We start from the raw sequence: 116,144 nt of genomic DNA, 5'->3' as shown, positions 1-116,144 counted from the left end.
CACTAAATCGTTACGCAAAGCCGAGTTTCCACAGCCCGTATGAAGTTTATATGGGGGATGAGTCAGAGCTGCTTGCAGTCGTTTTGCCCGCACTCATTTTCAACACACATGTGGTCTGTGTGAAATAGGTACCAGTCTACGTTGTGGAGCTTTAAGGTAAATTCAAGATTGCTCTTTCTTCTTTTCCTGGTTAGGTGTATATAAAGGTCGCCTTCGCCGATTTGTATTTAGCAAAGCTGTGTTTTATGGAATTTTTCCTGATAGCATGATTTACATTGATATCCAGTATTTCTTTTCATTGTTGTATGACATGTTTGGTCACTTTATTACCACAGACACGTCACTATTGCATAACATTTTAATTTACGGCTCTGCGACTTTTATATTTCAGTTTACTGTTACGAAACATTGCACGTTACTGTTACAGAGCATGTCAAGACAATATTAAGAAACGTTGTACTTTACCATTATACCATGTTTCAGGAACTTGTTATGTGTCATTTCCGGTCGCTGTTGTGCGTTGTATGTCCTTTTTACGTAAGATTTCCGGTCACAGTTATACAACATAGTCCATGTGTTATACAACAATGTAGGTCACTGAAGCGGACGTATATTTTCATGTTATATGGCGGACATGGCACCAATTCCAATCTCGCGCTGTTTTCTTAGGAGACCTTGAGTTCAAGACATCTTTAGAGAATATACTTTAAACATTTCATAATTACATCTGCAAACTGCATCGTACAATATATTCCACGTTCCTTTAACTAATTAACGAGTTATTCTCAACATACATTTTTACACACTTGGACGTTATAAGAGGATTCCGCCTCCGTTAATCTTCAACTAATACATTCTGCAGCGGTGTGAAATTTATTGTACATGATGCCAGTACGTCAACAGTTTGACACACGTGTTATTCGAGATAATGTTTTGCGTTAGAAGCAACCAACTGGTAAATACATTATCCTACTCCGATAAGTGTTCTGTGAGATCGTTTTTTTAATTATGAAATGGCTACATGGAAGCCTTTACCGAAAAACATCCTGCATAATATTCAAACGACACAAATGTATACTAAATGGATGTGTCAAGCTATTTGTTCAATATAATAGTTTACCATAAAGTATAACGTGATTTGCCAAGTTCAAATTGCCTTACCTTAATTTATAGTGGGTTATGTCACAAAACAGAAAATTGGAAAAATCGAACCGGGATCTTCGGCGTGACGATCGAACGCTATAACCACGAAGCTATGCCATTGCCCCTCATGAATTCATGGAACTCACAGAATACAATGGATCTATATAATGATATATACACCTCGTCAAGCAGGCCTAAAAGATTGTATTTAGTGGTGTCAATTGGTAGCCATCTTATAGCCGTACAGCCCTATACACATTCGTAATATGTGTTTGGGTTAACTGATAGCTAACCAGTGTGACTTACACATATTTAAAGTATATAACATCTTAATCATAAGGTTGCATAAAAAATAAATGTTTCTCGGGCACACTTATTTTTCGAAAGTGACGAAGGCGGTAGGACCTTTCTATTTTTGATCGAAAAAGTAGTGGCGCGGGAGGATTTTATATTTTTTCTCTCAGAAATACAGCTTGGGAAGATTAGCACGGTTAATGAGTTGTATATTCAGTCTCACTCGTACTTACAGACACTCGATCTGATATTATCGTACCTCACGCATGAATGTCGCTTTCTGATTGGCTAAGCGCTATTCTGTTATTTCCAATGTACCCCGCTTACAGGCGATGTATGAATTTCAATGTACACCGCTGGGAATACCGAACTCTTCTGGTGCTTCATGGTAGTACTTCTTTGTCTCGAATAACATTGAATCACGCATGAACCACGGACATTACAGATGTTTTGCGATTGAAAATCGATGAAAGGGAGATAACTCTAAATCTGTTTACCTTGAGTCGTTTGTTTATGTTCCCCTCGCGGGTTCGAGGAACATAAACAAACGTCGAGGGTACATGAGCCCATGGCTCCCTTGTGACCAGTGGACAACTTATATAGTGAACAAATGACAATAACAATTGTTACGCGCACAAGTAAAGTGACGCGCCGATGCCCGAGAAACATTTCACTTTTTATATTTAGCCTAAACGAGGATCATTCGACATTTTTCCTAATATTTGTACAACCTGCCATCGCAAGAACAGTTTCCAAATAAGTCCGAACAGGAAGAACATTCCACCGTCTCCGACTACAGTCGAAGGGTTACTTGTCACCGTCCTTTTGAGAAAATATCGTAAGAAGGCGACTACCGGGATCAGATGGTCAGGCTCGCTGACTTGGTTGACACGTCATCAGTTCCTAGTTGCGCAGATCGATGCTCATGCTGTTGGTCACTGAATTGTCTGATCCAGATTCGATTACTTACAGACCACCGCCATACAGCTGGGATGTAGTGTGGCGTAAAGCTATACTCATTCACTTTAAGTTGAGAAGGAGGCTTGGTGAGGTGATGTTTAACGTGAGGAAATGTGGACTTGCTACATTAAATGTTTTACCATTGCGGAATGGTTAACACAGAAAGGAAAATATTGTGGTTCAGGGGCCGTGAAACAGCAGTATAAATACTTTATGCCATGCTAAAGCACTAAATAAAGCAAGACTAGATCCCTCCCACAATATGGAGTGCGTTCGTCCAACTTCGTCTTTATCGGGGGCTGCGAGCTTGCTCAAAGATTGATCAGTGAGAGCAAGACTTCTAACACCCTTCGGTGGTCCGCATACCTCGTGTCGAGTATACGTGTATCTGTCCCCGACTGTTGTGGGTATACCGCCAGGCTTCATAGATGATAATAAAACCTGCACGGACGGAACTGCAATGTGTTAAAACATCAGCGTTTAGAGTAACATTCTTACCAAGTGAAAAAATTACCCTGACTTGAATAATTATTCTAGAACTCTCAAAGGCAGTGGAATCTGTTTGTCGACCCCAAGACATTATATGGTACCCATAAGTCTGACCCATGTAACTCCATCAGGTGCTGAGTCCAAGGTGTAGCTCTGACCTCCCTGACTGACCCCCGTCGCTGGCCTACAATCATATGTGTATCTCATTAGAGCAGCTCATACTCCTGACCTCATTCCTGGAAGGGCTGTGCCTGTTGACCAGCAGCAGTTCACCCTCCCGCGGCTGTGCATGTAGTGTGTCTCGGGGTCCCCTAACCACATTATTTTTCATTTTCCTAAGCCCTTCTACAATGCTTCAGCCCTGAACGAAGTAAGTCTAGATTCCTTCAAGTTCTGAATCTCCCATGATTTGTCTGTTTCAGTCAAAATTATGTAAACTACCCATCGATAGTATCGGCTCACTACTGTAAATGCAGCCACTTACTTCAGTGAACTGTTCTCTACTAGAATTTGCAAAACATTCCTTAATCGTAAAGATTGTGTTTAGTACAGACACGTATTAGGGCCACGATGAAAACTTTTTTGGGTGTCACTATCTCCTACGTAGGACATACTATCTCCTACGTAGGACTTAATATCTCCTACGTAGGACTTAGTATCTCCTACGCAGGACTTAGTACTTAACATCACCTACGTAGGACTTAGTACTTAACATCTCCTACGTAGGACTTATTATCACCTACGTTGGAGATAGTAAGTCCTAGGACTTAGGACTTAACATCACGTACGTAAGACTTAGTACTTAACATCTCCAACGTAGGACTTAATATCTCCTACGTAGGACTTATTATCTCCTACGTAGGACTTACTATATCCTACGTAGGACTTATTATCACCTACGTAGGACTTATTATCTCCTACGTAGGACTTATTATCATCTACGTAGGACTTATTATCTCCTACGTAGGACTTACTATATCCTACGTAGGACTTACTATCTCCTACGTAGGACTTAGGACTTAACATCACGTACGTAAGACTTAGTACTTAACATCTCTAACGTAGGACTTATTATCTCCTACGTAGGACTTATTATCACCTACGTAGGACTTACTATATCCTACGTAGGACTTACTATCTCCTATGTAGGACTTATTATCATCTACGTAGGACTTACTATCTCCTACGTAGGACTTAGGACTTAACATCACGTACGTAAGACTTAGTACTTAACATCTCCAACGTAGGACTTAATATCTCCTACGTAGGACTTACTATATCCTACCTAGGACTTATTATCATCTACGTAGGATTTATTATCACCTACGTAGGACTTATTATCTCCTACGTAGGACTTACTATATCCTACGTAGGACTTATTATCATCTACGTAGGACTTATTATCTCCTACGTAGGACCTACTATATCCTACGTAGGACTTATTATCATCTACGTTGGACTTATTATCTCCTACGTAGGACTTACTATATCCTACGCAGGACTTACTATATCCTACGTAGGACGTATTATCATCTACGTAGGACTTACTATATCCTACGTAGGACGTATTATCATCTACGTAGGACTTAGTATCACCTACGCAGGACTTAATATCACCTACGTAGGACTTACTATGTTTTCTCGTTAGGAGTTAGTATCTCCTACGTAGGTTAGGAGTTAGGAATACTATCTTCTACGTAGGAGTTAGTACGTCCTACGTAGGTGATAGTAAGTCCTACGTAGGTTATGACAAGTCCTACGTAGCAGATACTATCTCCTACTTTGGAGATATTAAGTCCTACGTAGGAGATAGTAAGTCCTACGTAAGAGATAGTGACACCAAAAAACTTTTTTACCGTGGCCCTAATACGCCGCCCTAGTTTAGGCATTAACTGATGTATTGTACAACACTTTCGTTACATTGAAAAGATTATTATTATGAGTTCAATAAATGGTGAAACTCATTGAAAAATGGTGAATGCGTAACTAAACTGTACAACACAACGTTGGTCCTGCTCACATGCACAACATTTGTACATGCTTTTCAGCAATGTGATGCATGATGCATTTTTTGTTTGCATAAGGTTTGCAGTTAGTGGAGAAATTCATCTTCGATGTAACCATATATATCAGTGTAACATTCAGCGAGTGCTTTAAGTGAGCCTACACCTTTGATGGGCTTCACATATTCAGACTAAGCGTTAGTCTTGTGCTAGACTAAGGCTTAGTCTCTGAATATATATAATTTTGACAGCAACAAACCCATTTTAACTGAAAAGGAGCCTCAGGGAGATCAGAGATTGAGAACTTGAGGAAATGTAAACTTGCTTTATTTAGAGCTTTAGCACTGCAGGGAGGGCTAGACTGTAGGGAAAGCAATCAGGTTCAGGGTCTGTGAGACAGGCTAGTCTTGTGCCTGCAGTTCAGTAGTGGCCTGGATCATGTTACGCTTGACCTTATAAGACCACAGCGTGAAGCATCAGCAACACAAACCCAAGAGGATGTTTGATGTCCAGCACTCCGCCCAGGTCAGAGGCCAAACAGCTGAAGAAGTAATGTATGCCGGACTTTAACATGACCCCTAGCGTTGAATTATTTTATGAGTGAGTGAGTGAGTGAGTGAGTTAAAATATCACGTGTCGGCTGAATGCGGGATAGAAAAGTACAACTAGAGCATCGATTTAAACAATTGTATATTGTCATGTACACTGATCGAACGATGATACCGAGAAGTGTTGAATTCTTCAATAATGCACTGCTGTCGCTGCCAGTATCTTGTCAATCAATAGGGCCGAATATAACCTGAATTCATACAAAGCGTGCATGCTTATATCTACCTGCTGAATGGAAAAAGTACACGGAAATATTTTCAAACAATCGTTTGTTGTCACAAATTAAGCAGATAAAACATGATATTTTGCAAAAATATATTGATATACGTAAATATTCCTGAACAGGTATCACAGTTGTATAAGGAATAGCATAACATGGTGCTAAAGAATTTAGTTAAAATTTATATAAAAGTGCGATGATGCTGCTGCTGCTGCTGCTGCTGATGATGATGATGGTGGTGATGATGGTGATGATGATGATGATGATGGTGGTGGTGGTGGTGGTGGTGGTGATGATGGTGATGATGATGATGATGGTGGTGGTGTGATGATGATGATGATGGTGGTGGTGGTGGTGGTGGTGGTGGTGGTGATGATGATGATGATGATGATGGTGGTGGTGGTGGTGGTGGTGATGATGGTGATGATGATGATGATGGTGGTGGTATGATGATGATGATGGTGATGGTGGTGGTGGTGTGATGATGATGATGATGATGATGGTGGTGGTGGTGGTGGTGGTGGTGGTGGTGATGGTGGTGATGATGATGATGTTGCCTGAATACTGATAAAAGCGGCGTAAAACATACTCAGTTGCTCAGTGATCTATACCTTAACGCACGAAACTGACCCAAATGGGCATTTTAAAAATGGATTCAGGGGTTAGAAATATGATCCAATAGTGTTTTAGCTCCAGTTGTCCACCTCATCGAACTGTATTCGTATAAGGTGTATAGTGCCACACATAAACAACACATCTGACATCTTCCTCGGAGGTGAATATCCTCTGAAATGAATATCCGTCGCATCTCGCAAGTCTTTACGAGAAGTGAAAACACGTGTAAAACACATGTTAACGAGAGTGTGGACGAACCTACGTTGACCTAATTTGATACAAATAGGTTACTGTCGGTCGTGACCTAGAAAAGTGAGCTGATTGTTTCATCTAAGAACAAGACACTGCCAAGACACATCGCCACAAATATACCTGTTGTGACGATCACATATGTCACTGTCGAGGTTATTCATTCGTGTCCCTGTTCCGTGTATTCTCATTCGTCTTTTCCGTAAAAACGTCTGGTATGCTCGGGACGCGTGAAGAAACATCCAATGGCGTAGTATGAGACACAGGAGAGCATTCATGAGCAAAAGACGTCTCATTGTTGCGAAACACTTTTCTTTCCTATCTCATGTAAAATACACATTTGCCTCAAGCCATCAACATCAAACGGTTTGTGCTCAAACTATATGTAACAAGAAGCACGTTGTCTTCGTACTTCCAAGTCCCTTTGTAAAAAGTTATATAACATTCAGGTTTGATAAGCCCAAAGATTTTATTCATTTAATAAAACAGCATGATCTTGTACAGTTGTGTCTACCTTATGCAATTGGTATACCCACGCCTTGCAGTCTTTTTGGTATTTGATTTCTGTATAGGGGAGGTATCACAATATGCCTTCTTTGGGCAGATTTACAGTAGAAATAAAAAGCTACTTAAATCAGTAAAGAAAAGAATAAAAACGCGTCACATATATTCAATGTATGTACAAATTCAAGTTTATTTAGTGAGTATATCAATATCATTAGCAAGTTATACTACATGATTGCAACCATATCAGGCCCCCCTAAGTAATTGAAGGAATTACAGCAAATTTGAAGGAATTGCATCTCAAATGTAAACAAACGCTGCCCACTCGCGAAACAATTGCAGCGATATCGGTAATTTAGCGGTAATAACAGAAACACATCGGCCCTATCGGAAGCAATGTCGGTAATACTGGAAACACGCTCGGCCATCTTCGGAGATTTTTCGGTCGCGAGCGGAAACTCACGCAGCAAAACATGGCGTCGTTGGAAGAAGCACCCATCTCGGTGAGTTTTGTTTTTAGTTCCTACTATTACATTTTCATACTTATCCATCTTTGACCACCCGTGTTGAATGCGTCTAGGTATGAGGTGTTGTCGGGGCAATAGCTTATGTTTTTAGGAAAAGATTGTCAATGCAGAAGAGTGTCACAAGTCATGCCCCTGGAGATTGTTTACACCTGAACATCGAAGTCGTGTCGATGATTACGAACATCATGAACGTGCGCCATGAAGAAGTTTATGAGCCATAATGTTTCTTGCCATGAAGCGCAATTGACAAGTTTAAACGCATTTTACAAAACAAAATGATGTTATATCTAGCGCACGTTCGTAATCATCGGCACGACTTCGATGTTCAGATGTAAACAATCTCCAGGGGCATGACTTGTGACACTCTCCTAGAGTGACTATCTTTTCCTAAAAACATAAGCTATTGCCCCGACAACACCTCATACCTAGACGCATTCAACACGGGTGGTCAAAGATGGATAAGTATAAAAATGTAATAGTAGGAACTAAAAACAAAACTCACCGAGACGGGTGCTTCTTCCAACGACGCCATGTTTTGCTGCGTGAGTTTCCGCTTGTGACCGAAAAATCTCCGAAGATGGCCGAGCGTGTTTCCAGTATTACCGACATTGCTTCCGATAGGGCCGATGTGTTTCTGTTATTACCGCTAAATTACCGATATCGCTGCAATTGTTTCGCGAGTGGGCTGCGTTTGTTTACATTTGAGATGCAATTCCTTCAAATTTGCTGTAATTCCTTCAATTACTTAGGGGGGCCTGCATATGTAACTGGCGGTACCTTACTGCACAATAGATAAACATTGCTACATTTCTGATGACAAAACTACTTTTGAAGGAAATCAATATACTGAAATTGGGCAGAGAAGGGTATGTTTAAAAATTGGTAGGAATGTATTTAGTGCGCAAAGAACTCACTACAGTACACACTAATATAAAATGATATTCGTTTTCAATATATCCATTAGCACACATGTTACATAGCATGTGGCGTCAAGGTTTATTTGTGTATCTGTCTGTCTTAATACTTAACTGATGGGAACCACAACCAAACTGTGAAAGAGCAATGCGAAATTTGCTGATGTTGACAACACTAACATATGGTTCCATAGAAAGATTGCGCTTAAAGAGAGAATATGAATACGTTTCGAACTTGATGATGGCTCATTATGCCATTCCTGATGGGATATATGTTGAGCTCTGATTATAAATTCAGACCGGAAGGAATTTAAACAACTAAGACACTGAGTGAGTGAGTGAGTTCAGTTTTACGCCGCACTCAGCTATATGACGACGGTCTGTAAGTAGTGAGTGAGTGACTTTAGTTTTACGCCGCACTCAGTAATATTCCAGCTATATATATATACTACCAGCGGTGGTCTGTATGTAATCGAGTCTGGACCAGACAATCCAGTGATCAACAGCATGAGCATTGATCTTTGCAATCGAGAACCAATGGCATGTGTCAACCAAGTCGTCGAGCCTGACCAACCGATCCCGTTAGTCACCTCTTACGACAAGCATAGTCGCCTTCTTTGCCAAGCATGGGTTGCTGAAGGCCTGTTTTACACCTGACCTTCACGGGTCGTCTAATATACTGTCTTTCCTATAACTGTCCAAATCCCATATTGTGAAGTAATAACTTAAGTTGTGATACCCAATTTGTTTTACTATGGCTAGCATCTAACAACAAGTTATAACGCTTTCTGGGTAGGCGAGATACGGCATATTGAACAATGTATATCAACATTGAATACAACGTTTATAAGCAAAAACATAAACAGGATATCTGCTACACTGAACCCCGGACGATGTGATTAGGGGTGGATATTTTAACTGTTTACACAACATTGTAAACATTGTAAATGTTTACAAGCCAAAGTTTGAACGTTCTCGGTTGGTGAACTAATATCACAATCCAAACCCCAGACTTCAGCCCCCTAGAGAAGAATTGGCAACACTTTAGAATAAAAAATCCTGAAGAAGAGATCACCGCCACTAGGTTTGAACTTCGTTAATGACCTAATAATACTACAGAGGGCTTTTTAGATTGTAGAATAGAATTATCTAAATGTTTATGCCACGACAAACGTTGAGAAAAAAGAATTCCCAGATACTTATATCGTGAGTACACAAACAATTCTCATACCACTCTAAAACCACGTGTTACGTTTGGAAAGATTGGGGACTGCAGTCTGAGAATCTCTTCAAACCAACAGACAGCCGTGACGTTCCAAGCAACACATGCTTGTAGTAAGGGTAGACTAACGGGATCGTGCAGTCCGTCTCGCCGACTTCGTTCATGCATTAATGTCCCAGCTGCGTGGATCGATGCTCATGACGCCTATCACTGGGTTGTGTGATCTAGATTCGATTATTTAAACACCGCTGTCATTTACCCGGAAACTGTTTGAAAACAGTGACAACCAACAATTGGGAACAACAACAAAAAACAAAAAAAAACACAACAAATCAGCAGGACGTGGTCATCACGTGGTCAATATACAAGTTACCTGAATAGATGGCATGTCGATCACTGCAGGCAGAGGCCAGGGCCATTTTAGGCGGTACTGATAGTCCCAGAGACTTGTAGTATTGACAGTTTATTCCTCATCTAGTCTCCGTTATGTGCTTAAAGTCTATGTGCACCAAATACTAACTACCTTGGCCATTTTGTGTCTGCACTTTTCCCTAACTTTGAACCCTCGACCACGAGGCCTTCATAACATTCATCTGATGTGTTTGACATAGTGTAATGTAAAACAAACCTGTCCTTCTTTTTATACATTTTGATATGTTCAAAATAATGAGTGTATTTTCCACTTGAATCACAAACCGAAACATGAGTCTCATTAACCATTCAGACAATGCCCTACTTTTAAACCGATCCGCATTTTCTCGTGTGAAAGTGAAAAGAGACACAACAAACAACTATGGTTACACCGAATTCGAAATCCTTGCTTCGCGAGAAAATGGTATTTACAAATTAATCTTAACTTTGAAGTTTGATGAAATCTATTTCTATATTTTAATATTCATGTGGAGGTTTACGCGGCATGTCGTTAACATGACGTCACAGACTGTCCCTGTTAGAAGACATTGCACAATGATTCACAGTTCATCTGGCTTACTGGTTACACCTGTTATGAGTTCTTTGCGCTTATTAAGTATTGTTATATAACGTACAGTGTGAGAGATGTAATATCAAGGCCGTAAAAGACCGTCAAATGATTTTTGCGACCGAGCCTCGTTTTGAGACTTTTCCAGATATTTCCAGACTTTTCCACGATTTCCAGATATCCTTTTGTCAGAGCATGCCCAACGACGTGTTTGCAAGGGCTGGAAGGAGTGTAGTGTTGCAATATACAAGTGATTAGATGAGTCAAATAAATACTGATTAATGTTCATTACCTATGAGAACGAAAATAGTGTGGTTTATGTTTTCCTTACGACGCCCTAGGGTAAAATATCACTTTGTCGTGGTGACGTGCCTTCAAGAGTAATGCTATGACGTCACGTTTCTTCTGTGACGTTACGTTCTACATGCGGCGACCGCGGGTAGCCACCCTATGTTTGAAAGCAGATTTGGGTTGATTTTCCTGAATTGACAACTTCGATAATTTACACAATATTATATTCGTGTTCCCTTGTGCCTAAAAATCGGCATATCCCTCGCTCTCGCTCGGAAAATACCAACATTTAAGCACTCATATGGTAAACATAGTATGACATGGGCACGTATGAACTATCCTCTATATATCCAATTGAAAGAATTGATCTAAAAATCCTGGACGTGTCATTGTACTTAGTTGCGTATTAGGACGGAACACAGCGGAAAACCAGGCAGTTGTGCAATCAATGTCTTGATTTGTTTGTTTATTCGTTATTTGCAGGAAAAACTAATTATGGTCTCACGGCATTAGGATTGTTTTTCAATCTCCTGACTCACATGATGGTTAAACCATGAACCCATGTTTACTCCTGGTCATCAATCCGTGAAAGAGATATCCCAGTCCAACAGCTGGTCATTTTGCCCTAGTTCTATACATCTAGCATGCGTAACCACTCGTGCGTAACTTCTTACCCCTTCGGCAGTGTGGGAATAAGCACACGTGGTACAATTGTGTACTCTTGAAGTGATGTGAAAGAGGGGTTTTAAGTGAGGTTTTTCTTTTGTTTACGGGAATGGTTTAGTCACTTGCATTGAAAATGGAGGGTAAATACGGGTTAGAGAACCGTTTACTGACCCGACTGAATTGTGCACCCACCATGAAATGAGCGGCTTTGGAGAACTTCTGAGCTTATTGCTCCATGACGTGAACTGAGGAAGTAAACACCGAAACGTGATTAATACCTTTCAAAATACCACAACTCAAATGCGGGTGCTTACGACCGGATGCCATCATTTAACACCATTCACATGCAAGCAATAACAGCTTCCACCCGTTAAGTGTTTGTTTAGACTTGATCTTTAACTCATGCGTGGTTTGTACAGGAGATTAGGTAGTCATGATGGATGATTGTAGTGATGTATATGGTAATTGCGCAGACTGGCGCTCATGATATCAATCACGGGATTCTCCTGTCCTGACTTCATTATTTACAGACTGACGTTGAGTAGATGTGACGTAGCTGAATGTCAATAAACGAACAAAAAACCGAGTTCGTTATTCCAGAGGTTAAATTTCTCTTTACAGTGATTATTTACGGCCTGTAAATTTATCTTGAATATTACTGCAGGGCAACCTCAAATCTGAAACCTTTCTGTATTGGAATTTTCAAAAACGTATGTATATCATAGTTGTATATGAACCTCTTAGTTCGTATGCCACTTAACTGAAACAATAGTAAAGAGATCGTAGATGTATTAGCATCATCACTTTGGGGTGGAACATCAAACTGCGATCATAAAACAGAGCTGTGTGTTGCGATGTTACTAAAGGGTTTGATGAAGAACTGTATATGGTTCATGAACACCAAAAATATAATATCTACGGGAAGCTATTAAATTGGTTTAATAGTTAAGTAAATAATAAAGCTTAGGAAGCGGGTATTGGGTCGGTGTGTTTCAAGGATCAGATTAGCGACCATTGATATGTTCCGTTTACACTATGCTGAGGACCCGTGAAGGTCTACCCGGGGTAGGATAGGCCTTCAGCAACCCATGCTTGACATAAAAAGCGACTATGCTTGTCGTAAGAGGCGACTAACGGGATCGAGTGGTCAGGTTCGCTGACTTGGTTGACACATGTCATCGGTTCCCAATTGTGCAGATCGATGCTCATGTTGTTGATCACTGGATTGTCTGGTCCAGACTCGATTATTTACAGACCGCCGCCATATAGCTGGAATATTGTGTGCCGTAAAACTAAACTCACTCACTCACTCACTATGTTGAGATCGTTGGAAGACGCCGTTTAGCTGACGACATAAAAAGCTATAAAAATACAAACATAGGGATGAAATGTCCTTGTTTAATCCATATGCAAAATATACAGGCATACATTCAATTTTACATTCTACAAACATCAAACTTGTGATTATACACATCAGCATATATCATTTGACTTAGATATAGCATTTCTCTTTTCGACTTTCACTGAAAGAAACTCAATCTAGTTTCCCTTCAACCAGTGAGTTAAGCACAATCCAGAATGGGTTCAGAAACCCTGTTTTCCCATTGGTTGTGATTTAGGCTTCTCATTTCCGCGGGTGCTGGCAACGTAGAGTTTACCAACAAACTCTGCTGTGACGCCGCCGAGTCAGGTAAGCGCAAGAACTGTACACATGTGTTATAATATCTCTGTTATTATTGACGTTTACACATAGTTGAGAATATGTTTCATCAATTTCATGAAGGTTTAACATTTAGAATTATTGTTTAGCCAAGTGATAATAATTAGCATGTCACTTCGACGCTGGTATGTGGCAAAATGATCACGAGGTTCATGTTATTATTATCAGACTGTATGAGAAAAGAATATTTAGCTACAGTGTAAAAGTAATGAATAGAGTGTAGGTGGCAGTTAATGTTGTCCAGCTGGGTCTCAAAATACTAGTATCTTTAAACATTTGGCAAACTTGGGGAGGGAAAGTGGGAGTGGCAGGTCAGGCCCGATTCAGTTAGAACTTGGGATGTTTACACTTGGTTATATAAGGGAAGATTATTTTACGATATAGCATTGTTGTAGGTTTTCATGCATGTAATTTATGGAAACTGAATACAGTTGTGATGTTCAGTAACATAACAGCAAAGTAATACAGTTTTTTTAATATGATATGATAGACACACTGGAGCCCAACACTAATCCTAATTCTAGCCCTAACCCTAAACCTTTGTTTATCAGAGGAAAAAAGTATTAGTGGAATACGCTAAACATGGTGGTACAATGGTTATTAAGTGGTGAACGAAATCTATAATCGCACCGATATACTATTATGTAATGATGGTATGATTCCGCGTGCACATAATGCAATTCGTTCATAAATAACCGGAAATGATCACATTCAGCTGCGCTTGCACAGGTCTCCAAGGCAGTAATAATTAGTTTTAATTATAATGTCGATATTATATATGAACAAAGTCAAACAGCGTCAAGTCGAAAGTACGGTTGTGGCGAAGTAAAAGCCTGGTCCCTTGGTATTCCTTATGTTTAGCATTGTGCAGTTACGTCAAGCTTCGGATAACTTGAACAAACAGTCCCCTTACATATCGTATCATAAGGACAGATTTTCTATATTCCCGCTTGCGAAAACGCTCGTGTTTTGCCATATTAATTCTCTTGTCTCAAAGTATTAAACTATAGGTTATATTTTCCTGCCGAATGATTTAAATGATGGTGCAACTGTAAACTGTCCGATGAATGATAGTTAAATGGCATGTCGAGCTCTTGGAGGCGGCAAAAAATTATTCTTGACAATGCATATCTGCCTTGTGGCACAATACAAAATCTTTACAGTTCGATCGATGTATCTTAATTAAACACCTCACAAACAGCTGGGGAAGGTTCATCGACCCCTTTGAATCAATACATACAATATCCACACATGTACTTTACACAAGAGAAGACAAAGTATATTTATGATAAAGGTCCGAGGGCCATGTACATTACATAATAAACAATAAATACACACATCGTGATGGTGATTACAAAGCTGTACAGATGAAGGGTAAGCATCACGATAGTGTGGAACGTACTGATAAAGATTCTTTAGCACATTTTGAAACCTAAATTAAGTTTATGAATCTCCGAATTGAGTAAACACATGTTTTACGAAAAGCACGATTTATGGATGTGTCTTTTTTTTAAAACTGTATGCATGGAAAACACTTCTCACTTAAATATTAAATTAAAATAACTAGCATATTTAAACTTTCTAAATAATAGACTCTTTTCTACCAATCCGTTACTAGGAGAGTTTAGATTAGTATTGTTTTACGCCGAACTCGGCAATATTCTTTCTCCTTCATCACGTGAACTCATCATTTCATCATTTTTCATAAATACTTTTGAACTGATTAAATATGTAAATTTGATAATTTGGGAAAGATAAATGGAAAACTGAAAAGGAGCCCACGTGAGAAGGGAGAATCAGAATCTGATGGAACCTAGACTTGCTCCTCTTAGGGTTTAAGCACTGGAAGGGGTGCTGGACAGTAGGGAAAATCGTGTGGTTTCAGGAATGTGAGAGTCAGGCAAACTTGTTGATGTAGGGCAGTACTGTAAACAGCTAGGCCAATAATTGTACGGGGTTATCATCTTCTCCCGTGGAGATGCCACATCTCAGGTTACTTGTTCGACCCACTACCCCGCGCCAGCTGCCGGGACTACATGGACGATACATCACTGCATCTTCTGTTGTTGTTGGTGGCGGCGTTGTTGTTGTTGTTGGTGTTGGTGTTAACACTAACGCGTAGTCACTGAATAGTATGATTGTGAGGGAACACCTGATTCCTGTTATACTGAAAAGTACAACCCCACTGTACTGTGTGACGGGAACCTGAGGAAATCTTGCTTCATTTCGGACTCAGTAGTGCAGAAAGGACAGGGCACAAGGGAAAATAACCCAGTTTAGTGACTGTGAGATTGAGTAGACGTTTTTTAGATGCACACGCTGCTGGATTTACATTTTACACTTGTCAGAGGAGTGCACACTGTGCATGGTCTAGACATCTAGTTGCGTAACGTGTTTTTAGCGGAAGTCTCGACACGGTTAACGAGAGTTGTGTGGGAAATAGTTGCCACATATAGCAAGCTTGTTGGGCTGGCTATAACTGAAGGCCCACAAAATAATTCACCAGCCCGCAATTTGAATGTATAGACTGGTTTCTAACATTAGGATTATTTTTTGTCTGGCCATCTATCATGATAGTGGAGAGAGTTGCAAAGAGTGATATACCAGCCACATGAAGAAACTGTACATTGTCAAAATATCACCCTAGTTGATAAGTACGATACCAATGTCAAAAACGTACATATAAACTTTAATTGTGGGATCATGATGCCGGGACAATTTCAGTTGATGTCAATCACTATGACGTCACGAGTCCCCTGGCGGTACAGGGGTCAAACCACCATGTCACAAGCTCAATAACGGGTATGTCCACCATCGGCATTGAGAACAGCAGTGCATCGACGACGCATAGAGTCCAGCAAACGTGCAAGGAAGGCTTGTGGGATGTCAGGCCAGATTCTTTCAAGTTCTGTTGCAATGTCAAGGACGTTATCCGGCGGATGAGGAAGACGGTGTAAACTTCGACCCATCTCGACCCAAACATGTTTTATCGGGGAGAGATCCGATGAATTTGCAGGCCAAGGCAGTAAGTCAAGGTTGTCCCGAACTTGACCGATCGATCATTTGTGTTCTGGTGGCGTCTCCCCAGTGCAGAAATAGTGTTCTGGTGGCAGTGAAAATGTGCAGTCACTTGTCGTAGAGACATTCCCCCAAGGATCATCCCAGTGGCCTCATGACTTTGTGCAGACGTTAGCGTTGACATGCTATGCGTCGAAATAGCAGTTTAATTTATTGAACGATCGCAAGGTCAGGGAATGAGCTGTCCAAAGTGACAGTAGTAAGTGGCTCTCATTTGCTCTGTTTGTCTTTCACGGAATACACGTGCAACAACGTATTGCACGTCTCAAGGACGAAACCACTGACGTCACTGAGCGTGGCACGTGCATGCATGTTGGATACATGTCACTAATGTGTCTACACAGGTTTGATAAATTTAGAATTTAAATTTTTGTATGCACAGTTTCTTTATGTGCCTAGTATATATCTACAAAATGACCCCATGATAATTTACTAATCAGTATCGGGACAGTGACTGTGGAGATTTACTGACCAGACTGGAATTTTACTAGCCTCGGGCAAGCGGACTAGTAGCTATTTCGCACACTGATTAGGGTACACTTGCATTGTCTCATTTTTGCACATTCTCCCTGTAACAGACTATCGTACTTTAACTGGCGTGTCCCCTTGGATCTTTTAAGGACTGTACAGCCAAGTGCTTAGCATTCAGAACACACATGGAGCATGGCTACTGGGAGAGGACACATAATATTTTATCTAGACCTCCTGTTGTCGAGCGTCGATTTTATTTTTCTGGAAACCGTGATGTATATGGGTTAGATCGCGGATACTGGCAAAACGACTGTTTGTCGTCATTAAACAGTGAGGTTTTACTTTTATGCAGCTTTTAGCAACATCACCGCTGGGGACACCCGAAATGGGCTTCACCCATTGCACACGTGTGGGATCTTTGGCGTGGCGAATGAAAGCTTTAACAAGGCTACCCCACCGCCCATCGTATCGAACAACCACAAACATAGAGTTCATTTTGGACATCAGGTTTAGATGTTCCCATGACAAGACATGACAAGTCAAAACGTCAGTACAGGTTCGGACAGCTACCCAGTGTGCGAGAATGAATCAACTCCTATTCACATCTAGTCCATTCAGTCTCTGTCAGTATCTACGTGTGACCTTCCCTGTTTCATGAGGTCGTTCCTTGTTATACTCTCACTGACCGAGGTCAAGTGATCAAACCCCATTGAGAAAATACTAAACGTTTCTTAGCATACAATTAATATACACAGTTGTCCAGCTGTGTGGAAACTACCTGACCATGGTTGGAAACAGTTTAAGCTAGCTACTGCTCGATAAACAACGTGCTTAACCTCTTACTGCCCATTGTCCAGGTATCAATAATGTGGCTTGTAATGTCCATTTGTGTTTTTATTTACCCATAACGTTGCACAGTGTATGTATGTGTAATCTAAACATATGTTGAAATAAATTCTGAACAGTGACATGCCCTCATTTTCAGGAAATAATAAAATATGCACATCTTCGGTTATAAAGTGCTGATTGTCTAGACAGCGTACAGTAACGGCGATATGGTGTAAGTGTCAACTTGTTTTGGACGAACACGATCTTTCGCAACATATTTGACTACTCCTTCATCGGGTGAATAAAAAAGAGGAAGCACATAGGGCTATGTAAGTAGTGAGTGAGTATAGCTTTACGTCGCGTTTAGCAATATTACAACACGGGATATAATACCCTTAAAAAACAACAGTAATATGTTAGTGGGAAGCCAGGATTTAATTAGCAATGAATATGTGAGGTGGGTGAAAAAAATGGAAGCCAGGTATTGTTAATCCAGGCATGGAACATGAAATGTCAGTGGTGGCACTAAACACTCAAACAGGCATGTCGTTAAACATTGTATCCAAATATATCCTGATATCCTGGATATGCACAAACACATAATGTTTAGTCCATGTTACAGTTTACAGAAATAATAGCGAACCTGGGGTACAACAATATGGTTATGATATGATTTTGTCCATTACACATGTCACAAAACAGCACGGAGTGTGACAAGGCGATATACTATCTCACTGTGGAAGTCGCGGTGGCTGAGCGGGCTAGGCGGCTGACTTTGTGTGCTGGCGATTAGGTGCCTGACTCTGAGGGTGCGGGTTCGAATCCCGGATGGGACTCAACCGAAAAAAGTACTAGAATTTGTACTTTACTAAGAAAGTGAAATCCCAAATATGACTATCTCACTGGCTCTTCAACACAACCACACTCGTGTCCTCGTGTCAATAAAAGTCTCCCTTTCGACACTACATAGTCATACATGAAATAATGGGGGCTTCAGTGGAGCAACTACGTTTTTCCTTAGGTCACAGTCAAACTTAAATTCTCTCGTGGGATTCAAAACATTTTTTTCGAAGATCTGCGAGCATCCCAGTGGTGGACGTTCAACATGAATCGACCTGTGCCTCATCAAGTTAGTCTGTCTCACGAGTCCTTCAACCATATTTTTTCCTCACTGTATATATATATATATATGTGTGTGTGCGTGTGTGTGTGTGTGTGTGTGTGTGTGTGTGTGTGTGTGTGTGTGTGTGTGTGTGTGTGTGTGTGTGTGTGTGTGTGTTATATATAACAACTAAACGTTATTTTACCATTCGGTTGTAAGAATTGGATGGCTGGAAATCGGCTTCCCTCCACTTTCTCTCACCCACAGAGGAGAGTATTCATTCAAACATGACGCGTTTAGTTTAACTATCCCCAACAAACCCTTACATAAGCATAAGCTTTTCGACTGCCAGCCTTCCTATCTACAAACTACTCCGGCAGTCTGTTTATTAGTCGTCACGGCCCACTAGTCACAAGATATATTATTATCTGCATTATGGTGTTAACTGAAAAAGGGCCGTTACGTAACGCTGCGGGCGCAGAGGGAGAGATATGACATTACTAGTATGTCAAACTGCCCCGTCACCGGCCTTGTAAATTGTGATGTTTCAAATGGAGGTTAGTCTGACATACAGACTCCGGAATGAATACATTCAAGAAATTCCGGTTAAGTGTAGAATGTGTCTGCATTACCAGTTTCTCTAAATGAAGAAAGTCTCTGGGTTTATTTTATTTTATGATTATGTTTGTGAATTTCACTATGTTCTTTTCAGATTCTAGACGTTAGCTAAATAGTCTAACAGGCTGTATGCCTGCCATTCGTGGTACAGTTGCGTATACCGTGTTTTGTTCTCAGCTGTCATATACCTTGCACATTTCACTTAATGTCATCATTAGCATCGAAAGATCATACGCTTAACATATTTCAAGTCTGAATTTAATGACTGAATTAGAATTGTTATCAAAACTTCATTATTCTCTTATGCGATGGTGCAGTTCAGTTGACTGTACAGTTGTGCAAGTCCTGACACGCCCTGTTCAGTGTACTTATAATGTCTCTATTCCACTGGGCGGAGATCCATCAGTGACCCTCAAGATATATGCCGAGCTCAGTTTCCACGCTTGAGCGGGCACAATCATGATGAAAACATTTCTCCAGATGTATGCAATTACACTTGAATTACGCTGAACATACAATCAGCGTACGCCTTATGCGACTATGATACGATGCACGGCTACTCTAGGTACGATCTGAACGCCTGATCTGACTGTGAACAAGTCCCGACGTTCATCGATTCAACACGCTGAGTTGACGCTCTGATCGCGTTCTCATCAGACCCCTGTTGTGACGATAAACATCCGATTACAGCCGATCCGATGACGTTAGATATATGCCCAGGGAAATCCGTTGCCATTCTATTCACGCTTTAGCTGATCAATCCCCGATTAATATTCGATGATGTCACGCTAAATTCGGATAATATTCCTGAAAATTCGGATATAAAAGTCCCGTTTGCACCAGCTCTTCATTTCTCCATTCACGGTTGCAACTGAAAACTTGGATCCCTAGCTTTTGGAACCATTGCACATTCTCCAGGACCAGTCTCAAATGAACCAGAGACAAATAGTGATACAGCTACGAATGTTGAATGGAAGACGAAGAAGAGAATTTGGGGTGCGTCCGTGACTGGCTCAAGAGCGAAGATTACTGTTTGGGCACTATGATAGGCTGAAGCGTGAGTTTAATTCTCAATCAAGTGCCGATTTTCTTAGATCGTGACAAGTTTTTGAAGCGGTTCAAAGATTGCCCCCGCTCTCCCTAATGACAGAAATCTAAAACCAAACCATTGAGGAGGTGTCCCCCAGCTGTGAGACACATTAATCAATGCTTGAATGAAGATATATAGGTGGCGCTTCCACATCCCTACAACGAAAGTGGGAACGGCCCAGTTGCTCAAGAATACACACAGGAGGCATGGTTCAGTAATGAGTTACTTAACGCAGAAGATATTGTGCGTCGAAGAGCATTTTTTGTTTTCAAAAATGAATATCGATAGATACAGATTAATGAAATAGATTATCAAAGATATGGAGCGGCCTGGCCGACATCGATACTTGCTGGAGACCTGACATATAATGGTGAACGAAAAGTGCAGTCAAAGGTTAGTAAATATATTTGTATAGATTATAGTTAAAACAGTTGTTGCAATCTGATTTTATGATTTACGATGACTTAAGTAGATACCCCATTAGTATATCCGTAAACATAAGAATTAGATCAAACTGGAATACAATGGTATATTGTAATGGCAAAGCGAGTACCAGTTTATAATGTTATGCACAATTTATATTCTTCAAATGTTTACTTTAATTTTCCGTTGTTATCAGGTGCCAAGCGCATCATATCAATTGTATTTTACAACCTTATTTGTTACTATTAACTTATTACTATAAGTTCTGGTTAACTAAATTTGAACTTCAAACCACTGGTTGCCCATTGAAACAGGACGTCGTTACGATATTGAAGGAAGAATACGCTCATTTTTCACATCCTCTATGTGTGATGAACTCCACATTATATTTTAAATGTCACTAAATGTCATTAAACATCAATTTCATTTTCTGTAGACATCCATTATATATATACATATTTCATTTTAATAGCAAACATGTCCTCGTCACGATATGGCTGAAATACTGCGGATGTGACGTTTAACATTAACTCACTCACTGTAAACATGATATGTTTTATTATGGATTAATATGCTGTGTATTCTCTGTGATATTCTAGAATAAAATGTGTGTACTGTTCTGTTCACAAGGTTCAATTACACAGCTAAACCCAAATGTAGCTACGGTAATTCCATTAATCAGATAGGGGAGTAAGGTGTGTTTTATTTGTTAAAATTACCTGCTCCACTGTATCACAACTTTGAGTCTCACAACTGGGAGTTCTCACAACTGGGAGTAGACAAATGCCGATGTCAAAAGATCAGTTAACGACTTGTGCCGTTTAGGATTCTCGCCTATTTCGAAAGAAAATTAAGTCGGGATTTGATAGGTGCCCAGTCAAATGGGGGTTTTAATGTTAGTTAAAAAGCTTGATGTTGTGGCGCTGGGGAAGAGGATGGTAACATGCGATGAAGTTTTTTGAGTATGACTAATATCTCTCATTTATCCAATTACGAGCGCACTTGAATATATACTGAGAGAAACAAATAAAGGGTCATCGGAAAACTCTTATGTTCCTTTGACATTTTCCAGTTTTCATCACCAACTTTGAATAGCACTGTTGTAATGACAACTTGAAAATATTGAAGGAACGCTATAATTTTCCTGGTATCCTTGATCTATTTCCCTCAATATACATCTTTATTGCAGGTTCCAACTTGCATATTCTCCTTTCTGTTGCTTTATTCACATCACTAATTCTCATTAATGTATGCCCATGAAAGTATAAGAGGCAAATATCTTAAACATTTTTATCAGCTCTGTAAATTGCACTTACATCTATGTGTACGGAAAAGATACTTTTATATGATGTAGATGTCTGTATCATCCACGTGGATGTTAAAAAAATCAGACTGTGAATAGAATACGCTTCCATACATTGCGAGATGTATTCAGTACGGGAAGACCAGCTTCTACAGACTCTTTTCTTTGTTGATTGGCGAAATGGAACCAAAACCAGCATTGTTAAGAGTACCGATATTACATAAATATCAACAGACCCGTGAAGGTCTACCCGGGGTAGAATAGGCCTTCAGCAAACCATGCTTGCCATAAAAGGCGACTGTGCTTGTCGTAAGAGGCGACTAACGGAATCGTGTGACCAGGCTCGCTGACTTGGTTGGCACATGTCATCGGTTCCGAATTGCGCAGGTCGATGCTCATTTTGCTGATCACCGGATTGTCTGGTCCAGAATCGACTATTTAGAGACCACCGCCATATAACTGGAATATATGTGGGTGCGGCGTAAAACTCACTCAGCCACTCTGTGTATGAATGAGACCTTAATTCTTAAGTGGGAAGATTGTGTACATGTGCAAACTTAGTGTCGTCGCTGTATGCCTGAACTAACACCGATGCACGTCAAATGTAGGTCACTCACTCACTATTGTTACAAATACTTTACTTTCGTTTTGTGTTGATATTATGCTATGTTTCCAGCCTATCACCAACTGACTATATTTGATGTGACGTCGTAATTACCGCTTGTTCAGCTTCACCTGAGTTGCTCTACATATACATGACCCGGGAGATCAAATGGCACATACCGCTGATTGAGTTAACTTTACCAAACAGGGGAGCAAAGAACTTTATAAATGTTGCTTTCGTGCCAACTATGCATAAATCGGAAACATTAAACCATCTGTAGCTTCCTCTTTAAAGAATATTAGGACATTGCTGATAATTTTCCGACACTGAGATGTCGGTGTCCTCACATAAGAACTACATCCCATGAGAATTAGGAGTACATCCCATGAGAGTTAGAAGTACATCCCATGAGAGTTAGAAGTACATCCCATGAGAGTTAGAACTACATCCCATGAGAGTTAGAAGTACATCCCATGAGAGTTAGAACTACATCCCATGAGAGTTAGAACTTAGAACAACACTTCTTATGGTCCATGCACATTTCAACTACCTGCTGTCACCTGCGTCTGCGTAGTAGATCTGCCCAACAGAAAACAATTAAATGTCATAAATACAATATAGTATCTAGGCACATCTATATTTCATCTATTCATCCTCATGAAAGTGCTCGGAGGTATTCATCGGGTAATCTAGAAGAGTGATTTAAACAGTATTATATTATCCGAAAGACATGTCATGTACATTAATAAAGGAAAAATGATCAGCAAACAGGCTACATCAGCCTATGTAAATGCTTCCCCTAAAACATAATCCTACAAAGAACAAATACATAAATACATATATGAATGTATTTGTGGGAATAAAGAATTCAATAATAGCATATGGTACCACACTTTATGCAAAACGGTTGGTATCATTTAATTAATTTTAGAATGATTTTATTGTCAATTCGTGTTCATACTGTGACAAAGATTCATCGCCGCTTGTAAACGTATAGTATTTTGAAAGAGGTATTTAATATCAAATCTAAATGTGTCATATAGAGGACACTGAAGCAAATAATTGAAAGCACCCTTTCGTGTGTTTCCACAAAAACAGGTGCGGCTGTCTGACAAACATCCATCAAACAAGTGAGAGGTAAGATCACCGCAGCCCAGGGGCAAACGACAGAGAAGAATTTGACCACGAGCTTGGCTATTTTATTTCTCTGAATTCAAGAATATTCATTAGCTACAATATACCCTTCTTTCTTAAGTCCTCCACTTTCTGGTTATTAGAATACCTGTACAACATAATATACTGGTCAGTTAGACTGTATCAAGATACTTAGCAGCTGTTCTTCTGAGAGACCTGATAGGCTGTGCTCTTTACATTCCATGGGGGGGCCTCAACTCAGGTAATTAATCCCTAATTAATCCCTAATTAATCCCTGTGGTTAGTTTGTGATGTAGTTCAAATGAGATGTAGTTCTTATGAGAGTCTTGTCTCGGGTGTTCGTAGGTGTTAACAATCAACTGGCAAAGGTGCACCCCTTTACAATAATAGACTCTACCAGTTGTGAGGAGGTGACGTAATGCATTAGTATTCACTTGGTCAGGTCAAGTTAAACAAGTTGTAAATGAACAGTTCGTGTTCCCTTGCTCTACTAGCTAATGAAATACCAAGCACGTTAGTATTGTAATTAGATTTTATCTGAATCACGTCAGTTCACGTTTGACATCGCGCAGAATTCCCCTCATCACCCTATCATCCTCCATTGGAATTTCGCACTTAGCAAATGGTGCCAACATCGAATGTTCAGTTTTGAATTCTCAGGAAGCGCCGACAGAATGAACCAGGTGAAATCCTCTTTATAGCGTAACAGAAAATGTTTCTTTCTTAAGTAAGTGAAATCTGCTCAGGAAAGCTAGTTTTTATCCCAAGGGGTGTCCAGTTTCGCTCAGCATCGTTAGCCTGCCTTCGTGAAGTCATTTCCATGATTCGGTGAACCAAAGTAAAGGATGTTTCTTTCCGTTCAACGAAGCGTATCTGAGAGGAACACGCTCCCCTGTTACTTTTAAATGCTCTATGGAAAAAAACGAAGAAAGTTTGAAAGACTCACAAGGATTGAATCTAATTGCTGGTGAAGTCTGATTCAGATACATAACGCCAAGTAGTTTACATAGCTGACATTCACTAACGCAGCCAGAACGTAGTGTAAGTCTCTATGGAACTTTTTTTCTCCGCCACCATTTGCCTCGGGGCATAATAGTTAATTATAAATTCCCATTGGGCTAGCGTTTCTTTCAGTATGCTACTGTCGTTCTCATGCCATTGACAATTTCAAGATTTTGATCAAAACACGGTTGTACCTCCTCCAACAAGACATATGACGTGCTAATGCCATTCAGGAAATGAAAATACTTACAAACGTGACACTATGGGTTTTTTTCGTCTTTTAAATAGTTATGATGGAACATCAATCTTCTGGTAAGGGGGCGATTTATTGTAAGTGCTCCTAACCGCTATGCATCAACAAAACTTATCGTTGAAATACGTGTAGTATAATGTCGTACCCGACGGCGCTGGTGCTTAACGAACCACGTCTGCGTCGGGACACAGTCATAACAGTCGATAGAACATTACACAACCACGCGTACACCTGTTGCTCATCGTCCGGCATTTAGCTGTCATGCTCAATCAGTTATGGCTGATATACATGTATATTCAACATTACATTTATGCACCAAACTTAAAACTGCTTTCTGCTTAGAAAGTTACCTTGTAAACACAAAATCAAAAGAAGCAAAGCGCAGGATTACGTTGCTTAGACGTGGTGAATTACCTATCTACAAGAATATTGGTTGATATGATGGTATTCCTCGTCGATTTCGCTTTTGTCATATATGTCATTCAGAGTATATAGAAGATGAATTTCACTTCCTTTATAAATGTCCATTGTATAATGATATGAGAGTTAAACACTTTGATAATATCCCTTTGTACATAAATGAAGACATCATGATCTATAATCTCCAAAGTAAGAATCAGTCTGTTTTGATGTCCATTTCAAATTTTGTGAAAGAAGCCTTAAACACGAAACAGATCTGTGACATAATTACAAGCATGCAACTCTAAGCATCATTTTGTGTATAGTATTCTGTACGTGGGCCAGCGGCCTTATTACTGAATAAAGGAATGGGCGAATGGATATTTAGCTACTTGCAGTGCACTGCAGCATGTTTTGGATGACTCAAACCGAAATCATAATCTAAACAGAAAAATCTAAAGCAAAAGAAACTAAATAAATTAAATGAATAAACTGAATTTCATTATTTCATACGATCATTGACAATCACGATCACTGACTGCCCATCAAGTGACTTATCAAAACGTCCTGGCACATCTTACCGACGAGACTGATCTTACCGACGAGACCGATCTTACCGACGAGACTGCTCTTACCGACGAGACTGATCTTACCGACGAGACTGATCTCACTAACGTGACGTATCTTTCCGATGTGACGCATCTCACTAAGGTGACGTATCTCTCCGATGTGATACATCTCACTAAGGTGACGTATCTCTCCAATGTGACGCATCTCACTAATGTGACGTATCTTTCCGATGTGACGTATCTTACTAACGTGACAGATCTCACTAGGGTGACGTATCTTTCCGATGTGACGCATCTCACTAACATGATGTACCTTTCCGATGTGACGCATCTCACTGACGTGATGCATCTCACTAACGTGAGGTATCTTTCCTATGTGATGGAAAACGTCCTGACACATCTTACCGACGTGACGGATCTAACTGACGAGACACATCTCACCAGTGTGACGCATCTCACTAAGGTGACGTATCTTGCCGATGTGATGTATCTCACTAACGTTACGTAACTTTCCGATGTGACGCATCTCATTAAGGTGACGTATCTTTCCAATGTATCTCTCCGATGTGACACATCTCACTAACGTGACGTATCTTTCCGATGTGACACATCTCACTAAGGTGACGTATCTCTCCGATGTGATGCATCTCACTAAGGTGACGTATCTCTCCGATGTGACGCATCTCACTAACGTGACGTATCTTTCCGATGTGACGTATCTTACTAACCCGACGGATCTCACTAACGTGACGTATCTTTCCGATGTGACGCATCTTACTAACTTGATTTATCTTTCCGATATTCGAAATATGTCGAATATTAACAGGGGGTGCACGGGAAAAAACAAGGCATCACCTAGCCCGGGCAATTAGATGCGATCAGTGCCCCTTTAAGTGAAGTGTTGGGACGACGTCTCTTTGTAAATGTAACAAATGGTGCGAGCTGGCGTTTGGTTAGCTTATTTATGTCGGATATTTCACTCTATAGGTTCATCGGGGAGCCAGCATGTGTGACAAATGTGATGAACCTATAAATTTGTTATTGTATGAAGGCATATCATACTTGTATAGCCTTGTGACCTTTCACACAACGCCTAACGCACTGTGGTCACACGTGTAATATTTCATGTCTGTTCCATTTGAGGTCGGTGGCCTTCGGAATCTTCAGTAATCCCCTGATGGGACCTCGTGTGAATATGTTTAGAAACCAGCCATCCAGTTTATGTTAAATCTGGTTTAACGTGGGGGTTGCGAACGAGTGCAAAAATGACGTTGTTTATTGGTTAACTTGGCTTAAATTCATTTAGCTGTATATAAAGTTAAAATGCCTTTATCTATCAAAAACAGGTAATTAACCAATCTTGAAATTTAGAACAACAGTCCACATCGTACCAGATGACACCGGACGTTGGTCTAATATCAAAAGTATCTTGATGAACGTTATCTCTAAATACAGTTTCACCTCCAAATAAAAAATTTAAGCTAGCATACCAAGTTTACCCTGTGACTCAAATGAAACACAGAATCTTTGTTCTTTCCCTTAATATAGGTTTCGACATCAAGAATGTCAGTCATGAACAAGAAATCGTTTCTCTCACATGGAAGCTGCTCACAATGTACGAGTACATGAAAATCATAATCATAGGTATATTTGTTGTATAAATTACATTCGTCACATTCTATTTCGTCACGTGATGACATTTATTACTTATTGTGAAGACAGTTAGATTTATAATTGGGATGTACGTATGCAATATGATCGTTTAACATGGAACGGATCCGTGCACAAACCGTCACGCTTGTATTAACTGAGATTTACGTAAACCATCTTCATGGTCATGTACATGCACCTACACTTTTTCGCCTTTCGTACTTTGGAGGGAATGCACCACTCTCTTGATATATTTTCTATGTGTACATGTAAATTATGTTTGTAGCGTACTAATAGTGGGTCATCACAGATTGAAGAGGGGTTGGTAGAAGTGTTTATTGCTGCAAAAACAATATGTTTTTGGTATAATTATTACAAGAGATTTCGCATAGATATCCCAAAAAGATATCGTTTACATTTAGTTTTGTTGGTGCAACCAATAAGTGTTCACAATCCCAAATTTGCAGTAGAAAGATTTGTTGATGATCTTTTATCAGGCCCCTGCATGCACAACAGACGCAACGTATGGTTGTGTAAATTCAAGTGCATCGTTTTGATGACCTCTAGTGTTAGGTAATATTTCACTGTCACAGAGACTAGTTTTAAGCATCATTGCATCATTTTGACATATGTGAATATGTGGAGGTGGGAGTGATGAAGTCCCACAGATCTTAGGGAATTTATGTCTTGCTATCTGACAATACCTATCGATTCTTGTTTTGTTCAGAGATTATCCGTTAGGGGAACATCTCCATATTCAGCTGATTTGGGTTGGGGAAGAGGCGTATCACCAAGGCGGTAATGAAGGTGCACTTTCCCTTGCTGAGACAGCTGTAGTGCTTTTAGTTGGATTGAAGGTCAGACGCCACTTCGAGGCATATGACGAAACGATGTCTAATGATGATTGCAAACCTTTGGGTGATTCAATAAGCAGGGTATCGTCAGCAAGTAGGACTCCGGGAACATGCATACCGTATACACAAATACCACAACTGGCTTCTCAGAGAGAAGTGATAAAGTCATTTATATAAATAAGGAAGATCCAAGCGGAAATAACTTTTCATTGACTAACACCTTGCTTGACACAAAATGTTTGATCTCTCACGCCAATAACAAACAAAAAATTCCCTATGATTATAACAGCGACATAAAAGATCGTAGCTATTACTGTTTATACCAGTTTCATGTAATTTATGAGATAATCCATCGTGCCAGATTCTGTCAAAGGCCTTTTCGCTGTCAAGAAAGGGGAACATGATGTGTTGAGTTGTAATCCTATCAGGACCAGGTGATTTGTTCTTACACAGAGATGTAATGGCAAGTTTAAGTTCACTGAAAGAGAATTCCCTTTTCAGTTCTTCAACATAGTCGTGATGGGAGTTCAGATACTAGTATGTGATCGCTATAGTCAGAATCCAATTTCCCTGACTCAAGTAGCTGAGATGTATCTGAGCTATATTTCCCCCGAGTTCTACAAATGTCAAGGAGTCATTAGTAACAGTTGCTCTCTGTCATCAAACATTTAAGTTTACATTCATTTCAGCTGAAAAATCTATTTCTTCCAGCATTGAGTTTTTCTTTCTAGGAGTCGACGAAAGTTACGTTTTCCCTCTTTATAGAATGAGCGTGATTGAGATGTTGGATCACGAAGTTTATCATTGTTATCATTCGTGTTGAGCAACGCGCATGCATGCGGTAGTGAGCAACATCTAACTCGTGTGATTTCCAAAATGGTTTTAAGTATGCTTTATAACTGCGATGCGGTATGGTGTTAACACCTGCATGTAATAAGGCAGTGGTGATAATATGACATGTATCAATAGTGTCTTCCTGATGATAGGATAATGATACTGTATGCGATATGATGATGCTAGCTGGCTATAGGATTTTCACCAGCTGTTCTCCATTTGGGAATACCGTTATATTCTCCACTGCTGTACTGTTTACCTACGGGCAAGTCGATGGATATTAGGCAGGGTAGGTGGTCGGAAACACTACAGGACATGCATCAATGATTTGAACATCACTTATATATCGTCTTATGCATGAGGAGACAAGTATGTAGTCAATGATGCTTTTATGCAAGCTGTCCTTGGATCTACAGGTACTACTATGTGGTGGTATGTTAGATCAGGGATAACCTACAGCAGGGATAGGTCACTCGCTTGCTTTCTTTACCATTTGTACTAATCAACGTCTGTCTCGTCATGCTCTAGCGCACACAGTGACGTGGCTCGTTTCCAGCGCTACTTCAGCTGTGTTTAACAGAACTTCAGCCAGTTTACTGTATCAGTCGGAATTTTACAATGAATGAATGAATTATAGTAAGATTTAAGAGCACAAATTAATGAAAGAGTAAATGAATGAAAGAAAGAAACACAATAAAAGAAAGAAGTACATGTGTGAATGAATGAAAGAATAAATGATACACCACGGCTTTCCCTCCCAAAACATGTTAAAGAACGCAAAAGTCTCGCGAGAACACATGTGTTAACGCCAGCTGTCCTTTTCAAATCTACTTTGAGACATTTTTGTTTACATTAATGATTAATTCAGAGATCGTATTGCATGTGGGGAATGGAATGGACATTGACAGAATGTAAACTGACACTGTCACACATTCTTCAAAATCAGAAAGTGTAAACCTGTCACAAAGCGTCTTAAACACCTTTCCAGTTTTGTCAAATAATAAGATCAACACGAAAGAAAGAAGTTATGGAACTATAACCGTCAAGCATCACAAGCATCAATGACGGATCAGATCAGATCGGCGATATTTTCACACACCTCAAATACACCCTAAAATTTTGTTTTAGATTATGACACTATCACCATTACTTCGAACACAACTCACCTGAACGTATATTCCCCTCATGAGAATTAAAGGTGTATGTGAAAGATGTTTTTGAAGTAATAACTAGAAACACACAAACAATGGCGAGCAGTATTTCCATGGCGGATCAGATCAGATCAGCGACATGTCACATATTTCACACACACCAAACACACCGTAACATTCTTTTTTGAAATTATTAAAATATCACTATTACTTGCAAATACATTTCACCCCATAGTATATTCCCCTCATAAGAATTAAAGGTACATGTGAAAGACGTTTTTGAAGAAATAACTTGAAACACTCAAACAACGGCGGATCAGAACAGATCGGCGATATGTCCTATTTTTCACACACCTCAGTCACACCCTAGCAATTTTTGTAAGTCACAAAACTATTACTATTACTTGCTTACTATTACTATTACTATTACTTCAGATAAAGGTATATTTCCCTTCTAAAAATTAAACGAATGTGTGAAAGAAGTTTTTATCGGTACAATTTAGTCTATCTTCGGGGTGAGTCGAGAATAGAGGCCAGTGAGCTGTAACATACCGACTTGGAACCTTACTACAAATCTACTGTCCTAACACGGACACTAATACCAATTATTTGACTTAAGCTGAAGTGACAGAGTAGTTAACTGATCTTCTACATGTAGGATTTCAGTTGTTACAACACGCAGCGAATTTAATCAGCTGCTGAAAATAAACCGGGCTCAATCTTAAACTACGCTGCCACCATATTGGCTACACTGGTTACGTAACGACCCGAGACATACGTTCAAGGGCTTTTCGGGGAGTTTCTTCTCCCTCTGTATATAGTCTCCCTGGTTAAATATGGTTGTTCTTTAAGCGTTTACGAGATTTCTCTCTAATAACGTACTTTTTAAAAAAAATCGCATCTCTTTGTGATAACAGAGATTTACATACATCGGAGTTTAGGTCACCAAGTATAATTGATGTACTTACCTCTTAGACAAGTAATCATACCTTGTTGTATATTTCAGTGCCAGCATCAGTAGGCTGCATGTAATACATTGGTTGAAGGTAAACAGCAAGCAATTACATAACTATCGCCGTGGCCTTGTCGGACAAGTTTAGCTGCTATTGCGTAATAAGAGTGGAGTGTTAGAGACACAGCGTAGGTATTTACTAAAATAGCACGACCATGAGATCCACGAGAACTCGACGAGTTAACTTTCATACAGTTAAATGTTACCACATTCACGTTACATAGTGAGTCTAGATGATGTAACTTGTCTGGGGGAGGCCAGTGTTCATATAAGGACACTATATCTACATTCTGGGATATTTTCTGATTGATGTAGTCAGTACCACCGCGTACATTGCATGTTAATAATGAGATAGGTATGATAACAGACTATAGGAGAGTTTGAACATGAAAGTTAAAAGTTCTGTCACTGTATTGTCCTATTCATGGTATGTAGTCTCTCACACGGATTCCTGGGAGCCAGAAATCTCTGACACGTGACATGTAGTCTTCATACCCACAAAGGGCAAGATTCACTGGCACTGTATAGGTGTCAGGATAGTTGTTAAGAAAAGTTCTCTTCATCTTTTGAAAATTATGTGAATATTATAAATCCCAAATGGAAAGATGTGTTGGTTGCGTGGGTAATATTTTTATAGAACGCATAAAACTGATTTTATAGATATTGATCCAATTTTATCTGCATCCCTTTGGTTTGACCATCAATTCCAAAATAGTAATTTTATCATAACACATTGGGGTCTCAAAGGTATTCACTCTGTAAGAGACTTGTGTAATGATCATTTGGTCAGTTAATGAACTGTAGAGAAATTACAAAATCAAAGGCACAGTTCTTGATTATTATCAAATTCTTTCAAGTATACCAAGAAAATGGAAAGATATTATTAGACATATTTTATTGATTGTTCATAATCATTATCTCAACACATCACTGACAGGTGTACTTTCAGCACCAAAGAGATCCAGATATTTCTATGATAAGCTTATATGTATTGAAAACTTTACATGTGACAAATGGCAACAACCCTCGGACATTATAATCCTATGGAGATTAAAAAATAAAGATGATGTGCAAAAGATACTAACCTAATTGACTTTCAATTTAAATTTATTCAATGTATTATATATAGACGGTTGCGGTGGAGATCTTAATTGAGGTTCCACCATTCTTTGTGTCGGTTAGTTGAGGTGGAATAACATAACTTACAGGTGTCCTGTGGTATATCCAGATCCTCAAAGAGTGTGGATTACTTGTAAATCTCAAGAAACATTCTCTCAAAGTACAATGGTTGTAGCCTTGTTGTGTCACTCTTCGTTTATTACTCCAATTTATGATAACATGGCGGCGTAGCGTTCAAACTATGGATCAGTCTCCCTTGTAGGAGCAGGTTTGAAGTATGCGCATTGAAACCAAAGTCCAAATCGTTCTTCTTATGACTGTCACATTTCTCATGACAAGCCCCAACCCCTATCTCTCTGCTCCCAGAATACAATAACTACTCCCTATGTAAAGTAAAACATATTTAATAATCTGAAAAGATGGAACTGTTACATTAACACGAAACATGTTTAGACAAAAATATAACAGTCCCCCAACCAGTATCACTAACCGATATCATTAACGGCGTTAAGATCCCATGGAATAAGTGCAGAAGACTATTAAAAGTAGGTTTTGTTTCCAAATATTTATGAGCGACAAGAATGAATGAGAGACATACATCATGTACTGCCACAGACTAGTGTTGAAACATTAACAATACATGAATTTACATGTCAATTACCACTGAAACCGAATGTCCTTACATATCTAAGAGATCACTCTCAAACAGAACCGAGCGGAACAACCTTATATCACCGTCACGCAAACCCGAGTTTCCAAAGCCCTTGTGAACTTTTTGTTGCGAGGAGGTAGTGTTGCTATTAGCTGCAGACGTTAGAGGACGCCCACATTCCGTTTCAACTAACGTGAGTGATCGGTACGCAGACGGTACCAGTCTTCGTTGTGAAAACCTGAAGGTAAATGCAAGATTGCTCTTTATTCATTTCGGGTAAGGTTATGTTTTATTTCAGTTATCTATCATTTAGGACACGATTAGGTCACTGAAACGAAAGTATATCTTCTATGTGATATATCAGATATATCTTCGTCATATTACATAATTAGAAGTTGGCTAACCAACAAGGCACTAATCTCGCGCTTCCTTTTAGGAGACAAGAAATGCTGGAATTCAAGAAATCTTTAGAGAATATACTCTAAATATTTTATAAATAGATCCACAAACTGCATTGTACGTTCATTTAACAAATTAATTACTTTGCCACATATTTTTAGGAGATATGTAACAGCGTTACACAAACATGTACCTTGCGTGGCATTGGAGCAATCTCCGGCTAAAACATTTTACAGAGGTGTGCACAATTCCCTGCACATGATGTCTGTTCGTGAACGGCTGGTTGGAAGATAGATTTACTTTACTGTCGCACAAGGACCTTGTTTTTTATCATTTCCGGTCACTTGTCCATGTTACGTAAAATGTCCGGTCACTGTTATATAACATTTACGCAGTGGTATACAAGAATTTAAGTCAGTGTTCAGTGTTTTTAGGACCTTTTTTATCATTTCCGGTCACTTGTCCATGTTACGTAAGATGTCCGGTCACTATTATATAACATTTACGCAGTGGTATAGAAGAATTTAGGTCAATGCTCGGTGTTTCAGGACCTTTTTTATCATTTCCGGTCACTTGCCCATGTTACGTAAGATGTCCGGTCACTGTTACATAACATTTACGCAGTGGTATAGAAGAATTTAGGTCAATGCTCGGTGTTTCAGTGTTTTTTATCATTTCCGGTTACTTGTCAATGTTACGTAAGATGTCCGGTCACTCTTATATGACATTTACGCAGTGCCATACAACAGTTTAGGTCTTTGGTCAAAGCAGAGGTATATCTCTTCTTGCTGACATGGCTGTCAGAGCAACAGTCTCAGTCTTATCGGTTGTGTTTTATTGTGTTATATCATGCTAGCATTCCAGGATATGCTTTATGTGTTATATAAATAGATCTGCAGACTGCCGAGTACAACATATTTCGCGTTTATTCAATTACTTAGCGAGAGATCTTTTGACGCACATTTAAAGGGACACTGATGCGGAGCAATTTCCGTGGACTGGCGTGTCACTCCCAAGCATCAGACGTTCCAATTGTCAGACGGCTCAATCATTAGACAAATCAGTCCAATGTGACCAGTGTAACTGCCTGGCCTTACCTACTAATTAATGAACTGCTCCAAACTCTGGGCAGGGTGAGTAGGCTGATTCCTGCTACTCAAATTTGTTAACTGAAACAGATGAAACTCTTTTGTTTTTGTTGTTGTTGCCGCTGCTTTTGATCAGTATGTGGTGAGGCATGTGATTTTGTAGAAGTTTGTTCACCTATATGGAATACAGGAAGTATTTAGAATGCAGTAAACATTATTAAATGAGATATAACTGTTTTGTATATACTTGAGTAAGTGGTTTAAAGTTCTCCGCAACACAAACTGAATCTCACATGTGATATATAACGATATCGCTGCTATGGCTGGCATACGCAGAGCGGAAGTTTTTCAGTCTCAGAGAGGAACCCAGCAAGTATTTCTTGATGGGTTCACATACTCCAAGAATAAGACCAGAGGCCAGACCACAGATGTATAGTCAAGACATGCAGAGGGAAATGTTCCACTGTTGGGGACTTCCTGAGAGATTCATCAGACCACAGCCACCCACCAAGAGATCCGACTTCAGTCAAGTTTGTCAGCAACTTGCGGAAATGGGTCAGTGAAGACGCCATACCTGTCCAGGCGATCTACAATGCCGAAGTTGCTCTCCAGGCTCCAGACAACGTCTTGCATCTGCCTTCCTTCCCCAGTTTGAAGAGTTTCCTCTACCGACATCGCCCGACAACAATCCCTGTACTGCCGCAGACCAGAGCTGATGCTCACTTAGGACAGTGGACCACAACCAGAGATGGCAGAAGGTTTCTTCTCTGTGAAGATGGTGAGGAGGACAAGATCATCATCTTTTCGACTGATGAGCAGCTGAAATGTCTGTTCGAAGATGACACACTCTACATGGACAGTACATCTCATCTCTGGAATCAACTCTACACCATACATGCCCGCATTGGATACACCACTGACCCGCTTGTCTTCGCCATGCTGCCCAACCAACAACAGACACCATACACCATACAAGGCATGGAGAAGTCAGAAGGCGCTAAGCTGGAGCAGATTAACTTTGGTGCTGCTCCCCTACCCAGGAAGAAAGTGTACAGAGAATCCGAGGGGAGATTCCTTCGTCTGAAAGAAAAGCTGACAAGTGGCAAGAAGATATCCATTGAATTCCTGGATGCTGTAGGACATCTCTTGAAACTTGGCTAAAACTATTGAACTGGTGATTGTGACTGATATGTAGATAGTGCATGTAAAGTGAATGTTGCTATAATTATTGGATACAATACTCCGTTACTGACTGACATATATGTAAATAGTAAATAGTGATATACTTTTGTTAAATAATAAAGTTGGTACTTACATTATTTATAACGATTGTGATGTAAAATCATCAAATCACCATATTTTACATCTGATAATTTGATATGTAAATAATGAAAGAGCAAGGGTTATTAAGACTTTCCTGGGACGTACTAAGTTTTTATTGTTGTGGTCTGTTCCATTTTACTGAAAGGTAAACAGGTAACTAATGCTTGACTAACCAACCGTGACTAATCTGATACTTACCCCTCTGACAGTCGACGCGTCTGACGTTTGGGAAGATAAGGGACCGTTTGTTTCTTTTGTTATTGGTTTTCTTCCGTGGGTACCCGGATGATATCCCAGAATTCATGACTGGTTCGTGATCTCTGCTGCGTCATCCTTATGTGCAATTGATAGTTTATGTGTAGACTGATCAACAAAGATGGAATCATTTTCCTTCGTTATTATGAAAACAAATCAAACACCTTGAACTTCACTCATCTGCCGGCGGTATATAAAACGTTAGGACTGAAAAATAACGAAGTCAGTGTACGTGTTTATATTTTCTCTTATAAACCTAATTAGTTCCTTATCACATTTGTATGCACACACACCCTATTCGCGACCTAGTGCATGTTTTCTGTAATACAGATTCTGCTGAATGCTACAAGAAATAAATTAAAACAAAACCCAAACATTAAATTTAAGACAGACGAAAGTTATAGCAACAATGTCAGGCTATTACCTCGTTCAGGAATGTATCCATCAATATCCACATAAAAGAACCATATTCCATTCACCTGCAGCTGGTAAATAATCCTGCCCTATGCCTTGTGTCTTTCAACAGTCTACTATAACTGGCAACTAACTGTATGATGTCCGCAATAATGAGCAACAATCAATCAATCAAGGCAGTGGTGGTTAATTCTTTGTAGGAAGGATGTTGTTTTCACACTCGTAGTTTACGACAGGGTGTATTCAGTATAGATTAGTAAATCAACCATCATAAACACTGCCTTTTTTACAAATTAAGTAATTAATCAATCAGTGTGTTATCGGTTAATCCTTTGATCGATGTTTGTTTTCGTAACTCAGCTGATAAATCCCCCTACATCACTTACATGCACATATTACATAACCTGCATTACATTTGCCTTTACAGACGTTAATTTATAATTTAATTAATTTAATTAATTTATATTTACTCCAGACAGACCCAAATGGGAACCTTTGTCGAGGAATTTTAGTGGTGTTACCACTAATTATACCCGTTATAAATTCATTAACTGACCATCAAGTGAATGATGACAAATAACACTTCTAGGTTTATACCATCAAACGCGAGTTACAGCAGAGGTAGATGTAATCTCGCATGCAGCATATGTCGCATGCATCCTGAAAACACCTATGGGCCGAAACTGCTTTGAGGATTCCAACGGAACTTCGTTGGTACATAAGAAATACACATAGGCTTTTGCTGTGTACTTGGGTAAATGGATATAATCAGTTTTTTGACGTAAGAAAATTTCTCTACCAATGGCAAAGTCGTTGTTATTAGTTTACGAATTCAGATAAATCAACTGTGTGATTTTATTATCTTAGACAATGAACCAGGGTCGTAGCTATCCAAATGCAGTATGATGTTTGCCATGACAGCTGGGCCAACCCTCAAAACTATCTAAATATAAAGCTTACATGAAACAAATGGCTTACTACGTGTATGTAGACATCATATATTCACATAACATGATTAAATATCGAGGTAAAAAACACAGAAATAGGATCAAATTGGATCAGTCACTATACCATCCAGGCATCAGAAAAGAGACTACACTGCTGGGATAATTTGTTACAATCAGATAAGGAATACCATGGATATTTTTAAATAACGGCATCCGGCCTTTAGGGGGAAGAAATTCTGCTAATGTGGACAGGAGCCCAATCTCTTTGTCCGCCACGGGACCGGGTGCTGACCAATTTGCTGCTTGGTTTCGTAATTAGACAGTTGATGAGAAACATTATTCGCTCCGCATCAGTGCCCCTTTAAAAGACTTGAACGTTGCGCGTTTTCCAGTTATAACTTTCCGCAGAGATGTGGAATATTAAATTTCTTTTCTGAAAAACACGTTGCTTGAAATTGTGTTGTGCGATAGAAACAGCCGGCTTCTGCATATCTTATCCTGCACTTGCACAGTTGGACCTTCGAGTTTAATCAAGATCTGTATGGAAAGTTTTAGCGACAAGATTCTGTCTGATATTTAACTGACCTAAATTAATGTCAAATGAATGAATAACGTTATTTGTTCAATGCTTAAGCTTACCATAAATAACGTGTTCTAAGAAGTACCGGGAGTTCATTTACCTTAGATTGCTTTACCCTTATCTACAGTGGATTCTACCATAAAACAAAACATTTGCCAGAAAATACAGAACCATAAGGTGTTCTTTTATGTGTGATGTATCTGTAAGTTTTTTTGGACTTTAACTTGAGGGTTGAAGTAACACTGAATTGCGATGCAGCCTGAGTTAGAAGTTTTGTTAAATAGGTTTCTAATCCCGACAGAAATGTATACATTTGGAACATTCCACTTTAACGCAAAAACTACTTTTAATTAGCAATCCTTTTCCCCACAGTCTCAAATTCCAAAAGATTGCATTACATAATGAATGAACATGCTCTGTGTTTAACAGAACAGCCTCCATTCATTGCTTCTCCCATTCTGCCAAACAAGTGAATTCAGTAACCACATCAAGTTTGTGTAAGACAGAGATAAATTAGTACCGTTTTGTTTCTCCACTATTTCTACAACCTGCCTTCCTACACTTACACAAGTCTCTAACGTAATAATGATAGTTTCAATGAATATTTCTCAATAACGTATATACGTATAGAATGACGCAGTGAGACGAAATGTCCACTTATCCAGACTTACCTCTTCAGAGAACGGAAATGCTATACATCCATGGACATAGCATTCAGCACAGCCTTGTAGTAAGGTTTTTGACATTCCTCCAGAGGGAGATGTCATATTGCGTTGGTTAGTTCTTTGTTCTTTAACGTCCCGATATTCCAGCTTGTTGTGTACGCAATCGTATTAATTGGGATACGATGTTATGTGTCATCCAAAACAGCGAATGTGACTACCCGATCGCGTTAGTCTTACCACTAGCATGGCTTGCTGCATACAGTTTGAAAATATAAAAAATAGTGCCCGGGAGATTCAGAACCTCGACCTGTTTCATGAAGGGTTTCTGCATTACAGGGGGTTTGGTATTACGAAGCGGCGTCACCTTGGCAGACATGAGATGGTTCCTCAGAGACACTAAAATATGTTGTAGATCACTCTGAGAAATCACACACTCATGCTGCGTCACCTTTTCTGGAACTATTTTATTGCGCAATACGTCGTATTGTGGCACGTCCGTCTGTGGGTGCAGAACGTGAACTTTTTCTCTGAAAGGTCTACTGCCATTCGTGAGAACTCCCAGTTGTGAGACTCTGGAGTGGGTAGTTAAGAAAGAAAACACACCATACTCCCGTATCAGAGAGAATGGATTAACTCCTGCAAATTCGAGTTTAACTATATAACCGAACCTTGTGAACAGAACAGAACGCACCTATTTCATTCCCCCAAATCATATATAGCGCCACAGAGAACATACAGTATATATAATCGATACACATTAGGCTGCATAAAAAATTAAATGTTTCTCGAGCATGTTTTTTTTTCAAAAGTGACCAGGGCGTTAGGTCGATTTAGATAATTTCTGATAGTAAAAACGTGGCGAGGGAGGAACAGATTTGGATATTGTTCCCTCGGAACAACTTCCGGGTTAAGTGGTGAATAATCACATTTCATTAGATCAACCTTCCGATGAGTCAGCTGCAGAACGCCACCATAACTGTTTAAACTGATCAATGAGAATGAATTGTACATTATATTTTAAGCCAAACAATGCTAAATACAGATTTGGTGAGGGAAATGTAATACAACCCAGTATTCTGTAGGATATAATACGTTTAACACTTGATAACAATGGAAAAAAATTAATCAACATTTGAAGACTATTAATTGTACCATAACATTATAAAATGGTATTTACCATTACAACATAAGAGTTTAGTCCAGTTTGATATAATTTTAACTTTTACGGATATGCTGGGTACCTACTTCGCCGTATAACATAAAATCTGATTGCTTCACATTCTTTGAACTGGGTACAGAACCTTCATGTGCTGCTCCAGAGGTAAATTAATGGAACTTTAAAAGGCAAATGGTTAACCTACTCAAGCAAATGTGTTTAAAAGATAAACACGTAAAGTAGCTAACTTCGTAATTATTTGCAAGATAGATTAATTTACCTTCTCTGATGTGCCTGTTCTAACAATGCAGCCTTAATTGTTTTAATTACAATTGATATAAACTTGTTTAGAAACCTCTGACTGCTCTTTTCGATCACCATTATATGGCAGGCCTTCAGCAAGTTCAGATGTCGACCTGGCTGCTTCACATCTTTGCTAATCCATGTAATTATTTCTATACCTACTGATGTTCTTCATCGAAAACAATATCGCAAGCCCCTTTAAGGAACAATGTATTCTGTGCTAATTAATTCATTAATGAACTATGACTCCTGTTGATACACTTATGCAAATGGGCTGTTCCCACTTTCATTGTAGGGACGTGCACCTATGTGAACTCAACCGTTAGTTAATGCCACTCACAACATTCTCCAAAATGGGAGTACACCGTCTGAAACATCAATTAAATCGTCGAATAAAACGTTACATGGCCAAAACATTTCTGTCACGTCTCGTCACACAGCAGACTAGACGTGACACCTAAACTTTATATAGTGTGAAACTTGTGACACATCTTTTAGTTTTACGCCGCTTTTAGCAATATTGCAGCAATATCACGGTGGGGGACATCAGGAATAGCCTTCAAACATTGTTCCCATGATGGGAATTGAACCCGGACCTTCGGTGTTACGAGCGAAACCACTTTCGATTTAACCACTATTTTACTTCACCGCCCCCGTGAATGGCATAAACTTTAAAAATCTAAAATGAAAATCCAAGATCATTCCCCTGGTTATCCGAAACCCATTTTGTTGGCTGACTGTCTCTAATTGGCATGCATTGATTACGCGGGCTAACAAAGACGGCCCAGACATAAACGAGGAGTTTTGATTCCCTTGAACTTCACAGCGAGACAAGATTAGATTTAGAAGTATAACAGGTTTCTCTCCATCATCTTAATATGACGGAAAGTTGCTGTAGAACAGGTTTCTCTTTGAATTTTGTATTTATAACTACCTGCGTGTTTTTTTTCGAAATGTTGTATGACATCGGAGAACATGCCAGTCATGCTACCGCTTAGTCCATGAATACATGACATTGTAGTTTTGATAAAAAAAATCAAGCTATTCCTCTTGAAACTGAAAACCGACCTAATGAAAAGAGAACTAGACTAGCTTCATTTCGGTCTTAAGCATTGAAGAAAGGGGTTAGGCAGAAGGGAAATGAAACGGTTCAGTGACTGTGAGACTATCGTCCCCACTAAAGTAGGGCTCCGTGTATCCCCAATAGCCTGTTACACAGTCCCTGAAACGTATAATTTCCCCTTCTGCCAGGCGCTTTCTGAAATTCGAAATGAGCAAGTCTAGATGGTTCCAGGATATAAATACCCCATCTCACTGAGGTTCCTTTTTAATTTAGAAGGAATTATTTGTTTCTATCAAATTATCCGTTTTCGCACACTAAGCGTTATTCTAAATGACATTCCGTGACCCGCCATCTACCACCATTCGGAAATAGTCCACAGCTGGTTATAACTTCTATTTACTGGGAAACACATATAAGATGATCCACTACCTGACAAATGACCCCAATTTGCATACTTGGGAATGCCCCACAGAACGATCCACTTGAAACAAGAGGGAGACAGGTTGTCTGATAAATATCGAAAAGTTCATTTTCCCCGTGCGTTTCACGCATGAATTGTTATAGCACACTCGATTTGGGAACAGGTACAATCCCAAAGAATTGATTCAACACAATATACTGAGCAAATATGTTTAGGACCACCGATCCATTTCACGGAGCAAATGACATTTTCCTGAGGTTCTTTTTAACAAAATTGTTGAATATCTAAAATGCTTGTCAATGCCCCAATCATCTATTTGTCTTCGTCTTAGCTAAAGGTTAGCGTGGAATATCAGTATCGTATGCCTGAAATTGCAGTCTTATCATGCGAAGGAATATGCGATGTTGATTTCATGTCACGGTTAGCGTGTATTGCACGTGCATAATCGACAAGCTACCTGTAGCAGCCAAATGTACTCGCCCAATTCGTTGTACCGCCTCTCTTGTCACAAATGCGTTTAGTGCGCAGGATCATCTAATATGTGTCTAGCAGTAATTATGAATTCGTTATAATTATAATAGTAATATACTTGGCATCTTAGAAAAGAAAAGCATTTGCTACATCACCAAGTAATATCGCGTCATGAAGTACCGTTTTCTTCTTATTGCAAATAGTCTTTTTTTTGGTCCGCCGCCCCAACGCGGAACAGGACTATGTATTGTGCAGCGTCCGTACTGACGTACGTACGTCCCGTTTCTTGTTAATGCGATGTCTCATGCACCGTTGTACCCAATGTCTTCAAATTTGGTCACAGCCTACACTGGGAGAATGCGCAGACACCAGTCAGTTTTGTTAACATTTACCTTATTTTCAAGGTCACCGCGACTCTTTGACCACTCTTCAAACTCTTGTTAACGCGATATCTCATGAACTCTTGTACTGAATGTCTGTAAATTTGGCGACAGCCTACACTAGGGAATTGCACAGACATCAGTCGATTTGGGTGACCTTAATCTTATTTTCAATATGACCACAACACTTTGTCCACTTTTCGAACTTGTCGAAATTGTTGTCGCAATATTCCATAAAACATTGCAATCACTGTCCTAAAGTTTGTCGACAACCTACAAAGGGTGATTATCCAGACACCACTCATTTCAGGCATCTTGTGTATGAGCAAAAAGTGAAGGAGGATGTCATAAATATTTCATTCTTCTTTAGCAGTGGGGGACATTGCCATGTTAGAGGCAAACACTTGTTTAAAACAAGATCTCAATAATAAATGTTGTAATTTTATTGAAACATGTTGAATATGTTCACAGCTTGGACTCGCCAAGTCATTGCTTTGAAACCAGTGCGGTATTCATGTCGTAAGAGGCGACTAACGGGATCTGGTGGCCAGACTCACTAACTTGGTTGACACATGTCATTGCATCACAAATACATAGATCGATACTCATGTTGTTAATCACTGTATTGTCTGGTCCAGACTCGATTGTTTGTGGGCCGCTGCCATGTAGTTGGAATATTGCTAATATGTTAAACAACAACCGAACCAAATTAAACCATTTAAATGACGTTCGTGGTCTCTATCAAAAGCATGCATTTTAAGAGACGAACTGTTAGTCTAGTTTTTTCAGAGGATGACAGAGGATCACTCTTGCCTCTTACGTAGTCATAACAGGCTTCCAGAAATTTCCACAATGTTGGAAAGGTCAATTCTGTCATCTCGGAATTGGCCGCAAGGCATTAAAAACAACACCTTCCACACTACTGTGCTTTCCTGAATGTCAGGAGAAAGATCGAAAAACAATTTAAACATTATTTTACAACAGGTTACACCATTTGGGAATGTGCAGCAACAACACCAGGGCCTAGATTTTCGAAGCTCTCTTAGTGCTAAGATAGTCCTATGTTGATGTTAAGAGAGCTTCGAAAATCTATGACCTGGGCTACGTTTCACGAAGCTATCGTAGCTGTATCAGTGCAGGAGATACTAATTAGGCTTAAGAGAGGTTTGTGAAACGGGGCCCAGGCCTTGGCTTTTGACATCACTCTCTTAGTGTGGCGTCTTGCTGTGACGTATCTGTTGAATAAAGTGATGCCATAGGCTTATCAGAAACCTCAAATAGACTATTTGATTCGGAAATGCACTAAAGTCTTGACCCTTCTGAGAAGTATTTCCAGTACCAAATGGGATGCAGATAGGAAGTGTTTAATGCCATTATATCGTGCCCCCCGTTAGATCACAACATGATTTAGTCTGTCAAACCTATGGATCAGCATGTACAACGCAAAAGGCATAATATGTCATGGAACATTCAGAACTACTTCTCTTGAGGCTTGACATGTGGAATCGGGTGAAATGCCTTTTGATCTGTTAGAAGTGAGACGCATGCCAAAATCGAAATCTTTGGGATGAAATTGTGTTGAGTATTTTCTAGATCTTTGGAAAGACGTTACGTGGTCTTATAGCATGCGTTCTTCAAGAACTGATTTCCTACATAATGTACGTGATGCTGTCATAGATGATGTTAGTGTTCTGTCTCAGAGGCCACCAGGGGTGCTTGAACTTCCATCAGTTTATGGAACAGGCAAATGCATCTGAACCAGCAAATGCATCTGAACCAGCAAATGCATCTGAACCAGCAAATGCATCTGAACCAGCACCTCGTGTAAAAGCTCCAGCCGAGATCATATCCGAAGTGTACCTACCCATATTGGACTGTTTTGGAGTTGAAAAAGTTCACATGACATCGAGCCTTTCGTAACTAAATCCAAATTATTGAGAACTATAGAGAAGAGGTTCTTTTAACCAGACTTCTTCCTTGTGCCTATCTAAATATTATTGATAAGATATTTCTGCAAAATGCACAGTTTGTAATCAGATAATGTGGATTACTGTCTACTGCAGAATATGTAAATCAACATAAGGCGACGATGGAACCTCTTACATCTCCCATTATTAACATCTCCTTGACTAGGTTGCTCTGCTCAAGAAATGTCACTCGCAACGATGTTCAGAATGCCATTCTTCATTATATTTGAGCGTGTGGCAAGTTTACTACTTTATAAATGAGTAAACATTCATGCAGGGCAATGTGTAAATGTTGCCCGAACACTTAATAAACCTTAATCTGTCTATCCTGCTAGCTAGCTATCTTGCGTCATAATTCTGATAATAGATTTCCTCTCTCTCGCAGAGGTGATAGGACAAAAACATTAAAAAACAGAAAGACCGATTCTATTCCTAATTTAAGAAATAAAGCCCGCTCGACCCCGATGAATAAACAAAGTGTAAAAAGGTGCCCTTGTCGTGAACCATCGCCGTTAAAGAACGACGACGTTTGTGTCCGAGTGCATTAACGTTATAACAGTGCGGGGCAACAGTGTACTTTTATTGCATAATGCTTGGGAGTCGAGCCAACTGTATTTCTGACACCAAATCTTATACACACCGGAATGTATCTAGGCAGAAAGCAAACCGAAAAACGAAGGTGTCGGTAATCTAAATTAACTGTTTACTGTACGAGGCTGTTCGTAGCGATGGCAGCTGACATGCATCCTGACGTCTGTTACCAAGGATATGTTTCATTACGAGGGGACAGACGAGAATTATTGCGTAGTGACGTCACTATAGTGTGACGTAATGCAAAAACGTGTACTTTATTGCCTGCTAGAGTAGGCGCCGTTGATCTTTTAGCGAATCGTCTTTGAAGAATGTCCTTTAGGGTTTAACGGCGCTTATTCCAGCTATATCCAGCGTTCGAAATAACCGCCGGCCCGGAGGCCCAGCGCTGGTTGTTATTGTATTGGGCCGGGACTTTCAAATATTTGCATGCCTTTGTGGTCTTCAGCAAATAATCTGTTTTCCGTTTGAGTGGAATCTTTTCCTTACATTTTTCTCCTCTTGGATCATCCAAGATCATTCATGTTATGATAACGTATAGTGTCACTTCTTGGTTTTTCAGCTCTTTGACCATAGCAATGTCAAAGCCAGACTTTGACCAATAAAAACGTCTCTGCGCCATGGGATTCGCAAGCGAAACTATGTACAGTGTAGCATATATTGTTTTTATTGGTTTGACTTCTTGTAACAAAATGGACCTGCAGATTTCTTTCAGGGCCTGTAGATTCTAAAGCCTGCGGGCCGCAGCAGGTCTTGGAGGCCAACTGGCAAATTAAAATATTGCAAACCCTGACTGTATCATGGCCCTTAACACTTTTGTGAAACGCACAAGCACGGGTGTCGTGCCGCCTAACCAAGCAACACGATCCGGACAAATCGGGATTCGAACCCAGGTTAATGTTGTTCCAGAGGAACGCTAATTTGCAAACGCGAATGGCGGTGAATTGGTGCACCCGTGGTATTTAGGTCAGACACATGAAAAAAATATGCACATAACTTGTTAATGCATATATATTTATAGACAATATGCTATTAAAAAGGGAGTATGAACAATCTCATTATATGCTCGTAACGCAGATCATGTGCAAGGGAAACGTATAACTCATAATGCTTTGGAAAAATATGCGATACTTCACTTGATGTTTTCGAACCAGGCTGTATAATTGTAGATGGAGGTACAAAATGAATAATCCGTTCAAACCGTGCCGTGAATTCCTTGCAAACACGCCGACTTCGTGTCATCGTTGTCCACGAATACAGCTGGGTAAACTTCGTGTTGGTGAAAAGCTAAACTGAAAGTTGTTCTCATATTGTTTTAATCTCATGTGAACATTTGTACATACGGCGTCTGTCACGTTAGAAGTGGTGCATTTGGCATCTTTGAAGCTGGAAAACATCTGAACATTGTGGTACGATTTAGCAACGTTCGCAGTAAGTAATTAGCAGAATACTATCACATATCGGCTGACATACAACTTTGATGACTGACATCCATCTTGTCGACAAAGAAACAGCAGCTCACAAAACCGTTTCGTCAGAACGACTATGTTCGGAAATTGTGGCCAAAGTGCTTCTCAGACTGGAGATGAGCTTCTCAGAGTTACGAATGTCAGTATGTGAGGACAGAAGATTAGTTGTCGACTACGCAGATAGAACCCCTAATAAACCCTTAAGTTACACCTAATATATCACTCCAAGTAGTCCTTTACACAAATAATTCAATGACGTCACTCTGAAAGGAATTTGTGGGGTGAAAAGACCTCGCGACTGAAGTAACTATCCACGTTAATAATATGAGAGAAACAACAGGTATTTTGCACGGTTGAACGGGTCTTGTGAGAAGGAATGGGTATGTCTCCACATAGTAACTGTCAAGTTATTTATGAATCTCTTAGAATGTACAATAAACAAGTGGACAGCTTGTATTATATCAGGTGATCACCAGATCATCATTGTGTAGATGGTTGTACATTTCCATTGGGTTGATGGTATATCATCTAGCATGTTGATCACCCAGTGATCAACAGTATGAGCATCAGTCTCCGATGACAAGGCATTCCATTATAGGATAGTTGTATAACGCTCATGTCCACGTAAAGTGTGTATGCTCAAGACGTTAGTGGTTTTTTTATCAACTAAGTCAGCAAGCCTGACCACCCGATCACGCCTGACCACCCGATCACGCTAGTCTATTCATCCGACAAGTATGGGTTACTGAAGACCAATACTAACCCGGATCTTCACGGGTAGATGTAGCAATGCCATCCCACACCGTATTTTATTTTATTTTAGAAAAGTGTTTCTAAAAAGACGTTTCACAAAAACATTTAATGTTTGTTCTATATAGTTTATATATAAGGATGGATTGCTATTTTACCTCGAAACTTCACGCGTCCCACCCAAGAGCAGTAGCAATTTTATATTGCGAGGACACATGATTTTTGTTGACAAACAATCTCCTTCTTCTCTGCGATCATTCGTACGCAAGTGGATAAAACCTTGATAGCCTTAAGGTCGATTAATGAAAGAACCTAGGGGTGAAACGGTATACCATGGTATTTGACCATCGGTTCGGTATACCGTGGTGGAATCACAAATGCTGTATTTTCTGCTTTCGTACCGTCATTTTAAAAACCTTTTCATACCATTTCTAAAATATCTAGAAATCGAATCATGTTGTCCAAGTCAAGACGGACGCCATTTCCCGGAAGTAATTGCTTTGAATGCCATCAACTTAGATCTACAAGTCAGCAAGACATCAGTACCTGGGATCCTTTTCCAGTTATTCAAACAAAAATATTTCTTCGATTGGTTTATAACTTCTGTAACTGTACACATTATATAAACATATCATTTGCATTAATGACAAGTTATTACACATCGTAGGTATAAGAAACCGGCTAGGTTTGTCCAAATGCGACAGAATACATTAGACTGTAGAATAAATGAAAACAAGATCTGATACTAAAAAGACAACTTAGTTCCCAATTTTCTTACAACCACACACGTTTCATGAATGAGTATGAGGTAGAACATAAACACTGGATTTACTGAGAGCATATTATATCGAGAGGTAAGTTTGGCCACGTTTCAAAACTTTCCTCTCATGTGTTCCCAGTAAATATATCTTAGAATCTCGAAATTAGCAAAGCAACTATTTCAAATTTATACATGCCTGAGGTTTCATACTTTTTATTGAATTAATGTCCAAGAGATAAGCTCATTGGAATTAAGATTGAAAGAGTTCTCAATCTTATGCAAATGTATTTACAATTCTTTACCATGAATAATCAGTGATTAAGTTTGCAGCTCGTATCACTGTCATTTGTAATCCAATCAATTTAGAAAAAAACATTATCAACGGCAACAATTCATTCGTACTAAAATAACAAAACAGTCTTCTTGATATACATCATATAACACCTCGATGTGTTTCAACAACTGGTCAGCTATCAATGTGACGACTTGACCCTAAATTAGGTGTTATCTAAAGACATATGATTTTGCTGATCTAATGATTAAGAACACAGTGTGTTTGTCGATGGCTTTTTTCTAATTTTGGACAGGATAGGTGTATGTGGTTATGAACACACTTTGTTTTGTACACTTGGATAAATGGAATGTTTTGTTTTTTGTATTTTAATCGCATTTCTTTTATACATTGAGAAAAGGGAATATGACTGGAGTAAATACTCAGTCAATGTTTTGGTCATACAAAGCAATATGATGACAGAGACAGGTGAAATTTGAGATGGAAGGAAAGAAAGTGGGAATTTGATTCTGGATGGACCTAAAGAGCCTATGTGATTCACACACAGCAGCGGTTGAGAAACTCTTAAGATTTGTCCCAATCTGTGCTACAAGTTATGTATATCAGTCACTCACAACAGTCATATGGAAGTGTCACAATGACTAACTGCCGACTAACTGACATACTTATGCATGTGACATGTTATACTTGTATGTAATAAAATCATATAACTTGTCAGTCATGTTTCTTTTATTTGCGTGTGACTCTTATGGTGAGGTGTCATTGATCGATTAAATTGATCCACTTTATTAGCCTACTCAAGTCCAATTAGTAATTTATTCCCTATCAAATATGTGGTGTAACCAGCACAGTGCCAGAAATGGGACTCACGGAAATCGCACTGTCAGAAATTAGAGACAACTCGCTGGACCAACTGAAAGGGGTGATAATATCACGACCACCGATGCATGCTATTACGAACAATACTGATGGTTGCACGAAGAATCACTTGACATATGCTATCCAGTTCTTATGTGTTGTGTTAATTTATTTAAATTATTAATATAGTTTCTATAATTATACTTCGGCCCATTCCAAATGACAAAGAATATGAAATAACAAAGGTCTTGCACCGCAATATGTACTGTACTGTGGTGACAGTGTACCGATTCACCCCTAAAGGAAATAAAAAGTTATTATAACATGCAAAATATGCTTTGTTATTCACATCACGAAAATCACTGTAGTGCGCATGCATTGTTGTCTTATGACCCTGTATTGAAAATATGTCACATAGGTTATGGTGATATCGGTGTTGTTTCAGTAGTGGATGGCATAATTAGTATTCAGGCATTGTATTCTTATGATGGTGACGATTATCACGTTTTCACATCTGTTTCACGCCATATTCATCAGTGCAGAGTCTGATTGGTTGATATCATTATACGGTTTGATTCCCCTTGTTGAAGTCTGTTTAGACAAAGGTAGCTCAACCAGACTGAACGCCAAGAACCATTCTTTAACTCATGGTCTTTCAGCTCTGAATTGCAGTGTGTGCTTTCCCGTATTCGTTTCCTTCACTGTTATTTAGAACGTGTCGGTACATCTGTTTTTCTCTATCGCTCTCTCACGTATATTTGATGTTTTCTTTAGGTTCACCTATCGACGACTCTGATCTCAAAGAAGCAACACCATGGACGGCAATGTAAACGGCAGCTCCAGCATGACGGCTGGGTCTCCAAAGTCCCACATGTTCCATATCGCAGACTATGCCATGTTCGGAGCTACGCTACTGATATCTTTGGGTATTGGTATTTTCCAAGCATTCCGAGACAGAAAGAAACAGTCGATGTCCGAATATCTCGTGGCTGGTCGCAAAATGACCATCATACCCGTCGCTGTGTCGTTGCTGGTGTCCTTCGAGTCTTCCATCTTGATGCTCGGCATGCCGGCGGAAGCGTACGTATATGGGATCCAGTACCTCATCGGCACCCTAGGGTTCAGTCTGGCCATCCTCCTGGCTGTCTATATGGTAGTGCCAGTTATCCACCCGCTCAATCTGACGAGCGCCTTTGAGGTAAGTGCAACTACTACTACTACTACTACTACCAGACTTGATTATTTGCAGACCGCTGTCGTTTAGTTGGAATACTGCTAAATGCGGCGTAAAATTAAACTCACTCACTACTACTGCTGTTGCTCCGAAATCCCCTACTAATGCATGAGTTTTAAGAGCTGTCAACTTCTATATCATGAGGAAAATTTCTTTTGGAGTTCATTATTAATCCTTCATCACGTGAAAATCTAGGCAGCAGATAGTCCTTTAAACAACAGTGCTCAGACGACAATGGTGGGCACTTTACAAGGAAGTCAGTAACTTCTTTCAGTGGCATTTTAGATGATGGTATGATGAGGATGAAGACTTTCAGGGACAGACAACTTCTTTCTAGCTTTGGATGCGACGTTTCGGTGTAGATTCAAACACCGTTATCAAAAGACGCTAAACAAAAGATGCACAAGGAGAAATATATATATATATATGGCAGGGATGTGAGTTTATATAATACAGGGGGTTGGTGTATAGTGTGTCGACATGAGGCTTGTGATAGATGACGATGTGAGCAAGGATGGGGTATTCTTGAGTAGGTTTGATTAGTTGATCGTAAGTCGTAGGGATGTAAAAACTTTGATCTCTGTTGATTGTCGTGTTGAGTCGTTTGATGTTGATTGCTCCTAAGAGTTTCCTTGTCTTGCAACCTGACCGGTTGGTTTCTAGGACGCTGATGTTGTTCCAAAGTATGGCATGGTGTGGGTGGGCTTGGATGTGGTCGGAAATGGCTGATTTGGAGTCGTTTTGCTTGACAGATGTCTGATGTCCGTTGATTCGCGGGTTCAGGGGCCGGGACGGTTTTCCTATGCACAAGTCACCATATTGGTTTTGAATGTTGTAAACAACGCCTGAAGGTTCTTCTTTGTTATTTGTGTCTGGTTTACCATTGGCTTGTAGGATATGCTGGATTCTGGACTACAACGTCTATGTTGGCTTCCTCTCAAGTAGTCTTCTTGGTGGCTGACATTATTGGCATATGGTGTGTTGATGTTAAACGGGGCTGATTGTGGACGAGGTAGTTTTTATTTTGGGTTCAGGGTACTCTTGGTTGTTCTGTTGACAAGGTTAACTGGGTACTGATTATATTTTTGGACGTATGATCAAGGGCTTACGCTAGGGTGGCAGCTATACCTCTCCTCACTTGTAGTGGTGATTAGATAAGAAATGTAGATGTTGATCCGTGTGGGTTGGTTTTTAATAGACTCTTGTGTGGAGTTTGTTGTTGTCTTTTTCTACTTGGACATCTAGGAATGGTAGCTTGTTGTCAGTTTCTTGTTCCATTGTGAATTCCATGCGTTGATGTTGGGCATTGATTGGGGTCTTTCTTCAGCTGTTTGTAGTTGCAGTGGTCGTTGATGATGTTGTGAGTGAGGGTGGTGAAACCGGTGGTGTCCATGATAGCGGTAGCTCTGCCTGTGACTGCTCTGGTGATTGCTGGATCGGATTATAGAATTGTTTTCGTTTCTGCTTTAAGGTGGTGTTTAGTTGTTTTGCGAGAGTTATTCATTTCTAATATGTTGGCTATTTGATGACTTGGATAATCAACTTTTCCACCTGTAGCCTTTGCTCTACCGAAACGTCGCACCCACTGAAGAAAAGAAGTTGCCTATCCATAAAAATCCTCAAGGACACCAGTAGTTAATCAGTGCTGACTGGTGATGACAATATACAAGCAGAAGTCGGGCATTAATGTTAACATTCAGCCCTGGTAGGCCATCAAGCACTGAACTGTAATGTTACAGCGTTTCATCTTTGAACTTAAATATATATCTCGCTCCAAAGAAATGCTGTTATCATACTTCAGTAAACTCTCGAACGCCCCAAATATTGCGTAATGTATTATCAAGACACAATCCAAACACTTGATATTGAAATTAGTTTAGTGAGTGAAAGCCTCCATGGGCTAATGGATTGAGCACCTGCCGAGAGATTATCAGAAGGTGCTATCAAAACAGGCTATCAACTAGTACTTTCATACTCATGGAAACGAATAAGGGAACACATGAAAGTACAAGAGTAATTCTAGAAATAATTGAAGGAACACTAGTACATTCATGTGTTCCTTTATTCATTATTTCCACTCTCGGCAGTCAGTGACTGAAGATATCTTGTAAATAAAGCTGGGGTCCAGGGCCCACTTGCACAAAGCTAGGATCGCTTTGTGCAAGTGGTCCCAGGCGCGAAGCCAAAGTACTGTAGGTCGTCATGGTCCGTAGTGTGGTGATCTGCCTGCAGTTGGTGATGATCTATAACCTGTTTATGTACTCACCGCCAAAAGAAACGCGAAATTCATCAATAGCCACTGTGACGTAAATCCACAGTGTTGAATATATAATTGATTCCTTTAATCGTGTTTTTCACGGAAAAAGAAAAACGTTTACAGCAAACACAACATACGTGACATCAGACATCACTGAAATGTGAACTTAGTGGTTTCCATTTTGCCTGTGCAGAGACAGGTTGTGAAGTTAAAATTGAATTCTTTGTATGATGGTCTTGTTCTCACGATGCTACTTAAGGAATCGGTATTGCTTTTTTCATGAAACAGTGAGCATGCCATGTGTAAGTGCTAACAAACGCCAGGGGGCTATAGGGAATATATGCATCTTGGAGCATCCAACGTGTCGCCAGATGTTATGGAACATATCAGTCCACCATCTACAGACTGCTTGACCGCTGTCAGCAGACAAACACCGTCGCTGACGGCCCCCATGGCGGACGTCGACGTGTAGCGTGATGCTCTCAAGACAGCTACCACATCAGCCGACAGCAGACACATCAAACAGCCTTCGAAACCTACTTTACCAGCTGAAAACGCTACTGAAAGCTAATTGCAGGAACACCTCAAAACGACATCAACCCAAAGGTGTTGTCTACAAAATCAGCTTTGACTGTTGTGAGGCCTATGTAGGCCAAACCTCCCGGACCCTAAATATCACAACCAGGAACACTTACCATCTAGCTCAGACCGAAAACCAGCAATATCGGAACACGTCATCAAATGTCCCAACCACGACATAATTTGTGACAATGTAGAGATACTATCGAAAAACTACCAGGACTTACGGAAGCCATTCAAATCACCCCTCAGTCAACAGAGACGAGGGATATCTCATTCCATCTGCAAACAATGACCTCATAAAAACAACAGATCAGAGCAGAGCGGCTATCATTGCTAATTGATCCGATCAACGACGCATATTTTGTTTCTGCCTCAGTTACCATTAGCTTCCTATTACACTCACCACATCATTACTACCATCCATTTTTGTTGTGGTGAATGCCTTTGATTCAAATCAGCTTGTTGTCATCACCTTGTGCCTGTTCATGTATTTAAGTGGATTTATGCCCCGTGTGGCAATGAACCGTGCATTTTCACACCTGTTAATTGGTCTCTGCTCAGTTGCTCCTGAGGTCTATTCCCATTTGTGAGAACTCCATGTTGTGCGACTCCCAGTTTTGAGACAGTAGAGTTAGTAATTAAGAAATAAAACACACCACACTCCCCTCTCCCCTATCTGATAGAATAGATTAACCTGGCGAATTGGGGCTTAGGTGTGTAACTTAACCTTGTGAACAGAACACACATTTTATTCAAGAATATCACATGTAGTGACACAGAGAATAGACAGCATACTGATATATTGTAGCGAGAGTGTACTTTCTGTAAAATGTATTATTGATTAAGTGATAGTTATTATGGGTCACATTTCGTATCATAAGAGTTCAGTGCTATTATCATTTTTGCGGCAGACCTATAAGGTGGTTTTCTAGAGTTACCCCCCTTTGAGAGTGTTTTGACTGAGGTAAACACGACACTGGCTGAGAATTTTCGAAGTTAATTGCGACGGTCGAATTAAGCTTGAATGTTCAAGAATCAGTGACTGTGTGTAGAAAGGCTGGTTGCTGTATTGACACGCGGACACACACGGATAACTGGAGTATATCATTCGGCCTAAATACTGCTTGCCTCTTCGTCAACACTTGACCTGCATGACCGCTCCCTGACCGCTCACCGTGTTACATTCAGTATAACTGTTTCTCACTCACAAACCAATACTTAGGTGAGCTGAAATTATATTTGTGACCCAGTACTTTAGATGTGACTCTGTTGCATCATATTAGTAACCTCTATTGTGAATCATGGTATCTTGTTCTCTGCTCAATACATAATATTGAATATTTTAGACTTGTCTGTGTTATAGTTTGCTGGTTCTGAGGGGCGACTATGTTTGTCTTAAGAAGCGACAAACGGGTGGTCAGGCTCGCCGACTTAACTGACACCTGTTATCGCCTCCCAGTTGCACAGATCGATGCTCATGCTTTTGATCACTGGGGATTGTCTGGTCCAGACTCGATTATTTACAGACCTTCACTCTTAATTACTCCCATACATTTGTCCCTTAGCGACCACTGTAAGATGACGGATGTATACCTTTAAGTCAGTGCTGTGCTGTGCTGTGCTGTGCTGTGCTGTGCTGTGCTGTGCTGTGCCGTGCTGTGCTGTACTTTTTCACTCATGCTTGACAACGGTATAACAATTCATATCGAAACGCCGCCTGATATAATAATAAAGAAGCTGTTGTCCATAAAGAAACATATTCTATTATTCTAAAATGCCAGTCAAACAGATCAAGGCCTTTGCTTCACTACCAGCTACCACAACAGCAGTCATGCCATATGAGGAAACCACAAACCCATCAGCGACAATGCTGTACGTCGCCGTCTTACTCAGACTGATTTACGCTGCCGTCGACCTTACACTTGTTCACAAACTAGACGTAGTCGCCTGAACCGGGCGGCAGTCTATCACAACTGGCGCAATGGACAGTGGACGAACATCGTCACTTTTGTATCGATACCGCAGAGGACAGAGTGAGAATATGGCGTCTTCAAGGCGAAATATTCGCAAAACTATGTGTTTTGGAAAGAGATCGTCGGGGAAAGCCTTCCCTTATGTTTTAGGATGGCATAAACCGGGGACATCATGTTCAGCGTGTAATCTTTGAGAACAATGGGCAAGGTCGTGCTATGGATAGTATATTTTGGTGGCATGCGTATACATCAATAAAATACATTTATAGTCATTCTCAACACACCGGGCCATTACTGGCAGAAAGACATCTAGACATAAAGTTACAGACGTTTACAAATATTCTTCTGAAAGAGCACTTTCATTAAGCTCAACCTCTCCGTACACACCTTTCAAAGGATCCAAATACAGATATACCAACTCTAATACCCTCGATAACGCGAGAGCGCACACGGCAAGACTTACACAGATATATCCCCAGAACATCAACATCCTGACCATGGATTGGTCAGCCTCAAGTTCAGATTTGAATCCCATCGAACACCTCTGAGATAAGCAGGAAAGACAAATTCAACAACAGCGAGTACGTTCAGCTACCTTGCAACAACTGCAACAGAGTGTTGTTGACGCTGACAACAACATTCCCAAGAGGTCCATTCGACGTCTCTTCAACAGCACGGGAAGGACATGTGTAGTTGTTGGTGATGGAAATGAAGGTCGTTTGCTTTCCTTTTAAGGGCAGTACCTAAAGTCACGTCAGTTTTGGTTTCCGTATTGATTTATTGTATTTTTCACGTCATGTGGAGAATGAACAAACTAATCGTCTTTCTGTGATAGTAAAAGTAGCAGAAAAATTCCACGTTTTCACTCATAGTCAATATGGTCATTTCGCACTGTTCACGTTTCTTTTGGCGGTGAGTATATATTGTATTTGCAAGGTATGGAGCACATGCTGGAGAATGGTAAAAGAACCTATATCGAAACGTCGCCATTGTTATTGGAAGGAAGTTTATCATGCAAAATGTTGTATGGTCTCTACAGTAGCAACTTCTAGAATGCCACTCAAACAAAAAATGTGTATTGTATTGTCTTAAATGGCAAAATATTTTGACATCTGCATCTTTATTTGACGTCTGCGTCTGTTGTATTCTGGTGTTTTTACTATCCTTCGCCAACAGGTTTTTATGATGCAAGTGTATCATGACATAGCTGGGCAGCGTGAAACGGATTCGTGTTTTGTTATTTCGTCTTTTCGTTATTCCTACGCTGTACATGGAATATTCATAGTAGTGCTGTCATGAACGCTGAAACTCGTGTAATAAAGGATTGCGTGACTCATTCACAAGTGTACCAAATGTGCATGATTCATTCACACGTGTACCAAATGTGCATGATTCATTCACACGTGTACCAAATGTGCATGATTCATTCACACGTGTACCAAATGTGCATGATTCATTCACACGTATACCAAATGTGCATGATTCATTCACACGTGTACCAAATGTGCATGAGGTGAATAACCTCTGAATAACGAAAAACTAACCAGCACTGGGTATGCATCAGTGTATCCAGGTTCGTTATTCAAAGGGTCTACATGGAATGTATATACTTAATAGTATTTCTGTCATAAACACTCAAACTTATGTAATAAAGTATTGCGGCATTCAGCCACAGATATACCAAAGGTGAGTTGGATTATTCAGCATATGCTGAATAACGACAAACTATCCATCATCAGGTTCGTTATTCAGTGCATGTCCATTAATTCTACCCAATATCTATAGTAATGCTGTCACTTGCAATTCAGGATTGTCTCACTCTGACAGTAACAACCCCTCGTTCTTCGGCTGAAATATATAAAACTCGTTCACTATGGCACAAAACAAAAATCGGCAAACATGCAGGGTAATGAGGTGAAAACACATAAAATGACCAACCTTCAAATAAATATGTTAAATTAGACATTCGTATATTAGTAGCAAGGTAAATCATATATTAGGAACGAACTATCTCCATATGAAAATCATCTGTTAACGTGTACAAGCAGTGAATCAATCAACGCGTATGGTACAGATCTTCTTGACTGACTCAAGTAAGAGACGCTCGTAATAAGGACAAGTGGGTGCGTCCGAGCAAATTTTCGTCGTGTGCTTGTCCTCACTCCTTTGCATTGTATCGTATACCTGTGCAAAGCGGTACACCTAGTTAAAAATGAATGAGCGTTTCAGTGAGAAGGTCATCATTAATATTCCAGAAAGGGTGTTAACATATACAGCTGTAATTACAGTCTATTTGAGACAGAAACGGACCGATGAATTGCAAATTTTATCATTGTACATAAATATAAATAGTACACATGTTTATCATGTACTAACACCCAACCGCTTTCTGATATTTGAAAATTTTCCGGACTCCACGAAAAAAGCTGTTTAAGACACTATCATCATTGAAAATGGAAAACCAAATATTTCATCTGTTTACACCCTGCAAGACATTTTCTCATATTCACTCGTAAACATGTACTAAAGGAGAAATGAACAAACACACAAATATCAACATAATATGTACACATAAGTTATTCTTTCTTTATATGATAAATATAGAATACCTACTTGAAGACTCACAACTCTTAAGAATCTTTTGCATCCTGACACATGTACGTTTAGAGCAAGATGATTAAACCTCCGTTACTTGTACCTTTCCAAAGTGGCAAACAAATTCTTCCACTTCACTTCGCCAGACGTTCCAAGTGTCAGTGGCCTGACTGAAACAGACTGCTGACATCCTGGAGAATGGGGCAGACTTCCAACTTGCCTCTGGTTTCTTCAAACCCAGTCCCTATGAGGTTTTGTTGTAAGACGAAATAACTGATCATACAGAGATTGTCCACAGTTGGAAAGATTTAAAACTGTACCAAACTGAACTTTTCCTCCCCAAACCCCTTTTCCTTCTTCTTGTATCTCCTTTCTTCTTCTATTCACAGAAGCCTGCTTTCTTTTGCTTAATATCTATAAAATTTCAAAAGGGTAGCTGAAATATATGCCTACTTTGCCGTTTGTTCTTTCCATTTCTCTTCTGATACTGTCAGTGAGGTTGATTCCTTTTATTCCTTCTTCTTTTTGTTGCTGCTCTCTAAACGACCTAGACCCGTGAAGGTCTACCCGGGGTAGAATAGGCCTTCAGCAACCCATGCTTGTCGTAAATGCGACTGTGCTTGTCGTAAGAGGCGACTAATGGGATCGGGTGGTCAGGCTCGCTGACTTGGTTGACACATGTCATCGGTTCCCCATTGTGCAGATCGATGCTTATGTTGTGATCACTGGATTGTCTGGTCCAGACTCGATTATTTACAGACTGCCGCCATATAGCTTGAATATTGCTGAATGCGGCGTAAAACTACACTCACCCATCCATTCACTTCTTTAGATTCATAGGTTCTGTATAATTTGGTACACTTGTGAATGGACTCCGCAGTCATTTATTTTAGTGTATATGACAGCAAGAATATAAATATTCTAGGTCGAGTGTCTGAATAACGACGAATTTATTATCTCATATTTGATAGGATGGATGGGAGTATATTGAGTATCGTACCTAGTGCTGGTCAGGTTTTCGTTATTCAAAGATTCTATATAATTAAACACACCATGCACGTTTGGTACACCTGCGAATGGATTCCGCAATCTTTCATGTGTGCATGACAGCACTGCTATAGATATTCTATGTAGAGCATTTGTAGAACACACTACTAGCACGTTGTTCGTTATTCGAAAAATGAATAACGAAGCACGAACCCGTTGCTAACTTCGGGTTGCTGCTGAAATGCTGCCGATTTGACTACAAATCCTATCTCTCTCTCTCACTCACTCACTCACTCACTCACCCACTCACTCACTCACTCACTCACTCACTCACTCACTCACTCACTCACTCACCCACTCACCCACTCACCCACTCACCCACTCACTCACTCGCACTCATTCATCCCCGTTTCATGTCAGTTCATGAACTACGTTTTGTGAGCTGGTCACCTCGTCTAATCCGCTCCAGCTGATTGAATAGAGTTGTGTCCCTTACCCACACCAGACACCTGTAACCGTGTAGTAAACTGGTAGATTGAGACCTACGTTACTCCGGGTTCCCCTCCCACATTAAGCTGGAAACCGTGATATCACTAGGATACTGTTACTCACTTGTCTCAATTGCAGTATCTGGAACTGAGATTCAAATCACGACTGGTCCGGACTGTGGGGTCTGTTCTTGGCATTATCAGTTATGTAAGTATGAAGTTATTGCTGCCAATCAAATCATCAATAAGTGATCAATAGTTCATACTTTGCCGATCGAAGATTTGATCAATAGTTCATGCTTTGCCGATCGAAGATTTGACCTTCCTGGGAGGAGAAGGGCGTATTTATTTATTTATTTATTTATTTATTTATTTATTTATTTATTTATTTATTTATTTATTTATTTATTTATTTATTTATTCAATTATTTATTCAATCAATCAATCAATCAATCAATCTCTCCTGGCCCAAAGATGTTCCACTATCAAATGGTCGGTGTCTTCTCTGTATTGCCATGCTAGGTACACAACTGTCTGCTGGTATAAACAACGTGAAGTCCAATTAACCGTTTTTCATAACGATAACAAATCTCTAAATAAAGAAGAATTACGATTCCGGCGATATCTTTAGCATGACAAGGTAACGGTACTCTGCTCCATCTTGACTGGCAACTCACTTGTTCGTATGAAAAGAACGAGAAACATATGGTAGGTATCCGACATCTAAAACTGATATTATACCTAGAAACATATCTGTTGACCCAGATTCCCGTGGTGCCTTAACGATCAGAATGGACTTAACAATACTGGATAAATGTTGTTCCCCATTGTTTCTGAACCAGGTGACTGCGCCAGATAATTAGATTCAAATGTACATATTGTATATAAATGTATATATGTATCTCCCTGTAAACATTAATTATTTTTACAAACGTTTCTTTCATCACATCGGTGGTCACAATTAGTGTTCTGGCTATGACAGTACACTGGTGTATGGTATACATCATCTGTATATAGGCAATATAATACGATTTTATTACTGAGCTGACATTAGATTTTAAAAAGTTGTGATCATTATGTCTGAGATATCGACACCCTGAATGACGTTCATTTATACACGATGGAAAAACTTTGATTTCACAGACACAGAAAATGTATGTCCCGTCGCATTCTTTGGTTTCTTTCGTATATACTATTAGATCAGGTTGTGTCAGAAGACAAGAACAAAAGTCGTCAAAGAAAATCAAGTTAACCGAATTATCAAGTCATGGAAAAAGCTGAACCTAAATCCCTTGTGTGAGATTTAAGTAAACAATATATGATTATTTACGCGGAGAATGATAGTCAAGTTGAACGTTAACGAGTCTTTTTTTCTGTGCCGAATCTAATATGCGTATGCATTTTCTCTGCTACAAAGGGTATACGTCTCTTGAAGAGATTCATCTGAGAACATTTAGACCATACATTTTCTCTGCTACGAAGAGTATACGTCTCTTGAAGAAATTCAGTTGAGAACATTTAGACCATACATTTTCAGAGAAAGGAACGTCACGACTTCATGTCACGCAGTTCAATATTTAACAACAATATTCATGTAGTGGACATTCATTCAGATAGTGGACTATCTATGTTAACACGTCACAACGTTTAAGAGATATCGGTCCGTCCTCATGAGGTCAAGACTGGTCACGTTCAAGAGTGTTGTTTCTTACAACAATGGTGAACTAGAAACTTCCCCGAACATTCTTGTTGACTGTTGACTGTACCAGGGACGAAATTTAGACTCTTCCCATAAAATCCAATGTATAAAACGTTGTGTGTTACAGTGTAAACAGTCGAAGATTAAGGGAATCTTTCATAATCACACCAACCTCGAATTATCCGCCCTTGATTTTCAGCAATCGCACGTCGAGTTAAGGAAAATGAAACTGACACGTGAAATCTTCCCACCAGCGGCTTTTATGGACTTGGGACATCCATTCCCCTATAACACACTGTTTATTCTATTGCCAGAAAGTTTTTGAATGCTGAATTTCTCGCAGACTCTATTGACATTTATGGAACTGGCATCCATACTGCTGACATTGAAGCTCCAACATTGACTATAATTTGGAACTCCCATTTCCCATTAACTCCTGACTGGTCTGTTAAATTTAATCGCGCGGTTAATCAAGGGCGGGATCTTGAGAACTGGACTTGTGTTTGTGTAGATTTACCGAAATACGAACAATGAAGACATGGGCGTGGGAACGAGGGTCTAACTGTAGATACCTCAAGCCTTATTTCAAATCTAAAGTTGAGCACGTTTTCAACACACTGTGTACGACGTCATTCGTAAAGATGACAACTTCTTCCCAAACGGATGATATAAATGGAATCTCTTGTTCTAGGTGTGGTATATGGGTGTTGTGCTGTTCGGCCCAGCTATTGCTCTTGAGGCAGGCAAGTATAAGTGGCAACTTTGGCAACTTGCTACTGAGTACCAAGTTCAACTGTCCCCATGCTATTATGATAGTACCCTGTGCCCTTAACTTCGTTTTTAGACTAGCTGGAATGAAAAGAATTTTAAAAACAAACACCCGATGAAGCGGAAAACGATTGGAGATACACTCACGAAGCCCTCTGAGTGTAGAATTGATGGATGTATTCAAAAACGTTAAGTCAGTAAAGATATCTTAGGATTTCTTATTTCATCACTCAGTTTAGAAATGTAATAAACGATTTCAGTTGTACGTTTTCATATTTATTAAGTTTAACAGGTAAATACGTTTTATTTGTCACGTTACCTTAATAACCCAGTTATGTTTATTTGCCTGGTTACTTTTTGTTTATCTGATTGTCGGAATTATACGTCTGTGATACAGGGCTCGTAAGTAGGTCACGATACTTCGCGAGATCTTCCGGTACTTCCCATATTTCCGGTGAGGTTTCGTACCTTGCAGAAATACAATTTTCCAATCTAACCATTAATTAGACAACAGTTACGATTACAGCTGTTGTGACAGTCAAACATGCTTGTACACTTGGTCCGGTCTAGTGAAGTCATATTTGGCGGTCGCGCAATTTGGAGCCACAATTAGTTCCAGATTGTACTCTTGTCACCGGAAATATGGTATCTGAAGTAAGCCAGGTCCCGCCTCGCATATAGCAAGCTGCCGGGCGGAAAAGGAGCCGGGAACCAGCTAAGTACCGGATGTAGCGCCTCGCTACTTTCAAGATTCAAACTACACAACGATGTCACCAGATCTCTCTCGTGTTCAGAAGAGACACTAGATCAGGCTAGCCATTCTCGACACGTTCGTAGATCTACGAACTTATTAAGTCCATTCTTAACACAATCAAAGTTAAGAATTCTTAGGGCTGCGAAGGTTTCGAGAATAAGGGCCTAGTTGTTCATTTCAAGTTCTTTACAAAATTGGTGATAAGAGTAACTGAGCTGGTGACGTCACTAAACGAAATTAATGGCAGGGGGTTGATCATACAAGCATGGAGATAGACTTTACTGAATACCGTCATGATGAGAGAAAGTCAGATGTATTTCTGAATGTCTGTGTTTCAAAAGCCTGTTGTCCTCATCTGGTTTGCGAAAGGGTCTTTACCAAGGAAACACTGAATTTTGTTCCTTCGTAAGTTTGAGAATGGATTATAAATGTCGCCCAGTGCACTCATTTGTATCCGGTTACTTAAACCCAATGAGGGTTTGAAGAATAAAGAGGGTCAGTGGCATGGCGCAGATTAGGGCAGTACAAGAAACCTCGGCTGTGTCCTTTCATCAGGACATGACTGACAACAGACAGGGGAGACAACTGACATATTTAGGAAATGCAGAGACGTCGCTCAGACAGACAGTATCGAGGCAACTGGGGAACGTGGCATCCGATCTAGATTAGGTTTCATAAATTGAAATAAAGTGGTTGTTGTTTATATCTGGTGATGGTTATTGTGATTAATTTTCTTCTCTCAGCAAACTACAATATCTATTTAGGATATCCAGAAGAGATTACCGATAGATTTAATCCATTTTATTTTCGGAATTAGTTACTTTCTATGCTCGCGGTTACTGATATTGCATGTCCCTTGTTGTCATCAACTCCCCTGCAATTCCGATCAGAGATCGCAATGGTGCATTTCAAGGTCGAGCAGAATGACATGGTGACCACACTCCACTCACACAGCGCCCAGAGCCGGCTTGCGTGGCGACCAGAGCCGACTAACGTGGCTACCAGAACCGACTGATATGGCAGGTAGAACTGACAGTCACAGCAACAGAACCGAATGACCAATGGTGACTGCCGTGGCGACTATTGTCGACCAGGCTCTGTAGCAAGGCTAATCGTCATGCTGAGCCTAGGATACGTATTCGTTATTTCAGCCAGCGATTTGTGTGAGTGATCCCGGTATGCGGACATGGTATTCACTGAGTGAAAGTAGCAGTAAAACACGGCAGCCTGGTTAGTTTAGTTGCTGTCCTAATGCATCTGGAGTATTTGCCGGTGTGGTAACATGCTCTCACACATTGATTTCGTATGTCATGTCATTGGAGAACTTTCTATGTCCGCTGTTGTAGTCACCGGCTTTTCACAGTGGAGCTCTATCTTCATGGTTGCTGCTGCTGCCGTCATATACACCTCCATAGTAAGTTTTAACTGTTATCATATATACCTCCACAGTAAGTATCAACTGATACTTCCACAGTAAGGTAAATATCAACTGTTATCATATATACCGCCGTAGTAAGTATCAGCTGTTATATACACCTCCACAGTAAGTATCAGCTGTTATCATATATACCACCACAGTAAGTATCAACTGATACTTCCACAGTAAGGTAGATATCAACTGTTATCATATATACCGCCGTAGTAAGTATCAGCTGTTATATACACCTCCACAGTAAGTATCAGCTGTTATCATATATACCACCACAGTATCAATTGTTATCATATATACCTCCACGGTAAGTATCAGCCGTTATCATATATGCCTCCAGAGTAAGTATCAACCAAGTCAGTCAAATCCTAAGTTGTACGCACAAAGTATCGTTTCATACCAAATCAACATTTCCGTGTGTTTTCACCGTTGTAATTACAATCATCAGAAATTACCTTCAGACATTGATCAGTTTCCCTCTTTTCTTTCTGAGGCATTTCCGTTACTTAAACTTGTTCCTGTTACTGTGTCACATTCACACCGGGACATCATCGTCGGAGGATATACTGACTTGTTTTCAGTTTCAGCGTTTTTAGAACGTTGGCGGGTATTCAGTGACACTTCGTTCAGTTCTTTCCGATTGCTAAAATGTACACGTGATATGTCATCGATCTGTTGGCTGTTGCTATCAATGTGATTTTGTTTGACCCAGGGAGGGCTGAAGGCGGTCATCTGGACAGATGTCTTCCAAGCAGTGATCATGTTCACCGGAGTCGTTGCTATTCTCATCAAGGTCTGGACATTTCTTTGTGGATTTACATATCACATTCTCAGACGTTCTTGATGTATGTCATATTCCAAGGTATATAACTACGTATATCATATATTGATTTCATATTCTCAGCTATTTATTGATGAAACTTGTCATCTCATTTGTGTAAATTATCCCTTTAACATTCATTGATGTTATATTCCTGGCAGTGAGTTGATTTGCCCAACTCACCTATTTACTGGCTTATGTCGCATGTCATTACACACCGTCTACGATGTCTCTATATTTCACCACGTTCCCATGTCAGGGCACCGTCCAAGTGGGAGGACCAAGTGAAGTGTGGAGGCGGGCCAACATTGGTGGAAGAAACAACTTATTTAAGTGAGTAGCGTATATTCAGCCAAAATACATTTCAGTTTTGTGTCAGCAAATTCTTAGTTTCCGGTGTCACAAAACGTAAAAAGTAAAGTCCCTGTTTTGATACCCAATAATCTTGTTTACTCGTAATTATTCAGTTGAGGAGGAACTTTGAAAGTAAATAATATTTATAGAAAAGTAATATTGTATTTGTATTATTTTGTAGTTATTTTCGGATTGTCCTCCTGAGAGGGTACTTAAGTCCCAAAACATTTTAAAGGTCACATGCAACGTAAAACACAACTTTGCAGATTCATGAAAAGTGCCAATTCAGTCTAAAAAGTTGCATAATCGTCAAGCAGCCTGTAGCAGCCAAGTGTACTCGCCCAATTCGTTGTACCGCCTCTCTTGTCACAAATGCGTTTAGTGCGCAGGATCATCTAATATGTGTCTAGCAGTAGTGTAAATGCTTTTGTTGGACAACGGTATATGAATCCATACTGAAACGATGCATCAAGTGCAATAAAATAAGTTGTTATCCATAAAGAATCTTACTTTCTTGTGACTAGCCATACTTATAAAATGCCCATCAAACAGACCATCTTTCTGTACACACAATGAGCCCTCAGCGTATCAGCAAATGAACCAGCCAATCGGAAGCCGTCGTTACCCTTGAGTGCACAGGCACCCGCTATGACTGGGTTCGGTCTCACGAGCGTTTCGCTTCGAGGGAAGTAAGCCCAAGTACAAAATATTGCACTTTTGAATCGTGATTGTACGCTTATAATTTTGTTTATTTGTTTTTTAACAAGCAGCAATGTATATTAGATGTCATGAATAAGTGATAATTGTGTTTTAATTATGTTTGATTTTTTGGTTGCATGTGACCTTTAAGATTTCCAGGTTTTTAATCGTAGAATAAGTGTTCTTTTACTGTATGGCTAGATTTGTCTAACATGCTAACAGCTAACAGTTGAGGGGATGATGTAAATCCAGCTAGGGTCCATGCAGGAAGCAAATGTACTGTAAGTCCCCATGGTCTTTAGTATGGTGATATACCTTACGTTGTTGGCAAACTATAGCTCATTTTTATACTGTATTGTCCTTTATCGATACATTGTTTTAGGTCTAATCGCTAGTTTTACATTCTACTCTGTGATATTCTGGTTAGTTTTACTGTCCTTCGTTGACAGGTTTTTACAGTGTATGTGATATTAATTCATTTGTATTTTTATAGCTAATCGTTCTCGTCACGATATGTCTGCAATACTGCCGATGTGACGTTAAAAATTAACTCACTCAAACACTCATTTTCGGAACATAAGATTGTGTTAATTTTGTTGATGATGATCAGCAACGGTGCAGCGATGGGAGTAAACCAGGTGAAGTCCTTTACCAAGTCTGCACAGTGTCGGTCCTTTGTGGAGAAGCTGTCCGAGAAGCCATTGCATCGTGTGTACATGCAGAGTGTGGAGCAGAACAGTAATCCAACCGACTCCTTCGCTTGGATCAATCGGCTGGTCTCAAATATGAAACTGAGGGCTTCCTCTTTGCTGCTCAGGACCAGTCACTACCTACTCTCAATCGCCAGAATGTGATCCTGAAAGAAAATATATCAATATGAAATGTCATCTTTGCAATGAATTCACAGAAACTGTCCAACACCTTGTCAGTGGATGCCCTTCCTTGGCACAAACAGCATATCTTTAAAGACATGATGGCATGGCTCGCTGCTTTTATTATCGTCTTCGCCATACCTGTGGCTTTGACCCCGAGGTCCAGGGCGTCCTGGAAAGTGATGCTTTTAAACTTCTCTGGAATAGGCCAATTTACAGTCTGAGACGAATTCATGCCAACAAAGCCGATCTTGTCCTTTTTGATAAAGCCAATGAAATTATTTATATCATTGAATTTTCTATCCCTTTTGACAGCAATGTGATTTGCAAGATTCAGAAAAAGTATGATAAATATGCGGACGTCGCCTTTGAACTTTCTCGCTTGCATCCCAAGTACACTGTCGTCAGGCTATCCAGTGTTCTCGGTGCCCTTGGTTTGGTACCTCCTGAACTCTTGGCGGAGATCAGGAGAGTGCCTGGGTTCTCCACCAGGAGCACAACCCTTCTGACAGTCTGGGTAATGCAGAAGGCTGCAGTGTTGGGGAGCCTTCATCTTCTCCGAAAAGTCCTTTGGTGGGTTCGACTAGGCAGTGTGTCCTGGGAGAAGTTCCATTCCTTGTTTGGGCTGCGTGTAGAGGGGGCGAGGGCCCTGAGCTGATGATGAGCTTTACCAGCCTGACTGTGCAAGGATCACGCGAACCCTCACTGCTGCATTCTATCCTAATCTGTAAAACATAATAATACGAGTACTTATATTGCGCCTCATCCACATCTCTAAGGGACATGCTTTAAGCGCATAGCATACTGAACATCATTATTATTACCCCGGATAGCGCAAGCTTCCTGTTAGGCGCTAGAGGGTTATAGTCACATGACTTTATCTCACCGGGTACCCATTTTCTGCTGGGTGAATAGAGGCAATTTTGAACAAACACACTTCCCTAAGGTGAGACCACATGTGTCACATGTGCTTCGTTGTTGGGCAGGACCGATGTCCTAGAAACTTTCAGGAATCAAACTGCCAAACACGTCCACCCATCCAAGGACTGTCCGAACTCGACGGTGCTTAACTTTAACTGATTTGTGACCTGAGCACTACGCAAATCTCCACTCGCCACAACAAATAATATTATAATTATGCTTATTGTTTACTTTCGCTCGTCATGATATGGCTGAAATACTGCCGAGTTTACGTAAACTTGTTACTCACTTGCTCAACCTTACCTTTGTGCACATGTACCTTTTTTGTGGCACTCACGTTTGTTTGTGATCGAACATATATAATTATTTCAGTATTATTTCAATGTCGTTTTATCCTTTAGTTATTGTTTTCCTTTTTTTCGCCACAGATTTGACCTGGACCCATCAGTTAGACACACCTTTTGGAATTTGTTTATAGGCGAGTTTTTACACGGCATCTCTCTGATCTTCAACCAGTCCAGTGTTCAGAGGATTTCCTCAACGAACTCCCTTAAGGCAGCAAAGTCGTGAGTGGAACTAGACAGTTGTTTGTTATTTGGGGATTTTCATTGTCGAACAGGCAAAATCGTTTACATGCATAATCGTTATATTTTACCACTTGGTTTGGGTCATTTTGTCGAGTAGGTGTTGGTCAAATTTGCAGAAGTACCTATATATCTGAATAATTAGGTCAGTATACATGTACTATGTTGTAGCAGAAAATATGTAAATCTCACCAGCCAAATAGCATCGTCAGAGAACAGTTCTTTTCATTTATTCTGAAACATTTATTTGGATAAAAAATCCCCTGTCATCATATTTCCGGTTGTCACGGTGATTGTGTAATCTGCTTCCAGCGTCATGTATCTTGTGGGCCCTGGCTTCCTCATCACTTACATCATGGCAGTCATGGAGGGTGTGGTCGCATACAGTTACTATGACTACCATCAGTGCGATCCTCTGGTTTCCAAGCAGATTTCAAACCCAAATCAGGTGGGCACATGTGCTGTGTGTATGTCAGTTGTTACATTTGACATTGATACAGGTGGATCTAAACATGGACATACATGAAGACGTGTTTTGTTAGGATTTATAGGTTAAAAGCAACAAGTCCCGATTCAGGATTCAGATAATCTCTTGGTTGTGTGTACGAGTTCGGTGCTTTTTAAAGGATCATATCAGAAACAAGGACAGAAATTAAAGCACATGTCTGGAGGCCTAACAGTGTATGACATGGATTTACAACTTCTTTAATATAATATTTACAACACGACGTTTCTGAGCTACTTCTTGTCCCTTCATCGGGTAAATATTATAGACGGTGTAAATCCATATGATTTGGATTTACATATTCTTTAATATTTTCAGCACGACGTTTCTGAGCTACTCCTTGCGTATCATCTGATAAATATTTAAAACGTTGTAAATCCATACTGTATGTCGTTAATGCCCATCAAGCATCTGATCTCGGGGGCGAAAATAATAAACGTCAACGTATACGTACGGACACCTGTCGTATGACACCATGTGTCAACCAGGTCAGCTAACGAGACCACCCGATCCCGTTAGCCGCCCCTTACTGGAAGTCTGGGATGCTGAAGTCGAATTCCAAACCGTATCTCCACGGATAGAGTAAGTTGTAAATCACCCGACTCTGCTGAAAGCGGTCAGAACGCATTTCAAACATTTATCATGGAAGGTGACCAGTGATCTTAGGCGGGATCATATTGACCAAGGCAGTGTCACATCATAAGGGTCACTTGTCATAACGACATGCCAACGTGACGTCAGTAGTTGTGTCGTTCTCAAAAGGAAATGTAGGACAGTCTAGTGGTTAAAGCGTTAGCTTGTCACGCTGGGGATCCCGGTTCGAATCCCACATGGGTATAATGTGTGAAGCCCATTTCTGGTGTCCCCTGTCGTGATAATGCTGGAATATTGCTGAAAGTTGCGTACAACTAAAATCACCCACTTGTGTCTTAGTTGGTAAAGCTTATCGTAATACTCTTGCTTGTGAGAGCTGTATTCTACCCACGGTACCAGTGATGTTGATGGATATATTCCTTTGGTAATACTGTTGATTGTGATGGCTGTATTCCTTAGGCTGTGCCAGTGATGTTGATGGCTATATTCCCCATGATATATGAATGGCATCTCCCGCAGGTTATCCCATTCATGGTGATGGACATATTCCGGGGTTTTCCAGGAATACCTGGTCTGTTTCTGGCAGCGCTCTTCAGTGCTTCTCTCAGGTGAGCATTGTTTCCTTGCATCCATCTAACAGCTGTAACTGTAATCAAACTGCGGCAGAGAAGACAGTATACACCCTGCTATACAGTGACTCCAAAGCTAAACAAATAAAAAATATTTGTTTAATGGCGAATGGATTGAACTCGGACATCGTAGTTGTATTTTGAACCTCAGGTCTTAAGTGTTCCCACGAATCTTTCACCTTTTCACAGCGTGTGTAATCTTGTGGTTAAATGCGATTTTCAAGAGTACACAGTTTTTGACTTGCGAAGGTAGGTCGATAATTAGATTTTTGTTATTTGTATAATCGTAATAGTAACAATGCGCATATAAGGCTCTCATACCCAAGCATTTTGCCTGCGCTCGGGGCTACGTACATTACTATCCCCGGTCATAGGACAATGTCGTACTTTCCGATACTTTTTAAACTCCCTGAGGAACATACAGCCATGCTGCCTCTTAGGCGCAATGAACTAAAGACTCATACATCCTTACGGATAAAATTGCCTATTTTTCATTTTGCATATAACCAATTGATGAAACATTATCAATCACCTTCTGACCTTCGATCGTGTACACGTGAACCTTGCAGTCAGTAAAGCTTCGCCACCCCTTCTTTCCTGATTGCGTATATGTAGATGTGGTTTTGGACATTTTTTTAAGGTTTATTTTGATGTTGGTGTATCAGGTTAGTAATTACATAATGAAGGTTTTCCCAAACATACTACATGTACATGTGTCTCAACAGGGACCCAAGCACAAGCACAAGCAGTTCCTTATGACTCCTTTTTGCTTGTTTTCAATACAATTTGTCTGTCTCTCAACAGGAACTATTTATGTAAAAAGCAATTTAATTACTTCCGTTTAGCATGCAATGGAGTTTGTAATGAGTAAGTTTGAGAAGGAAACATGTTGAAATAAAATAGGACTTCTGCGTAGTTTGGTTGAAATCATTGCGAATCCAAACAAGGTGGGGCACTACACGTCGCAGAAAGGTGGGCAGCAAGTTCTAGTAGACGGCCACAGGTACAGGCTGAATAACCGGCGCCTGACGTGTGACACATGAAGTTAAACCACCAGCGGCTTGATAGACTAAAGGATCAGCTACGAGCTGGTGGGAAGGCTCCCTTGAACTTAATCAGTGCTGTTGGTCGACTAGTGAAGATGGAGTAAAACAAATTCAGACTTTATGGATAAGAGATAATGTAAAGATATATGACCCTGTCAGATGTAAAGATCTGAATTCAATTATTGTTTCATTTCCCAAATGTATGAAAAACCCCAGCATTCTTTTCACTGTGTAGGCATGTGTGTACTTTGTCTGTCGGAATGTTCCATTTATGTGATGGGGAGAAGATACTGCTGCTCGGAATCTCTGGTGCATTACTTTGTATATTCTACAATGTAGGCATTTGTCACTGTAGGCATTTGTCACTGTAGGCATTTGTCACTACGCCAAACGACTAGTCTTAAACGCTATATGGTAAAACGTCTTGGTTTAAATAACTTCGGAGCCATTCATGCGCGCAACAATGCAATTTCTGTACACATGTGCGTACAATTATTGCATACACTTTACCCGTAAAGTAAAGCGTAAATTTACTTTGATAGTCATTGAAAAAGTGAAAGAACGAATGTTGATGTGTAAACAAATTTACATTTTTATAAGCGTTTTATTAAAAATACATCAATAGACTTTACCCAAGCGTAAATTTACTTTGATAGTCATTGACAATCTGAATGGTGATGTGTAAACGAATTTACATTTTTATAAGTAGTCTCTATAAAGAATTATTGGTTATCATTGCTTTTATAATTGAATGTATGTTTGTATGAATACAAATGTGCATTAATAAAATGCTGACTCGTTTGATGAGACATTGACTCTATAACGAAACGTCGCCTATGCAAAACCAAAAAGTTGCCCATCCCTAAAATTGTCTACATACTTCATTAGTAAAATAGAATGATATTTCTTAATTTATCAACTTTGTAGTAAAGATACATCAATGCAATTCTTAATATGAACACACAATCACACGGAGCAAATTTGCCTATAACAACATCTCAAAACACATTTCGGGTTGTAACTAAGGTAAACAGTGAAGCTGAAAAACGGTCGCTACATAAGCATAAGCAGCTGAACCGACCGCTCTACCGAAACACACTGCTAGACTATTCTGAAGCTAGTGCTAAAGACGTTTGTCACGATGATAAGCGCCTGGTTACAAATCACTCAATGGAATGGTAAAAAACCTTTAAACTATGATCCCTTGGGTGAGTACAACTGCACTTAGTAATGTATACTTTCTTAAAGAATTAATAGACACTGAATATCACTTGTTGTTTGAGTATATGATGAAAGTGAGACTAAGTCAGCCACCACTCAGACACACAGGCGCTTGGCCAGAAAATGCGTCTAGGTAACTAAATGAAAGCCGAATAAAATAACCCACTTCACAAGAAACACAGAGACACTTACCTCGATCAAGTAAATCTGTGGATATATAACCTAGAGTTAAAGACAATATGCTATAAAACAAACAGTAAACATACGTCATTATAAGCAATATGCACAGCAGTATGGGGAGCAAAACTGTATCCCACAATCTGCAGCATCCAAGTTCAAAGGTTAAGACAACCTACATCAGGAGACAAAAAACATTTAAGTGATACATGGCGTAGCCTTACTGGAAGTGTTGAACCGTTGATGATGATGATGATGATGATGATGATGATGATGATGATGAGAGGCATTTCATTTATAAAACAAAGCGCGGACTTATGAACAGACAATTGTCTTAAACCTGAAACAAAATGTGTGCTTGTTTACCGTATAAACTTGTAAGAACATGCACAATAAACTACGATATTTGCATAGAAATAGGGTGAAGAATACACGACTGTTCGTTTAGATGTAGTGAGAGTAATTTGTATTTATAATTAGCAAGAATTTGGCGTTGTTGAAGCCACAAGAAATATCGGTAGCAGAGTTTCGAGGTGGTTCATTTCATATATTGACCGGAATGTGCAGAGTTGTCTGTGCTGATCTGGAAACACATTATATTTTCAGCACCATTTCATCTGGACTATCCAGCCTGTCCGCTCTAACGTGGAAAGACTTCGTTCAGCTCATCTATCCAGAGTTACCGCAACATAAATCCATACTCGTTGCGAAGTTTTCAGGTAACTATAATGGCGTCACTATGTTTAGTGAGGGACAGAGAGAATGTTGTCAGGCGCCGCACTCGTCATTTCTCTACCTACAAGTATGTCCGTTCTCAAAACAATCATTTTACCAGTTCACGATGACAGTTCACGATGACTACTGACAAGCATTAAGTCTTAGGGTGTACATGAATTGTCCTAAATTCCGATGGAGATTTTGTAACCTGTTGTTGAAAATGTTTCATAGAAATGTGGATCTTCCTCTGTGACATGAGTACCTTCCTGAAAACACACTGTGTCCGTTACGACCTTATCCAGTCTAAATAAACTTAGCCTCAGTACTTTTCGTTACACTCCACTACTGAGTCTAACAAAACCTTATGGGAGGTCGCGTCAGGTGACATTTGAGATTGACCAGAGATCAGACCAAAGCTTACCAAAGTGGACATTCGCACATACCTTCTGAACTTTTTATCTCGAAAAGGTCCGTACCCGAACGATTCCGAATGCTGTTTAGCATACGATCGCTTCCGGGTGATGCACACTTTACAACCATGACAACGGTTTGGCAATACTGCAGGATGTCATTTTGTGGAAGGTCAATTAACTGTGTAATATGCGGATTTTTGTTTGTGGAGAGATCTGTGTCTGTGACCGTCTCTCCTTTGATTGGACGGTCAGCGGTCGTTCAAAGGTTACCTGGCGCGACTTTCTGCTTTTGTTTGCTAGTCTCAGTGGTGGAGTGTAACGAATAACACAGTTAACATACTTATAACACTGCGACCTCATCATTCCGGACTGATGCACACGTTTGTTAATTTCAGTGGTCGGATACGGGGTATTAGCGTGTTGCGTTTCCTTGCTGGTGGCCCGTGTTGGTGGACCTCTAACACAAGTAAGATGCATGAAAACAACCCCTCCGTATGACACTTAGAAGCTGCGTTGTCGATTGAAGCCGAGTTGTCAAGTTTTACCATTATATATTCATTGATGTCGTTAAGTATGTGAAGACCTGCACCAGCTAGTGACTAGTGTCTAACATGTTATATTAAGCATTACACTTTCTCAGTAAACTACGGATAGCAGGTCTTTTGTTGGGTTCAGTCTCATCCGGGGTTCGAACCCACAATCGTAGAAATCGCCAGCACACCTAGTCAGACGCCTATGCCGCCCAGCCAGGGCAATATCCACAAAATATAAGTCGGAGAACCTTTTTAGGCAGTGCCGAACGTAAGCATACATCGTAGAGGTGTACACGGGGTTACACCAAGTCACCTGTCTGCACTACCAGTTGTCCGTCTGGCTGAGCGGATTAGGCGTTTGACTTGGTGTGAGCCATTAGATGCCAGACTCTGACGGTGTGAGTTCGAATCCCGACTGAACCCACCAAAAGTACTGGAATCTGTACTTCACTGAGAAAGTGCAACACCCAACACAATATATGTCACATCTGACCACTATGTAAACTGCATTGTGTATCGATTATCAACTGCGTTCCTCTAATAACCATTGATAACAATGTTTTACCACATGGTGCATACAACCTGATAACTATTCCAGAAAGTGATGAAACGCAGAGGTATCTTCTCCAAACGAGACACAACGTCATGAAACCGTCTCAAATTTTCTTTTTATTAGTTCAATATCCTTTCTACTTGAAAATGTCACGTGTTCCCCAGTCTTTCATTCGATAGATAAACTTCGATCTCCTGGCGACTATCAAGGCTATATTGACCAGCTACACGGACATGTTCATGTGGACGAATGTGTGTAAGGTCACTGAGTGCAAATCAACGTTCACATCGCTGTCATTGTCTTGGCGACAGCTTGTTATCAGCCGATGCAGAAACAGGGCTCGTCAACAAGTCCAAGCTCAAGCATGACGTCAAGTCACGTGATCTCAACTCCGCTCTTTACTCTCGGTTGTTTAAGGACCCAGAGTAGGTTTTTAACGCCTTTTTGGCTACTCACATTGGCTTTAATGTTTTCCTGCTTTGATAGATATGTCTTCATATAATATTTAAAAAGATCTGATCCCAAATTTATATCGAGCATCTCCGGTAAATATTAGATCGGCACGAGCCTCTTGTCAGCGTCCAGCGGTCCCTTGGCCGGAGTCTTCATCGTTGGTTCCCTCACCTCCATCGTCAACAAAAAGGTAAGTGGCGATCGCTGGATATTTATTGACTAACTTGAATGTTACTATGTTCCAAAATCCTATAAAATTGGAAAGACCTACTTTGGATTGCCGCGCCTGATGGTTGTTGCATGGTTGTAGAACACCGCTCTCCTCAATATCCCAGCTATATGGCACCGCTCTGTAACTAATCTGGACCAGACAATCTGTTAATCAACGTCAGCAGCACGAACATCGATATACGCAACTGGATAACGACCTATGAATACACGCAAACACCTGGGGTTTTATTTCAATTTTTTGCGGGTACAGCAACGTGCTGTGAATATGCGTCCCTGTCATCTCAGCTGTGAATGGGTATCTCGTACGGATGAGACAACCCGAATAACTCGGTGTATACTTCCCAGGGAGTTGAGATTGATAATACGATGTAGCGTTGAGATTGACATCCAATGCTGAAGGGGGGGGGGGGAATACTAGCGTCACATGGATATGCCCTATATAGATATCCTGTGAGAATTTAACATTTATCTGAATCATTTCTGATGTCCCGATGTTGGAGTATTGCCTACAAATGTTGAACAACTTAACTCGCTCGCTCATTTAGTCACTAAAACTCTCTCACTCGTTATCGCGCTGTTTTACTTTGTTCCAGGGAGCCATCTCTGGCGCTGTGGTCAGTTTTTTGCTGGTGTCATGGATCAGCATAGGGGCCAATTTCTCCCCGTCGCGACGAGCAGCGCCTAAGTTACCCCCCGCCTCCACTGAGAGCTGCCCTGCCTACCTCAACTCCTCCCTTGTCTACAACACCACCTCCAACATGTACACCCTACAGCACAACGTTACGACGGCGTCAATCGACGTGGTGTCACCTGAACCGTGAGTCAACATTTTATTTACTCACTTCGTCGTCATTGAAATAGTACAGTAGTAGATGTTTAGTCATTCTCTTCCCACAGAGGTTACTTGTCATATCTTCCTACGGACCCCTGTTCTAATACGACCATATTTCGCGGTTCTCATAAAATCCCCTAGCGGCAAAAATTGGCAGCAGATTTATCTCCCTTTTTTTCTGTCCAATCAGAACACGTGTTACATCCACTTAGATTCAATTTGACTAATGCAAGCAATGTGGAGAAACAAATATGACATGACTGAGTTCTGTCTAGAAGAAACATTTGAGTATCGCGCTGGGGAAGAGGTTCTAGTTTTCACGATGCATCCGGAAATTACCGAGATCTTGCGAACGATCACTTTTGAAACAAGGTCGCTGATTGCACTACTAAATCTGATTGTCTCCAATCACGAGTCTTGAATACTCGCACCACGAAAGGGTCGCATTAGAAGAGAGGTTACGTAGGAAGATGTGACAAGTAACCACTGTGGGTAGAGAATGATGTTTAGTGTAAGCTGGTCGTTAAAAACAAACTTTACAATAGCATAAAGTCTGCCATATGAAGTCAAATGTATTGAAGTGATCAAGCTCCCAGCTAAATCAGCATTTAAAATTCTGAAACTCTCATTCAGCAAATGATCGTAGCCTGAATGGTGGTAGGGTAACCTGGATGGATGAAGGGTACCCTCAGTGGAGGTAGGGTCGCCTGAATGGTGGTAGGGTAACCTGGATGGATGAAGGGTACCCTCAGTGGAGGTGGGGTCGCCTGAATGGTGGTAGGGTAACCTGGATGGATGAAGGGTACCGTCAGTGGAGGTGGGGTCGCCTGAATGGTGGTAGGGTAACCTGGATGGATGAAGGGTACCGTCAGTGGAGGTGGGGTCGCCTGAATGGTGGTAGGGTAACCTGGATGGATGAAGGGTACCGTCAGTGGAGGTGGGGTCGCCTGAATGGTGGTAGGGTAACCTGGATGGATGAAGGGTACCCTCAGTGGAGGTGGGGTCGCCTGAATGGTGGTAGGGTAACCTGGATGGATGAAGGGTACCCTCAGTGGAGGTGGGGTCGCCTGAATGGTGGTAGGGTAACCTGGATGGATGAAAGGTACCGTCAGTGGAGGTGGGGTCGCCTGAATGGTGGTAGGGTAACCTGGATGGATGAAGGGTACCGTCAGTGGAGGTAGGGTCGCCTGAATGGTGGTAGGGTAACCTGGATGGATGAAGGGTACCGTCAGTGGAGGTAGGGTCGCCTGAATGGTGGTAGGGTAACCTGGATGGATGAAGGGTACCGTCAGTGGAGGCAGGGTCGCCTGAATGGTGGTAGGGTAGCCTGGATGGATGAAGGGTACCCTCAGTGGAGGTGGGGTCGCCTGAATGGTGGTAGGGTAACCTGGATGGATGAAGGGTACCCTCAGTGGAGGTGGGGTCGCCTGAATGGTGGTAGGGTAACCTGGATGGATGAAGGGTACCCTCAGTGGAGGTGGGGGTCGCCTGAATGGTGGTAGGGTAACCTGGATGGATGAAGGGTACCCTCAGTGGAGGTGGGGTCGCCTGAATGGTGGTAGGGTAACCTGGATGGATGAAGGGTACCCTCAGTGGAGGTGGGGTCGCCTGAATGGTGGTAGGGTAACCTGGATGGATGAAGGGTACCCTCAGTAGAGGTGGGGTCGCCTGAATGGTGGTAGGGTAACCTGGATGGATGAAGGGTACTCTCAGTGGAGGTAGGGTCGCCTGAATGGTGGTAGGGTAACCTGGATGGATGAAGGGTACCGTCAGTAGAGGTAGGGTCGCCTGAATGGTGGTAGGGTAACCTGGATGGATGAAGGGTACCGTCAGTGGAGGTACGGTCGCCTGAATGGTGGTAGGGTAACCTGGATGGATGAAGGGTACCCTCAGTGGAGGTAGGGTCGCCTGAATGGTGGTAGGGTAACCTGGATGGATGAAGGGTACCCTCAGTGGAGGTGGGGTAGCCTGAATGGAGGTAGGGTAGCCTCAATGGAGGTGTGGTAGCGTGAATGGGAGTAGGGTAGCGTGGACGGAGATAGGGTAGCCTGAATGGGGGTATGTGGCCTGGATGGAGGTATGGTAGCCCAAAAGGAGGTAGGGTACCCTCAGTGGAGGTAGGGTAGTCTGAATGGAGGTGGGGTAGCCTGAAGGGAGGTAGGGTAGCCTCAATGGAGGCTTGGTAGCGTGAATGGGAGATGGGTAGCCTGAATGGAGGTAGGGTAGCCTGAATGGGGGTAGGTGGCCTGGATGAGGTAGGGTAGCCTGAATGGAGGTAGGGTAGCCCAAAAGGAGGTAGGGTAGCTCAAATGGAGGTATTGTAGCCCGAATGGGAGTAGGGTAGCCTGAATGGAGGTAGAGTAGCCTGAATGAGGGAATGAACAATGCAATGCACAATATGTGAAACCCATTTTTTTGTGAAAATACTGGAATATTGCTACACAAAGCACTCACTTCGTGTCACAAAAGTATCAATCCAATGTTCTGGTGACATAACGTGGGTTACACCGCCATACTTGTTGGAGGACCTGGCTGGTTTGGTTGGATCATGTGGCTGCTGTCAGTCACGACCATCCAGGACATCTCCAGTATGTTCTTTTGAAGACATGTCTAGATAGTATACGGGCCTTGCTCACACATTGATGCTGGCTGCAAGGATACACTGTACAAAACAGATGACATCACTCTCAGGAGTTGATTACCCGTCTTCCGAATAACACCATTATCAATGTGTACTCTGATGTGTCGTATATATGGTTTTCTCGAAGTAAAACGTCATTATAATCTGACCTCTTATCTCGCGAGTCGAGTTAACGGTTGTCTTGAAATCACTTCCGGTACCAGATGTGTACAACCAGCACACATGTACTCTGATTAGCTGACCATTATTTCACTACCACTCCATGTTATTAATTCTTCATGCTAGTCCGACAAGTTTTCGGTTTATTGAAGCAAGGTGGTAGTATATCTGTCGGGCACCTACTCCGACAAAATTGTGTTAGCAGTGTTTAAAATTCCCGCCTACCCGACCTATTTTCATCTCGGATGGTCTAAGTTCAAAAGTCCGGTGATCTGGCAGATATTTTTACCCCTAACTGGCTAAGAGTATACTTTTCATAGTATCAACAGCCAGGTTCAGATGGAATCAAAATCATCACAGAAGACCTGACTTCTTACCCAGGTGAAAAAAAGCTTTGAAGAGTGCCGTTGTGTTTTTTCGGGGTTATTGTATTGTTGAAAACCGGACAGGCAAGTTTGTACCCGGACAGGTAATATTTTCAAGTTACCAGTCCGACTGTCTGACTTGAATTTTGGGGAGTTTTAAACACTGGTGTTAGACTGTACATAATGTTCCAAAGTGTCAAATGTTCAAAGGACGTAGACGTTTGTTTTGTTTCAGAGTTGGAGTTGAGAAGATGTACATGTTGTCGTACATGTGGTTTTACACCATCGCCATCTTAGTCGTCGTCGTCGTCGCTCTGCCAGTCAGCTTCTTCACAGGTAAGACAGCACCTTGGTGGCCCCCTGGAGAGAGAGGGAGAGAGTAGTGTCTGTGCTAGGTGAGCTCAGAACTTAAAAAAAAACACTTCATTTGATGGAGTTGTGTCTCCTGAACAGGCAATGAGCCACTTGGGGTCAGATATCTAGTCAAGGTCAGTCTGGTTATCGGGATCTGCTGCGCAATGCTTCATCACTGACCCCACCAATGACGACCGTATGGCGGCCAGTGGCGTGATAAAGCAAAGTACGGCCCTGCATATGTGTTACTTTAGAGTGAAATATTTGTTTTAACTTCCGCATTCATCAAAGTATAATCGTTTAGTAATTCCTTTTAGGAGGCCCAATGAGAGGAGAGATTAGGGAAAAACGTATTCTGTCACATTAGGGCTGTAGCGCAGAAGAAAGGGTTGGAGAAGGTGAAATAATGCGGGTCAGGAACTGTAAACCAGGCTATTTGTCTTCCATAACTTTTGGGGCGGTGGGGTAGCCTAGTGGTTAAAGCGTTCGCTCGTCACGCCGAAGACCCGGGTTCGATTCCCCACGTGGGTACCATGTGTGAGGCCCATTTTCTGGTGTCCCCCGCCGTGATATCGCTGGAATATTGCTAAAAGCGACGTAAAACCAAACTCACTCACTCACTCCATAACTTTGTGATTGTTTGTCCACTTTCAGCTACAAAGGAAGAGAAGCCAGACCCGAAGTACGTCGTCCCAGTTTGGAGTATTTTCTGCCAGTGTCTTCCAGCAGTCGTGAGGCGGAAGCTGGGATGTGAACAGACACCCGGGGTAAGACATTCTCTTCCCACAGTGGTTACTTGTCACATCTTCCTACCTAACCTCTGTTCTAATACGACCCTTTCGTGGTCCGAGTATTCAAGACTCGGGGTTGGAGGCAATCAGATTTAGTAGTGCAATCAGCGACCTTGTTTCAAAAGTGATCGTTCGCAAGATCTCGGTAATTTCCGGATGCATCGTGAAAACTAGAACCTCTTCCCCAGCGCGATACTCAGATGTTTCTTCTAGACAGAACTCAGTCATGTCATATTTGTTTCTCCACATTGCTTTTTCTCCACATTGCTTGCATTAGTCAAGTTGAATCTAAGTGGATGTAACACGTGTTCTGAATGGACAGAAAAAAAGGGAGATATATCTGCTGCCATTTTTTGCCGCTAGGGGATTTTATGAGAACCGCGAAATATGGTCGTATTAGAACAGGGGTCCGTAGGAAGATATGACAAGTAACCTCTGTGGGAAGAGAATGGGGGTAAGATTGTATGAGTTCTGTTTTAAGCTGCTTTTAGATGTATTGATGTATTCATGCAATATCACTCGGGGACACCGAGAATGGACTTGACTTCAGCAGAGGGATGCACCCTATAGCCATGACAAAAGTCTGATATTTCACAGATATTTTGACCAGAGATTATGAACGTCCAGACAGTGTTTGGAATAAATGTCTGACTGGCGCCAAACGCTTTGACGAAATTCTCCATGCCCTCATTCTACAACACGGAGCATTCTGTGAGTGACATGTAAACCGACACATAAACGAGACGAGGACAAACTAATAGTACTTTTTTCTACTTGTAGAACATACATGACGTTGAGAAACATTCGAGTGATGGTGAATCGGGAACCAACAGCCAGGAAATAAAAATTCCTCTTGTTGACGATGGATCTGAGGAAGTACATGCCGATGGGGACCATCCATGTCCTTCAACGAATTCCAAAAATGGCGGCACTACGGAGAATGAAAACTTTATGTAACGAAGAAACAATTGTTTTTATCATGTTTATATGTGACTTTTACGACTACGCGACGCTTGTTTGAACGTGGTTATCATATGAACGTTCATTCGTGCATCTTGGCACGGTGTCACAGAAAACATGGCGGAGGTCACATTTTCCAGCTTTGGCAAGGGAAGTTAGACAATTCAGTCCTCAGTCGAAAGAATATGGAAGACGAAAAAACTGTAATATGTTCTATGCGATTAGTTGTCACTATTTTATCATGTTAACTTTTTATTCTTCATTGAACTGATGATGTACTTTAAAACAACAGGGTGTGCTCGTAATCAAGAGACAACGACGGGTAGTGAAGTATAATAGTATATTTAAGACCGCCAAATGTCATAAAGAACTAAATTGATTGATTCAGTAGTGTGTGACACAGCCACAATTTGTCATGCTCTGGCTTCCTACACGTGGCCGACACCCCATCACTGCAACATTGAAGTTTGTCCCTCACCTCTGGGCACCTCCTGGCCATGTTCAGTCAGGGTAGAGGGCGATCTGTACTTGTGCTTGCTTACTCTTTACTCAACACGTCTATATCATATGTTTTGATATGGTTTCCTTGAAAGATCACATATGCTATAGGGGGTTACAAATATATAAAACATTTATTGGCATCCTTATAAATGAAACCCCGTAATTAAAACTACTCACTTCGACATTTACTTGCCTTATATTGACCTTTTTAACAACAGCGCACAATTCTCCCCCGCGAACGAAATATCAACCAATCAAAGGGGCCCCTCTCCGTGACGTAATGTGAAGTATGTCTGCATGGGCCGCGGTGGTAAATTATCTTCTTTACAGGTTTGTCTAAACCTAAAATCGTGACAATTGTTGTGAAAAAAATCTATGTTTTCACAATCTACTGTCAGTTACTCGGGTCACCTGTTTTGCCTAGCTTCCGAGTTAGAACTTGTTTTCATAAACGCTCCTGTCGAGATTGCTTGTCGTCATAACGTTTATATCAATAGTGATGTTACAAATTGTGTCATGCAAAACCCTATCGGTCATGATTCAAATACATTTAACTACAGGTAGGACGTAGTTTTGATTTTCTAACGTGATGAAAACAAACCATAATCTAAATGATTCTCGAACTTTAGCCCGAGACGTCACGATGTTTTAAAAATGGCGCCTCCCAGTCGCAAAAATCTTAAAATCAATGCTATTTAGGTTTGTTTCCAGCGAGTTACAAAATCAAAAGTACTCTCTACGGGTTGTAAAATAGGCATTTCATTGATGGACAGGAGAATTTGCATAACATATAACATAACTATTTCACTCTTGGAAGCGAGGTGGGTGTCAGTATAATGTGACTTAACCACAACCTCAATTCCGAGGAAGAAATCGTTATCTTTCAAGTTGGGTCATGCAAAATCCTTTTGGTCATCAATCATTTACTACAACTAGTAAGTAGTTTGATTTTGAACTCGATGAAAACAAATCTTAATAGAACTTTCTATCTTGGAGGCGAGGTATGGGTCGAGTCATCCGATCTAAATCAACAAAATGACGAACCTGTTACACACGTTGACTACAACAGACTGAAAATCCTTCCCCACATTACGTCACTTCCGTCTCGGTGCATTGCACTGGCGCGACAGAGTTACGCAAGCTATCTGCGGTTTCTTTGGCGGGCAAAAGTGAAGTAGACGGCATTTTGGCAACTTTTAATCGCACGGAATTAAATTAACCACAAGTTATTTAGGAACGAATTTGGGGTTCCGTGCGTCTTCCATATGTATTGGTTAATTGAGTTCAAAAAGAAAAAAAATTATTCGTTCTTTAAAACCTTTTATTAAAATGCACAAAAATGCCTTTAACAAAGTACGCAACACGTGATTTGCAGTTTCGTCATATGAGTCATTGCTCTTGCTTTTTGTCTGAATTTACATATTTTAATATGGTATTATGGTCACGTGACTGCAATTTGTGTGGTTGGATTGTTTGAAACTGAATTACCCAGCCAAAGATTAGTTTCAGACACGGTAGGGTGGGGTGATGGTTGCACTCGAGGATGCACCTTAAAAATATGTAACATTGTATTTTTTTAATTTTCACCTCCATTAAAAATGTACATATTATCAGACAATGTTATTCAAATTTCAAGAAATTTGTCATAAACGCATTTCTAATTTATTCCACTATGATTTAATAATAGATTTCGACTGCTTACAAGTTGCTCAAAAAATGTTTATGATGGTCCTACAGATGCGTACTCACTAGAAATGACGTTACTCACTTGTACCTATATTTTCAACGATATACGGTTCTTTCATTAGATGAGAGACCGGTCACGTGGCAGCTTCAGCAGGTCTTATTGGTGTAAGCTTTTACATGAATACAAGAGCATGAATACAAGAGCATGAATACAAGAGCATGAATACAAGAGCATGAATACAAGAGCATAGACTATATATTTTGTCCCCCGTCGCAATACGATTAAGCTGCGTCCGTTCGTCACAAATCATGTTAACGGGATTTCTCGCGAACTGTTGTACCCATTGTCTTCAATTTTGGTGACAGTCAGCATTGGGATATAACGAAGACACTGGTTAATTTTGGTGACCTTTATCTTATTTTCAAGGTCACCACGACACTTTAACCACTTTTCAAAATCTTTTCAAAACACGGTTTCTCATGAACTGTTTGTACCATTAGATATGTGACCAAAAAATAAAAAGTCGCAGATATGTTATATATATTTCGTTCTCTTGAGGCGGGGGACATTGCCATGTTAATGGCAAACAAATGTTTTGTTCTGGTTTTTGTATCGCTCACATCCACTTCATGCAAAATAACAAACGGGTGAATGACAACTGTAAATCGTAATTATAATACAACTATGTTTTTAAATAATTCAGTGCTTTGCTTGTTCTTTGCTTCCCTGGTATTCACTGTCAACATTTGTATTGGTACGGATGTTCGCGTGTCACCATTTAAACCAGTAGTGAGTGAGTATAGTTTTACGCCGCACTCAGCAATATTCCAACCATATGGCGGCGGTCTGTAAATAATCTAGTCTGGACCAGACAATCCAGTGATCGACATGATGAGAATCGATCTGCGCAACTGGGAACCGATGACATTTGTCAAAAAAGTCAGCGAGTCTGACCACCCGATTCCGTTAGTCGCCTCCTACGACAAACATGGTCGCCTTTTATGGCAAGTATGGGTTACTGAAGGTCTATTCTACCCCGGGACCTTCACGGGTCATTTATGCTAGTATCCACGTGTCACCGTTTGTACTGGTATATACGGATCAACACAAGTACTGGTATTCACGGTCAACACAATACTGGTACACACTGTCAACACTAGTACTGTGTTTACAGACAGCACCATTTTTCAGACAGCAGTAGTGAGTGAGTGAGTGTAGTTTTACGCCGATTTTAGCAATATTCCAGCAATATCACGGCGGGGGACACCAGAAAATGAGCTTCACACATTGTACCCACGTGGGGAATCGAACCCGTGTCTTCGGCGTGACGGGCGAACGTTTTAACCACTAGGCTACCCCACCGCCCCGACAGCAGTAGTACCGTAAACATGGGTATCATCGATGCCTAATTATTTCTGTCTGTGGTTGAATCTATATCAGACTTTCACTCCAAGCATGAGGCATCAAGCAACACTATCAGTCTCACAAAGTGTCCGAGTTCAAGTCTGCTCATGCACAAGTGTACTGAAACATGGAAATGCTGAGCGATTTTAAAACGAATGTTTCGCCGATGAGTGAGTGAGTTTAGTTTTCCCCGCACTCAGAGCAAAATCCCAGCTATATGGCGGCGGTCTGTAAATAATCGTGTCTGGACCAGACAATTCAGTGATCAACAACATGAGCACCGATCTGCGCAATTGGGAAGCGATGATATGTGTCAACCAAGTCAGCGAGCCTGACCACCCGATCACGTTGGTCAACAAGCATAGTCGCCTTTTATAGCAAGCATGGGTTGCTGAAGGTTTATTCTACCCTGAGACCTTCACGAGTCGTTTCGCCGATGAACGACAAGTAATATACTGTAATCAACAAGGACACCACACTTGGACTCCGACAAAAAAACTGAACGAAATGGACAAGTGTTCATATTTTGATGGAGCCAATACAGATAATGATAACAGTCGCGAACAAACTGCTAATTTACTGCCAGAGATGAGGATCTAGGCGATTTTGTTTAGATCCTCTAATTTACGAACATATCTTAAGGGGAGGTAACTCCACTGTAACCATAACAGAACCGGATACAGCTTTTTGAGAAAGCGGGCTTCGCACTCTTGACAAAGAAGGAGTTTTCATTTTCACTCGTTTTCTATGGTCATTTGAGAAACTTTCTGTATCTAGAATTTGGGTTTTACACTTACCTAAACTGTAAGCATTGGAAGGTGGAATGCATGTTTTGAGTTTTTTATCAGTTTTATTTGACTTGTATGCATATTCTCGTAAAAAGTTTACAGTTACGAAGGGCAGCTCATTTGGACTGCTCTTTCTCGTTCGTGTTTAAATTATAGAACAAAATGCTCTCGACTTGTGTTCATGATTTACTATTCAAATCTTTCATCCCGTATTTTGTAAACGATGTCATATGAAAATAAGGTTTCATTTGTGTTCTCAGTGAATATTTTTGCCCGTCAATGAAGATCGCTTTCAACCCAAGTAATCTTCTTGCCCACTTATTAACACTGGGATAAGTAAGGAGCTCGAGAAACACATGAATCTGTCTGGCAGGCCTAAAACAGGCTTGGAACAGCAGCTATCATGGGTTGCCTGATTTGTGTACTCCCAAAGGAGTTGAGAATGATAATTATTCCCGTGTCACTACAAGTTGGGACAGTTCACCTCGAGCTGACTTAAGTGATCGGTAGTCAGACACTGGGATTTGACTGACCACGTGTCACGGTCCTACAGTGTCATGCATCTACGCTTATAATACCCATCACAGAATCATCAGGACCTGACTCAGTTGTGTCTCGGATTTGGATCTTAACGTGGAGATACGTCAAACAAGCAGTATGAAACAGGTGCTAGCATCAGGTCAGTTCCCTCCGTCTTGGAGACGAAATGTATCGCCAACGACTCAGTTGTTTTAACTTCTTTTAATGTAAATTAACAAGTGTAAACATACGTTCTATTATCCACATGGCCACGCTTCTACTTGAATACAATGGGCATACGACAATAAAGACAAGATATGTAACGTATCTCGCCTTTACTGTTATTCAAACACTTCCATTCAAACAGATCAATGAACAGCACATACCACGTGTGTTCTAACCAGTCACAAGCAGTATCTGCTATCAATAGCTAACCAGAGATGGTGTCGATGTTACCCTTCTCGTCACGTGACTAACATCAGTTCAGCCACAGGTAGTTTAATGGCTGCCGTCATTGGGTCACTTTTCAAAAGGGTAACACCAACACTAACACATTAATTTCAAGTACTTATATTTTATAATTCGATTCTGGATATTTTAACACAGGGTTCACATATATACCACCAGGAAACACAGCTATTAACACAAGTGGACACCGGGTATTTCTGGAGAAGCTTTACAAAGACCGTAACTACACAAACACCGAGAAGGTGGAATCTATGAGGTTCAATGTGATTGGTCGTCAAGATTTCCAAATGTGTAGTAGATCGTCCCGCATTATGTCACGTCTACACTGGAAAAAAAATATGGAACTATAATAAAATCACGCCTACACAGGCACATGCATGCAAGTACACAAGTACATTAGCCGTTACGCCAATTCTCACACACACGTTCGCGAACATACATACGGACATCCAGCTGCATATGCACGCATAAAAACCTTGCGACAAATGTGCTCAGGTGTGCATATTATCATCTCTACATACAAGCCTATAACGACGCGAGGCGCACACGTACGCACCATCTTACGTGCGGCTGGTGGTCTGTTGAGGGAACTTCTCAGCCGCCATCTGCATCATCTTCTTGAATGTCTCTACATCCTGAGCGCCCGAGAACATCCGATGGCCGTTCATATAGAAGAAGGGGACCCCTGATGACAAAGTAAATGAGGCAATTCTTGTCCTTGGGTCACACACACATCCCAACATATTGACAGCAAGGATAAAATAAAATATATAAAATGTAATGAAAATGAGATGCACACCAAGATATCAACCATGAATAGTGCGCTGAGGGAGAGGGTTTCTTAAAAATTTGATAATGAAAACAATTGTCTTCTGTGCCAACCTATTCCCATTCTCTTCCCACAGAAGTTACTCCTGTCATATCTTCCTACGTAACCTCTGCTCTAATACGGCCATATCTCCCGGTCATCGAGAAATCCCCTGGCGGCAAAACATAGCAACAGGAATTATCTCCCTTGTTACTATCCAATCAGAACACGCGTTAAATAGACTTAGCTCCAATATGGCGGCTCCCATGGAGCTGGTTCATCAACGTGCGAAAGACAGATTCGGTATTTCATGAAAATCAGAAACTGGCAATAGAGAGTGCAGGGATCAATCGCCATGATGTGTTTGTAGAAACAAAAACTGGTAGTGGCAAGTTTTCCCGATGCATTCGGAAATTACCGAGATCTTGCAAATGATCACTCTTGAAACAACGTCTCTGATTGCACAACTAAATCTGAACGCCTCCAATCACGAGTCTTGAACACTCGTACCATGAAAGGGCCGTATTAGAACAGAGGTTACATAGGAAGATATGACATTAGTAACCTCTGTGGGAAGAGAATGACCTATTCCTAACTGTGAAACCAGGTTCTATGACTACAGGGCCTATGTAGAGTTATCTTCCATGACCACGCAAGAAACCGCTAGGTTTGTCCTTGGTTATATCGCTGAAGACATACCGGAAACGCCCTTCTGACTCCATGACAACGCTCTTGTGCGGATGTCCTGGATGACCGCGTCGTTGTTGATGTAGGCCTTGACCTCTCCCCCCTCAAGTCCGGCCTCCCTTGCCACTCCAATTAGAACGTCATCGTCTAAGAACTTTCCTTTCGTAAAGTACACCTATAAAGGCCATGAAACAGTAGGGCATTTTAGAGGCTAACAACATGCAAATGATTAAGCCATGGAAGAAACATATCATGATGAGAAAATAAGGAAAAATGTGAAGACAAAGTAAGGGAAAATGTGACAATTTATTCCTCTTGAAATGTTTCACCTGTATGGATATATATTTCTTTTTCTCATATGCATTGGCACTAGATAGTAGCATACTCTCTAAATGGTATATCCCCAATCTTTTAATGGTATGTACTCATGAACTATCCGTTGAAAAGTAGAGACTTTATTACTGCAGACAAGTGAATATGACGCCACCCAAATGACACCGGGCAGCACAAAACGCCATTAGAACACCCCTGTTCCAAATTAACCATGTAGTAGAATCACGTACGCTTATATGAAAAGAGATATACAATAATCGATTTAATTTATGCCTAAGAACAAAATGAAATACAAAATTGTTTGGGACAAAAATAATCTGTTGACGTTTAACTGGTGCTAGGAACGTTGGGCTTACGTCGAAGAGACGTTCAGCTACGTCATTCTGTAGACTTTCCTCTCCCTTGTGTTTGGCAAGTTCCATCAGCGCATGCGCCTTGAGGGTATTGGGTACCACTGTGGCCTTATTGGTAAAGTCGATCCCTACTTCCTGTCCAGCTTGTTTCAGGTACTGAACCCTGCAATGCAGGAACATGTCTAAACAACGCGTACCAAATGTAAAAACGGCTATAATCGGACGTCACAATCAGATGGCACCACAAGTGTCTCTGATACTGAAGTTGGTTATCAGCGGGTCGCGCCCCACAAAGCGAACGTAACTCTCACCACTGCTTTCAGGAATGTTCAGTGAGTGAGTTTAACGCCGCTTTCAGCAATATTCCAGCAAAATCACGGCGGGTTCATGAAATGGCCACTTCACTGTGTTACACACAAGACATTGTTATAACTTATCATAAGACGCCTTCGTAACACGAAAGACGTCGACTGTAAATTCTCCTGTCTCCTACTCAAACTTCATGCCACCATCACAGCCCTCCTCCCTGGTTTCATCACATCTTACACGACCAACTGCATATGCTTTCCGTCAGTTTCATTTAAAAAGCCTTTTCATCTAGTACACATCCGTGATAGAATGGTTTACCCGAATTGAGAAAAATATAAAAAGGTAAAAGGTAAAACGATATTTCTATTAGCGTGGTAAGCCTTAGTTTCCACGGGTTGCACGGTACTACATGCTGGCATCGAAATCCTATAAGCTGGTAACTGGCTCGCCAACATGCACACTGCGTACGAAATCGGTTTGATGTGTAAATGTATACTGCAGTGCACCCCAAAGTCACAGTTCCAGTGGAATATCCATGTAGATATGCAAAACAATTATGAAATCCGTATCCAAAAGAACTCTTGCATGTGGCCGATCCGATTTCAGAATGAATGCGTGCCTAACAACGACGGTCACATGACAAGGAAATTAGTCTTTTCCTGGGGACTTTATGCTCTCTGACAGTGTTGTCATTTTCCGTATGCTGTGCAACCCACTTGCGCTACAGTTTCCCTGTGGTTGGAGCGTCCTCTTCTACTCGGGTTTAAAACAGATTGTGAACCCTGGGCAGTGGGGGTGCAACCCACCACCCACCCACCCCCAGGATGTTTAACTCCGCACACAGCAACATCCCTGCTATAACGCAGCAGTCTGGAAATAATAAGGTCTGGACCAGAATATCAATTGATCAACAGCATCAGCATCGATCTACGCAATTGCAATACGATGCCATCAAGTCAGTGGGCACTGCCACCTGGTCCCGTTGGTCGCCTCTAACAGACACGTGTTCTAGCCCGAATCGTCACTGATCCCACCTAAGCGCTAAAATCGATTTATACATAGGAAACCAAGATCATCTATTCTCACGCGCTAAGCTACACCTAGCTTAGTAAGCACAGTTGCCACAGCTTTCCCACAGCTGCTACTGGAGGTAGAAACTAAGTGTGATATTGATGACAGAAAACATCTGGACTCACAATAACTACATTAGAAGAAAAAAAACACCCACGACTGAGAGTTTCCGCAGTGTGTTAACCCGAACTCTCAATGTGTTTGTGGAATGTTTCCAGTAACCTGATAACACCGCAACGAAAATAGTATACAAAACAATGTAATTGCTGCATACTGGCGGTTGTGATTATAGACAACCGCACCACGCATAACGGCTAGCGTCCGCACAATCACAAGCCAGCAAGTGACATTTATGTTTGTTTAAATAGTAATGGATAAAGTAAAATGTTAACTGTAAGTAAGAATTAAATAAAGCCTTCAGTAAACACTATGGTCATGTTCTAAATGGTCACTTTGTGTTATCAGAAAATTAATAAATCAAATCAGTCTAAAGTAATATCAGTATTTACTGAGAATGTTTGTCCCTGTTAGGATTAAGTACGCGTAGCAAGGCAGGTGACTCTGGAGACTAACAATTTATATCACCACATTTCAACCCCATGGATATGTATTTATTTGATAGGCACACAAACTTTCACTCATGTCACTTATGTAGTTTCAGAGAAAACATCTCCCGATTTCACGTGATACATAGATTTCCGAACTCGCTTAAGATGGTGAGAGAGGAAACAAGTCCCCAAATAGAAGCGGACAGAGGGGACTAAATGCTCACTTCGGGCGGGGGGATAAAATGCCTTAAATAATCCATTTAAGAGGTGTCGTATCAATGTTTCGTCTCTTTACATACAGTACGTGCATGTAACTGGGTGGAACAGCCCGTCAGAATGCCATGTTCAAGTATTACAGATCAACGTCCCTGTTGTAAAAAACATATATTAACTCACTTGTAATGCAGGGTGATTAGTAAATCTAGAAATAATAAAGTACACCGAATTAAAAGAGGCATATAACTAAATTCATCCACTCATAAATAACAATACTTGTCGATTAAAGCCCCGTATGTATGACTTCAGCACTATACACGTACACAACGTCTCTATCAGTTTCAATCGGTTAATCAGATACAGGAAAAATGTTTGCAAATATAGACAGATGCCCTTGTATATAATCTATGATGTTTGTATGTACTCTTGAACAGGTTTTGCCCTGACGCAGACAGCCTGTGTATTTGACGCACAAATTATCTCAAATACGCAGTAAATTCGATTCAAAAGTTAGCGTCATTGTTGATGCAATGCCACTGGGCCCTAAGTTCAGATAATCTAAGTTTGTAATCTGCTGTTGTTTAAAACTACTTAGTTTTTGGTTTGCCAGTTAACTGGTCAGTGCTGGTTAAAAACCTGACCTGCCTTACTTTTTCTGTAGTTATTAAACAATCCCAAATGATGTCTTGCTGAATGTTTCAAAGTATCAAAACGAAATGTATGTGGGTTTTCATAATGATCGAACTTGGGGGACGAAACAATTCGAGATGTATGCGAAGATGAACATGAAACAAGGTCTCCGAAATATGATATCTTTCAAGAAACTTTAATGGAATAATCGTTTAATATTTCAAAGCAAAATATCAATAAATCTTTTTCGTGTTACTGAACTGAGGAATTCATAGTACTATTACACTACTGACGTGTTTTGATTTAGTTGTTTCCATTATGTCTTTATGTGTCCTCGCCAGACTAAGAGCCTTAGATGGTTTGTAGGCAGACCACTTAAAGGTCACATGCAACCAAAATATCAAACATAATTAAAACACATTTATCACTTATTCATGACATATAATATACATTGCTGCTTTTAAAAAACCAAATAAACAAAATTATAAGCGTACAATTGCGATTCAAAAGTGCAATATTTTGTACTTGGGCTTACTTCCCCCGAAACGAAGCCCTCGGGAGACCGAACCCAGTCATAGCGGATGGATGTGCACTCAAGTGTAACGACGGTTTCCGATTGGCTGTTTCATTTGCTGATATGCTGAGGGTTCATTGTGTGTACAGAAAGATGATCTGTGTGATGGGCAATTTAGAAGTATAGCCAGTCACAAGAAAGTAAGATTCTTTATGGATAACAACTTCTTTTTGTGTACTTGATGCGTCTTTTCAGTATGGATTCATATACTGTTGTCAAACAAAATCATATACACTAAAAGAAGTCGTTATCCATGAAGAATGTATATAGAGATGTTGGGTTTGGAAAATACAAACTCTGAATCTGTGCTCGATCCAATAAAAATCATGTTAGTAGAGATGGTAAACTACTGCTTGGCTGGAATCTGTCATTCGTCCAAGTACAAAGCAGGACTTGAAACTGACGAGTTTGCACCAGTTTCCGTCAGATCCAGTCATCCGAAAAAAATGAATGTAGTTTGTTTGCAACCCACAGACATAAAAACATGTCATGTGTATCACACGTGCCTAATTACATACTGTGGCAGACACGGGACTCAGGTGCACGAGTCATAAATCAACTTACTTATGTCGTATAGTCTGACAGGCGTTAAGTTCAAATTGCACGTGGTCAATGATTGAAGCTGTGTATTGCATGTTGTCTTTAGTAGACAGGCAGACAGACATACAGGTGTGAATAAACCAGACACTGAGCTTTCTCTGTGACAGAGACTGCTTTCCACACATCAACAAGTTGTTTTACGTAACGAGTAGATTATTTAATTGTGTGTGTACACAACCAAGATTAGACTACTGCTCACGACCTCAGACTCTGGGCATGCATACTGTTTCAAGCTCCGCGAACCTATTCACTGCGCATGCGTTATGGACGCAGCGCAGCACAGATGTTGAAACCAGTTTTCCCCCCAGCGCTGCGGGAAATTTAGTGAAACGTTTGAACTCCGATTTCGCGGGCTTTTTTTTCATCGCGGTTTTTTTCAACGTTATAGGTTGAATTGGCATTTTTTATGATTTGTTTCGGTAAGTGCATACCGAAAAGTACCAGAATCTGCAAAGTTGTGTTTTACGTTGCATGTGGCCTTTAATAATCCTTGTGAGAGCTCTTAAAACTTGACAAACTTCGATAAGGGTAACAATTACCACTGAGGAGAATATATGGCCATATTTGAATATTTAAACTCACATACGGCGTGTTGTGAATGATTTTATGCATGTTTTATGTGGCTCATACGGATACGGATACTCGACATTTGGACATACTGTTTTTCAGTTATAAAAAGAAAGGTTAAACACCATGTTATAAAAAAAAACAAATACCAGCATTCACCGTCTCCACAAAAAACACCCATGACCCCAGGCGACCCCGATATTTTATGAGTGCTTTAAACACTTCATTTCGTATGAGACATATCTGATTAAACATTATGCTTATGCTTAAAGCATGTCACCCATATTAAACTGACGATGCCTCTAATGTAGTGCTGAAACTCCACGTTAAGTGCAAAAAATGCCAACAGTGTAAGCATTACATGTAAGAACGTTCGATCGTCCTCTGCTCGTGGACTTTGACCTCCAGTGTCCTGTCAAGTCTAAAACAACGACACAAAGCTATCTGTCACTCCCGCGGACAACAACAAATGGCTCCTCACCTGGGATTCGAGGGGTCAGTAAACATGGCGGGTTTGGGCATCCCCTCGAGAGGAGTGTTGGGTCTGAGGAGGAAGGGTTCCCATCGAACGCGGACATCGAAGTTTTCCGCGAGATCAGCTATAGCGACCTCCAGCTTCCTCTTGCCGACCCAGCACCAGGGTCAGATAACGTCGCTGACGACGTCTACATTGATCAGCGGTCGAGACGCCATGCAGACAACGAAGAATGTAAACTCCTTGATGTCTGTATATCTAACGGGTCGTCACCACTTCTTCGAGAATCACTTGCTCAAAACACTGGAGTTACTTCCCTTCCTAGGTAAACAACTAGCTCCTCGGCGTGTGACCTTATTAGCATCGCGGTATCGTTTAGACAGAGCTCCGCGAACCGGGTATCGGTGCGAGGAGCTTGATGTGATCTCATTCCTCATTGACATTAGAAGCGACCTGAACCATCAATCAATCAATGTCTTCTTTTTACGCTTATATTTTGCTATTATGGCGGACATAGGCCATGGAGTGCTGGCATTACTATTTTAACATTATAGTTAAAATTAAGGACACGAGTTGTGCAGCTGTTTTTTTTTTATTAAATGCATAGTTGAAGGCAACACGTACAATTCTCCATGGTATTTATCCCAGGTCTGGTCGCTACAGACGTTGACGGATGCGTGTGGTACCATTCTACTGTTGTTAGATGAATTCATCTTTACAATGAAACAAAATTTAATCCGCAAACCGATTTCTTCGGCAAAGATAGTTTTTGCATATGAATAAATGACTCATTCCAAGTAACAGAGATCAGTTAATTCGGAAACAGTAATCATGGCAGTAATTATAGCGACTGATTGGCGCTGCCCCGTTACATGATCATCCGCTCAGTTGGAATTCAACGTGCGCCTAAAGGGAGTTTTACAGTCAGTGTGTGGTTATGACAGTATGAGTTAGCTAGACATTGCTCATTACATTACAATATCTATTACGCCGACTTATCTCGGTTTATGTATTTATTTATTTATTTATTTATTTATTTATTTATTTGGATAGTAGGTTGTGTACTGTGGGTTCCACATAACTAGTGTCTCATGGTGTCTCGACTGTTTCACTGCATAGTTTAACAGTGCACGTGAGGCTTAATATACTTGCATGTAGTGGGCTTACATAGTTCAAAAGTGTGAAGTGTCTTCTACATAGATGGATAGTCTGAAGTGTGTTCCACATGATGGATAGTCTGAAGTGTGTTCCACATAGATGAATAGTCTGAAGTGTGTTCCACATAGATGGATAGTCTGAAGTGTGTTCCACATGATGGATAGTCTGAAGTGTGTTCCACATAGATCAATAGTCTGAAGTGTGTTCCACATAGATGAATAGTCTGAAGTGTGATCCACATGATGGATAGTCTGAAGTGTGTTCCACATGATGGATAGTCTGAAGTGTGTTCCACATGATGGATAGTCTGAAGTGTGTTCCACATAGATGGATAGTCTGAAGTGTGTTCCACATAGATGGATAGTCTGAAGTGTGTTCCACATAGATGGATAGTCTGAAGTGTGTTCCACATGATGGATAGTCTGAAGTGTCTTCCACATAGATGGATAATCTGAAGTGTGTTCCACATGATGGATAGTCTGAAGTGTGTTCCACATAGATGAATAGTCTGAAGTGTGTTCCACATAGATGAATAGTCTGAAGTGTGTTCCACATAGATGGATAGTTTGAAGTGTGTTCCACATAGATGGATAGTCTGAAGTGTGTTCCACATGATGGATAGTCTGAAGTGTGTTCCACATGATGGATAGTCTGAAGTGTGTTCCACATGATTCATAGTCTGAAGTGTGTTCCACATAGATGGATAGTCTGAAGTGTGTTCCACATGATGGATAGTCTGAAGTGTCTTCCACATAGATGGATATCCTCAAATGTGTTCCACATGATGGATAGTCTGAAGAATGTTCCACATGATGGATAGTCTGAAGAATGTTCCACATGATGGATAGTCTCAAGTGTGTTCCACATAGATGGATAGTCTGAAGTGTGTTCCACATAGATGGATGTCCTCAACTGTGTTCCACATAGATGGATATCCTCAAGTGTGTTCCACATAGATGGCTAGTCTGAAGTGTGTTCCACATAGATGGATATCCTCAAGTGTGTTCCACAAGATGGAAAGTCTGAAGTGCGTTCCACATAGATGGATATCCTCAAGTGTGTTCCACATAGATGGATGGTCTGAAGTGTGTTCCACATAGATGGATATCCTCAAGTGTGTTCCACATGATGGATAGTCTGAAGTGCGTTCCACATAATTGGACATCCTCAAGTGTGTTCCACATAGATGGATATCCTCAAGTGTGTTCCACATAGATGGATATCCTCAAGTGTGTTCCACATAGATGGATAGTCTGAAGTGTGTTCCACATAGATGGATATCCTCAAGTGTGTTCCACATGATGGATAGTCTGAAATGCGTTCCACATAGATGGATATCCTCAAGTGTGTTCCAAATAGATGGAAAGTCTGAAGTGTGTTCCACATAGATGGATATCCTCAAGTGTGTTCCACATAGATGGATAGTCTGAAGTGTGTTCCACATAGATGGCTAGTCTGAAGTGTGTTCCACATAGATGGATATCCTCAAGTGTGTTCCACAAGATGGATAGTCTGAAGTGCGTTCCACATAGATGGATTTCCTCAAGTGTGTTCCAAATAGATGAATAGTCTGAAGTGTGTTCCACATAGATGGATATCCTCAAGTGTGTTCCACATAGATGGATAGTCTGAAGAATGTTCCACATGATGGCTAGTCTGAAGAATGTTCCACATGATGGATAGTCTGAAGTGTGTTCCACATAGATGGATAGTCTGAAGTGTGTTCCACATAGATGGATGTCCTCAAGTGTGTTCCACATAGATGGATATCCTCAAGTGTGTTCCACATAGATGGATATCCTCAAGTGTGTTCCACATAGATGGATATCCTCAAGTGTGTTCCACATAGATGGATATCCTCAAGTGTGTTCCACAAGATGGAAAGTCTGAAGTGCGTTCCACATAGATGGATATCCTCAAGTGTGTTCCACATAGATGGATGGTCTGAAGTGTGTTCCACATAGATGGATATCCTCAAGTGTGTTCCACATGATGGATAGTCTGAAGTGCGTTCCACATAGATGGACATCCTCAAGTGTGTTCCACATAGATGGATATCCTCAAGTGTGTTCCACATAGATGGATATCCTCAAGTGTGTTCCACATAGATGGATAGTCTGAAGTGTGTTCCACATAGATGGATATCCTCAAGTGTGTTCCACATGATGGATAGTCTGAAATGCGTTCCACATAGATGGATATCCTCAAGTGTGTTCCACATAGATGGAAAGTCTGAAGTGTGTTCCACATAGATGGATATCCTCAAGTGTGTTCCACATAGATGGATAGTCTGAAGTGTGTTCCACATAGATGGCTAGTCTGAAGTGTGTTCCACATAGATGGATATCCTCAAGTGTGTTCCACAAGATGGATAGTCTGAAGTGCGTTCCACATAGATGGACTTCCTCAAGTGTGTTCCAAATAGATGAATAGTCTGAAGTGTGTTCCACATAGATGGACATCCTCAAGTGTGTTCCACATAGATGGATAGTCTGAAGTGTGTTCCACATAGATGGATATCCTCAAATGTGTTCCACATGATGGATAGTCTGAAGTGCGTTCCACATAGATGGATATCCTCAAGTGTGTTCCACATAGATGGATAGTCTGAAGTGTGTTCCACATAGATGGATGTCCTCAAGTGTGTTCCACATGATAGATAGTCCGAAGTGCGTTCCACATAGATGGATATCCTCAAGTGTGTTCCACATAGATGGATAGTCTGAAGAATGTTCCACATGATGGATAGTCTGAACTGCGTTCCACATAGATGGCTAGTCTGAAGTGTGTTCCACATAGATGGATAGTCTGAAGTGTGTTCCACATAGATGGACATCCTCAAGTGTGTTCCACATAGATGGATATCCTCAAGTGTGTTCCACATAGATGGCTAGTCTGAAGTGTGTTCCACATAGATGGAAATCCTCAAGTGTGTTCCACAAGATGGATAGTCTGAAGTGCGATCCACATAGATGGATATCCTCAAGTGTGTTCCACATAGATGGATAGTCTAAAGTGTGTTCCACATAGGTGGATATCCTCAAGTGTGTTCCACATTATCGATAGTCTGAAGTGCGTTCCACATAGATGGATATCCTCAAGTGTGTTCCACATAGATGGATGGTCTGAAGTGTGTTCCACATAGATGGATATCCTCAAGTGTGTTCCACATGATGGATCGTCTGAAGTGCGTTCCACATAGATGGACATCCTCAAGTGTGTTCCACATAGATGGAAAGCCTCAAGTGTGTTCCACATAGATGGATATCCTCAAGTGTGTTCCACATAGATGGATAGTCTCAAGTGTGTTCCACATAGATGGATGGTCTGAAGTGTGTTCCACATGATGGATAGTCTGAAGTGCGTTCCACATAGATGGATATCCTCAAGTGTGTTCCAAATAGATGGAAAGTCTGAAGTGTGTTCCACATAGATGGATATCCTCAAGTGTGTTCCACATAGATGGATAGTCTGAAGTGTGTTCCACATAGATGGATAGTCTGAAGTGTGTTCCACATAGATGGATAGTCTGAAATGCGTTCCACATAGATGGATATCCTCAAGTGTGTTCCACATAGATGGATAGTCTGAAGTGCGTTCCACATAGATGGAAATCCTCAAGTGTATTCCACATAGATGGATATCCTCAAGTGTGTTCCACATAGATGGATATCCTCAAGTGTGTTCCACATAGATGGATAGTCTGAAGTGTGTTCCACATAGATGGATATTCTCAAGTATGTTCCACATGATGGATAGTCTGAAGTGCGTTCCACATAGATGGATATCCTCAAGTGTGTTCCACATAGATGGATATCCTCAAGTGTGTTCCACATAGATGGATATCCTCAAGTGTGTTCCACATAGATGGATAGTCTGAAGTGTGTTCCACATAGATGGATGTCCTCAAGTGTGTTCCACATAGATGGACATCCTCAAGTGTGTTCCACATAGATGGATAGTCTGAAGTGCGTTCCACATAGATGGACATCCTCAAGTGTGTTCCACATAGATGGATAGTCTGAAGTGTGTTCCACATAGATGGATATCCTCAAGTGTGTTCCACATAGATGAATAGTTTGAAGTGTGTTCCATATAGATGGATATCCTCAAGTCCGTTCCACATAGATGGATATCCTCAAGTGTGTTCCACATAGATGGATATCCTTAAGTGTGTTCCACATAGATGGATAGTCTGAAGTGCGTTCCACATAGATGGATATCCTTAAGTGTGTTCCACATAGATGGATATCCTCAAGTGTGTTCCACATAGATGGAGAGTCTGAAGTGCGTTCCACATAGATGGATATCCTCAAGTGTGTTCCACATAGATGGATAGTCTGAAGTGTGTTCCACATAGATGGAAATCCTCAAGTGTGTTCCACATAGATGGATATCCTCAAATGTGTTCCACATAGATGGATAGTCTGAAGTGTGTTCCACACAGATGGATATCGTCAAGTGTGTTCCACATAGATGGATATCCTCAAGTGTGTTCCACATAGATGGATATCCTCAAGTGTGTTCCACATAGATGGACAGTTTGACGTGTGTTCCACATAGATGGATATCCTCAAGTGTGTTCCACATGATGGATAGTCTGAAGTGCGTTCCACATAGATGGATATCCTCAATTGCGTTCCACATAGATGGATATCCTCAAGTGTGTTCCACATAAGTGGATATCCTCAAGTGTGTTTCACATAGATGGATAGTCTGAAGTGCGTTCCACATAGATGGATATCCTCAAGTGTGTTCCACATGATGGATAGTCTGAAGTGCGTTCCACATAGATGGATATCCTCAAGTGTGTTCCACATAGATGGATAGTCTGAAGAATGTTCCACATGATGGATAGTCTGAACTGCGTTCCACATAGATGGCTAGTCTGAAGTGTGTTCCACATAGATGGATAGTCTGAAGTGTGTTCCTCATAGATGGATATCCTCAAGTGTGTTCCACATAGATGAATAGTCTGAAGTGCGTTCCACATAGATGGATATCCTCAAGTGTGTTCCACATAGATGGATATCCTCAAGTGTGTTCCACATAGATGGATGTCCTCAAGTGTGTTCCACATAGATGAATAGTTTGAAGTGTGTTCCACATAGATGGAAATCCTCAAGTGTGTTCCACATGATGGACAGTCTGAAGTGCGTTCCACATAGATGGATATCCTCAAGTCCGTTCCACATAGATGGATATCCTCAAGTGTGTTCCACATAGATGGATATCCTCAAGTGTGTTCCACATAGATGGATAGTCTGAAGTGCGTTCCACATAGATGGATATCCTCAAGTGTGTTCCACATAGATGGATATCCTCAAGTGTGTTCCACATAGATGGAGAGTCTGAAGTACGTACCACATAGATGGATATCCTCAAGTGTGTTCCACATAGATGGATAGTCTGAAGTGCGTTCCACATAGATGGATATCCTCAAGTGTGTTCCACATAGATGGATAGTCTGAAGTGTGTTCCACATAGATGGATATCCTCAAGTGTGTTCCACATGATAGATAGTCCGAAGTGCGTTCCACATAGATGGATATCCTCAAGTGTGTTCCACATAGATGGATAGTCTGAAGAATGTTCCACATGATGGATAGTCTGAACTGCGTTCCACATAGATGGCTAGTCTGAAGTGTGTTCCACATAGATGGATAGTCTGAAGTGTGTTCCACATAGATGGACATCCTCAAGTGTGTTCCACATAGATGGATATCCTCAAGTGTGTTCCACATAGATGGCTAGTCTGAAGTGTGTTCCACATAGATGGAAATCCTCAAGTGTGTTCCACAAGATGGATAGTCTGAAGTGCGATCCACATAGATGGATATCCTCAAGTGTGTTCCACATAGATGGATAGTCTAAAGTGTGTTCCACATAGGTGGATATCCTCAAGTGTGTTCCACATTATCGATAGTCTGAAGTGCGTTCCACATAGATGGATATCCTCAAGTGTGTTCCACATAGATGGATGGTCTGAAGTGTGTTCCACATAGATGGATATCCTCAAGTGTGTTCCACATGATGGATCGTCTGAAGTGCGTTCCACATAGATGGACATCCTCAAGTGTGTTCCACATAGATGGAAAGCCTCAAGTGTGTTCCACATAGATGGATATCCTCAAGTGTGTTCCACATAGATGGATAGTCTCAAGTGTGTTCCACATAGATGGATATCCTCAAGTGTGTTCCACATGATGGATACTCTGAAGTGCGTTCCACATAGATGGATATCCTCAAGTGTGTTCCAAATAGATGGAAAGTCTGAAGTGTGTTCCACATAGATGGATATCCTCAAGTGTGTTCCACATAGATGGATAGTCTGAAGTGTGTTCCACATAGATGGATAGTCTGAAGTGTGTTCCACATACATGGATAGTCTGAAATGCGTTCCACATAGATGGATATCCTCAAGTGTGTTCCACATAGATGGATAGTCTGAAGTGCGTTCCACATAGATGGAAATCCTCAAGTGTATTCCACATAGATGGATATCCTCAAGTGTGTTCCACATAGATGGATATCCTCAAGTGTGTTCCACATAGATGGATAGTCTGAAGTGTGTTCCACATAGATGGATATTCTCAAGTATGTTCCACATGATGGATAGTCTGAAGTGCGTTCCACATAGATGGATATCCTCAAGTGTGTTCCACATAGATGGATATCCTCAAGTGTGTTCCACATAGATGGATATCCTCAAGTGTGTTCCACATAGATGGATAGTCTGAAGTGTGTTCCACATAGATGGATATCCTCAAGTGTGTTCCACATAGATGAATAGTTTGAAGTGTGTTCCACATAGATGGATATCCTCAAGTGTGTTCCACATAGATGGATATCCTCAAATGTGTTCCACATAGATGGATAGTCTGAAGTGTGTTCCACACAGATGGATATCGTCAAGTGTGTTCCACATAGATGGATATCCTCAAGTGTGTTCCACATAGATGGACATCCTCAAGTGTGTTCCACATAGATGGATAGTCTGAAGTGCGTTCCACATAGATGGACATCCTCAAGTGTGTTCCACATAGATGGATAGTCTGAAGTGTGTTCCACATAGATGGATATCCTCAAGTGTGTTCCACATAGATGAATAGTTTGAAGTGTGTTCCACATAGATGGATATCCTCAAGTCCGTTCCACATAGATGGATATCCTCAAGTGTGTTCCACATAGATGGATATCCTTAAGTGTGTTCCACATAGATGGATAGTCTGAAGTGCGTTCCACATAGATGGATATCCTCAAGTGTGTTCCACATAGATGGATATCCTCAAGTGTGTTCCACATAGACGGAGAGTCTGAAGTGCGTTCCACATAGATGGATATCCTCAAGTGTGTTCCACATAGATGGATAGTCTGAAGTGCGTTCCACATAGATGGATATCCTCAAGTGTGTTCCACATAGATGGATATCCTCAAATGTGTTCCACATAGATGGATAGTCTGAAGTGTGTTCCACACAGATGGATATCGTCAAGTGTGTTCCACATAGATGGATATCCTCAAGTGTGTTCCACATAGATGGATATCCTCAAGTGTGTTCCACATAGATGGACAGTTTGACGTGTGTTCCACATAGATGGATATCCTCAAGTGTGTTCCACATGATGGATAGTCTGAAGTGCGTTCCACATAGATGGATATCCTCAATTGCGTTCCACATAGATGGATATCCTCAAGTGTGTTCCACATAAGTGGATATCCTCAAGTGTGTTTCACATAGATGGATAGTCTGAAGTGGGTTCCACATAGATGGATATCCTCAAGTGTGTTCCACATGATGGATAGTCTGAAGTGCGTTCCACATAGATGGATATCCTCAAGTGTGTTCCACATAGATGGATAGTCTGAAGAATGTTCCACATGATGGATAGTCTGAACTGCGTTCCACATAGATGGCTAGTCTGAAGTGTGTTCCACATAGATGGATAGTCTGAAGTGTGTTCTTCACAGATGGATATCCTCAAGTGTGTTCCACATAGATGGATAGTCTGAAGTGCGTTCCACATAGATGGATATCCTCAAGTGTGTTCCACATAGATGGATATCCTCAAGTGTGTTCCACATAGATGGATGTCCTCAAGTGTGTTCCACATAGATGAATAGTTTGAAGTGTGTTCCACATAGATGGAAATCCTCAAGTGTGTTCCACATGATGGACAGTCTGAAGTGCGTTCCACATAGATGGATATCCTCAAGTCCGTTCCACATAGATGGATATCCTCAAGTGTGTTCCACATAGATGGATATCCTCAAGTGTGTTCCACATAGATGGATAGTCTGAAGTGCGTTCCACATAGATGGATATCCTCAAGTGTGTTACACATAGATGGATATCCTCAAGTGTGTTCCACATAGATGGAGAGTCTGAAGTACGTTCCACATAGATGGATATCCTCAAGTGTGTTCCACATAGATGGATAGTCTGAAGTGCGTGCCACATAGATGGATATCCTCAAGTGTGTTCCACATAGATGGATATCCTCAAATGTGTTCCACATAGATGGATAGTCTGAAGTGTGTTCCAAATAGATGGATATCGTCAAGTGTGTTCCACATAGATGGATAGTCTGAAGTGCGTTCCACATAGATGGATATCCTCAAGTGTGTTCCACATAGATGGATATCCTCAAGTGCGTTCCACATAGATGGATAGTCTGAAGTGTTTTCCACATAGATGGATAGTCTGAAGTGTGTTCCACATAGATGAATAGTCTGAAGTGTGTTCCACATAGATGGATAGTCTGAAGTGTGTTCCACATAGATGGATAGTCTGAAGTGTGTTCCACATGATGGATAGTCTAAAGTTTGTTCCACATGCTGGATAGTCTGAAGTGTGTTCCACATAGATGGATAGTTTGAAGTGTGTTCCACATGATGGATAGTCTGAAGTGTGTTCCACATAGATGGATAGTCTGAAGTGTGTTCCACATGATGGATGGTCTGAAGTGTGTTCCACATAGATGGCTAATCTGAAATGTGCTCCACATAGATGGATAGTCTTCAGTGTGTTCCACATGATGGATAGTCTGAAGTGTGTTCCACATAGATGGCTGGTCTGAAGTGTGTTCCACATAGATGGATAGTGTGAAGTGTGTTCCACATAGATGGATAGTCTGAAGTGTGTTCCACATAGATGCATAGTCTGAAGTGTGTTCCACATAGATGGATAGTCTCAAGTGTGTTCCACATAGATGGATAGTCTGAAGTGTGTTCCACATAGATGAATAGTCTGAAGTGTGTTCCACATAGATAGATAGTCTCAAGTGTGTTCCACATAGATGGATAGTCTGAAGTGTGTTCAACATAGATGGATAGTGTGAAGTGTGTTCCACATGATGGATACTCTGAAGTGTGTTCCACATAGATGGCTAGTCTGAAGTGTGTTCCACATAGATGGATAGTCTGAAGTGTGTTCCACATAGATGGATAGTCTGAAGTGTGTTAAACATGATCGATAGTCTGAAGTGCGTTCCACATAGATGGATAGTCTGAAGTGTGTTAAACATGATGGATAGTCTGAAGTGTGTTCCACATAGATGGCTAGTCTGAAGTGTGTTCCACATAGATGGACAGTCTAAAGTGTGTTCCACATAGATGGATAGTCTGAAGTGTGTGAAACATGATGGATCGTCTCAAGTGTGTTCCACATAGATGGATAGTCTGAAGTGTGTTCCACATAGATGGCTAGTCTGAAGTGTGTTCCACATAGATGGATAGTCTAAAGTGTGTTCCACATAGATGGATAGTCTAAAGTGTGTTCCACATAGATGGATAGTCTGAAGTGTGTTCCACATGATGGATAGTCTGAAGTGTGTTCCACATGATGGATAGTCTGAAGTGTGTTCCAGATAGATGGCTGGTCTGAAGTGTGTTCCACATAGATGGATAGTCTGAAGTGTGTTCCACAAGATGGATGTCCTCAAGTGTGTTCCACAAGATGGAAAGTCTGAAGTGCGTTCCACATAGATGGAAATCCTCAAGTGTGTTCCACATAGATGGATAGTCTGAAGTGTGTTCCACATAGATGGATAGTCTGAAGTGTGTTCCACATAGATGGATAATCTGAAGTGTGTTCCACATAGATGGAAAGTCTGAAGTGTGTTCCACATAGATGGATAGTCTGAAGTGCGTTCCACATAGATGGATATCCTCAAGTGTGTTCCACATAGATGGATATCCTCAAGTGCGTTCCACATAGATGGATAGTCTGAAGTGTTTTCCACATAGATGGATAGTCTGAAGTGTGTTCCACATAGATGAATAGTCTGAAGTGTGTTCCACATAGATGGATAGTCTGAAGTGTGTTCCACATAGATGGATAGTCTGAAGTGTGTTCCACATGATGGATAGTCTAAAGTTTGTTCCACATGCTGGATAGTCTGAAGTGTGTTCCACATAGATGGATAGTTTGAAGTGTGTTCCACATGATGGATAGTCTGAAGTGTGTTCCACATAGATGGATAGTCTGAAGTGTGTTCCACATGATGGATGGTCTGAAGTGTGTTCCACATAGATGGCTAATCTGAAATGTGTTCCACATAGATGGATAGTCTTCAGTGTGTTCCACATGATGGATAGTCTGAAGTGTGTTCCACATAGATGCATAGTCTGAAGTGTGTTCCACATAGATGGATAGTCTGAAGTGTGTTCCACATAGATGGATAGTCTGAAGTGTGTTCCACATAGATGCATAGTCTGAAGTGTGTTCCACATAGATGGATAGTCTCAAGTGTGTTCCACATAGATGGATAGTCTGAAGTGTGTTCCACATAGATGAATAGTCTGAAGTGTGTTCCACATAGATAGATAGTCTCAAGTGTGTTCCACATAGATGGATAGTCTCAAGTGTGTTCCACATAGATGGATAGTCTGAAGTGTGTTCCACATAGATGAATAGTCTGAAGTGTGTTCCACATAGATAGATAGTCTCAAGTGTGTTCCACATAGATGGATAGTCTGAAGTGTGTTCAACATAGATGGATAGTGTGAAGTGTGTTCCACATGATGGATACTCTGAAGTGTGTTCCACATAGATGGCTAGTCTGAAGTGTGTTCCACATAGATGGATAGTCTGAAGTGTGTTCCACATAGATGGATAGTCTGAAGTGTGTTAAACATGATCGATAGTCTGAAGTGCGTTCCACATAGATGGATAGTCTGAAGTGTGTTAAACATGATGGATAGTCTGAAGTGTGTTCCACATAGATGGCTAGTCTGAAGTGTGTTCCACATAGATGGACAGTCTAAAGTGTGTTCCACATAGATGGATAGTCTGAAGTGTGTGAAACATGATGGATCGTCTCAAGTGTGTTCCACATAGATGGATAGTCTGAAGTGTGTTCCACATAGATGGCTAGTCTGAAGTGTGTTCCACATAGATGGATAGTCTAAAGTGTGTTCCACATAGATGGATAGTCTAAAGTGTGTTCCACATAGATGGATAGTCTGAAGTGTGTTCCACATGATGGATAGTCTGAAGTGTGTTCCACATGATGGATAGTCTGAAGTGTGTTCCAGATAGATGGCTGGTCTGAAGTGTGTTCCACATAGATGGATAGTCTGAAGTGTGTTCCACAAGATGGATGTCCTCAAGTGTGTTCCACAAGATGGAAAGTCTGAAGTGCGTTCCACATAGATGGAAATCCTCAAGTGTGTTCCACATAGATGGATAGTCTGAAGTGTGTTCCACATAGATGGATAGTCTGAAGTGTGTTCCACATAGATGGATAATCTGAAGTGTGTTCCACATAGATGGAAAGTCTGAAGTGTGTTCCACATAGATGGATAGTCTGAAGTGCGTTCCACATAGATGGATATCCTCAAGTGTGTTCCACATAGATGGATATCCTCAAGTGCGTTCCACATAGATGGATAGTCTGAAGTGTTTTCCACATAGATGGATAGTCTGAAGTGTGTTCCACATAGATGAATAGTCTGAAGTGTGTTCCACATAGATGGATAGTCTGAAGTGTGTTCCACATAGATGGATAGTCTGAAGTGTGTTCCACATGATGGATAGTCTAAAGTTTGTTCCACATGCTGGATAGTCTGAAGTGTGTTCCACATAGATGGATAGTTTGAAGTGTGTTCCACATGATGGATAGTCTGAAGTGTGTTCCACATAGATGGATAGTCTGAAGTGTGTTCCACATGATGGATGGTCTGAAGTGTGTTCCACATAGATGGCTAATCTGAAATGTGTTCCACATAGATGGATAGTCTTCAGTGTGTTCCACATGATGGATAGTCTGAAGTGTGTTCCACATAGATGCATAGTCTGAAGTGTGTTCCACATAGATGGATAGTCTGAAGTGTGTTCCACATAGATGGATAGTCTGAAGTGTGTTCCACATAGATGCATAGTCTGAAGTGTGTTCCACATAGATGGATAGTCTCAAGTGTGTTCCACATAGATGGATAGTCTGAAGTGTGTTCCACATAGATGAATAGTCTGAAGTGTGTTCCACATAGATAGATAGTCTCAAGTGTGTTCCACATAGATGGATAGTCTCAAGTGTGTTCCACATAGATGGATAGTCTGAAGTGTGTTCCACATAGATGAATAGTCTGAAGTGTGTTCCACATAGATAGATAGTCTCAAGTGTGTTCCACATAGATGGATAGTCTGAAGTGTGTTCAACATAGATGGATAGTGTGAAGTGTGTTCCACATGATGGATACTCTGAAGTGTGTTCCACATAGATGGCTAGTCTGAAGTGTGTTCCACATAGATGGATAGTCTGAAGTGTGTTCCACATAGATGGATAGTCTGAAGTGTGTTAAACATGATCGATAGTCTGAAGTGCGTTCCACATAGATGGATAGTCTGAAGTGTGTTAAACATGATGGATAGTCTGAAGTGTGTTCCACATAGATGGCTAGTCTGAAGTGTGTTCCACATAGATGGACAGTCTAAAGTGTGTTCCACATAGATGGATAGTCTGAAGTGTGTGAAACATGATGGATCGTCTCAAGTGTGTTCCACATAGATGGATAGTCTGAAGTGTGTTCCACATAGATGGCTAGTCTGAAGTGTGTTCCACATAGATGGATTGTCTAAAGTGTGTTCCACATAGATGGATAGTCTAAAGTGTGTTCCACATAGATGGATAGTCTGAAGTGTGTTCCACATGATGGATAGTCTGAAGTGTGTTCCACATGATGGATAGTCTGAAGTGTGTTCCAGATAGATGGCTGGTCTGAAGTGTGTTCCACATAGATGGATAGTCTGAAGTGTGTTCCACAAGATGGATGTCCTCAAGTGTGTTCCACAAGATGGAAAGTCTGAAGTGCGTTCCACATAGATGGAAATCCTCAAGTGTGTTCCACATAGATGGATAGTCTGAAGTGTGTTCCACATAGATGGATAGTCTGAAGTGTGTTCCACATAGATGGATAATCTGAAGTGTGTTCCACATAGATGGAAAGTCTGAAGTGTGTTCCACATAGATGGATAGTCTGAAGTGCGTTCCACATAGATGGATATCCTCAAGTGTGTTCCACATAGATGGATGTCCTCAAGTGCGTTCCACATAGATGGATAGTCTGAAGTGTTTTCCACATAGATGGATAGTCTGAAGTGTGTTCCACATAGATGAATAGTCTGAAGTGTGTTCCACATAGATGGATAGTCTGAAGTGTGTTCCACATAGATGGATAGTCTGAAGTGTGTTCCACATGATGGATAGTCTAAAGTTTGTTCCACATGCTGGATAGTCTGAAGTGTGTTCCACATAGATGGATAGTTTGAAGTGTGTTCCACATGATGGATAGTCTGAAGTGTGTTCCACATAGATGGATAGTCTGAAGTGTGTTCCACATGATGGATGGTCTGAAGTGTGTTCCACATAGATGGCTAATCTGAAATGTGTTCCACATAGATGGATAGTCTTCAGTGTGTTCCACATGATGGATAGTCTGAAGTGTGTTCCACATAGATGGCTGGTCTGAAGTGTGTTCCACATAGATGGATAGTCTGAAGTGTGTTCCACATAGATGGATAGTCTGAAGTGTGTTCCACATAGATGCATAGTCTGAAGTGTGTTCCACATAGATGGATAGTCTCAAGTGTGTTCCACATAGATGGATAGTCTGAAGTGTGTTCCACATAGATGAATAGTCTGAAGTGTGTTCCACATAGATAGATAGTCTCAAGCGTGTTCCACATAGATGGATAGTCTGAAGTGTGTTCCACATAGATGGATAGTGTGAAGTGTGTTCCACATGATGGATACTCTGAAGTGTGTTCCACATAGATGGCTAGTCTCAAGTGTGTTCCACATAGATGGATAGTCTGAAGTGTGTTCCACATAGATGGATAGTCTGAAGTGTGTTAAACATGATCGATAGTCTGAAGTGCGTTCCACATAGATGGATAGTCTGAAGTGTGTTAAACATGATGGATAGTCTGAAGTGTGTTCCACATAGATGGCTAGTCTGAAGTGTGTTCCACATGATGGATAGTCTGAAGTGCGTTCCACATAGATGGATATCCTCAAGTGTGTTCCACATAGATGGACAGTCTAAAGTGTGTTCCACATAGATGGATAGTCTGAAGTGTGTGAAACATGATGGATCGTCTCAAGTGTGTTCCACATAGATGGATAGTCTGAAGTGTGTTCCACATAGATGGCTAGTCTGAAGTGTGTTCCACATAGATGGATAGTCTGAAGTGTGTTCCACATAGATGGATAGTCTAAAGTGTGTTCCACATAGATGGATAGTCTGAAGTGTGTTCCACATGATGGATAGTCTGAAGTGTGTTCCACATGATGGATACTGTGAAGTGTGTTCCAGATAGATGGCTGGTCTGAAGTGTGTTCCACATAGATGGATAGTCTGAAGTGTGTTCCACATAGATGGATAGTCTAAAGTGTGTTCCACATAGATGGATAGTCTGAAGTGCGTTCCACATAGATGGATATCCTCAAGTGTGTTCCACATAGATGGAAATCCTCAAGTGTGTTCCACATAGATGGACAGTCTAAAGTGTGTTCCACATAGATGGATAGTCTGAAGTGTGTGAAACATGATGGATCGTCTCAAGTGTGTTCCACATAGATGGATAGTCTGAAGTGTGTTCTACATAGATGGCTAGTCTGAAGTGTGTTCCACATAGATGGATAGTCTGAAGTGTGTTCCACATAGATGGATAGTCTAAAGTGTGTTCCACATAGATGGATAGTCTGAAGTGTGTTCCACATGATGGATACTCTGAAGTGTGTTCCACATGATGGATAGTCTGAAGTGTGTTCCAGATAGATGGCTGGTCTGAAGTGTGTTCCACATAGATGGATAGTCTGAAGTGTGTTCCACAAGATGGATATCCTCAAGTGTGTTCCACAAGATGGAAAGTCTGAAGTGCGTTTCACATAGATGGAAATCCTCAAGTGTGTTCCACATAGATGGATAGTCTGAAGTGTGTTCCACATAGATGGATAGTCTGAAGTGTGTTCCACATAGATGGATAATCTGAAGTGTGTTCCACATAGATGGAAAGTCTGAAGTGTGTTCCACATAGATGGATAGTCTGAAGTGCGTTCCACATAGATGGATATCCTCAAGTGTGTTCCACATAGATGGATATCCTCAAGTGCGTTCCACATAGATGGATAGTCTGAAGTGTTTTCCACATAGATGGATAGTCTGAAGTGTGTTCCACATAGATGAATAGTCTGAAGTGTGTTCCACATAGATGGATAGTCTGAAGTGTGTTCCACATAGATGGATAGTCTGAAGTGTGTTCCACATGATGGATAGTCTAAAGTTTGTTCCACATGCTGGATAGTCTGAAGTGTGTTCCACATAGATGGATAGTTTGAAGTGTGTTCCACATAGATGGATAGTCTGAAGTGTGTTCCACATAGATGGATAGTCTGAAGTGTGTTCCACATAGATGAATAGTCTGAAGTGTGTTCCACATAGATAGATAGTCTCAAGTGTGTTCCACATAGATGGATAGTCTGAAGTGTGTTCCACATAGATGGATAGTGTGAAGTGTGTTCCACATGATGGATAGTCTGAAGTGTGTTCCACATAGATGGCTAGTCTGAAGTGTGTTCCACATAGATGGATAGTCTGAAGTGTGTTCCACATAGATGGATAGTCTGAAGTGTGTTAAACATGATCGATAGTCTGAAGTGCGTTCCACATAGATGGATAGTCTGAAGTGTGTTAAACATGATGGATAGTCTGAAGTGTGTTCCACATAGATGGCTAGTCTGAAGTGTGTTCCACATGATGGATAGTCTGAAGTGCGTTCCACATAGATGGATATCCTCAAGTGTGTTCCACATAGATGGACAGTCTAAAGTGTGTTCCACATAGATGGATAGTCTGAAGTGTGTGAAACATGATGGATCGTCTCAAGTGTGTTCCACATAGATGGATAGTCTGAAGTGTGTTCCACATAGATGGCTAGTCTGAAGTGTGTTCCACATAGATGGATAGTCTAAAGTGTGTTCCACATAGATGGATAGTCTGAAGTGTGTTCCACATGATGGATAGTCTGAAGTGTGTTCCACATGATGGATAGTCTGAAGTGTGTTCCAGATAGATGGCTGGTCTGAAGTGTGTTCCACATAGATGGATAGTCTGAAGTGTGTTCCACAAGATGGATATCCTCAAGTGTGTTCCACAAGATGGAAAGTCTGAAGTGCGTTCCACATAGATGGATATCCTCAAGTGTGTTCCACATAGATGGATAGTCTGAAGTGTGTTCCACATAGATGGATAGTCTGAAGTGTGTTCCACATAGATGGATAATCTGAAGTGTGTTCCACATAGATGGAAAGTCTGAAGTGTGTTCCACATAGATGGATAGTCTGATGTGCGTTCCACATAGATGGATATCCTCAAGTGTGTTCCACATAGATGGATATCCTCAAGTGCGTTCCACATAGATGGATAGTCTGAAGTGTTTTCCACATAGATGGATAGTCTGAAGTGTGTTCCACATAGATGAATAGTCTGAAGTGTGTTCCACATAGATGGATAGTCTGAAGTGTGTTCCACATAGATGGATAGTCTGAAGTGTGTTCCACATGATGGATAGTCTAAAGTTTGTTCCACATGCTGGATAGTCTGAAGTGTGTTCCACATAGATGGATAGTTTGAAGTGTGTTCCACATGATGGATAGTCTGAAGTGTGTTCCACATAGATGGATAGTCTGAAGTGTGTTCCACATGATGGATGGTCTGAAGTGTGTTCCACATAGATGGCTAGTCTGAAATGTGTTCCACATAGATGGATAGTCTTCAGTGTGTTCCACATGATGGATAGTCTGAAGTGTGTTCCACATAGATGGCTGGTCTGAAGTGTGTTCCACATAGATGGATAATCTGAAGTGTGTTCCACATAGATGGATAGTCTGAAGTGTGTTCCACATAGATGCATAGTCTGAAGTGTGTTCCACATAGATGGATAGTCTCAAGTGTGTTCCACATAGATGGATAGTCTGAAGTGTGTTCCACATAGATGAATAGTCTGAAGTGTGTTCCACATAGATGGATAGTCTGAAGTGTGTTCCACATAGATGGATAGTCTGAAGTGTGTTAAACATGATCGATAGTCTGAAGTGCGTTCCACATAGATGGATAGTCTGAAGTGTGTTAAACATGATGGATAGTCTGAAGTGTGTTCCACATAGATGGCTAGTCTGAAGTGTGTTCCACATGATGGATAGTCTGAAGTGCGTTCCACATAGATGGATATCCTCAAGTGTGTTCCACATAGATGGACAGTCTTAAGTGTGTTCCACATAGATGGATAGTCTGAAGTGTGTGAAACATGATGGATCGTCTCAAGTGTGTTCCACATAGATGGATAGTCTGAAGTGTGTTCCACATTGATGGCTAGTCTGAAGTGTGTTCCACATAGATGGATAGTCTAAAGTGTGTTCCACATAGATGGATAGTCTGAAGTGTGTTCCACATGATGGATAGTCTGAAGTGTGTTCCACATGATGGATAGTCTGAAGTGTGTTCCAGATAGATGGCTGGTCTGAAGTGTGTTCCACATAGATGGATAGTCTGAAGTGTGTTCCACATGATGGATAGTCTGAAGTGTGTTCCACATAGATGGCTAGTCTGAAGTGTGTTCCACATAGATGGCTACTCTAAAGTGTGTTCCACATAGATGGATAGTCTGAAGTGTGTTCCACATAGATGGATATCCTCAAGTGTGTTCCACATAGATGGATAATCTGAAGTGTGTTCCACATAGATGGAAAGTCTGAAGTGTGTTCCACATAGATGGATAGTCTGAAGTGTGTTCCACATAGATGGATGGTCTGAAGTGTGTTCCACATAGATGGCTAGTCTGAAGTGTGTTCCACATAGATGGATAGTCTGAAGTGTGTTCCACATAGATGGATATCCTCAAGTGTGTTCCACATGATGGATAGTCTGAAGTGTGTTCCACATAGATGGCTGGTCTGAAGTGCGTTCCACATAGATGGAAAGCCTCAAGTGTGTTCCAAATAGATGGATAGTCTGAAGTGTGTTCCACATAGATGGATATCGTCAAGTGTGTTCCACATAGATGGATAGTCTGAAGTGTGTTCCACATAGATGGATATCCTCAAGTGTGTTCCACAAGATGGAAAGTCTGAAGTGCGTTCCACATAGATGGAAATCCTCAAGTGTGTTCCACATAGATGGATAGTCTGAAGTGTGTTCCACATAGATGGATAGTCTGAAGTGTGTTCCACATAGATGGATAATCTGAAGTGTGTTCCACATAGATGGAAAGTCTGAAGTGTGTTCCACATAGATGGATAGTCTGAAGTGCGTTCCACATAGATGGATATCCTCAAGTGTGTTCCACATAGATGGAAATCCTCAAGTGTGTTCCACATAGATGGACAGTCTAAAGTGTGTTCCACATAGATGGATAGTCTGAAGTGTGTGAAACATGATGGATCGTCTCAAGTGTGTTCCACATAGATGGATAGTCTGAAGTGTGTTCCACATAGATGGCTAGTCTGAAGTGTGTTCCACATAGATGGATAGTCTGAAGTGTGTTCCACATAGATGGATAGTCTAAAGTGTGTTCCACATAGATGGATAGTCTGAAGTGTGTTCCACATGATGGATACTCTGAAGTTTGTTCCACATGATGGATAGTCTGAAGTGTGTTCCAGATAGATGGCTGGTCTGAAGTGTGTTCCACATAGATGGATAGTCTGAAGTGTGTTCCACAAGATGGATATCCTCAAGTGTGTTCCACAAGATGGAAAGTCTGAAGTGCGTTCCACATAGATGGAAATCCTCAAGTGTGTTCCACATAGATGGATACTCTGAAGTGTGTTCCACATAGATGGATAGTCTGAAGTGTGTTCCACATAGATGGATAATCTGAAGTGTGTTCCACATAGATGGAAAGTCTGAAGTGTGTTCCACATAGATGGATAGTCTGAAGTGCGTTCCACATAGATGGATATCCTCAAGTGTGTTCCACATAGATGGATATCCTCAAGTGCGTTCCACATAGATGGATAGTCTGAAGTGTTTTCCACATAGATGGATAGTCTGAAGTGTGTTCCACATAGATGAATAGTCTGAAGTGTGTTCCACATAGATGGATAGTCTGAAGTGTGTTCCACATAGATGGATAGTCTGAAGTGTGTTCCACATGATGGATAGTCTAAAGTTTGTTCCACATGCTGGATAGTCTGAAGTGTGTTCCACATAGATGGAAAGTCTGAAGTGTGTTCCACATAGATGGATAGTCTGATGTGCGTTCCACATAGATGGATATCCTCAAGTGCGTTCCACATAGATGGATAGTCTGAAGTGTTTTCCACATAGATGGATAGTCTGAAGTGTGTTCCACATAGATGAATAGTCTGAAGTGTGTTCCACATAGATGGATAGTCTGAAGTGTGTTCCACATAGATGGATAGTCTGAAGTGTGTTCCACATGATGGATAGTCTAAAGTTTGTTCCACATGCTGGATAGTCTGAAGTGTGTTCCACATAGATGGATAGTTTGAAGTGTGTTCCACATGATGGATAGTCTGAAGTGTGTTCCACATAGATGGATAGTCTGAAGTGTGTTCCACATGATGGATGGTCTGAAGTGTGTTCCACATAGATGGCTAGTCTGAAATGTGTTCCACATAGATGGATAGTCTTCAGTGTGTTCCACATGATGGATAGTCTGAAGTGTGTTCCACATAGATGGCTGGTCTGAAGTGTGTTCCACATAGATGGATAATCTGAAGTGTGTTCCACATAGATGGATAGTCTGAAGTGTGTTCCACATAGATGCATAGTCTGAAGTGTGTTCCACATAGATGGATAGTCTCAAGTGTGTTCCACATAGATGGATAGTCTGAAGTGTGTTCCACATAGATGAATAGTCTGAAGTGTGTTCCACATAGATGGATAGTCTGAAGTGTGTTCCACATAGATGGATAGTCTGAAGTGTGTTAAACATGATCGATAGTCTGAAGTGCGTTCCACATAGATGGATAGTCTGAAGTGTGTTAAACATGATGGATAGTCTGAAG

The 116,144-nt window shown here is 40.8% G+C and overlaps 2 protein-coding genes across 6 annotated transcripts; one reads left to right on the top strand and one right to left on the bottom strand.

Annotated features, from left to right (window-relative positions):
* The first annotated feature begins 20,508 nt into the window (after positions 1 to 20,508).
* On the top strand, positions 20,509 to 84,800 carry LOC137281907 (sodium-coupled monocarboxylate transporter 1-like). Of its 4 annotated transcripts, none has more exons than XM_067813624.1 (17): positions 20,509 to 20,559; positions 50,499 to 50,922; positions 59,980 to 60,048; positions 62,231 to 62,282; positions 64,408 to 64,475; positions 65,203 to 65,283; positions 65,570 to 65,643; positions 68,585 to 68,722; positions 69,053 to 69,188; positions 70,359 to 70,447; positions 73,519 to 73,631; positions 74,438 to 74,508; positions 75,685 to 75,771; positions 76,406 to 76,629; positions 80,045 to 80,145; positions 80,818 to 80,930; positions 81,735 to 84,800. In XM_067813624.1, exons 2-17 carry the CDS (start codon positions 50,539 to 50,541, stop codon positions 81,909 to 81,911), a joined length of 1,977 nt encoding a protein of 658 aa, XP_067669725.1. In that variant the 5' UTR covers positions 20,509 to 20,559; positions 50,499 to 50,538; the 3' UTR covers positions 81,912 to 84,800. The 4 variants fall into 4 exon arrangements, with proteins under 4 accessions (XP_067669725.1, XP_067669724.1, XP_067669722.1 ...); XM_067813623.1 differs by lacking the exon at positions 20,509 to 20,559 and adding an exon at positions 20,781 to 20,985; XM_067813621.1 differs by lacking the exon at positions 20,509 to 20,559 and adding an exon at positions 33,727 to 33,816.
* A 2,220-nt stretch (positions 84,801 to 87,020) lies between these two features.
* On the bottom strand, positions 87,021 to 94,840 carry LOC137281911 (uncharacterized protein YwbO-like). 2 transcript variants are annotated; one of them, XM_067813632.1, is made up of 5 exons: positions 94,459 to 94,840; positions 89,466 to 89,625; positions 88,789 to 88,951; positions 87,838 to 87,966; positions 87,021 to 87,601 (listed from the first exon to the last, which is right to left on the bottom strand). In XM_067813632.1, exons 1-4 carry the CDS (start codon positions 94,668 to 94,670, stop codon positions 87,842 to 87,844), a joined length of 660 nt encoding a protein of 219 aa, XP_067669733.1. In that variant the 5' UTR covers positions 94,671 to 94,840; the 3' UTR covers positions 87,021 to 87,601; positions 87,838 to 87,841. The 2 variants fall into 2 exon arrangements, with proteins under 2 accessions (XP_067669733.1, XP_067669732.1); XM_067813631.1 differs by having other exon boundaries at positions 87,021 to 87,606; positions 94,459 to 94,800.
* Positions 94,841 to 116,144: the final 21,304 nt, after the last annotated feature.

This window comes from Haliotis asinina, chromosome 4 (assembly GCF_037392515.1).
Source record: "Haliotis asinina isolate JCU_RB_2024 chromosome 4, JCU_Hal_asi_v2, whole genome shotgun sequence".
Lineage (NCBI taxonomy): Eukaryota > Metazoa > Mollusca > Gastropoda > Lepetellida > Haliotidae > Haliotis > Haliotis asinina.
This window is presented reverse-complemented; position numbering and strand designations above follow the sequence as displayed.

What these genes read in the sequence shown, in the direction of transcription:
- LOC137281907 (XM_067813624.1), top strand. Translation starts at nt 50,539, where the DNA reads ATGGACGGCAATGTAAACGGCAGCTCCAGCATGACGGCTGGGTCTCCA. An exon ending in AGCTATTGCTCTTGAGGCAG is followed by an intron (nt 62,283 to 64,407) that starts GCAAGTATAAGT and finishes CCGCTGTTGTAG; the next exon opens with TCACCGGCTTTTCACAGTGG. An exon ending in GATGTGAACAGACACCCGGG is followed by an intron (nt 80,931 to 81,734) that starts GTAAGACATTCT and finishes TTCTACTTGTAG; the next exon opens with AACATACATGACGTTGAGAA.